The sequence below is a fragment of the Schistocerca serialis genome, chromosome 3 (genome assembly GCF_023864345.2).
Source record: "Schistocerca serialis cubense isolate TAMUIC-IGC-003099 chromosome 3, iqSchSeri2.2, whole genome shotgun sequence".
NCBI classification, from domain to species: domain Eukaryota; kingdom Metazoa; phylum Arthropoda; class Insecta; order Orthoptera; family Acrididae; genus Schistocerca; species Schistocerca serialis.
The window spans coordinates 313736908-313881086 of NC_064640.1; the positions used below are offsets into that span (position 1 = coordinate 313736908).

Below are 144179 nucleotides of genomic sequence, written 5' to 3' on the forward strand. Positions count from 1 at the left end.
TTTTGAATTGTACCATTGTGTCTGGAAGCGTCTTACGAATACCACGAGTTTATCTTCGAAAGAAAAGCGAGAGAAGAATGCAGGTTTTTCAGTCAATAAATTCAGTGGATCTTGTGATGAAATAAACGCGTCCATTGCAGTTTGAGGTAGTCAGCAATGCCATGCATTACAAGATAATGATTTAAATATTAGACAACTTACAGTTTTCCTTTCGATAACACAATGACAAGACAAACTGTCGATGACACCTCACAAGTGACAGGCCACACCGAAATGTACTTCACTAATGAATTAATCACTACCACTACTTACTACATGTTAACCATAAAATTCACGTTCTAGGTTCCACCATAACCATGTCTAGCCTATTGGTATGAAAACTTACAGACACGCTACGGAACTACCAACGTTTGAAACAAGTGAGGCAACTAAATTTTAATCTAAGGAATAATGAAAGTACATATGCTGTTTCCTGTCATCTTGCAACAACATTCAACGGCACATTCACTTTTATTTTCTATGAATAATGAATGTCTTCTTATACTTTGTGTTTCAAAGAAACATTTAGATTAAAGAGTCAATGGTTTCGCATTCTGCCCAGGTTGCTGCTAACCTGCTAGAAACTGCGAAGTAGCGCCATCTGTTAGGGAACTGCTGAATGACTTGCCATTACAGTTAGGCGTGTATCCACCTGCTGGCGACAAGTTGAAACAAATCAAACGCCAGCTTTTAAAAACCTTATCCACTCTGTAGAAACTCCAGTACCGAATTCCGAGCTGCTAGTGGTTGCAAAGCTAGAGGAGTAATGTACTATACTGAAATATTTGAAAATATTTACGAGGGCACATGATCAGATCGGATTAAATTCAGGTTGGACGAATTATTTCCGAATTTTTTTGGATAGGCTCACCCTTTGAGCCTTAATGAATGATTTGCCACTGCTCTTCAGATATATGTAATATTAATATTCCACCAAAAGCATTAAATATAATAGAGGGCCAGCACAACTTTTAATATAGGAATTGCCATTGGCTGGTCTCCAGGAAAGCAATCATATGTTTTGACAACATCTATTCCAATATCTCAGATCCAGTTCTTGTGTCTTTCATTAGTCTGTAGTTTTCCTGTGCTGTTTTGTGATCATTCTTAGAATGAGATATAATGTTTTATTGTCAGTTATGCCTCATATATGTACAGTGGTGTATGTCTTGGTGCAGCTACAACCCGGATTCTTTTCTCTATTTTTATTTTTTTTTATTTTTCTTCTAGAACCAAAGTAAAGATATTTCTAACAAGAACGTTACAGAAACAAGTAGTTTTTTCAGGTCACACAAGTGATATTGAATTCACGAGTACACTTATTATTTTTGTGATGAGTTTATAAAAGGAACAGTAGAAGGATATACTACACTGGAGTGCAAAATTTAACGGTGTGAGTAACTTTCACATGATGTGTCATTGTCAAGTAACACAGTTCGATTAAATGTGGACCATACATAGAAAGAACTCGTACAGTATTGCACAAAAGAAATGAGAGCCGCGCGGGGTAGTCGCACGGTCTTGGGCGCGTTGTGACAGTCCTCGCGGCTCGTGGTCGTGCGGTAGCGTTCTCACTTCCCGCGCCCGGGTTCCCGGGTTCGATTCCCGGCGGGGTCAGGGATTTTCTCCGCCTCGTGATGACTGGGTGTTGTGTGATGTCCTTAGGTTAGTTAGGTTTAAGCAGTTCTAATTTCTAGGGGACTGATGACCATAGATGTTAGGTCCCATAGTGCTCAGAGCCATTTGAACCATTTTCAACATGCAATATCAAAGGTCCACCACTCCAATGCGTGCTAGTATTGATACATGCAGAGGTGGGGGAAACTATCTGTACTTGAGGCACCACGGTGCGGACAGGGCCGCTGACACTTCTGTTCAAACGAGGGCAAGCAGCCGCTTAACCTGCTGCAACGACGTGATACCTGGCTCTAAATACCCGTTTTTCGGACAGCTCTTCCTCAGTGTGTCTGTTCGTTCCGTCTGCATCATCAGTCCCAAAGTAACGACAGTTTCGCAAGTTACAAATTAGCTCTGCTGGCGAACCATGATGTGCTGCTTGCCGCCTGTGTCAAGACTTCAACTATGAGAGTGCAGCCTGCCGGCTGTGGGTTGGCTTCGTCGCTCCATGCCGTCGCTCCGAATAGTTTCCAACCGTGACTGATAGAAGATGCAGACCTATGGGGCTTCCCTCTGGTGAAGGACCTAGACTAGGGTAACCAGATTTCTAAAATCAAAATATGGGGCACAAATTAGAAGCTGAAATGAATCGTCACTTTGTGGAGACTTTCGTTAATAACATACAGGGTGTTTCAAAAATGACCGGTATATTTGAAACGGCAATAAAAACTAAACGAGCAGCGATAGAAATACACCGTTTGTTGCAATATGCTTGGGACAACAGTACATTTTCAGGCAGACAAACTTTCGAAATTACAGTAGTTACAATTTTCAACAACAGATGGCGCTGCGGTCTGGGAAACTCTATAGTACGATATTTTTCACATATCCACCATGCGTAGCAATAATATGGCGTAGTCTCTGAATGAAATTACCCGAAACCTTTGACAACGTGTCTGGCGGAATGGCTTCACATGCAGATGAGATGTACTGCTTCAGCTGTTCAATTGTTTCTGGATTCTGGCGGTACACCTGGTCTTTCAAGTGTCCCCACAGAAAGAAGTCACAGGGGTTCATGTCTGGCGAATAGGGAGGTCAATCCACGCCGCCTCCTGTATGTTTCGGATAGCCCAAAGCAATCACACGATCATCGAAATATTCATTCAGGAAATTAAAGACGTCGGCCATGCGATGTGGCCGGGCACCATCTTGCATAAACCACGAGGTGTCTGCAGTGTCGTCTAAGGCAGTTTGTACCGCCACAAATTCACAAAGAATGTCCAGATAGCGTGATGCAGTAATCGTTTCAGGTCTGAAAAAAGGGCCAATGATTCCTTTGGAAGAAATGGCGGCCCAGGCCAGTACTTTTTGAGGATGCAGGGACGATGGGACTGCAACATGGGGCTTTTCGGTTCCCCATATGCGCCAGTTCTGTTTATTGACGAAGCCGTCCAGATAAAAATAAGCTTCGTCAGTAAACCAAATGCTGCCCACATGCATATCGCCGTCATCAATCCTGTGCACTATATCGTTAGCGAATGTCTCTCGTGCAGCAATGGTAGCGGCGCTGAGGGGTTGCCGCGTTTGAATTTTGTGTGGATAGAGGTGTAAACTCCGGCGCATGAGACGATACGTGGACATTGGCGTCATTTGGACCGCAGCTGCAACACGGCGAACGGAAACCCAAGGCCCCTGTTGGATCACCTGCTGCACTAGCTGCTCGTTGCCCTCTGTGGTTGCCGTACGCGGTCGCCCTACCTTTCCAGCACGTTCATCCGTCACGTTCCCAGTCTGTTGAAATTTTTCAAACAGATCCTTTATTGTATCGCTTTTCGGTCCTTTGGTTACATTAAACCTCCGTTGAAAACTTCGTCTTGTTGCAACAACACTGTGTTCTAGGCAGTGGAATTCCAACACCAGAAAAATCCTCTGTTCTAAGGAATAAACCATGTTGTCTACAGCACACTTGCACGTTGTGAACAGCACACGCTTACAGCAGAAAGACGACGTACAGAATGGCGCACCCACAGACTGCGTTGTCTTCTGTATCTTTCACATCACTTGCAGCGCCATCTGTTGTTGAAAATTGTAGCTACTGTAATTTCGAAAGTTTGTCCGCCTGAAAATGTACTGTTGTCCCAAGCATATTGCAACAAACGGTGTAATTCTATCGCTGCTCGTTTAGTTTTTATTGCTGTTTCAAATATACCGGTCATTTTTGAAACACCCTGTACCTACACAATAGATTTGTTTTAAAATACAGTGTTTATGCTGTAACTACATAGATCATCTGTTGAGAGGCCAGACAAATATGTGTTCCTGAGGAGGGGCAGCGACCTTTTCACTAGTTGCAGGGGCATTGGCCTTGTAACAGCAACCAGAATGGCCTTGCTGGTACAGTGTGCGGCTGAAAACAAGGGGAAACTACAGCCGTAATTTTTCCCGTTGACATGCAGCTCTATTTTACAGTTAAATGGTGATGGCGTCCTCTTGGTAAAATATTCCGGAGCTAAAAAAAAGCCTCCCATTCGTTTCACCAGGCAGGGATTACTCAGGAGGATGTCGTCGTCAGGAGAAACAAAACTGATGTTTTACGGATCGAAGCAGGAAATGTTAGATCCCTTAATCGGACCGGTAGGTTAGAAAATTTAAAAAGGGAAATGGATAGGTTGAAGTTAAATATAGTGTGAATATGTGACGTTCAGTGGCTGGAGGAACAGGAGTTCTGGTCATGTGAATACAGGGTTATAAATACGATGTCAAATAGGGGTAATGCAGGAGTGGTTTTAATAATGAATAAGAAAACAGGAATGCGGTTTAGCTAATATGAAAAGGACAGTCAATGCATTATTGTAGCCCAGATAAACACCAAGACCATGCCTACCACAGTACTACAAGTTTACATGCCAACTAGCTATGCAGATGGTGAAGATATTGAAGAAATGTATGATGAGATAAAACAAATTATTCAGATAGTTAAGGAAGATGAAAATTTAATTGTGATGGGGGACTGGAATTCGATAGTAGGAAAAGGAAGAGAAGGAAAAGTAATAGGTGACTGTGGACTGGGGGAAAGGAATGAAAGAGGAAGCTGCCTGTAGAATTATGCAAAGAGCATAATTTAATCACCACTGTGTAATGGACATCCTCCTCTAGCATTACATTTCCTCAACGGTAGTAGTCGATACCACTAGTATTTTTAGAATTTTGGATAGGTCAATATTATCTCTGCTGTTTTTCTGAAAAATTTCATGTAATTTCACACACAATATGTTATATTTCAACCAAAAATTTACAAAAAGGAATTACTTTATTTTCGACATTACAATCGATAGGTATTAATTCTGAATGTACCAGTTAAAGTTATTATTTTTTGCAACATTGGAAATTACGAATTATTTGCACACTTAAAATTTCTGTTATTAATTACCTAATCTAGTACTGTTTATTATATTTATTTCTGGATTCATTTATGAAATAATAATCGAAACTAATAGAAACTCATTTCTTAAGAAAAATTGTAAACCCTTTGGAATATTGTTATTGCCGCAGAGTGAATTAGTTGTAGGCATGCCTCTGATGTGATTGTACGTATTTTTATATTTTGGATGAACATTGTAATTTCAGCTTTGTTAATGTGAAAGCTCAAAAGACTGTGTCACAAAAATGTGACAAAATAAATTAATGTGAAAACAAAAATTCTGCAACGACACTCTTCAAAATATTTTGGGTCAATTGAACCATGAGAACCTAAAATGTGAGAATTTCAGCTTCAAGAATCAGACACCCATACGAGAACAACTGGAGCCAACTCCACAAGAAAGATTAGTAAACTAAAAAGTTTATTGTAATGTTACTCCTGTCAAATCTTCAGAAAAGACCTCATACATTTTGAACAATAGCAACTAGGAAGGAGAAGGGTAGATCACAGGTAACACTCAGTTTACGAATCATGAAAGAAGGCTGTATACGTGGAAGAGACCTGGAGACACCAGAAACTTTCAGATTGATTAAATAATGGTTAGACAAAGATTTTGGAACCAGTTTTTAAACTGTAAGACATTTTCAGGAGCGGATGTGAACTTTGTCCACAATTTACTGGTTATGAACTACAGATTGAAACTGAAGAAACTGGAGAAAGGTAGAAAGTTACGGAGATGGGACCTGGATAAATTGAAAGAACCAGAGGTTGTTGAGAGCGTCAAAGGGAACTTAAGGCAACGGTTGACTAGAACAGGGGAAAGGAATTCAGTAGAAAACGCATGGGTAGCTTTAAGAGACAAAATAGTCAAGGCAGCAAACGATCAAATAAGTAATATGACAAGGCTTAGTAGAATATTGCCTAGAGGTATTGAATGTAATTGATGAATGGACAAAACTTCAAAATGCAGCAAATAAAGCATGCGAAAGGGAATACCAACATTTAAAAAATGAGACTGACAGGAAGTGCAAAATCACTAAACAGGAATGGGTAGAGGACAAATTTCACTAATGAAAAGATAGATACTACTTACAGGAAAATTTAAGAGACCATTGGAGAAAAGAGAAGCAGCTGTATGAACATTAAGAGCTCAGATGGTAAACCAGTCCCAAGCAAAGGAGGGAAAGCTGAAAGGTGGAAGGAGTATACAGAGCAGTAGTGGCCAAGATTTGGGCTTGCGAACCATGCCTGGGCCGCAGGGCTATAGCGCTGTGCCTGGCTGGCACGTTTCTGCTACTGACTCAAGGGCTGAGCGCGAAGAGGGGAAGAGAAGAAAACAGTGAATGCACCATATTTAAATGACAGTGGAGTTGCACTGCATGTATCTTGGTTTTTTATTTCACGTTTATCAACACCATAGGTAACAAACAAAACAAGTTTTCGGTATTAATTAATTATTGTTGGAACGCTGAAGACATAATATAATTTTTATCAGGTACAAAAAGTCGGTGTACGGACAGACACAGATAATTTCACTGAGTTCCGCACTCAAGTTGCCACATAATCATGACTTACTTAGTTTCACAATCTGTAGAAGGTCTTTCGCAGAGATATGTCGATCGAAAAAACTTTTGCACACTCTTTACGGCGATTTGGAAAAATCTACCTGAAGAGAGTAATGTAAACCTTCTTTACTACCGAGCTAGTGCCATCAGTAAACAGAAATATTTTAGAGTTACCCGTAATACTAGAGGGCGTATCATTGAAATAAATAAGGAACAGGAGTGGCCCTTACACTGATCCCTAGGGCACACCCCACTTGACTGTACCCTACTCAGACCCCACATCACAGACATTCTCACCATTGTGAATAATGACCTGTTGCTAAAGTAAGAGGTGAACCAATTGTGAGCTACTCCCCACATTCCATAATGGTCCAACTTCTGGAGCAATATTTTGTAATTGACACAATCAAACACCTTATTTAAATAAAAAATGTGCCTAGCATTCGAAACCTTTTGTTTAACCCATCCAGTACCTCACAGAGAAAAGAGAATATGTATTTTTCAGTTGTTAAACGACTTCTAACGCCGAACTGTTAATTTGATAGGAACTTCTGCCATATAAAATGATCACTTATCCTTACATACACAGCATTTTCAATAACTTTAGCAAACACTGATAGCATAGAAGTAGGCCTAAAATTGTCTACATTATCTCTTTCTCCCTTTTTATAAAGTGGCTTTACTACTGAGTACTTTAATCATTCAGGAAACTGACCATTCCTAAAGGAAAAATTACAAATATGGCTAAATACAGGGCTAACATGTGCAGCACAGTACTTTAATATTCTGCTAGGCACTCCATCATATCCATAAGAGTCCTTAGTCTACAGTGATTTAATTATTGACTTAATCTCTCCCTTTTCTGTATCACAGAGGACTATTTCAGACATCAATCTTGGAATAGCATTTGCCAAGAGAGTTATATGATTCCCTGTAGAAATTAAATTTTTATTTAATTCACCAGCATTGCACATAAAATGATTGTTAAATACTGTACATATATCTGACTTATCAGTAACAGAAATATTTTTACTACAAACTGACTTTGTATAGTCGACCTCGTGTTGCTGACCAGACACTTCCTTCACAACTGAGCATATGGTTTTCGATACCGTAGATTAATGAACATTTTTCTACATAATGTCTCATATTTTTCACTCTATTCAAATTTGGTTTCACTTTTATGTGTATGTATGTCGGTATTTTGAGGTGTTCAAATCGATATAACATCTAGTGTGAATGTCTTTCTACTTATTGTTATCTTTGATGCTGGCTTGTGACTTTTGGCGAGGAAGCGTACAGGGTATCCAAGTTTTTGTGTTGAATTTGAACAGTCTTTGTGTTGAAAATGAAAAGATGAGTCTGAGTTGTAGACCATCAAAAATTTTGTGGGTTTTATCAAGAGCAGTGATGGCTGCAAAATTGTATGATGAAGTAATGTTTTGAACATGTGAAAGTATAAAAAGTTTAATATATATGAAATTTTGTGAAAAGTGAGTGTCAAGAATTATTTTCAAGTGACCATTGTTTAAAAAAGTATGAAGCACATTGCAATGAAAAACATAAATCATCAAATTAATCCTGAAAGATTGTCTTCATAAATTCTTCAAGTCGGCATAATTAACATCCGAGTGCCTTTCGCACCAACAGGGATAGTCATGCTACCTAGACAACATTTTTAATTATGAGCCAAAGCCAGAGCTAGGTCGTCGCTGGATTGCAAATACAAGATAAGTGATATTGTTGTTAATTTTCTTCAGTGGCTGTAATCAATTGATGTAGCAATACCTGCCACATTAAAGACGTTTTAGTTGCACAATAAAAAGATCATACTTTGAGTGTGTGACATGATAATTTTTGAACTAATTAACTGTTAGTGCAGGTATTGTTATATACTCTTGTTCCTTGACAAGGTTTAAAAAACTCTCTACTGCTGTGGGTTAACTTTCCTACATAGTTTGTAATTGTATGTGACATTTGTTTGAGTACAAAAGCCTTTTAGTGTTGAAATTTGTGCATCTTGGTCTGAAAGGCCTTTCACCCTTTTACTAACAGAATGCCCATTTAATAATGAAGAATGAATAAAAATATTGTCTATGGCTGTGCTACTGTTCCTATGCACTCTAGTTGGAAAAAACAGTCTGCATCAGATAATATGAATTTAAGAGATCTACCAACATCCTTTTTCTTCCACCATCATATACAAAATTTATATAGAAGTCACCACGTATAACTCTCTCTAACTTGAGCAGAAATGCTCTGAAGTCAGAGTTAGGGGACGAATAAACAACAACAATTAGAAGTTTAGTTTCACCAAATTAAACTGCCCCTGCACAACACCTGCTTAGTGCAGTGGGTGATACATTTATGGATTCAAATGGAATTCTGTTTTATGTACATAACCACTCCCCCACGCCACAAGGAATTCCTTTAAAAAGTCGAAGTGGTTTTGGAGAATTATGGAAAAATGCAACAGAAAATGTAAGTTTTCAGGAACAGCTTCTAAAGTTTCAAAAGCCTGTAACTCACTTAATATAGGTTTAATTTTTTATTTTTAGTCACTCAGAAGCACCCTGCACCATACTGTATATTATGCTCTTGATCTTTTCCCAGGTTTCTTCTTTTCTTCCTTCTGGACTCATTAGCGGCCAACTGTTCTGCATACTCTGCTTTATCAATGCGAACCTTGTCCATATGTTCAAGTTCTCTGATACAGTTTACTGCAGGATTAATTCCCATATGCTGTAGCACTTTCACCCTACCAATGTTACCATCATTAAAAACAATAACAGCATCACTGACATCCCAGTTTAGTGTCTTCATTCCAGCAAAAATATTTTTTAGTAAGTGAGTCTATATAAGATTATTGAATGTCTCATTGGGATTTTGAGTCTGACCATGCAGACAATTCTTCAGTTATTCAAGATTTGCCAGGTCACTGTAAATAGGTTTTATGATATCCATGCATGCTGCTGGGATGAACTGTTTGAGTACTGGGCATTGTGGTAAATGTACCACAAATCAGGTCCAGGAGGGTGAAGGAGGTGTACTGGTTTCTCATCAGTTCACAGTCTGTGGAAGACGGTAGCCCATACTGCCTGCTTCATTTTCAACAAATTTTCAGTATTATTTCTAATGGCCATTACATAATACTGTTGTATTTCATCAATCATTTTGTCTCTCAGCCTGCCTCTTATGGTTTTATTATCAGAAAGTTTCTTATCTCTCAAACTTTGTTTCAACTTCCTCAACCTGGTGCCCATCGTCTTCTGGACATGACCAACACATTACAGTTTTGTGATAATCTTCTCACCATAAGGTTGAGTGGCTACAGCACTGTTATATGCTTTTGAGTCTCCACCACCTAAGAACTTAGTGTAACGCACTCACCTTTCATTCAGAGATCGACTAAAAATTTCATTAGCTGCAGAGGCCTCCATACCACCACTTGTTCCTTCAGAATTTCTTTCACAGATATGCCCTTCTCATTCCCTGCTTTACACCAATAACAGTGTTTGGTTAAAATCTGGAAATCTATTACTTTTCCAGTATCCACAGTGGTCACTGTAGCAACAGAATTCTTAGAACTGTAGTCGCACTTCTGCCAAGTGCCATCAAAAGCTACTGGTATGTCAGTCATACCATCATTTATTTCAACAGATTCGTTTGCAGCACCCTTCATTGTCTCACATGCAACAGATTCCGCTGAAGCTCCAATAAATCCGGCATACTTGTTGATTTTACAAGGTGGGTGTGGCAAATGTATCATGGCACACATTGTTTCTGCTGCAGTGTGTCCCTTGCCAATAGCTCTCAATCAACAGAACCACCTAACATTTACTTCAAAATAATTATCTGTACACTTATCAGAAATCCAAAATGAATGAGTATATTTACAACTGGCACAATTAATGATAAATTTCCTGGCTAGTCCATATGATACCTCACTGTCTTCATGTAAACTAACTGGCCCTCCACATATTTTAAAACACTCACACATTCATCTAAAACCCTTGTTAGGATGTATAAATCTATCAGAATGTAACCTAACGTACCATTTACATCACTTCCGTTTCGAGAAAACTGTGTATCACAACATTGTATTTTAATCTTCGAAGCACTAATAGGTGTTTCTCTAGATACTGACGAGTTTGCCTGTATTTCATTGTCTGTAACTTCACACGTCACATGTTGAACACAGTGTTTCCCTTTATTCGAAAATCTATTACCATGACACCCACATTTCTTAAAAACACTTCGTTTTGGCATCATACTTTACTTTTTGAGAGATTTATCAATCTATTCGTCACTTTTCCTCGGAAAAACGTTAGCGCTTCGACATACTGTTTTTGACAGTGCTACCAATACAAACACGTAATTTAACCTTTATAACACAGCAATCCACAGCCTTCTTTATGAAAAAATTACGGATTTTATTAGATCTTGAAGTAATGCACATAAAAATTTTAACATTTTCAACTGGTGAAGCTTATATTTAAAAAATAAAATAAAATAGTTCCCATGGTAGTTTATAAGTGATATCATTTTATTTGGAGAATTGCAAATTTCATAATGAGATATTAATCCGAAAAGGTGAAAAAAATTTCCGTTCTAACTCCCCTTTAGATTCGTTTAATGCAGACTGTCCATTACCTGCCAATCCTGTTACCCAACAGGGAGTAATGCTCCAATTTATAAGAAACCATATAAAAAAACATTTACAGCCACTAATGGAAAAATTTAACAAGCAACAACTGCCAGATAGTACTGTAGGAACCAGTGACAGTTCATGGTGGGCACCTATGGTCCTGGTGCCAAAACAGTCAGTGGATGGAACAAAGAAATATTGCTTTTGTTGTGACTACAGACATTTAAATGCATGAACTACCACCAATGATGCTCAATAGTGAATATTACAGAGACACTTAACAATTTAGGCAGATGTAAGTACTTCTCTACAATGGATGTACATAGAAGATACCACTTGATGGTAGTAGTACCAGAAGATAGACCTAAGACAGCTTTTACAGTCCCATGGAGGTAATTTCAATACTGCCAGAAGCCATTTGGGCTTAAAAATGCGCCAGCCACATTTCAGAAATTGCTAGATGGAGTTTTGCGTGGCCTGAAATCTAGGAAGCGATTGGTATATCTTGATGGTATCATAGTTTTAGTGAGAGATATGGACAAACATGTGAAATGGTTGGAAAAATTTTGCTGCCTGATGTGTTTGGCACGTACAGGCTAAGACGATGGAGGCAGTGTCTTTATTCAAACCACGCCAAGAAAGGTGTCAGTGGGCCAGCTGTTTGGTGAGGATGATGCCCCAATGGCCAGCTTGGAGCGGGGGTTGAGGACACAATGGCGCAACGCATGTGGTATGACCACCTGGGGCATGTCAGAATCAGTATGCAAAAGGATGATGCCACTACAGAAAAAGAGACTGTGCCAAGAGACTGGTGGCAGAGGGATTGCAGTGTCTGATCCTGAGTGGTGGCCCATCAGACCACATCGGCATCCGACGGAAGTGCATCTGGACCTGCGTCCACGTCTGATACCACATGAAAACAAACCAAGGGGGAGGCGTCAAACTCATGGTGAGCCCCGGCAGGTAGCCAGGACAGAAAATCGACGTTGGCGAGCCGTTCAGAGGTGTAATAGACAATATCGAAGTCGAACGCAGCCAGGAAGAGCTCCCAATGCTGGAGCGCCATCCATGTGGGCACTGCAGCATCCGGGTGAAACAAAGAAACCAAAGTTTTGTGGCTGGTCTGCATTGTGAAATGACGACCATACGCGAAATCATAGAATTTCGTCAGAATGAAAACCAGAGCCAAAGCTTCCCTTTCAGTTTTACTATTTGGTTTAAGTATTGGTCAATTTTTTGGATGCAAAAGCCACTGGCCTCTCAATGCCATCGACCAATTGCGAGAGGAGCACACCTAGGCCATAGTCTGAAGCATTGGTGGCGACAATGAGGAGCAGAGAAGGATCATCAGTGGCCAGCAAGGTGGTCAGGAGAGAGCTGACTTGAGATGCGTGAAAGCTTGCTCACACGCCATGCCCCAAAACCAATGCGCACCCTGTCGAGGACACGGTTCCAAGATGGCCGCCGAGTAAGTGACGCCAGAAACCATTTCCAGAAAGTTAAGTGATTTAGACAGGAATATAATTTAGTTTAACGCCGACAACAAATTAAATACGTGCATTAGTGTATCGTTTAGTCTTGCCGTTAAAGGTTTGACTTTTCTTTGCGTATTTTTTCAGAAAACCCGAAAAGATCGTAACTTCGCGAAGTCGCGCTTAGGCTTAAATTTTGTAAACGTGTTTGTTTCTTATTTCACGGTAATTTAACTAGTTTCTCGGTAACAAATAAGTAAACTACCGTAAATAGCGTATAACTTCATTATTTTAATACAGATTTCAGAAAAACAGTGTAACTTTATATCAGAAACTTGCCTATATACATTTGTTTATTGGCCTAATTCTCGTAACGTTTTTGGAGAATCAAAGTTAAAGTATCTCGTTTAATTGTCCTTTTTTTCATTCCATCGAGTGAAATATATAATAAATAGCGTATACCTTCGTTGTTTTATACAGATCTCAGAAAAACAGCGGAATTTTAAATCAGAAACTTGCTTATATACATTTGTGAATAGGCTTAATTCTTGTAACGTCTTTTTTGATTTTCGGTAATTTAATTGATTTATTCTAGCTAAAGTATTATTTTTGCCATGAGTGAGAAGTGCCTGACTTGCCGTAGAATTGTTAGTTCCAGGGTTTGGTGTGATGGATGCAGTAGTTTTTTTCACTGGGGGGACTGCAGTGGTGTGGGTGTTGGGAAAGTGGATCAGGCTCATCAGTGGTTATGTAGGATTTGCAGCAGAAATAGGAAGATAGTGGAACAGGATGGGAAAATTGCTGCCCTTCAGGCTGAGCTAGATCAGGCTAGGGAAGATCTGAACAGGTTAAGGAGGGAGAAGGGCAAAGAGAGGTGGGAAGTGGCAACAGGTAGCAGAAGGAACAGGCCTAGAACTAAGTCTGACAGTTTTGTGGTGAATGTCAAAAATAAGTTTGACCTGTTGCTTCAGTTAGAAACCGATGAGCCTAAAGCAGAGGTTGGTGTAGACAGGACACAACAAACTTTCAATAGGAAATTGAAAAAGAATGTAGGAAAGTCATCGAAAAGGAAGAAAGTTTTGTTGTTAGGCAGTTCTCATGCCAGAGGTGTAGCCAACTTCTGCAGGAGGAATTAGGACCAGAATACCAGGTCACAAATTTTTTCAAACCAAGTGCTAGTCTGGATCAGGTGACAGAGGATTTAGGTTCACTCTGTAAAGGATTTACCAGGGAAGACACCATGGTTATTGTGGGAGGGCCAGGGAACAGCATCGACAGAGATCCTGGGTACAGTATAGAGTGTGACCTGGTAAAGATTGCGTCGGCATCGAGACACACCAATGTTGAATTTGTATCTGTCCTGAGACGCCATGACCGGCCTCATTTGAACTCTTCTGTTAGGAGAGTTAATTTGGAGTTGGAACGGCTGCTTGGGTCGGGTGCGGGGGCTCATATTGGTGTGGTTCCTGTTGATTATCTCAGTAGGTGGGACTATACCAGGCACGGCCTACATCTCAACAGGAAAGGGAAGGGGAAACTGGCTGGGGTAATAGCAGGAAATTTAAGGGGGGGAGGCACTGCCATGAATGGTAAAATACCAGTGGTTACAGGTGTTGGAGCAGCACCTTTTTTAGGATAGGTAAGACAGAAAGATGTCAAGTTCTACGAGAGGTCAGGATTGAAACAAATCTTCAGTTTAGGAAAGAAATTAAACAGCACAATTCTAGCACATTGGATCACCAATCACAGCCACCAATTATAAATTTTCACCAATCACCAGAAATTTTATCTCCACCAAGTTGTATCTCAGTCCTAGGTAATTGCATTGATGAAATAAAGTCACCCAACCCAGTTGACATAATCTGCCTCTCTGAACACCATGTGACCACTGGTATAGGAACTAGGCCTAAGCACAATGAGAAACTCAGACAGGAGAGTACTGCAAATGTTAGAATAAGGAAAGGTTCTCATAAAAGTATAATTAAAAATAATGTAAGTATATTTCATCAAAATATTGGGAGTTTAAAGAATAAAGTAGATGAGCTTCTGGTTTGTTTAGAAGATTTAGAAGCTGAGAACGAAATAGATATACTATGCCTGTCTGAGCATCACATTGTTACCGATATGGATAAGGTAAATGTAAGTGGTTATAAGCTCTCTGCACATGTAATGAGAGAAAATATGGAGAAAGGAGGAGTTGCCATATATGTCAAAAGTTATCATTGTGCAAAAAGTATAGAAACAAAAAAGTCTTGTGTAGAGAAACATATAGAAGCATGTGCCTGTGAGCTTAAATTAAATAAAGGCACATTTATAATTGTAACTGTATATAGGTCCCCATCAGGAAATTTTCATCTATTTCTGAAAAATTTGGACTCCTTGTTGTGCTATCTGTCAGACAGGGGGAAGCAAATTATTATTTGTGGGGACTTCAATGTAGATTCTCTGAAAGAGGGTAATAGGAAAAATGACCTTGAAGTATTACTCGGTTCTTTCAATTTGACACCCGTTATTGATTTTCCTACTCGGGTGGTAAAGGATAGCAGCTCACTGATAGATAACTTCTTTATAGACCAAGATAAGTTTAACCAGGTAAATGCTCAGCCTGTTGAGAATGGTTTTTCTGATCATGGTGCACAGCTAGTTACAATATATGACATAGCTCCATTCAGCAATACTAAACAGTCCTCCAAAGTAGTACGTTCAGTCAACGATTTAACAATTGCAAATTTCAGGGAAAGCCTACAGCAGTTAGACTGGGATGAGGTGTACCGTGAACCTGATGCCAATTTAAAATATAATTTATTTCATGACATTTTTGTAAATGCATTTGAAAACTGCTTCCCCAAGAAAATAGTTAAATATACTCATAAGAAACCTTGTAACAAACCATGGCTTACTAAGGGTATAAAAATATCTTGTAACCGGAAAAGGGAAATGTATCTGACAGCAAGAAAGAGTAGTGACCCAGAAACTATCAAAAATTATAAAAACTACTGTGTTATATTAAGAAAAGTTATTAAAAAATCCAGGACTATGTGTATCATGTCTGAAATCAGCAACTCCAATAATAAAATTAAAACAATTTGGAATATTATTAAAAGAGAAACAGGTCAACCAAGAGCAGAGGAAGACAGTATTACCATCAAATTGAATGAAAGCTTTACGAACAAAAAGTCAGAAGTTGAAAATATTTTTAATAATCATTTTCTAAATGTTGTGGATATAGTAGGATCCAGGTGTTCATTAGAAGATGCTAGGCTGTTAATGGAAGAGGCCATACCTATGCAATTTGATACAATTGAAATCTCACCCACTTCTCCCTCTGAAATTAGGAAAACAATAAACTTGCTTAAAAGTAAAAACTCACATGGAATTGATGGCATTTCCAGCAAAATACTAAAAACTTGTTCTCAACAGATAAGTAAGATTGTCAGCCACCTGTGTAATAGCTCTCTGGAACAGGGCATTTTCCCTGATAGACTGAAATATGCTATTGTTATACCTTTGCATAAAAAGGGGGATAGATCTGATGTCAACAATTACCGTCCAATCTCCCTTCTAACAGCTTTATCCAAAATTTTTGAGAAAGTAATGTATTCAAGAGTAGCTTCACATATCTGTAAAAATGAAGTACTAACAAAATGTCAGTTTGGTTTCCAGAAAGGTTTTTCAACAGAAAATGCCATATATGCTTTCACCAGTCAAATTTTGAATGATCTGAATAACCGAACACCACCCATTGGGATTTTTTGTGATCTCTCAAAGGCTTTTGATTGTGTAAATCATGAAATTCTGCTAGACAAGCTCAAGTATTGTGGCATGAGTGGGACAGTGCACAAATGGTTTAATTCGTACCTAACTGGAAGAGTGCAGAAAGTTGAAATAAGTAGTTCTCGTAACATGCAAAGATCAGCACATTCCTCAAACTGAGGAACTATCAAGAATGGGGTTCCACAAGGGTCAGTCATGGGTCCTTTGTTGTTCTTATTATATATTAATGACTTGCCATTCTATATTCATGAAGAGGCAAAGTTAGTTCTCTTTGCTGATGATACAAGTATAGTAATCACACCTGAGAAACAAGAATTAACTGATGAAATTGTCAATACTGTCTTTCAGAAAATTACTACGTGGTTCCTTGTAAACGGACTCTCACTGAATTTTGATAAGACACAGTACATACAGTTCCGTACAGTGAATGGTATGACGCCATTAATAAATATAGACCTTAATCAGAAGCATATAGCTAAGGTAGAATATTCCAAATTTTTAGGTATGTCCATTGATGAGAGATTAAATTGGAAAAAACACATTGATGATCTGCTGAAACGTTTGAGTTCAGCTACTTATGCAATAAGGGTCATTACAAATTTTGGTGATAAACATCTTAGTAAATTAGCTTACTACGTCTATTTTCACTCATGGCTTTCATATGGCATCATATTTTGGGGTAATTCATCACTGAGGAATAAAGTATTTATCGCACAAAAGCGTGTAATCAGAATAATAGCTGGAGTCCACCAAAGATCATGCTGCAGACATTTATTTAAGGATCTAGGGATATTCACAGTAGCTTCTCAGTATATATACTCTCTTATGAAATTTGTTATTAACAACCAAACCCAATTCAAAAGCAATAGCAGTGTGCATAACTACAATACTAGGAGAAAGGACGATCTTCACTATTCAAGATTAAATCTAACTTTGGCACAGAAAGGGGTGAATTGTACTGGCACTAAAGTCTTTGGTCACTTACCAAATAGTATCAAAAGTCTGACAGATAACCAACAAGTATTTAAGAAGAAATTAAAAGAATATCTGAATGACAACTCCTTCTACTCCATAGAGGAATTTTTAGATATAAATTAAGAAAAAAAAACAAAACAAAAATATAAAAAATAAAAAAAAATAAAAATTAACCTAATTATGTCATGTATTGGAAAATTCGACTCGTTCCACATCATTACAAAATATCGTATTCATGATCCATGGAACTAGTATTAATCTAATCTAATCTAATCTAACCTTGTGCAATAACGCAGTCAGGGGCACCGAAATCTCGGCGGCATGGGGTATAAAACGCCGATAATAGATGATTTGGCCAAGGACAGATTGCAGTTGCTTCACATTGGTAAATATGGTGTATTTATGTGAAGTCGTTCTAGGGTGACACCAACCTAAAATTCGAGGTGAATTTCTTGGAGAAGCACCCCGTTTCCAGGAGTTCTAATAAATTTTCGGAGCTCTTGCAGTAAAAGAACCAAGTCAAACTCTGAACACGTGTCACCATCGTAATCTAGAGCACGTAAAGACTCTCAGTATTTCAAAAGCAGGGCAAAACCTGTGCCTCATTGCTACACAACTAGCAGAACTATTGCAGGGTGTGCAAATGGTGCTGTATTATAACACCCAAAACGTCGTTCTGCAAACTCTACAGTACGGAGTTAAAATATGCAATATCCAAGCTCCACCATTCCAAGACGTGCTAGTACTGATGATGAATGCAGAGGCTGGGAAAACCATCTATACTTGAGACACCACAGTGCAGACTGGATCACTGACACCTCTGTTTAAACGAGAGCAAGTGGCCACCTAACCTGCTACATGGACGTGATGTTGTTGTTCTTGTTGTGGTCTTCAGTCCTGAGACTGGTTTGATGCAGCTCTCCATGCTAATCTATCCTGTGCAAGCTTCTTCATCTCCCAGTATCTACTGCAACCTACATCCTTCTGAATCTGCTTAGTGTATTCATCTCTGGGTCTCCCTCTAGAACTTTTACCCTCCACACTGTCCTCCAATACTAAATTGGTGATCCCTTGATGCCTCAGAACATGTCCTACCAACCGATCCCTTCTTCTGGTCAAGTTGTGCCACAAACTTCTCTTCTCCCCAATCCTATTCAATACTTCCTCATTAGTTATGTGATCTACCCATCTAATCTTCAGCATTCTTCTGTAGAACCACATTTCGAAATCTTCTATTCTCTTCTTGTCCAAACTATTTATCGTCCATGTTTCACTTCCATACATGGCTACACTCCATACAAATACTTTCAGAAATGACTTCCTGACACTTAAATCTATACTCAATGTTAACAAATTTCTCTTCTTCAGAAACACTTTCCTTGCCATTGCCAATCTACATTTTATATCCTCTCTACTTCGACCATCATCAGTTATTTTGCTCCCCAAATAGCAAAACTCCTTTACTACTTTAAGTGTCTCATTTCCTAATCTAATTCCCTCAGCATCACCCGAGTTAATTCGACTACATTCCGTTATCCTCGTTTTGCTTATGTTGATGTTCATCTTATATCCTCCTTTCAAGACACTGTCCATTCCATTCAACTGCTCTTCCAAGTCCTTTGCTGTCTCTGACAGAATTACAATGTCATCGGCGAACCTCAAAGTTTTTATGTCTTCTCCATGGATTTTAATACCTACTCCGAATTTTTCTTTTGTTTCCTTTACTGCTTGCTCAATATACAGATTGAATAACATCGGGGAGAGGCTACAACCCTGTCTTACTCCCTTCCCAACCACTGCTTCCCTTTCATGTCCCTCGACTCTCATAACTGCCATCTGGTTTCTGTACAAATTGTAAATAGCCTTTCGCTCCCTGTATTTTACCCCTGCCACCTTTAGAATTTGAAAGAGAGTATTCCAGTCAACATTGTCAAAAGCTTTCTCTAAGTCTACAAATGCTAGAAACGTAGGTTTGCCTTTCCTTAATCTTTCTTCTAAGATAAGTCGTAAGGTCAGTATTGCCTCACGTGTTCCAGTGTTTCTACAGATCTGGCTTTAAATATCCCTGTTTTGGACAGCTCGTCCTCACTGTGTCTGTTCATTCTGTCTGCATCACTGATCCTGATGGAATGACAGTTTCGCTAATTACAGATTAGATCTGCTGACGAACGATGGTGTGCTGTTTCCTGCCTGCCTGAACACTTCAACTATGAGAGTGCAGCCTGCTGGTTGTGGGTGGACTTCGACACTCCATGCCATCGCTCCTGACATGTCACAGCCGTGACTGATAGAAGATGCAAACCTACAGGGCCTTTCTCTGGTGAAGAGCCTAGCTGACCAACTGCAAGCTGCCATCCTCTACCTGCTTGGTGGTCATTTGATTGCCACCTCCCAAGCTGTACCTGTACCATCTTCCTGGCTGTACACTACACAAGCTGAGGGAGACCTAGGCTTCCACATTCACGACAAATGCCATCCAGAAGATGCTGTGGGTACAGGTGTAAGCAAACATCCCTCTTAGAGTGCAGTGAGGCCTTGAAGTTCACCACAGTGCATCCACTGGTCACCACATGCGGTCCCACTGCCACCCTTATGTTGCCTCACTGTCAAGCAGTGTCCCTGACCTGCCGCAAAACTAGGCAAGCTGTTTGAGTACTGTGTCCAGCATTTCTCACCGACCCCTGGGCGAGCAGTCTGGTCTATTTCCTGAGCACCAAGGAGGATAGTATTCGCTGTAACAAACATGTTAACAAAACATTATTTCAGAAACCGCTGTTTCACTGGCATCTTTGAGGGTCAGACTGAAACTCTCACCACAGCTCAGCTTCCAACACACTGTAAAGTCACCACCTCACCTTTACAACGTCGTCAGCCCCTGACCATCTGACCCAAAGGGTGACTGTTACAATAGACTGTCGTCATTTTCACAAGTTTCGAAAAGAACAACGTACTGAATGTGACATCTACTGGCAGAATTATGTACTTGGTGGCCTATCGTTTTCGTTTCATAGTGAGCGGAAGATGGTTTCATCGCATTGTATTCCTGATTATGACTTCTTATATGTATCGCATTCTTTGAATTTCACTGTGAATATGTTACTCTTATTCCGCTTATGCAATTCATGCTATGGCTCGGCCTGGACGAAGCCTTAATTTGAATCCTGTTGACCATGTGTGGAATCATCTGAGGTGAAGGGCTCGTCAGCACTATTCAGAGGCCCTACAGGATCCTGAGAAAATGGGAGATGATTCCTCTAGAGGACATTTCAGCCTTAATCAGGAGGATGCCTTAAGAGATTGAATGCCGTGGCTGGTACAAAATGAAGTAATACATACGTTTGCAGATGCAAATAGAGATCTATGGAATACAGTGTGAAGTGTTGAAAACCAAAACGAAGCTGCATTAGTTTCATTAGCTTCCTGAAAATTTGCTTGAAGTGTGAATATATTCGTGGTACTTCTTCAGTATCTGTGGATTAATTTTTTTAGGTGTATTTCTTCCATTGTTAGGCACCTCTGTGGAAATGTTCCACTATATTTTATCTTCAAATTGCAGATGGGTGTCATAAAAGTGACTGGAATTTTAAAAAAATATATTATTTTCAGAAATTGAAGTTTGTCTTATGATATACATAGTAAAAACATTCTCTAACACTATTTTTACGAGCACAGGTTTACCTTCAACACAATAATATAATTAAACTTATTCGCTGTTCAGGTTAGACGGTGTTCAGGAACACACACACTATTTGCGTAAAATTATTACTCGTAATTCTGGCCCAAAAATATTAAAAGTTAGGCGTTTAATATTCTGGTAAGTTATTAATAATAATACGAACAAAGATAAAATAACCTCATGTTTGGTTTAGATCCATTGACAAGGTGTGTTGAAAGACCGCCAGTGGTGCCGCAATCAAATGGATCTAGTATTCCACTACAACTACATGCTAAAGAAGCGTATGTCTCATAACTTGTTACGCTTCAGTTTTGTACTGCTGTTGTGGTTAACCACACTTAACGGCATAGCGTCCCTCGTTGACTGTGCGTGTCCACCACAAAGGACTGAAAATAATTGTATACAGATGTTTCTTTTTGTGTGCAAAATTGTCTGTACTGTGTAACAGCTTGGACACGCCTTCTTAATTTCACGTGTCTCATACAACTCTCAAAATGATCGAACGATTAATAATAATGATAATAATAATAAATTTGCCTCTCTCGTACGAAGTGCTATAGCCCCTTGAGTCCTTGACCATATTCATTTTCTTCTTTGCTTGTCGAAAGTTGTTTTCATATCGATTCAAGAAATATATCACAAAATCCGGAATCTAATCGATTGTATATGATGATATGTTTGCGATATATGGCAGGAAATTGAAAGGTGGATATGTTTGCACGAATGTTGCCAAAAAAATTAAATATAAATAAAATGTGGATACAAGTGAAACAGAAGACTATACGATACATGTAATAGATTCTTTAAACTCTCTCATAATGGGACATACACTTAATATTTGTTATATCATCTTATATCCCAAATATTTGTGAGAAACAATTGCACTTTGCCCCGACAGTGTATTTTTGTTAATCTCCCATAGAAACAAGCATGAAAATAACCGTTGCGACCTTCAGTGAGGGAAATTGTATCACTGTTGAAATTAACTAATCGTTGTTGAATGTGAGGGCTGTTTGTATTCTGTTATCTGTCGTTATCTTAGTTGCGTGACACAGCATAGAAGAATTAGCACGGATTCGAAAGTAATTGCAACCATGAGGACACAGATATTTCGTGCAGTTATTATGGGTGCCCCTGCATCTGGGAAGGGTACTATTTCTTCAAGGATTGTAAAATACTTCGAAGTGAAACATTTGTCAAGTGGGGACATGTTGCGGACCCACATTCTGAATAACACAGGTAACACTTAAAAGTATTTATCGTAAGAACACACTAACGTAAGACATTTGTTTTGTAACCAGATAGTGGTCAATTTCTCACATTTATGGGCTCGTAAATTATATATCACTGTTCGATTGTATTAAGTACCACTGTAGAGCTAAAATATAGCCATTGCTTTGTTAAAACCTCTAACTTGTTTCTAAATGATGGAGCCACGGAAGTGTAACATGAGCCTTCGTTGAACCATTTTTATGGCAATACAGTCATAAAAATGTAGGTATATAAGTGATCGTTGTATGTTGTGGGAAAAACGTTATAACAAGGCTTCCAAAAGTTCAGTATAGAGAAGTTTTATTTCCTCTTAATTTCGTGATATACAACTGCCAACTGTATCCATTTCCATGCTGCAATACCACAAATGTGATATGAAATAATATTTATTCTAATGCTTGAATCTGAGAGGAGTAACAATTTTTCTTTCCCCACCACCACTGTGTGTGTTGCTTCACAAAATGTGAAAACAATGAAGTATAATATGTTCTTGTAGAAACTGTTATCCTACTTTCATTTTCAAGCATGTGGTGGTATATTCTGTGATAGATTATAAATTTTCATATTGTAAACATCCATCGTTCCTCTACCATCAGTGTGATCAATGTGAAGTGTGTTTGAACAACACCAGTGCAATAACACAGTATGCCCTCCATTGTCACAGATCTGAATGCACTTTGGAGTAAAGCTAGTGGCTAGTTTACTCTATTTAAAATGTTTGGCTCACACACAATACAGCACCACAAATTCAGTCAGACTAGTGATTTATTATCAATGTTAGATGTAGTATTACTTTGTAATCTTTCAGAAATTAAAATTGCTCAGGATAATTTGATGAAGCTGTGCAAAGCCCATAACTGACATAAACTACTCACAGGTCATTCACAAAAACAAGAGGGACTAAACAGGAACCAGATTCTATCAGTTTTGCTAATGTGTACCTGCTTATAGTACAATTTTCTGTGCACTGTGTAATTTACCAATGGAAAATGATGCAAAGATAATGATAGAGGACTGATGATTCATGGAATCAATGAAGTAGAATGTGCAGATCAAAGAAGCTGTAAGGGATGTTCCTTGCTCTAAGAGACCATTTCATGTAGGTGAAGTTGTGCTAAATAAGGAAGGTTTTTGTAGTAATGTACTGAGCTTGATGGAACAGTGTTAAAGTAAACGATCTTTCATTCAGCAGGAACAGGATTCGGTTCCTTGGCCAACCATTCACGTGTCAGTTTTCTTGTAGTCTCTGTAAATCACTTAAGACAAATATTGGATTGTTTTCTTGGAGAGTACACAATTTTTTCCTGAACCCAGTAATGTCCACTCTGACCTTGTTTTCCGGGACTAGTGCAGCAGGGGATACAACCCGTCGGCTTTGGACATTGACGTCACAAGTCGCCAATCGCGAAGCGATTCTTCTTAGTGTTGTAGCTCCCTTCAGTGGCTGATAAGTGTTTTTTGGCTTTTTAAAAAAAAAATCTCACGAGATAGAATAAACAGATCCACTTTATTAAGCAATCAGTAAAAAAAACGAAACTGAAACATAACAGCAAAAGCGAAAATGGTAAACTGCTATCTGGCGACTTGTGACGTCATTGTCCAAAGCCGACGGGTTGTATCCCCTGCTGCACTAGACCCTGTTTTCCACCTGTGACTAGGAATATACAACAACCCCCTACGTGTCGCTCTTGTATGGATTGTAAGGACGAGTTTGGAGTAATTACAGTACACACAGAGGCATCTGAACAGTCGTTCTTTTCTCCCCATGCTCCATATGTAAATGGAACAAGAAGAAAACTGTGTGTGTAGGAGGAGGAGTTGACAAGGGTTACCCATGAGTTTGATCTTCTCTCCTCCTAGGGGGAATGTCTGTTCCTAGTGCTTAAATATTTTCTTGAAAAACTTGCAAGAAATTCACATGGATGGTTAGTAGAGAGGATGTATTGGGCCTTCCACTTTACTTTCATTTCGTTGTGGTTATTTGTAGGCACATTTCAGTAAAGGAAAATCTGTGATCAATAATTAGCAGACACTGAATGCAGTAGGCATTCTATTTGAATTGTTCTATGGGAAGCTGTGTGTGTATCACAATCTAGTAGTTACATACCCTATAACTCGTCTGCAGCATTACATTTGTTAAATAATGTCAAAGAACATTCAATAGATTAGAAATTATTCAGAAATCTCAGAATGAATTTCAGTTTCTTACCAGAATGGAAACAGCAGACAAAAATAGAATTCGTACCAATTTTGAACTTCAAAGGTTGATCATCAGATGACAGTGTGTCTTTTATTTAGTGCGTTCTACATTTTGATGTTAATAGAGGGATGTTATTTCATTTGGACTGTTCTGTCCTACTGTTGTCAATGTTGTGTGTACTGGTGGTGGATAATGCTAAAGGAAGAAATTGGAATTTCTTTTATACCTGCCTAGTAACAAACTATAACAAGCCTTCGTGATTCTTAATGAACAAATGAATTCTTGGGGATGCTACTCAGGTGGAAAATACTTCCCTGTTCCCGAAAGACTGTGTCTGATACTGTGATGTTGAATGAAAATTGGTTACTTCTCAGAGTCCTAATGGGGACCAGCATCAGATTGTCAGCAACAAAATTATATATTCTCTGTATATAATTTGAACTGCCATCTGATGATGGACCTTTCAAGTTGGAAACCAATCATGATTTTTTAAAAATAATAAAAGTAAATAATACAACATGCGTACTGTTTCAGTGTTATTCAAAAAATTCACATGTGGTCACACATCCATAGTCTCATAGTGTGAGTATTCAACAAAACACTTTATTGAAGGAGTTGGTGATTACAATTATTTTTACATTGTGGGTCACTCCACACAACAGTTGCTTATGCTTTCTTATATACATTGGTGTGTATAACTTAAGGAAAGAAATATCTTTAGCATGATGTCACAGCCGAGTGCATGGGTCGATGAAACTTGGACCATACGTAGAAAAATCTGCTACGGTTGAGTACAGAACATAACTAAAGGAAATATGCAATAAGATGAACAGAAATGATACTTTCATTCAAAGACAATAATTACACTGAAGTTAATGTGATTTGTCATGAACAATCTATGTATTCAAATATAATCTTCTGGGTCTGTTACTTCCCAGTGCAGGGTTGCCCCAGTTCTGGAAATCAGAGAATTTCAGACATGTCAGGGAAATATCAGGGAAATTTGAAAAAAAAAAAAATCACTGGAAGAATCTCATTTTTGTCTTAATAGATGAAATTGTTTCTTACTGAGATGTTATGCACTCTTGCTGGCTGGGCGCAGCTGAGTATGTGTGCCACTTCCCTACTCCCGCATTCTTGCTGCTTCTCCCCTCCGTACTATTCCCTCAGCTTGCAGTCAGTGCTGCCACCACTTCTTGCCATTAGCCTAGGAGCTGCCAACGGAGGTAGGGAGATGTGAGGAGTGGTTTGTTTGGATCTGATTCTCAGAAACTGTTGAAACAACGGTTGGAGATGGTGGTCATGTGTGCACAAGTTGTATCTGAGTGATTGTGTAACACAGGCTGTGGCCAAAAATTTAGTTGTGATAGTGTGATTGTCTTTTCTTTATGTGCCTATCTGTGGCTCAGCGATCATTTTTTGGTGAGTTGCTACCTGTCCTCATGAGTATTGATGCTCAGGGTATTCGCACAAGTTATCTATTAGGCCTACATGGATTGATAACTGTGGTCTCATTTCTTCAACGTGGTGTCTGTGATATATGAATAGTTGGCCACATGAATGGACTTCCATGACAGGCCAAAACTGCAGGCCATTTCTGTAGGTATCTCTAAAGGATCAGGCATACCGATCTGAAGCCCATCATTTCCCACTAATGTGCAGGTCCTGCCAATCGGATCTAGCCTCCCCAGTCTGCCCGCAGGCCAGATCTGTTTATGTGTGACTACTGTGTTGGATTTTCATTGTTTATTCATGGACCCAGGACTGTGGTGCTCCTCGGTAGGACCACGGGCAATGGATTTCAGGAATTGCGGCGGTCTCACCACAAGTACATTGCAGAGTGCAACATTTTATTTATTCTAATACATTTTGGCACTTCAAAAGTAGTTTATATATTAGAAAATATGGATAATAAGAAGAAGAAAATTGTGGCAGTTTGTACGCTATGTACTCACATATTTCTTAAAAGAAAAACCACACAAAATCTGTAAAATAATAGACATAACACAGTGGGTAATAACCAACAATAATGAACATAACAGAATATTGACAGTCACCTATAGTATTGGTTTACACAACTCTTCCCTGCCTTATACACTTCTTTCAAGAGGCTACTTTTTTGTGAGCTTGTGTCTGAAATCAATGAAGGTATTTTAAATCTGTCTTGCGACACAAATGAAATGTGTATTTTTGCCACCAAATGTGTTTTGTTTTATTGAAATAAAATAACATCAGTGGTCTTAATGAAACATGTATACCATTTGGCTTGTTTTCTCCATCTAAAAACAGTTAATTACAGATGATGTTGATTTTAGTACATAAGATTTTTGCTCACACATTTAAAAATACAGAAGTCCCTACATTTTTTCAACTTGTGTCTTTATTTACACGTGAGGTCTCAAAATTTGTCGGGGAAAAATGCTAAAACTTGTCTGGAAATCAGGGAATTTCACTTGGGAAACTTGTGGCAATCCTGTAATAATACAATTTTCATAAACAACGGGAAGTTTTCCTCAGTTATATTTTACTTAATTGCAACTACAAAGGAAATTTGTAAACAATCTTGGAAGATTTTCAACATGAATTTCTTTTTTAATTTATTTTTCGATTCTGTTTAACAGTTTCATACCTAGTTTATAGTTAACACTTCTAGGAGACTGGACACACTTTTGTCAGAACTTCTGAACCATGTTTGGGAAACTGAGGCATTGTTCCCATCTGCTTGCGCTTAACCTAACTATGCATTAATAAAGAGAAATCGTTGCTAGAAATTAAATCTGAGCATTGCATTAAGAAACTGTTTTCGTCTTACTTCATATTTCACATATAAAATTAGCTGGAAAGCTTCTGTATAAAAGAAGTGGCTTCTTGTTCAATTGTCTTGAACAATTATGTCACCACACTATCTTTTATTTCTATGCTGTATGCATAGAGACCTGCTTGCTTTGAAAACTACATCTAGTCCCGTACTTAAGTAGAATCTTTAAGTTTTTGAATGTAGGTAATCAAATAATGTGCAAGCTGTATGGTTAATAAATAACTACAGTTTATCCTTAACTTTTATATAACCACTCTTTAACTGATAGACTGTTATTTGTATGGTTTAGGAACATAGGTATTCTTGTAATAAAAATTACATTTAGTCATCCATTAACATGAATCTTCAATTTTTGAATGTAGGCAGTCCAAGTACTCTTTCCTCATGTAATATTGGGATCCAATTATAAAGAATTACATGTAATGAAGCTCTAGGCCCCTCTCGACCCTCCTTCCTTGGCCATCGGCCTTGCCCCCTCCCCCCCCCCCCCTACTGCCCCCCCTCCCTCAGGTCCTCACCAATTCCCGAAACACCCCATTCAGCCCTCACTGCCTCCTCACATACCTCCCACCCTTCTCTTGTCCATCCACCATTGACGTCTCCCCCCTCAACTTTTGCCACTCGCACCCCACCGTGGCTGTACCCCCTCGCAGGTCTACCTCCCGCAACCACCATCACTCTCGGCCCTCGCCCCACCTTTTCTTGGCCCTTGACCCGCCCACTCTCGGCCCTCACCCCGCCCACTCTTGCCCACCCCCCATTCTTGCCCTTCACCCTCCCACACTCTCAGCCTTCACCCTCCCACACTTGGCTCTCACACTCGGCCCTCGCCCTCCCATACTCGGCCCTCGCCCTCCTTCACTCGGCCCTCGCCCTCCCACACTCGGCCCTCGCCCTCCCACGCTCGGCCCTCGCCCCCACACACTCGGCCCTCGCCCCCCGCCCAATCTTGGCCCTGACACCCCAACTCCCGCCCCTCACTCCCCCATCCTGACTCTTGGCCCTCACCTGCCCCTCTATGCCCTTACTCCAACCCCCACGACCCTCGTCCCTCACTCCCCCCCCCTCCAACGCTTGTCCGTCATCCATCCCCCACTGCCCACGCTCGGCCCTCACCGATCACAACCAGGACCCCCCCCCCCCCCCCGCCCCCCCGGCGCTCGGTCCTCATCCATTCCCCCCTGACCTCCCCCCCCCCCCCCCCCCGATGCTAAGCGTAGCCATCATCTTAGCACTCATCCATCATCCATCATCCATCCCCCCTCCCCCAAACACCAAACACTCGGCCCTCATCCAAACCCCCCCCCCCCCCAACCCCTCCGAGACTAACCTTGGCCCTCGTCCGTTCTCTCCCCCCCAACGCTAACACTTGGCACTCATCCATGCCCCCTCGACTCTCAGCCCTAATCCCAACCCCGAGTCTCAGCTCTCACCCACCCACCCACCCCCCCCCCCCCTCTCCCCCCTCTCCCCCCTCCCCCCCACTCTTGGCGCAGATCCCCTACACGATGGCCCCTGCCCCCCCAACTAGTTGGCACAGATCCCCTACACGATGGCCCCTGCCCCCCAACCAGTCAACGCAGATCCCCACATGACGGCCGCTGCCCCCCAACCAGTCGGTGCAGATCCCCTACTTGTTGGCACCTGCCCCCCAACCAGTTGACACAGATCCCCTACACGTCGGCCCCTACCCCCCAACCAGTTGACACATCCCCTACACGTCGGCACCTGCCCCCCAACCAGTTGACACAGATCCCCTACACGTCAACCCCTGCCCTCCAAACAGTTGGCGCGGATCCCCTACACGTCGGCCCCTGCCCCCAACCAGTTGGCGCAGATCCCCTTAACCAGTCAGTGCAGGCCTCCTACCTGTTGCCCCTGCCCCCGAAAGCCGTCGGCCCCTGCCCCCGAAAACCGTCGGCCCCTGCCCCCAAAAAAAACCGTCGGCCCCTGCCCTCGAAAACCGTCGGCCCCTGCCCCCCCAAGAACGTCGACCTCTGCCTCCCAAAGTGTTGCCCCCCCCCCCCCCCCCCTTCCGCGAGCCAGTGGCCCTGGTCCCAAGGCAACACTTTGGCCCTGCCCAAGCCGTCGGCCCTCCCCACCTGCCTTTTAGAGGACCGCGCCGCAATTGTTTTGGCACAGATAAAGGAAATCGCTTTGAGCACTGAAAAATAGTAGTAAATATTTGCATTATGACTCCGCTGAGTAGCTAAAGAAATATGGTCATTCACGTTGGATACACATGCAGTAAAAAGCAACAGAGGTAAGTACTTAGGGATGACAAGTGTAAAGGAGAAAAAGCACACATGATTAGGTCTTAATAATGAAATGAATATACTAACCTGTTAAATGAAGAACTTAGCAGAGGAAGAAAAACGGCTGCAGGAAATAGCTCATATGAAATAGTAAGTACTCATGAGTTTTTATTTACTGTGAAACCCTTCTGTAAATATATCAAAAATAAATAAATAAAATGGTTTTGTGAATTATGGTTGAGAAACGTAAATTTTTAAGGATTTCTGGTTTGGTTATCAGTACTAATTTTCTTGACAAATAAAAATAAATGTTGTGTGACTAGGGCCTCCCGTCAGGTAGACCGTTCGCCGGGTGCAAGTCTTTCGATTTGACGCCACTTCGGCGACTTGCACGTCGATGGGGGAGGAAATGGTGATGATTAGTACAATGCAACACCCAGTCCCTGAGCGGAGAAAATCTCCGACCCAGCCGGGAATCGAACCCGGGACCTTGGGATTGACATTCTGTCTCGCTGACCACTCAGCTACCGGCGGTGGACTTATGACAAATGATTCTATATATAAATTGAAGGTGGAGGAGGGGAGAAAGGAAAGGAAATGGAAGGAATTCATTATGTCCTTCCCTTTCTTCCTGCTTCCCCCACCACCTTCACTTTACATAATATATATATCACTGCTGCGGATCCTATGTGATGTCTGACTTTTCGGATGTGTCCAATATAACAGACTCCACAATTTCAAATAAATAATTCTTTATTAATCAAGAGACAAAGGTTTAAAATTTGCCTTTCAATATTCTCGTGTGATGTGTTTAACCTGTGTTTTGCTAAAATGTTGTTTGGAACTTTCTTGGAACAAATCTCTGTGCAAAAATAATTATTTTTTATTAGTTTCATTCTCAATGGAATATCTTGTTTTTATAGCTGCATAGTAGGAAGCACATTTCCTCTTTTGTGCCAGATGCATGACTGTTTGACTAAAATTACTCATTTTCTTTCTCTTTCCTATACACACACTAAAATATTTAACTAAGCTTTGCCACATGGAAACATTTTGGGCATGACTTATGTCTTTGTGTATCTATACATTGATTTTTTAAAATGGTGCCCTTTATAATGTTGTGTTGAAAGTTTTCATATTCCACTAGCTCTAGCTTCATTCACAACTGAATACATGTGCACTCTTGCAAGAGAGCATGTTCAAATTGTTGAAATGATTTAAAATTGGCCCTACATCAGTGATCTGTAGTTATTTTAAATGATAATTTTTAATGAAAATAATTTTGTGTAGGAACCTGTTTTACAAACTGAGAGTATTTTAATAGATGAGGCTCATGACCTAATTAACTTCTCCTCTTAAAGCAATGATATTTTAATGCAGAAACACTCTCACCAACAATATAGATTTTCTTTTTATAAAATGTTCATTCCTGAGAGTCATATAAAAGTCATTGAAAATTGCATTTCATATATTCACAACAGTCATATTCAGACCGAAAACTAATGTCACAGCACATTCATCACCTCCCAACATTTTGAAGAATGTATGTTTTAAGTTTAATTAATATACAATCCATGCTCCTTACCATGCAATTTGGTCTGAAGAAAATGATGACAATGTTTGGGACTGGCAATTGGAAATAACTATTATGTGATGATTGTCCTTCCTGTTAGTTAGTTACTTAGTATCATGTCAGATGAATGATTGTGATGTGTAATGAGGCCTATTACATTCAAAGAACAAACTAATTTGTGAGTATGGCTACATGTTGACCTTTTTTATTTTGATTTACTTACAGCTTATACAAGACAGTTTTGGTTCAGTTCCTGCCATACTAATGCAAAAATGTAGTGTAAGGAGTATGTCATCACACTGCCTTTGCAGTTTAGATCTGGTATGGTACATATATCCTTTCGTACCTTCTATGCATAACTGTTTATGTGCCAACACTAACTCAAACAATGTACATGAAAAATAAATGTGAAAAATTTTATCCTGTACACCATTAATATGATTTACAGTGACATTTGTTTGGAAATTGACACATGCAGAAGGCTACAACAGAAATTTTCAAAGTTTTCTTTTCTCACAAGAAAATGTCACAATTGAAAATGTCTTTAGTTTTGTGCTATAACATAAATCAGAGAAAAATTTTTGACTCCAAATAATTCACCAATAAGGTAAAACATTGTATTACATTAGTTTCACTTAAGAAGTAGCTTTACAGTAAATGTATCACTCTTCATTGTGCACCAAACACAGAGATGTTTGAAGGAACAATTACTAGTTCTGTGTCTGTCTGAATACCATGGAATCTTCTTCTTCGGTTATCAACCCACAGGTTGGTTGGCAGCAGCACGCCATTCCGTTCTTTTGTCAACTTTCTTCTTCATATCTGCATAGGTCTGGCACCCGATGTCATTTATTACTTGTTGAATGTAGCTTAATCTAGGTCGTCCTCGGCGAGTTCTTCCTTCAATGATTCCTTCTAATATTCATGGAATGATAGGGATTAAAAAGTGAGATGTAAATGGTTGTGCATTGGCTTCCTCCTCATGTAGAGTAGTAATGCCACATCTTTAAAAGGTGTTACAATAACAGAAAAATAAAAGAAGTACTTTTTTTCATTAATCAGCACATAGATACATGTGATTGTGAGCTAATACTATAAAATGTAAATGCCTGTTGTAATTATATGCAAATTGTTACTAGAAAACTTGCAGGCGTTTTCTTGGTATCCTGATTTTTTAGTATGTTATCTGTCAGGTAATAACCAACAGTTAATAATTGTAGTGAATTCCGTATAGATTTTGTAGTGACTTCTGCTTAAAAAAAATTGACCTGGAAATATGATTTGGCCCATACAGTTTTATATCAATAATTAATCATCCTTCAGGTGTTGTTGAAGGTGGCAGAACCTGTAATGATAATCTTTGCACAGGTGAAGCTAAGAGTGAGCTAGTAAATACATACTCGTTAGTGAATGGACTCATAGATTATGTTGCATTTTCAAGTGATATCAACTAGAAAGGCCTACCTCAGGCCATGAGCTGTGAGAGAAAGTAACTAAATAAGAAAGCTTATGTTGTTACTATGTTTTTTAAATGTAAATTACCTACCATTTAACACTAAAAAAGCTGCATTCGTACATTTTATAGCTGATACAGATATTGTAATTGATCCTAGGAGAAATACAGAAGCAAAAGACAATGCAAATAATCATACAGTGTAAGCTTTCATGACTGGTACTGACATAACTTAAAACTGCCCGGTGAGTAGGCCGTGGTCAATGTATAAAACTTTCTCGTAAAGATTTCTCTCTGACTGCGGGAGACATCTTCAGAGGTAAAGTGGTGAACTGCAACCAGAAATCGAGGGAGCAATGAGACTCTGGTAATGCCAACATTCTCAATTGAAAGTAATAAATCGTCATTCTTATGTTGCTATGTTCAGACCCACCAGGAAGATAAAAGAATGTTTTAAGATCAGCAAAAGATGTATGATATCCTTTGGTTACATAGGGCTTATATAAAATTTCTTGTAGTTGTGGATTGGTTTATATTGGTATCACAAAAAGAAGTGTTGACACCCATCTGGTTGAACACAAGAGGAATTGCTGTCTAGGACATACAGATAAATCCGCTGTAGCAGAATATCTTTACCAAGAGTGTGATCATGAAATAAAATTCACTGAGATGAGTGTCATATCGAAAACATTGCATTATCATGTGCATATGTACAGAGAGGCTATTGATATTTATAAACACTATAATAATTTTTAATGGAAAAGAGGAAGGGTTAAATTAGATAAAATTTGGATTTCAATATTGCAACAGAAGAGTGATGATCGATTACTTTCAATTGAGAATGTTGGCATTACCAGAGATAATCTCATAGCCGACGTCACATGATGGGCTGTGGTGCCCTCTACACTGCCCGTGTATTTGGCACTCCGTCAAGTTCTGGTTGCAGTTCACCACTTTACCTCTGAAGGTGTCTCCCACAGTTGGAGAGGAAACATTAGAAGAAAGTTTTAGGCATTGAACATGGTCTACTAACGTGGAACTTTTAAGTGATGTTAATGGCTTGATAAAAAGTATTGACTGGTTTTGTATAAATGATCTCTTAAAATAATAATAAAGGAAAATAAAAAGGTTCAGCTCATGACAAAAGGTTACGTATCAGTTATAAATTTTGTAGACTGACTAAAGTTAATAAGAAACAAAAAATTAGAATTTAATTAAAAAAAAAATGCCCTGGAGCTTTCCAAACAACCCCATTAAGGTACCTAATGCCTTGTAAATGTCTGAGAGTGAAAATGATTAGTTAAAATACCTTGCTTATTTTTTTCATTATTCCCAAGTAACTCATACTTAAGCAAGAAAATTTTCCTTACAAAAAAGGGTACCGTAAGGATGATATTTTGTTCTCATTCATCATCATTTTGTGGACAACTGTTTAATGAGTTGAATATTTTAAATATGTCATCACAGTACACTTAGTGTATTGCTAACTGTAGTGATAGTTTCAGTCTGCAATGCCTTCTCTTCTTAGGAGACTATGGACATAAGTATTCAGGCAACCCAACTAGTTCACTAGCAGTTTGACAGTCAATGGTATAAGATGCAAGCTAAGGTTGATAAGGTAATGTATAAGAACTGAGAAGGTCTCAGTGTTAGGTAGGAAGTCATAAGGGCAATGTTTAGTGGTACAGAACTATTTGGTTACCAAATATTTTTAGTCAAGTGATAGGGAATAGCCAGGTAAAGAAAGATTTATGCTTTGGAAAAAATCATGCTATTATACCTTAGTCTGCAGGCAACAATTTGGACTGTAACCCCAATTAGATGACTCCAGGTTGAGACTGCACTTCTCACTGCTGTGAAGATCACGGCACTTTGAATGTTATGACAAGTCATGTATGAAGTATTTTGTGGAAAGTGTTAATGCAGAGCATGGATATGCTTGTGTGTCATCTCTCATTAGTGTCAAATGCAGATTGTTCTACACCAGAATGCTTGTAATAAAGAGGCTACTTGCTTGAATAACTGCTACCAACATCCAGTCTGGTGGTAGCAGTATCCAGCCTGTCTCAATGATTTACAGACTTTTGACTTTTTTCCTCTCCTCCTCCTCCTCCTCATTTGTCTTCTGTCACCACCACCACCACCTTCTTCTTCTTCTTCTTCCCTCCAGGTAAATTCTAACAGACAGAGCCGCCCCCCCCCCTCCCCTCCCAGTGTCTCTCTCATTATCTTCTGGTGAAATGTCAAGATTATGCAGGTAATCTGAGCAACTGAGAGTTGAACAGTAGTTTGAACTCCCCACCACAGTTCACTAGGGGGAAGGGATGGTGAGAGACGGCCACTGTTCAGGTGTATATGTATGGGATGCCTGCATAATCTAGACATTTTTTCCAGATGATGATGAGTATGACACTAATCAAAAGTTCACACAGTTTCAGTGCAGCAATCCAGATGAAAGCTTGAGAGGATTTCATTATCAGTATATGCTGCAAAAATCTACAGTCATCGGAGTAAATCTGAAATATCGTTCATTTAGTATTTTCTATGAACACATAGCGAGCTTTATAAATAAAAATGATGAATTTATAATACAGGGAAACAAAAGTACAAACGCTGTTGGTATGCTTATCAGAATCTCGCTTGCTAATAACAGAAATTGAACAGATACATGTAGCCGGATACAAGGTACTATCATACAGTGTGCAGTTAGTAAAAGAAGAGGGGAAGTACCCATATATGCACAAATTTGTATTATGTCCCAGTGACTACAGATTAGTGAATATTATACTGAACAGTTTTTAGACTGACTGGCCCCAACCATCGATTTAAAAACATGTACATGGTACTACTGACAGTTCCATAAAACAGTTAGAGGGCACCTTGATGGTGTTCTGTAGACTGAACTGGGGACTAGTTATTTGTGGTGACTTTTCTATTAATTTTTGGTTTGGTGGTACTGATGAACACAGAGCTGTTTATGTCCAGCTTTGGATTATTTCCCATAGTGAAGTTCACAACCTAAATTGGAAGTCATAGTACGGAAGCCATTGACAGTTTTTTCTTAGCAATTTAGGTCTAGAAGTGATGATAAATCCCATATTTGAGCGCTAAGGTCAAATGTTGATGATAGAACATAGGTTAAACTGAAACTAGGGCTCAGTTGCAGTTTTTCACAATAATTTTCGGGAAGAACACGGGAAAGAAATTTAGAAATCAGACAGCAGTGATAAAAAATTTAACTTTTTCCTAAACATTCTTTAAGTCCTGCCTTTGCCTCAAACAAAGGTACAATTAAACAGAAGCATGGAAAAGGGATGGATACCACATGGGCTTAAAGTATCTTATACCGGTGTGAGAAACCTCTTCCTAATTCAGAATACGTGTTGCAATCAAGAGAAGAAGTATAGTTACCACGTGTGTCGTGAAATCCTCCAGTCTGTTGGGGGAGGGACCATGTATTAGACACAAAATATAAAACACCCCAAGCAGAACGCAAAAATGGAGTTACCAGATAATAGCTGTGACATAAATGTTAATTTCATATCATAGGCCACCTCTTTCATTTATTACCTTCTCGTAGAAGTAGCAGACATTGTGCTTACTAAGTAACAGCCTTATGTAAATCTTACATTAAATTCATGAGATGATGCTGTTTACACCACCCACTAACATTAATTTCAAAAGCCTTTCAGAATATTACAAAAAAAAACCATATGTTGCTGAAAAGCAGCAATTCTTCAGGATATGGCAGTGGTTCTAGCAGATCATTAATATCTTGAACTGACTTGATAAGATCACATCTACATCGATACTCTGCAAATCACATTTAAGTGCCTGCCAGAGGGGTCATCGAACCACCTTCACAATTCTCTATTATTCCAATCTCGTATAGCGTGCAGAAAGAATGAACACCTATATCTTTCAGTACAAGCTCTGATTTCACTTATTTTATCATGGTGATCATTTCTCCCTATTTAGGTCAGTGTCAACGAAATATTTTTGTATTCGGAGGAGAAAGTTGGTGATCGGAATTTAGTGAGAAGATTCTGTTGCAACGAAAAATGCCTTTCCTTCAATGATGTCCAGGCCAAATCATGCATCATTTCTGTGACACTCTCTCCCATATTTTGTGATAATACAAAACATGCTACTCTGTCAGTTCTATCTGGTAAGGATCCCTCACCACGTGGCAGTATTCTAAAAGAGGACGGACAAGCGTAGTGCAGGTAGTCTCCTTAGTAGATCTGTTACATTTTCTAAGTGTCCTGCCAATAAAACGCAGTCTTTGGTTATCCTTCCCCACAACATTTTCTATGTGTTCCGTCCGATTTAAGTAGTTCCTAATTGTAATACCTAGGTATTCAGTTGAATTTACGGCTTTTCGATTAGACCACAGTTGAGTTATCTTCGTGGTCAGTCTTTGAGTCAAGGCATATTTCCTAAATAATTTAAATATCCAGCAGTGACATTAATCTATAAAAATAAAAAAAAGTAAGTCACCTCTAATTACAGTTCCACTTCACTTCTCCCAGTTATTTAAAAGAAAGTGATGTACAATAACATACTACGTCATTTTTCACAGCGTAACTTGCTTATTGCCTCTCAGTTTGAATTTTGTAAGGGATTCTTTACAGATAGCTATATGTGACGTCATAAAGCCCTTGAAGGGCTAAACAACAAACTTTATCATGATTTGTGATTGTGAAAATTAGACCATTGGAATAAAACTAAACTCACAATTTGGTCAACACTTATTCCGAAACTACATAAAGGACATTCCAATGACTTTAATAGACTATTAAAAAGTGCTGTAAAGTATGCAGAATACACAAGCTTACGAGTCAAAGCACTGGGTCACCTACAACGCGTAAGTTCAAGAACTGGCTTTAAATGGTGACTTTTAGGAATATACAACTACCCCCTACCTTACCATGGGACCTACTCTCTGTTATGCACCTTACTGTGGTTTGAGGAGTACACTACCAGTTCACCGCAGACAGCTACTAAACTTTATTGGGGTCCAGCTAGGTAACAAGTCAATATGGTGTCAACATTCAGATAAATTAATTAAGAAACTCAATTTGCCATCTTTTATTGTGTTGACTTGAAGACATTGACGTTGGCTTGTTTAGGATATTTTCACTCACAGTTGTCTTCTTATATTATTTTCTTGGGTTGTGCATCATAAGTATTTGTTCATCACATAAAATAAGTTGTAAGGTTACATTGTAAAGTATTGTTGATAACAACACTTCTTGCAGAGATCTACTCAAAGATCTTAGAATTCTTGCATCCATTTCCAAATATATTTTCTCATTGTTGGCATTGATTACTACTAATAAAAATCAGGTGGCGATGAATCATTGTTAACACAAAACTGGACAGAGGAAAACCTGCAAAGTCTTTACCTCTTTAAAAAAAGAGTTTGGACTGTTTTCTGTATTCTGCTGTGGTGGCCTTCAACACGCTGACATAAAGCAAGAAATTGAACATTCGTGTAAGTTCAGAAGAAAATCAGAGACATATCTTCTTAGCCTCTGCTAAACAAATTATCTAATTATTAATATTCAAGAACTGAAGATCTCTGTTAGACGTGTGACAAGTGACAATGTTAATTGTAAACAAGTCTCTCTTCTTATGAGTGACGTATAAATGTTGCATGATAAATATCAATTTGGTCATGTAAATACTAAGCTAACAATAAGAAGTAAATGACAGCTATGAAAGATAACTGAGGAAGCAATAGCTTGTTCCAAATTATTGTAACTCATTTTATTTCATTTGACTAAGCACAAATTATTTACTATAGTTCAATAAAAATCAAATCAACTAAGTCTAGTTAATTACTAATGCAGTTTCAACAGCTACTTAACTTCATTAATGTGTAACCTAAAAGTTTCTACAAGCCTGGAATTTCTCTTTCATCATGGGATGCACAGAACAGGGTGAATTTAATTATTTATTCATCCAGGTATCATCTCACAGTGTTATAGCTTTTTCATCATAATACAAAAAAAAGCTCTAATATACATTCACACAAAATCTGTAAGTACGTTTTATGAGGGCAGGATAGGTAGTTGGCTGTGTCATTGCTAAAGGAACCATCCCAGCATTCCCCTGAAATAATTTAGGAAAACTTCAGAAAACCTAAATTTAGATGGCTGGGCAGAGGAAACTCCATCCTCCTGAATATGAAAGCAGTGTCTTGAAAACTGCCCTGCTTGAGTCATTGATCCCCACTGTAAAATGTTATTTCGATCACTCACAATGTCCAATAAGAAATGCAACACATTTTTTCTTGGCTAATTTCAGTTGACAAAAATGCTGAATTTGTTGTGGGGCATTGTTGATTATTTCTACTTTGGCCCCTGTAGTTTCATGAAGTTCCGACAGATGAAGGCATTATACGCAGCCTACAAATGGCATCGGTAACAGAGATGTATTCCAAGCAGAGAGCGGTCATTGAGTTTCTTTTGGGGAAAACCAGAGCATCACTGATATTCACAGGCACTTCTAGAATCTCTATGGAGATATGTCAGTAAACAAAAGCTTGGTGAGCTGTTAGATGAAGCATCTGTCATCATCACAGTAAGGTCATGGAAACCTATTCAATTCCCAGGTGCTGGCCAGCTATACACAGCTGTGACTACTACAGTATTGGAGCATGTGGACACATTCATTCAATGTGATCCATGGACCACAATCAAACACCTCACTGCTCAACTGGACATCTCTGTTGGTAGTGCTGACCCACTTGTCCACTAGTTGGGGTACGCAAAGTTGTATGCCTACTGGATTCCTCGCTGTCCAACAGAAGACCAGAAAGGTCAACGACGGACCACCCATGCAGAATTGCTTGTGCGCTATGAGCCTGATTGTGCCAATTATATGAAGCGGCACCACACCATCAATTCTCTGAAGAAAAATTTCAAAGCCACACCATCAGCCGGTGAAGTAATGGCAATGGACTTCTGGGACTCTGAAGGAGTTATTCTGTCTGATGTCCTCCCTTATAGTGCAATGATCAACTCTGAAGTGTATTGTGTTACCCTCAGGTAACTGAAGAATCAACTTCAGCATACTCATTGTTACAAAAATGCAAACAAAGTTTTCCTTCTCCATGAGAACGCAAGGCCCCTCACAAGTCTGTGCATCCGAGAGGAGCTTGCCAAATTTCACTGGACTGTTCTTCCTCATCCACCCTACAGCCCAGATCTTTCATCTCCTGACTTCATCTGTTTGGTCTAATGAAAGATTCACTCCACAAGAAACAGTACATGGATGGCGGAAAGGTTATTGATGCAGCAATATGTTGGCTCTGATCTCAGCTAGGAGAGTGGTAATGCAGGCATACAGGCACCCCCAGTATGGTTGCGTAAAGCTATCACATTGAATGGAGATTATGATGAAAAAATAGGTTTCGGTAAGCAAAAGATTGGGGAATAAAATGGTGTACTGGAATACTGAATAAAAGCAAGCTTCTTTCATAAATAAAATTGTGTTACATTACTTGTGGAACATACCTTGTACCAGATAATTTGCAATAGAAAACAATGTTTTACACTGCACCACTGCACACACTATGGACACCCACTGATGACTCCAGAACCATGAACAAGCATATCTCCATACCCTACTTCAGTCTGATTGGAAAACGATGTTAGCAGTGGGTCCCCGCACCTAGGTGAGAGATATTGAGTTCAGGAGAATGACAAGACATTACTATCATGCACTGTAGATCTCCACACATTTGCTTGTAAAAGTATTACAGGGTGTTGAAGTTGCTTGCTTTTGTTATTAACTCCCTTCTCTGAATAGGGATGCTTACAGTCCATAAGCAATAATAGCGCCCCTAATTATATTGTTAGTGGGAAAAATACATTGATTACACATTATTGCCACTGGCTTTAGCTCAAGAAAGGGCTAATAAGTCTCCTACCAAACTTTATGGTTACAAATCTGATGACATAAGATGACAGATGGATAGCAAAGATAAATTTAAAAACAATCCGAGCTTGTGCTCCACCTCTAATGTCCTTGCCTTTTATGGATGTTAAACATTAATCTTTGTTAAACATTAATCTTCCTTCTTTCTTCCTTTGCGGTGTACCCTTGCAAGGTAATTTAAACTATGTTTAACAATAGCGTACCAAGAGGTAATCTGTTGTGTCTCATTATTCTGAACATCTGACTCAATTCTGACAGAATTGCAAATCACATTAACACTCTTTTTTTTGTCTTTTTACGTGGACCTGCTTAATTATTTTATTGTTGGAAAGTAATGGGATTTGTGTTCACCAAATTCACTTGGCATTAAACATATAAATTTGGCAGAAAGAGAAACAGTTACCACCAAAGTTTGCTGTTATGAGGTGGCTTGCTTGCACATTGCAACTATACAGGGTGTCCCAACTATCTTGTCCACCCAAAATATCTCTGGAACAATAACAGCGATTGGGAAACGACTTTCACCGGTATCAATGTAGGGCTGGGGCCCATGAATGTACATATTTGGAAACATTCTAAAACGAAAGCATATGTGTTTTTTAACACAAACTTATGTTTTTTTAAATGGACCTCCTATATTTTTTCTTCAGCAATCCATAGCATGACAAAGCACATACACAATGGCGTTGATTGCATCGCAATATTCCCGTTACATCCCGAGATATTAAGACGCGAAGTTGACGCTTGAAACACCCGATATGCGCTGCTAGCGCGCGTCCTGAGGCTCAGGCGTGAACCCCATGCTGCCCGTAATCGCGATGTGATTGACATGCGTAATCACACTTCCATACTTATCAAGAGGTCCGAAACGAATAATACGGTCTGCTGCCGTCCTGCTGCGATTACGGGCAGCATGGGGTTCACGGCTGAGCCTCAGGACTTGCGCTAGCAGCGCATGTCGGGTGTTTCAAGCGTCAACTTTGCGTCTCAATATCTCGGGATGTAATGGGAACATTGTGATGCGATCAACGCCATTGTGTATGTGCTTTGTCATGCTATGGATTGCTGAAGAAAAAATATAGGAGGTCCATTTAAAAAAAAAAACATAAGTTTGTGTTTAAAAACACATATGCTTTCGTTTTAGAATGTTTCCAAATATGTACTTTCATGGGCCCCAGCCCTACATTGATACCGGTGAAAGTCGTTTTCCAATAGCTGTTATTGTTCCAGAGATATTTTGGGTGGACAAGATAGCTGGGACACCCTGTATAGTGTTGTCACAGGGCCAAATAGGAGTAGTCAACAGCTATGGCAAAAATAGATGGCAATGCAGATTAGTGGGAAAGTAAAATGATTTACTGAAAGAACTTTTACAGTTCTTAACTGGAGTGTGAAGACTTTATGTGGCATTAGACACTGAAGAGCTCCCACAAGCACACAGAAGTGCCGCAACACAATGTGGCATGGACTTGACTAATGTCTGAAGTAGTGCTGGAATGAACTGACAACATGAATCCTTCATGGCTGTCCATAAATCTGTAAGATTTGCAATACATCCCAAATGTGCTCAATAATGGTCATGTGTGGGGAGTTTGGTGACCAGCGGAAGTGTTTAAACTCAGAAGAGTGTTCCTGGAGCCATTCTGTAGCAATTCTGGATGTGTGGGGTGTTGCATTGTCCTGTTGAAATTGCCCAAGTCCATCGGAATGCACAATGGACATGAATAGATGCAGGTGATCAGACAGGATCCTTATGTATGTGTCACCTGTCAGGGCCGTATCTAGATATATCAGGGGCCCAATATCACAACAACTGCACATGCCCCACACCATTGCAGAGCCTCCACCAACTTGAACAGTTCCCTGCTGACACGCAGGGTCCATGGATTCATGAGGTTGTCTCCATACACATACATGCCCATGTGCTCAATACAATTTGAAACGAGACTCGTCCGACCAGGCAACAAGTTTCCAGTCAACAACAGTCCAGCGTTGGTGTTGATGGGTCCCGGGCGAGGCATAAAGCTTTGTGTTGTGCAGTCATCAAGGGTACATGAGTGGGCCTTAGACTCTGAAAACCCATATTGATGATGTTTTGTTGAATGTTTTGCACGCTGACACTTGTTGATGGCCCAGCATTGAGATCTGCAGCAATTTGCAGAAGGGTTGCACTTCTGTCACATTGAACGATTCTCTTCAGTCATCATTGGCCCTATTCTTGCAGGATCTTTTTCCAGCCACAGTGATGTCAGAGATTTGATGTTTTACTGTGTTCCTTATTTCACAATACACTCGTGAAATGTTCATTCAGGAAAATCCCTACTTCGTCTCTACTTCAGAGATGCTGTGTCCTATAGCTTCTGCGCTGACTATAACACCACTTTCAAACTCACTTGTATCTTGATAACCTGCCATTGTAACAGCTGTAACCAATCTAACAGCTGCACCAAACACTTGTTGTCTTATATGGGCATTGCCAACCGCAGCACCATATTCTGCCTGTTTGCATATCTCTGTTTTTGAATATGCATGCCTACACCACTTTCTTTGGTGCTTCAGTGTAGATCAGTATTCACTTGCACTGATCTGTCTTATTTAAATACTGGTGTAGTCCTAGATTCGGTGAATGATGGCTAACATTACTTGTACAGTGTCCAGGTCGGCTCTTTTTGATGTAAACTGTGCATGAGTCCTAAGACACTCGATGAGGTCTGGTCGTGTGTTGAGGTACTGTGTGTATATAGTCCTTATAGCATGTGCTCTCTCTCTAGAGTGATTTTAACTATACTGCGCTCTTCTAAATAGTCTGCCCCCCATATCTTCTGGCAGACACAGCAGAAATCAATGTGGTTGGCAAGATTCATATGAACATCCAGTCCAATTCAAATATGTATGGAAGTTTTATTGGCTGTAGGTAATCAACATGTTGACTGCCACTGGAGGTTTTCCACTGGCAGCAGCAGAGCCTGACACCTTGTGCCCACCAGCTGGGCCGGCCGGTGTGGCCATGCGGTTAAAGACGCTTCAGTCTGGAACCACGTGACCGCTACAGTCGCAGGTTCGAATCCTGCCTCGGGCATGGATGTGTGTGATGTCCGTAGGTTAGTTAGGTTTAATTAGTTCTAAGTTCTAGGCGACTGATGACCTCAGAAGTTAAGTCGCATAGTGCTCGGAGCCATTTGAACCCACCAGCTGCCACAGCAGTGTCTTCCACCTGACACTATCTGCCTACCGATGGCCACAGTAAAGCCTCAAACCTGACACTGTGGTCTGGTGTGGCAGTGAAATATTCATCACTATGCTTATGGCAGTTAGCATGTTAATTGAAATTACAATGAAATGAACACCCTTAGCTGCTTACAGGTGTTGACATACGTCAACGGGGACAGATGAAAATGTGTGCCCTGACCGGGACTTGAACCCGGGATCTCCTGCTTACATGGCAGATGCTCTATCCATCTGAGCCACTGAGGACACAGAGGATATCGCGACTGCAGGGATTAATCTCTGGCACGCCTCCCGCGCAACCCACATTCTCAACGTATTGTCCCACACTACATTCATAGTGCCCCCGCCCATTATACTCATTACTTGCGGTGCGTTGCCAATTCCCGTAAGAGTTCGGGCACTGTTTGTGCATTCGCACAGAAGAAGAAGATGGTCAAGTGGTCAGAGCCTTAACTATGTAAGCAGGAGATCCCGGGTTAGAGCCCCGGTCGGGGCACACATTTTCATCTGTCCCCGTTGACGTATGTCAACGCCTGTAAGCAGCTAAGGGTGTTCATTTCATTGTAATTTCATTCTAACGAGCTGCATGGTCACCGATGGTATCTGTTCTTTCAGACATGCCCGAAAGAACAGATACCATCTTAGTATAAGCATGTTAATTAATGATTTTTGACTGCATTCAGTTGTCTTGGTGTAGTACCTTGATATATACATTGGATGCATATGAAAAACTGTGTGTGTGTACTAGTAAGTCTTAAATTTAAAACAATAACTGGCTTTCTTGTAAGTGTGAGAAGAGAGGGATGTGTTCATTTATGAGAGATAGGACTTATGTTGCTCATGTAATATTTCTTTTGGATGACTGTGCAACTATCATGTTTCTCCATCCTCTTTCGTTAAAATGAGACAGGTGGCACAAGGATCCAAACTGAGAAGTTACTGGTTTGGAAATGTCTAAATGCAGGTGCATATTATCCTCTGGCATGAGGCATTTTACCTCCTGCCTCTTCATAACACAGCTTGAGTCAGTGGAAGCTTCATATTGTGTTGTCTGTAAGAGATTATGAATGCAACACAGTTGAGTGCCTACCCTTTTCAACAGTTGTATCACCTGATTAATGTGTTTCACAATCACTGTGTTCAAAGAGATCGACATCTGGTGGCTGCAGCGTAGATGCTTGTTCATTCTGGATTCTTTTCCACTTTGTCTAGCATAAATTAAGACAATTGTGAATATAACTCCAGAAGAAACTTAAGACAGACCAACTTGCTAGGGTAACAGATGCCTGCTTCCAGAATAAATCAGCATGTAAAATGGAGTCTTCACTGTTTTAAAATTTCCTGGAAGATGCCTGCTCATTTGCTCTTGTGATGCAAAAGTCATTTGTTTTCATAATGAGTGCATTGAGATAATCACCTTGAACAAGGAGGATGAGTAGGGTTTAACATTCCAGTGACAAGCCACTGTGAACAATTACTTTTGGTGGTATGTTCTTTGTGAGCATGAGTAGGTGCAGGAAGAAGTATGTTAATTACCTCATAGGAAGTTACTTAGAAAATTTACAAATTTATTTATAAAAATGAAAACCATAATTGTAGCTGTATTATTTGCCTCTATCTTAGGAAGTTGAGAAAAATTTTGGCTTAATTAAAGCACTGACAGAATCATTTGAGAATGAGACTGAAATGAGGAATTAGGAAAGAAGGTGGAGGAGGAGGAGGAGGAGGAGGAGGAGGAGCGGTGGATCGAAGAAAGGGAGAGTGATATCACTGAGACAGCAGTGTTGATGACAACTCATAGATGTTGGCCACAGATTGGTGATGGTTCTGTATCCAGTTGAAGAGCTAACTGGTGGCCATTTCATATGCCTGCTTTTACCTATGTCCAAGCCTCTTATTCCGTATGGATATATCTCTGACAGGACTAGAAGGATGTGCTAGGTGGATAAATGGGACAGGTATTGCACCTGGATTATGTCTCACAGCAATGACACATGCGTTATTAATAAGAGAGATGGGAGTTGTCCGCAAATATTTATGCAATAATGAAAAGTTGTGGGTGGGCTACACACACTGGAATGATTGTATCTGCTCCCTATATAGACAGGTACATAAAAAAAACTAGAAAATTGTAGCTCAGCATATGAACTTTTGATCTTCTCCAGAGCGACAAATACAGAGACAGCCACAGTGCCTTAGCACTTTGGCCAACAATGTTCAGTGGTGGAGAGGCGGAACAAAGCTGACCGAGTATAAATATACATGTTTAGTATCTACAGAGCAAAAGTCAAGTTTAAAACTGAAATATTGTGGCTGTGTTAGAGGTGAAGTATGTTTCTGACAATCAGATTACTAATGATGAATTGATGCCTCTTAATTATAAAAGAAAGGAAATTGTGTTAAAGGACATTTTATTGTATAGGATTGCTGTGAAACAGCACCACAATTATTTCCACAGTTGTTCATTGAAGTTTGCTGCATTTAATAGGCAACCAGGACTTGAAGAATGTTATTAACAACTCATAGTATTTGTTGACTGATGCACACTGTCTTGTTGCAGAACATTGTTGTGTTTCTTGTGACAAAAAAATGAATCTGCAGAATATTTCTGTGTTATTGTTATGCTCTGCATGTCAAATTATGAGAGTCAACAGATAAACAAGAATCATAGCTTATCACATTACTGATTGTAATTTCCCTTCCCTGTAGCACATGGTCTTTATGAATGAGTGCTGAATTAATGAGCTGTTTCTTTCTATGTCATATCCTGGTATTAATCATTATTTTCATTGAAGGTAAAGTGCATCTCATCAGTGGAAATTGGATTAAAATTTTATTTCCAGTGTGGTAGTTAATTGCTTAATAGATGATGTGATTGCCAATTGATATCAACAAGTCAAATATTGCAGCACAAAGAATGAGAGACCAAATTCATTCAGGTAGTAAAATATGGTGTTGTCAGTCAATTACATACTTCAGATACCAATTGCATGATTTATAGTTTTGCTGTCAAATTACTTGTGCACAGGTTGTTAATTCATCTGACACCAGTAATTGCCACCCATGTACACATGGGTAAATACCACACTAGGTGTGTAACCTACTTATTGTTGCTAACCTAAAAATATTCATATGATTGTTTTACACATGCTGCATTATAACTTTATGAATAATAATTAATTTACAAAATGGTGAAGTTGTCAAAATGAAACATGTCAGGCATTTTAAATTATTCAGAAGGTGCTGAAATGTTTTTGTTGCAAGCATAATTTTGAGTCAAATTCGTCTTTAACTATGAGTAATAAATGTAATTTTTCTTTCTAGTCTCTTAACTATGGATATTATAATATGTGATGAATTATTTACAAGATATTTAATTGAAGAATTTATGTATTGCGAGGCTTTAGTTAAAATGCCTAACAACTAAAAGAGTTATGTACAGGGTAATTGTGGATGAACACCAAGTGTTATTCATGCTGTACATTTCATACTGTACATTTTTGTGCAACAAAAGCTTTGCTTATGAAATCTTAGCTGTCATAATATTTTTCAAAATAATGTTAGATAAAGAATGTAGACGAAGTATAGCAGTACTTACTACTGGCCTTTTTCTCCATTGCTTGCAAAGAAATAATGTGCAAATGTTGTTGCATCTAGCTGCATAATAAGCTTCAGAATGCTTTTATTTTAATTCATATCATTGTAACGACACACTAGTATACAGTTGTGCCTGCTACTCATCAGCTCTTGCAGATGATTTTGCACTGTAGCAGAAAACACATCACTGAGCAGAAAACTGCATTGCAAACTGTATGCATGTGAGGACAAGAGTTTTCTCTGCGACGTACGTGGCAAAACCATGCATGTGGGGGTTTTCCATAAAGCACGCTACAGAAAGTGTCCCCAAATCCCAGAGTTCCCAAGCCAATGCCGAGCTGCCCATGCAACAAGTGCAATGGTTTAGTGTTCTTTTGTGTTAAGTGTATGTTCAAGTCATTTCATTATCTGAACTTAACAGATTGCCATAATGCTATCAGATAGGTGCACAACACATGAAGACATCAGTGGTGAGTTGGTTTTATGCGTCTATAAAGCGAACAGCATTGCAGGCTCCAGACAACTATGGAGAACTGATAGGTTAGATTGACACCATATTTCAAGAATTCTAATGATGTTTCTCCTGTTGTCTCAAAAGAACTGTATAAAATGATCCTCCACACACAGGTGGGGGGCATCCCTTGTGTGCACTTGTAATGCCTTCATGAGTGGTAGAACTCAATCGAGAGTTTTTGTTCATAGGCAGTTTTGTGGCAACTTATCTTTGTAAATGTTTTCTGCAATTAATTGTGCCTATTAACCTTCCAATAAAAGAACTGTCTACTATTCAGAAATCTTTTGTTACATTTTTTCCCATGCTTTACCCATCCTTTTTACAATCCACAAATAGAAAACCCATAGTATCCACATGTCATGTTCATTGAGGAACACAATTCCCAAACTGGTGATCCCAGCTAAACCCACTCCTCAGACCAAGCTCCATACCACGGCCAGCACACTGAGTGGCTGCTGGTGTCACGTTACCACGCCACTCGTCTAGTGCCCACCATGCTGGACCATGTTTGTGTGCACCAACCGACTGCCAGTGTCATGTTCCCCCACCACCTGACTAGCAGTTACAACACTGGGCCAAGTGTGTAGTACAGCACACTACTCTGCTGTTCGAGGGCTAACACAGTGAGTGAAGCATCACGTTGCAGGGTGAGTCCAATCCTGGCTTACCACTACCTTCAAGTTCAGCCCCAGCCAGTAACCGACCACCCATTCCCTCCCCCACACTACCCCTCCCCCTGATCTACAAATGCATGTGGCTGGGTCTCACACTTTCCTCAGCCACTGGGCGCAACTTGCAGGGACTGCCACCGCCCCGGCCCACACATCCTCTCCCACCCGGCCGGCATCACCATCTATCTCCTGCCTTTCATCTCCTGTGACCCCTGTCTGTGATTTGTTTCTGCAGAGACTATATTTGCTGGGTCCTCGATTACCAGCAACTCTACACAGTTCTCCCTAACAGCTGCACCAGTCGAATATTTGTTTGCTGCAGAGGCGCACGACATCATCGCAAGCCTGCCACAGTACAGCAGCTTCAGTGTCCTGAAAGACCAGCTTACAGCATAGCTGGCCTCATCAGAAGTGCAGTGCATGTGCACACTATTTTCATCAGAAGAATTCACTGACATGTGGCCCTTGCAACTCCTCCAGCACCTCCGTGCACTTGCCAAGCCTGCGATCATTCCAAAAATGCTGTTACTCTCAAATTTGGTTAGTGTCTGCCTGCCAAAGTCTGCATGGTGTTAGCTGCACATGACTGTATGAATGTTGATGCGGCAGCTGTCATAGTGAACAAAGAGGGTCTGCAAAGCCCTCACAACATTGTGATGGCCTGTTGCACAGTCTCCCACATGTACAGGCTGTACCAGCACCCATGCCCACCACATCCCACAAACCTTCCATAGACATGGTGGAGCTCAAACCGGTATGATTGGTGAGATGAAAAAGCTAACCTCTGCCCTTGACTACACGAAGCCCCCTCCCCCCCCCCCCCCCACCCCCCCACCCCAGCACTTGGGGCATGCCTATCTCCACCCTGTGATACCTGCAAATGAGGCATGCATGCTCACACAGGTGCACACCACTCTGATCAGCTAGTGATCTTAGTGTATAAAACTGAACTGACCTTTAAAATCTCTGAAAATCATTATCTGAACTACTTCTTCTTCCTTTTTGTCATCATAATTGTCCTCTTCATATATAAGATGATCTTCACTGCCATCGAGAGCATTATTTATGCCACACTTCTTGTGAGATTTAACAATAATGTCTTCTCTCACTCTACACCATGACTGGTTTATCCACTGACACACTTTTTTGATTATAGGTCAGTTTAAAGCTCCCTTTGGTGTGAATTCATGTTTGGTGTCACCCATTATCCACGTGTTCCTTTCTCTCACACATACACTTTAAATGGTTTATTTATTGAGACATCAAGAGGTTGCAATTGTTGAACAAGTCCTCCCAGAATAACAGCAAGCTCCGTATTTCCCTGTCTCAGTTTCTCTTTCACAGAATTTTAAAATGACTGCTAAGCTGATCTAGCACAAGAAGAGAACTCTTTTTCAATAAAACACCTTTCCTTCTCTCCCACACTTTGTTAACCCATAATTTCATACCAGCCTTGTCCATCCAACCCTTGTCATGTACCTGAACAACACTAGCTGGTATTTCAGAAGGTTTTGGCATTGATTTGCACTTGAAAATAATCATTGGATTAAGTTTAGTACCATCAACATAACATGAATGGACAACAGTGAAGGTGCATTTTTTCTTGTCGACTTTCATGGCAACAGTTCTGTTTACTCGGCACGTCAAATGTCAGAGGAGTTTCATCTATGTTCGCTATTTGCCTCAGTTCCACACTGGTTTTCTTTCAATGTTCAATAATAAAGTGATGAAAAAAGAATATTTTCTCTTCATACTCTTGTGGCATTTTCTGAGATATCTTGATTTTGTTTCATATGCTAAGTCCATGATGCTTCATAAACCTGTAGCACCAACCAATTCCACCCTTAAAGTCTGTTAAGTTCCACTGTAGCAGTAACTTACAAGAGTGTATTGGAATCATTTTTGTATTAATTCGAAAGCCATTTTGACACTGTCCTTAAATCCATTTCAATATGTCATTTTCTAGTTTTTGCCATTTTGCATTCAATCCTCTATTTGCACATTTATTGTTCCTCATTTTTTTCAATTCTTCTTTACTAGCCCACAAATTGCAAATGGTATTTTCTGTTGGTGGAGAGCTGAAATGCCACTCAGCTGCTCTGTATCCATGTTCTGCTGCATATGCTATTACTTTCAATTTATAGCCCACATCATATGAATACCTCTTTGTTTACCATTAGGAAACTAGCTACCAACAAAAATATTGTATTGTTACTGATTACAAAAATCACTTTCAGTTCAAGTTCACTGGCACCGTAGACTGCAATGATGCATTATAGCCTAGACAGTGTTCTGGGATTGTGATGGCAGGGTGGGTGGGATACAGTATTAGCAAGCTTGTGAACCATTTTTAAGACTGGTGGGAATTTTGAATCAAACATTGGACATTTTTATATTCATTTTGAGTATAAGCTGCACCTGAATTTTGGAGGCAATTTTTTGAAGAAAAAAGTGCATCTTATAGTCTGTAAAAATGTGGTACAGATTTCTCACCCAGTCTACATGGGAGAGTTTGCATGGAACTTTACCATGGCTGATGTTACAGACCCTGTGCTTGGTGCTGACGTCATCACCCACTACGGCCTCCTCTTCAACCTGCCAGATCACCCTATCGGAGATGGCATGTCCCGCTGTTCCATTCCTTGTAGATCCTGCACTGCCATCCATTTCACCATCAAGCAGTTGTCATATTTTGACTCCTTTGTTGACCACCTCACCAAATTCCCTCTCTTCATCCATCCTTCCAGCACCCTCCTCCCCCTCCCCCTGGGAGGTACACCATGATATATTGCACTACATCACAATGACATGGGCCCCCGCTGCCTTCTGCTGGGTAAGCAAAGAGCCACACAAGTCCAAAATCAAGGCATCAGTTTCTATCAATCACTGCCAGTGTGCTCTGCCCCTTTAAGAGCCCATGGGTCTCTGCCTTACACCTAGTCCCAAAAGCAGATGGCTGCTGGTATCCGTGTGGTGACCTTCAAGCCCTCAGTGCTGAGGTGGTCTCCGACCACTACCCAGTGCCTGTCTTGCACAGCTCCAGCATCGATATGTCCGGCACAACTATCTTTAGCAAAGTCAACTGTGTAAAAGCATTTATGCATATTCTGGTCACCCCAGAGAATGTGGAAAAGGGGGCAGTAATCAGTCCCTTCAGTCTTCTAGAAAGGGTATTTATGCCCTTCGCACTCTGCTACACCGCCCAGATCTGGCAACGCTTTCTCGACAATGTCCTACATGGCACCTTGTGTTGTTTTGCCTACCTGGATGATATCCTCATCTACTCGTGCAATCTCACAGGACACCACCGGCGCCTGTAGGAGATATTTTCCAGACTCCAAGAGATGGGAACTATGATCAGTCTGGAGAAGTGCATCTTTGATGTTGTGGAGATCAACTTACTTGTACACAGAATGTCATCTGTGGGTTTCTGCCCATTGGACGAGAAAGTTCAGGCTGCTTCCACTTTCTCACACCCCAAAGCCTTCAGAGAACTCCACAGGTTCCTCAGGATGGCAAATTTTTTATGGTGCCACCTGAAGAGTGCTGTAAGCTTGCAATCACCACTCACTTCTGCACTCCAGGATGACTGCACTAAAGGTAGCAGGGCTATTCCCTGGATGATGCATATGACAGAGAGCTTCAAACAAATGAAACATGACCCCTCACAGGCTGCTCTCCTGGTCCACACCCATCCAACTGCCCCATTTGTGATCTTTACTGATGCCAGCCAGTCTGCTCTAGGTGCTGTCCTTAAGCATTGCACTGAATGTTCCTGGCAGCTGCTGGCATTCTGTTCCATGGAGTTCTCTGTGCTGCAGCAGAGCTGGGCTGCATATGAACATGAACTCCTTGGCATATATGAGATGGTGAGGTACTTTTATCCCTGGATGGAAGGACACCCCTTCAAGATCTTCATCTACCAGTGCCTCCTTACAACAGAGTTTTGTTGAAAGGAAGGCACTCAGATTTCCCCTCAGCAGTTCTATCAGCAGGAATAAATAATGCAGTTCACAACTGACATGGAAGGCATTGAGAATATCGTTGCTGGCTGCCTCAGCTGCTGCTGCCCCCCCCCCCCCCCCCTGTGCCCCCTCCTCTTCACTACACTGTCCAGGGAGCTAATCACAATACGAACAATACAAGACTGGAATAGAAGGGAGAACCGATAGAGGTACTCAGGGTACCCTCCGCCACACACCATCAGGTGGCTTGCGGAGTATGGATGTAGATGTAGATGTAGATGTAGATGTAGTTGCTAAGACTGTATAATGACCCAAACACCAGCCATAACCTCAAACTGCACATGTTTCCCAGTACTTACTTACACGTCTGGTGCAACTTCTGTGCAAGTTCTGACCACCCAGGTGACTCCACCAAACACATCCACCAGTGCCTTCTCCCAGACTTTCAGAAGACAGCATTCACACACCTCCATGGACTGTCGCACTTTGGTGTCTGTGAATCCATGGCCCTCATGCAGGAGTATTTCATCTAGTATGGAATCCAGCACCAACTGGGCCTGCACCTGCCTCCTCTGCCAGTGCTCCAGTATAGGCTACCATGTGCCCACCCCTATCCCTTCTTGGTGGACCATAATTTTTATCATGTCCATATTGTCAATGTAGACCCCCTTCCATCATTAAACAGCTGCTTCACTATCAGTGAGAGGTTCATTTGGTAGCCAGAAGTGTGATGATGGACAGCAGATAATAATTCACATCTTGCCTATTTAAAGCTCTCAATATATCAGTATACTCATCCATTTTATGACTAATCATCACCCGGCCACTAACGGCATGGTGAAGAGATTCCAGTATACCCTGAAAGCTGCCCTTACCTCTCAGTCCATACCTTGGTCTACTACCCAGCCACTTGTTCTCCCAGGCTTGCGGGTGGCTCACAAAACCAACTTGGGTGTGTCACCCACCAAAGTCATGTACTGATGTACTGACAGCTGCTTGCCATCCCAGGCAACTTCTTTGAGGTGCAGTCCTATCGGCCATCACCTGCACACTGGCCTTCATACAGCAGCTGCATGACTGCATGGCGTGACTGCACCTAACACTCCTGCAATGCCATGGCGAGGGCAAGTCCTTCATGCATTGGGGCTTTGCACGTGCTTGCATTTAATGTTCTGGTTGGATGCCAGCCAGCCACTGCTCCACGTGCACTCTTCAGACCTACACCTTGTGCTCAAACATGTGGGGAGAAGATCATTTCTGTGTATCTCAATGGGTCTGCCACCACAGTATCCATTGACCAATCAAAATGGCATAAATGCTCAACTTCCTCATCACTTGCCTGCCGCCAGTTGTTGACATTGAGGTGACACTGAGCTATGAAAATGGTACTCTAGCCATCGTTACTGAGCTGGCAGGCAGCGCTTGGGACCCAAGAGGGCAGGCTACCTGCCATTCACATCGCCGCATGCCCCATCAGAGCTGCCAACATCACCTACCACCTCAACCCCACTGCCGGACCTGCCCTCTGGCACCCTAGCAGTTAAAATGCACCAACACCATGCTTTCAACTCCGAGGCACCTGTCACTGCCGCTGTGACATTGGCACAAGCCTCCTTCACAATGCGTGAGCCAGTCTACCAGCAAAAGTGGTAGCAGTGAGCACCTATGGTGGCAGCATGGCATGGCAAGGCAAGGCAAGCTTTACGCCACCTGCATGGTGTGCACTGCACACTAGCTGATTTGCATGACATGTCCAAACTCCAGCACACCATTGAGCCCTCTTCCAGACCCTGCACATGCACTGCAGCACACTCAACTATGCCTGCCAAGCATGGTGCATTGCTGCCCTTTGCACCTGCTGGTTGTCTGGTGGGATGTTACCCCTTATTCATGATGAGATGCCCCAGAACCCACCATATGCCATACTGTGGCCTCCACAGTTGCCAGGTGCCCAAGCATTGCCAACACTGTTCTGTTGACTGCCGCAGTCCACTGATCGATACTTGGAGTGGCCACTGCATCCTGAAACTTGCACTCTCCTTCTTGTGGTGGGAGGGAGGGGTGGGGGGTGGGAACTATGTGGCAGTGCTCTACTACTCATTCATGCCTGCCACCCATCTGCCCTAGCAGATCTCGTGCTGCAGCATGCAGCAGACGACATATTGCCTGTCATAAAACCACATCGTGAACCTTATGCATCTCAGCCTCTTTGCCACATTGCGTGGGGTTGTTTCTTAAAGCATGCTGCTGGAAATGTCCTCAACTACCTGACTTCCTCCACTGATGCTGAGTTCTCCACGTGAGTCCAGTGATTTAACGTTTCTTTGGTGTTAAGTTTATGTACGTTTTATTGCATTATCAGAACTTAACGGCTTGCTGTATTGCTACCAGGTAGGTGCACGGCCCATGAAGACATGAATGGGAAGTCAGTTTTATATTTCTGTAAAGCGAACAGCATTGCAGGCTCTCACAATGTCTGTAAAGAAATAGTAGGCAAGATTGCTACCATACTTCAAGAGTATCAATGATGTGTCTCATGTTGTCTAAAGAACTATGTATACTGATTCCTCACACACAGACTGTGGGCACCCATTGTGTGTACGTGTAATGCCTTCATGAACGATGGGGATTCATGAATTGACTTGATTGAGAATTTTTGTTCGTAGACAGTTTTGTGGCAACTTACCTTTCTACAATTAATTGTGCCTGTTAACATTTCAATAAATGAACTGTTTAGTATTCAGATGTCTTTTGTTACATTGCTCATTTGCATTACCCATTCGTTTTTCCCTCCACACTTTGCAAGCTCACAGTATCTGCCTTTCGTGTTCAGTGAGGAACACAATTCCATCATCCCGTACATGCAAAAATTTAGAAGTTTCTTTCTCAAACAATAACATCCAACCATGTAATAAATTCCTCATTTGTGTGGCCATAGTGTCTGTAGTTGCTTTATAATTCATGAGTGTATTTTTGATCCATCATTGCAACTACAAAATGTGTGATTTTTTCATATATATATATTTTTTTTACCATTTCAATTGCTACCATACTACATGTGCTAGAAATTTTTAAATTAAATAAGTAATTTGCAAAACACACTAGTACTGTTTTTTGTATTTTAAATGTGTGACTTTTAACATCTACTGTTTGAGAAGGAGAAGTATGAGAAGTATGCACTGTCTTCAAACATTGCAGAACCTATTAATGATTTTCCCTCAGCCAGAAAACACTCTTTTTCTTCTTCCTCCTCCTCCTCCTCCTCCTCCACTTCTTCTTCTTCTTCTTCTTCTTCTTCTTCTTCTTCTTCTTCTCCTCCCCCCCCTCGTCCCCCCTCCCTCCAACCTTTCATCTTCATATTCAAGTTCCATTAACTAAATTATATAAGGTAACATTTGCATGTTTTAAATATTTTATGAATTAGTCTATAAATAGTTTTTGGTACCATAAAGCCCCAGTTTTGTGATCTTCATATTCTACAGCTTTTGGCAGATCACAAAAAATGCTGTATTGAGATATTATTGTACTTTAATCCTGATAATATTTGATGAGTGAATCTGTTACCATTATAAGGCCAAACTGTGATTTACTGCATATATCATCTGTCACTGAAACCAAATCATCAAGTAGGGACTGATTTCTAGAGTATATCACTGTCTAAAAATTTCATTATTCAGACAGGTTGGTGATAATTGTGAATTCTCATGTCACACTTCTTATACTATAACTGAAAAATTGCACATTGCAACATCTCAGATCTTCTGATTCATTGTGAGTGAGGGTTTGTCATGAAACTGTAATCATCACCCCAAAAACTGAAATCATCTAATAAAATTTATATTTGTGTGCAGGTCTATAGCTGCAGTCATGGTAGACACTGGAACCCCCATGTCACAGTACTCTTTGACACTGCTAGAGGAGCCCATTGATAGAGTATAGTTTCATAAGTTAATTCATTTTCCCTTTCATTTGAAGTGGAACAACACACAAACATTCCCTACTGAGTCAGTAGAAGTGTACATCAACAGTGCACCATTATATGATACTGTAGTTAGATGGCACATGTGCTTCCAGTGTGGCCATCCAAGCCTGTATGATGAAAAACAAACTGGTAGACCATTTGTCTGTCAAGAACGAGGAGTTTTAGGAGAAATGGAGGCCCTGACGCTCAGATACCTGTGTATCACAATTGAGGTATTTGTAGAAAAAATGAAAATCTGGTATGGATCTGTTTTCATCTTGCATGACATTTTGAACACAATAAAGGTCACTGTTTATTGAGTTCTGTGTCAGTTCACACGCACTGAAGAAGTCTGCCAAACTGAGGCAGCAACAGACATGTCGCAGCAATGTCAGGCCAATCTGGATGACTTCTTTGTCCATCTGATCACCTTGAATGAGTGCTAGGTGTATCACTATGATCCTGAGACGAAGGAGCAAAGTAAGCAAAGGCTGCTTCAGCACCACTGGAAAGGGGCCAAAGAACCAACAATCATTTAATAAGATAGTGCTGAGATATTTTGGATCTATCTCAGTGTGGTACTTACAAGTTATGCTTATAAGGGCTGTTACAGGAGCATACCCCAAAATCTTCTGACTTGATTACAGGAGGTTATCAAGTTGAAGCATCAGGGGAAACTATCCAAGGGGTTGTTTTGCTCCACGACAATGCCCTACGCATTTTGTACAGGACACAGTCACACATATTGCTTGTTTGGGCTGCCAAATTTTGCCACAACCACTGAGTTCTCCCAGCACGGTACCCAATGACTTCTTCCTCTTTCCTTGGATGAGTGGGGGTAAGTGAAGTGAAATGGGAAAAAGACAAGGATTTCTGGTCAGATGAGTATTGGGTAATATCAACAGCAGCGGAAAATGGTATAATGGGGGTAAGATTCATTATGAGTAAGAAGGTAGGGCAGAGAGTGCATTACTGTGGACAGTACGGTGATAGCGTTGTTCTCACCTGACAGCAAATCAGCACTGACAACAAAAGTTCAGACATACATGCCAACATCTTAAGCAGAAGATGAAGACGCGAGGAAAGTATATGAGGGCACTGAACAGCTAATTCAGTAAGTAAAGGGAGATGAAAATCTAGTAGTAATGGATGATTGAAATGTGGTTTTAGGGGAAGGAGTAGAAGAAAGGGTTACAGGAGAATATGGGCTAGGGAGTAGGAATGAGAGAAGACAAATGCTAATTGAGCTCTGCAACAAATTTCAGGTACTAACAGTAAATATTCTGTTCAAGAATCACAAGCAGATGAGGTATACTTGGAAAAGTCCGGTAGGTATGGGAAGATTCTAGTTAGATTACATCACAGTCAGCCAAAGATTTCAAAATCAGATATTGGATTGTAAGTCATACCCGTGAACAGATATAGACCCAGATCCCAATTAAGTAATGATGAAGAATAGGCTGAAGTTTAAGAGACTATTCAGGAAGAATCTATGCTCAAAGAAGTGGAATATGAAAACATCAAGGAATGAGAGATATGCTTGAAGTTCTTTGAGGTTATAGATACAATGATAATGAATAGCTCAATAGACAGTTCAATTGAAGAGGATTCAACATCTCTAAAAAGGCCAGTCACAGAAGTTGGAAAGAAAAACACAGGTACAATGAAGGTAACTGCAAAGAAACCATGGGTAACAGGAGAAATATTTCAATTGATTGACTAAAGAAAGAAGTACAAAAATGTTCAGGGCAATTCAGGAATACAGAAATACAGTTCACTTAGGAATGAAATAAATCGGAAGTGTGAGGAGGCTACGACGAATGGGCTGCATGAAAAATGTGATGAAATAGAAAACAACTGGTTGTCGGAAAGACTGACTCAGCATGTAGGAAATTTAAAACAAACTCCATTATAATTAAAAACAAGGATGGTAACATTAAGAGTGAAATGGGAATTCTACTGTTAAAAACAGAGGAAAGAGTGGGAAGGTAGAAAGAGTACATTGAAAATCTATATGTGGGAGAGGACTTGTCTGCTTTTTTTATATATATATATATATATATATATATATATGTGGGAGAGGACTTGTCTGCATATATATATATATATATATATATATATATATATATATATATATATATATATAAAAAAGCAGACAAGTCCTCTCCCACATATATATATATATATATATGTGTGTGTGTGTGAATTCCTAAGGGACCAAACTGCCAAGCTCATTGGTCAACAAACAAGTATTCTACTGGAAAGACAATCAACACTGTGTGGGCTTTTATATGTGAGAAAATATATAATTTTCTTTTATTCATCAGGGAAGTTGTGATTCTTCAATTTCTCCAGGTGTATTTTATGATGAAATGAACCTTGGATGAACTGCCTGGTATGAGTGGGCATAGGACACACCCTGTCGGAGATGGTGTGAGCTCTGTGTACAAGAGTTTTGAGCACGCCATTCTTTTGTGCCGGGTGGTGGCAGCTATCTGCATGTAGGTACAAATTGGTGTGCATCTTCTTCCTATACACGCTGTGGCCCAAAGTGCCGTCAGCTCATCTTCTAATCAAAACATCTAGGAAAGGAAGCATCCCATCCATTTCGATCTCCATGGTGAACTTAATATTCTTGTGTCTGGAGTTGAGATGAGTGAGGAAGTCTGCCAGTTTATCTCTTCCATGTGACCAAATAACGAATGTATCATCCACATATCTAAAGAAACAGGTGGGTTTTAGATGTGCTGTTTCATGAGCTTTCTCCTCGAAATGTTCCATGTACATATTTGCGACAACGGGTGAGAGTGGACTCTCTATGGCTACTCCTTCTGTCTGCTCGTAGTATTCACCATCAAATAAGAAGTAATTTGATGTCAGAACATGTCTGAAAAGGTTGGTGGTCTCTTCGTCAAATTTCTGGCTGATGACTGCAACAGCCCAGTAAGTCAGCAGGCGCTGAGCATTGCCTGTCGGAACTCCACAGCATGGATTATGACCAAACCAAAGTCGTGGCGCAGACTTCCAAATACTGGTACTGTGTCATCAAAGAAGCCATAGAGATCAGAGTACAGGAGCCACAACTAAATCGTGACAGCGGTTACATCCTTAGCAAGGCATGGGAACCCGCAATCACCCGGATTAAGAAGAAAAAGGATATTCCCCAGAGTGTACCAACTTCGGGGGAGGAGGGAAGAATAACGAGAGTGGTGTCGGCAGACCCTCCTGAACGAGAAGACCTAGGACGCAGCACCCAGACAGCGGGAGAATTGATGCTACACCTGGACCGCGCGTGGGGCGCGGACTGCACCGACTCATAGGAAGCGCCTGAGGGAGGATTTGAAGGGGATTGTCCTATATATACATTGTGCCGGCCCACTGCTGGTCAGTACATCAGCGCACCTGATGATGGCAACGTGGTTGATTGCCGACATTTTGTTCCTATGCACACTCGTACCAGGCTGTTCAACAGAGATTTATTGCATCAGAAAACTGAAGAATCACGTGACATACCTCTACAGGGAGGAGATGTATCACAGCATGAAAAGGATCGACAAGCTGCGTCATCGGAGAAGTCGTCCACTTTGTTTTTTTTAATATGAAGTACCAAGAAGAATGTGTGGTACTGACTTTTGCTAGGGTCAAGCATCACATCGACTGAGCGGCAGCCAGAAGAATCAAGAAATGTGCCAGTCTAGCTTTGATATGAGAGAGAGTTCGCTTCACACGGTGGTGCTTGGACACTACCAACAAAGAACTCCTACAGTTACATCTACAACTGGCCAACCAGTCCAACCCCAGGATGTGGGATTGGGTTGATGGTGTCACTTGGGCCACAGCGGACTCAACCAGAGGAAGTCAGCTGGACGGCAGGCATCCAAGTTTGAACATATATCGGAGAAACAACCTTCTGATGGCAGCAGAAAGACCATCATCAATCTCACTAACAAGGAACTTGATGATGACGCTATTTCAGCTCTTAAGAAATGACTGATTTTCACTCTGACTCCTAAAGATGTACCCATTGCTGACATCATTAGCACAGTGGAACAAACAGGCGCTTGAATTCCACCTGAAGCTGCAGAAGAAGTTCATCGCGAAACCTGCAGAGCTCTAATCAAAACAAAGCTGATGAAACCGAACGTCTCCTACAGGGAGAGGGCCACCATACGGGAGCTAAGAGAAGATTCAGGCATAGTAATATTACCTGCAACAGTGATCCTATCCCGACAGGATTATGCTGAGAAGATGTGAGGCCTACTTGGTGACAACGCATACCGAAAGGTTGACACCAATCCTACAAAGAGGGTTGAGAGGAGGACTCTGGCGCTTCTCAAGGATTCCGGCTTCCCTGACAAGATTACCAAGAAGCTACGCCCAAGGGCAGCTGTTCCTCCTAGACTTTACCGACTGCCAAAGGTGCACAAGGAATCGATTCCATTACGTCCCATTGTCAGCAATGTTGGTGCCCCAACATACCTTCTCGCCAAGCACCTCAAACAACTGCTTAGCCCTTACGTTGGGAGATGTACACACCATATCCGTAACTCCGTGGATTTCCTGGGATGCATCAACAACCTTGTGCTTAAGGAATCTGACATACTGGTGAGCTTCGACGTGGTATCTCTATTCACTAAAGTTCCATTACAAGAATCCTTGGAACTCATCAGCCAGAAATTTGACGAAGAGACCACCAATGTTTTCAGACATATTCTGAAATTAACTTACTTCATATTTGACAGTGAATACTATGAGCAGACAGAAGGAGTAGCCATGGGGAGACCACTCTCACCTGTTGTCACAAATATGTACATGGAACATTTCGAGGAGGAACCTCTTGAATCAGCACATCTAAAACCCACCTGTTTCTTTAAATATGTTATCTGGTCACATGGAAGAGATAAGCTGGCAGACTTCCTCACTCATCTCAGCTCCAGACACGAGAATATTAAGTTCACCATGGAGATCGAAACGGATGGGATGCTCCCTTTCCTAGATGTTTTGATTAGAAGATGAGCTGACTTTGGGCCACAGCATGTATAGGAAGAAGACACACACTGATTTGTACCCACATGTAGATAGCTGCCACCACCCGGCACAAAAGAATGGCGTGCTCAAAACTCTTGTACACAGAGCTCACACCATCTTCGACAGGGACAGCCTCCAACATGAATTGGACCATCTGAAGACCGTGTTTCCGAGGAACGGTTACAAGGAAGGGCAAATTCAGAAGGCTCTACACCCCACACCTGCAGCACCAGCGGAAACTGAGGATGAACCTCAGGAGGAGGCGGCCTTGGCTATTATTCTGTTTTGTGGGGCCTTATCTGGAAAAATTGGACGCATTTTACGTAAACACCAAGTGAAAAACCATCTTCCATCCTCCAAGCAAAACCAAGAGCCTTCTTGGTAGTGTCAAGGACAACCTTGGTCTATGTAAATCAGGGGTTTATCAGATACCTTGCCAATGTGGTAGTGTATACAATAGGGCAGACCATTTGTACCATTGAGGACTGATACCGAGAACATCAACGGCTCAGTAGACTGCAACAGCCCAGTAAGTAGGCAATCGCTGAGCATTGCCTGTCGGAACTCCACAGCATGGATTATGACCAAACCAAAGTCCTGACACAGACTTCCAAATACTGGTACTGTGTCATCAAAGAAGCCATAGAGATCAGAGTAAAGGAGCCACAACTAAATCGTGACAGCGGTTACATCCTTAGCAAGGCATGGGGACCCACGATCACCCAGATTAAGAAGAAAAAGGATATTTCCCAGAGTGTACCGACTTCGGGGGAGGAGGGAAGAATAACGAGAGCAGTACAGGCAGACCCTCCTGAACAAGAAGACCTAGGATGCAGCACCCAGATGGCGGGAGAACGGATGCTGCACCTGGACCGCGTGCTGGGCGTGGACCGCACTGAGTCATAGGAAGTGCCTGAGGGAGAATCGGGAGGGGGATTGTCCTATATATACATGGCACCGGCCCACCACCCATTAGTACATCAGTGCACCTGATGATGGCAACGTGGTCGATTGCTGAAATATTGTGTCCTATGCACACTCATACCAGGCTGTTCACCCGAGATTTATTTCATCATCAGGGAAGTTGCTTGGACTTGACAGTTTTTGTAAATGGTTTCTTAATATGCAATTTGCTTTTCTTTTTGCCATGGTTGACTATTACCATATATGTTTTCCTCTTGTGATTTGTAATGCATGACGTTCTCATTCATCATAAGTGAGATACTGTGTTGGTCTGTGGTACAAGTTACATAATATTTCATCTCACTGCATTCTGTACTGAGTCTGAACCATTAATTTCTGTCATAACGTGTGAACTTATTGACTTCTCAGTAAATTTTAGCTATTATGTGTTGTGGCATAGTAGGTAGACAACTGGATCTTCATTCAGGTGCAGTGAGATTAAGATCCCCATGCAACCATCCAGATTTAGCTTTTTTGATGCTTCTGTGAATCGTTAAACACCAAAACAGTTCTTTCAAAAAGGGCACAACTGATTTTTATGCCATGAATGTCAGTTATGAACGTGTGCTCCATCTTCAATGATTTTGTTGTTGGGGGACATTAAATTGTGATGTTTTGTCCTTCTTATATAATGTGCCCTTTTTGAGTAACAAGCTAGGTTAATCCATTGAGTGATCTGTAGTTTCAAAAATCCTGTCTCAATGTCAGCCCTAATTACATTGTCAGAGGGTCTGTTTCTTTTAGTATTTCTGAATTTGTGTCCTGTTTTTATATATGTGGCAGCTCTTTCTTTGTCCTTATTTACTTTACTTGAAGAAGGTAGGAAGAAAGATTGGGTTCATCTTTAATTGAAGAAGATACCAAGAGCCAGTACATGTCCTATGAATATGAAAGTCCTGTCTCTAGTCATTCAAGGTATTCTGTATTTTCTGAACATGAGTGTGTATAGACATTAGTCTTAAGACATGGTCAAATAAAGGCAATTGGATGGGGCTAGAAATTAAAAATGGAGTTTATTTACATCACCTACTATTTGCTGATGATCAAGCAGTTATAGCACAAGACAGGGATGATGAAAATTATATGTAATCAGTTAGCAATGGAATACAGAAACTGGGGACTGAAGATTAATTATCAGAAAACAGAATACATGACTAATGATCCATATGACTTATACATAGAGGGGAAGAGACTTAAGAAGATCAATACTTTCTGTTATTTGGGATCCATTTAAAGATGGAGGTAAAAGGTGTTCTCTTTTTTTCCCCCATGAGTGTAGATGTTAAATGAAGTTGTTGACATGGAGAAGCCTTTTAGCAGACCCTTGCTTGTTCTAAATTTCTGTGAAAGTGTATTAGCAATTTTCAATTGACGTATATTATGTTTATTTATTTCTTGTCTTACATTAATTAAAGTGCCCTTTATGTTTACCGCATATAATTCTCTCCAAAGTAGTTTTTTCGGAAGAGTTTCATGTGCTTTTTTTTATGTCTATGAAAATTAATTTTGGAGTAACTCATCATTAAGAGAAAAACTATTTGTTGCACAAAAGTGTACCATCAGAATAATATCTGGAGCCCACCTAAGATCACCTTGCAGACATTTAAGGAACTTGGAATATTCACTTAAGAAAACTTATTTTAAACTGACATGTTCCATATCATTACAAAATGTTGTATTTATGATCTAGGGAACAAGTATTAATGTAATAATGTAATGCAGTCCTAGGTTTTTTGATTTTTCCCTATGATTCTCTAAGATCTGTCATAATGTAAAAATATGGTCTATTCATGATCTACCAGCAGTGAAGCTACATTGTTATCCCTCATTTATAAAATTTATTTCAAGCTTGTTTTTAATTATTTTCCCAAAAATTCTCATTAATGTGTTTATAACACAAATTCCTTGGTATTTCGAGCAGCTTGTACAATCTGCTGTCTCAGATATGGCATTAATATATTCTAGCATCATTTCATCGGGTATCGAATCTCCATGTAAAATTTTGTTGAATAACTGTGTTACAAGTTTCCAAATTTTGTCATCACCATATTTTAAGAACTCCAAACGGTTCCTACCTGGTTCAAATGATATATCATACTTCCCTGTTCTTAACCTTACTCACCTCACTTTCTAAAATTTGGATCTCCTTCCCTTCCTGTTCCTTTCCTTCTATTGTTTCTTCTTCCAGATATTCCTCCCTATCCTCATTTAATAATTTCCAGTAATAATGCATATTATGCCGGTTTACGTTACCACTGTTGGTGAATGACACGTCGTCGCTAAATAGAACGCGTGCAAAAAATCTGTCATCGTCCCGTAATTTCTCTTGGGCCCAGTGGCAGAACTGTACATGACATTCAAAGTCATCACCATGCAATTCCTGGTGCATAGAAATATGGTACGGGTGCAATCGATGTTGATGGAGCATTCTCAGCACCAACGTTTTTCAGATTCCTGATTCTCGTGCAATTTGTCTGCTACTGATGTGCGGATTAGCCGTGACAGCAGCTTAAACACTTACTTGGGCATCATCATTTGTTGCAGGTCGTGGTTGACATTTCACATGTGGCTGAACACTTCCTGTTTCTTTAAATAACGTAACTACCCAGCGAACGGTCCGGACACTTGGATGATGTCGTCCAGGATACCAAGCAGCATACGTAGCACACACCTGTTAGGCATTTTGATCACAATAGCCATACATCAACACGATATCGACCTTTTCTGCAATTGATAAACAGTCCATTGTAACACAAGTAATGTATCACGAAGCAAATACCATCCGCACTGGCGGAATGTTACGTGATACCACGTACTTACAGCGCCATCTATCACAAAGCGAAAAAAGTGGTCCAGCTAAAACATTCATATTTATTTACGTACTACACGAATATGTAATAAAAAATGGGGGTTCCCATTTAAAAAAACGCAGTTGATATCCGTTTGACCTATGGCAGCACCATCTAGCGGGCCAACCACAGCGCCATCTGGTTTCCCCCTTCAAGCTAGACAAGTTTCGTTCTTTGTAGTTTTTTCGTTTGACGCTTATTTCATGAGATATTTGGCCCGGCCACGATCAATGGACCACCCTGTATATAACTTTAATCTATCCCTTTCCCTTTTTAAATTTTCTAACCTACGTGTCTGATTAAGGGATCTGACATTCCATGCTCTGATCTGTAGAATGCTAGTTTTGTTTCTCTTGATAACAAAATCCTCCTGAGTAGTCCCCACCTAGAGATGTGAATGGGCGATTATTTTACCTGTGTAATATTTTACCCAAGATGATGCCATCTCATTTAACCTTATAGTAGAGCTGCATGCCCTAGGGAAAGATTATGGCTGTAGTTTCGCATTGCTTTCAGCCGTTCACAGTATCAGCACAGCAAGGCCATTTTGGTTGATGTTACAAGGCCAGATCACTCAATCACCCAGACTGTTGCCTCTGCAACTACTGAAAATGCGGCTGCCCCTCCTCAGGAATCACACATTTGTTTGGCCTCTGTACAGATACCCTTCATTGTGGTTGCACCTACAGTACACCTATCTGTATTGCTGAGGCACGCAAGCCTCCCCATCAATGGAAAGGTTCATGATTTGTGGAATATCACTATAAAAATACATCCGTGTGAAGACAAGGAAATGGAGCAGATTGAGAAAAATTTTGATGAAGGGAATAAAAGTTGCTATGGAAAGAAGAGACAAGTGACAAAATAAAAACTTGTGGTTCTTAGATAGTGACAAGTGACCTTTGATCCTGTAAAGGAAGCTGTCTCGTACATAGATGTTTGGATAGAATCAAACCAAACAGAGGATGTTCATAAGGTGATCCATGAGATATACAGCATTAATAGAAAATACCATGTGCATAATCATTAGAGATAAAAACTCCTGGCTGATTAAAATTATATGCCATATTGGGACTTCATTCTGGGACTGTTGCGTTTCTCAAGCACGGGCACTACTGACTAAACTATCCAAGCATGACTCACGATATACCATCAGAGCTCTACTTCTAGCAGTACCTTTTCTCCTACCCTCCAAACTTCACAGAAGTTCTCTTGGATACATTGCACGACTAACACTTCTAGAAGAAACGTTTTGTAGAGAAAATGGTTTAGCCATAGTCTAGGTTCAAGTGTCATTCTGGCATACAATTTTAATCTAACAGAAGCTTTCAAACCAGTGCACACTTCACCACGAAATGAAAATTCCTTCTGAGAGCAAAGTATATTCTAACATGCTGAATTGATAGAATCACTTCAAATTAATCTCATGCAATATTCAGTTGAGTGGGGTAATTATCAGTGCTCTAAAAAAAGAAAAGAAAAAAAAATAGCCACTCTCTCCAGAAGTGATCAAAATAAATCATAATTTAATATTTTTACACATGTATTATTAAACTGTCTTTTATTTACATCACCATATGTTAACAGTCTATAAATGTGAAGGATATTTTTTAGATGCGTAAGTCAAGTCATATGATGTTGGGGAGAAAAGATTTTATGATTTCATTTTTTGAAGAATATCACACATTGTTAGTTCCACTGTCAAAAATTGTTCTTTATCATATTGCTTGTGGTTTTTTCATGTAAGAAGGTTTTCACTGAAAATTATTTTTGTTCTAGCACTTGGTGTACGAGTTCAGGGGTTCATCAATGAAGGTCGTCTTGTACCGGATGATGTCATGATGAATCTAGTAAATGAAGAGCTAAAGAAACTTCCAAATGACAACTGGCTTTTAGATGGTCAGTATTGCATGTATGAATGTTATTTATGTTAATGGAGCATTGGTTCTCAATAAAACTTATACGTGAATGATTATCAGCTGTTGTAATTGTAGCTATCTTTCACTAATAAGGTAAATTTATAACTGACTGAGTAAGGGGGTTTCTCTGAAACTATTAGGAATATTTGGATTCTCTGCACTAATATTTATAACAAAACTTTCAAGTTAGTCTTTGTTGCAAATATGAGGTAATGTGTTTCCACTCTTTAGTGGAATATATAGTGTGATTAGTGTGATGAACATTTGTGATTAGTGAGAACTATGTGATAGTGTTGGACTGGGTATTTTTGTTGCATATTTCAACAATGTGTAACTATTAGAAGTAATGGAATGGCCTCCATTGTCAAATTTGATACACTATTCACTCACCATAGGGCAAATAATGGCACAAAATCAATAACTTAAATTCAAATCATTCAAATTTTATTTGGAAATGTAAGTATTAGCCTGGAGTGTTTTGGTTTTAATAAAATAACAAAAAAACAGGGCATATGAATATATAGATAGTAAATTGCCCTCAGGGTGAGTGGAGGCAATGGGGACCTATAACTTGAAATAAAATGTATGCCAAACACATATGATTCAAACTTTTGTAGAAGCCATTTACAAGAATATCTACCTGACCTCAGTACTGGCACTCCCAGCTTTTTGTTCATTTATTGAAAGCATGGATTTGTGGGGTGCCTTTTTTGATGGTTAAAAAATCATGTTAATGCTTTCCAGTTATGAGAACATATTATTTACTGCTTACATTTTCTTTCCATGTCATTAAAAGCAGTGTCACAAAAATTGAAGCGGTGTCCAAACACTCACCATGTTTTTGTTTTTAGTGATTGGCACCATGCCTTATTGTCTGGGAAAAAAAAGGACACCATCACAGATTCTTTGGCTCCATCATTGTTCATATAGCTACAGATTTTGGCGCAGGATATAGACCTCCAGGTGAATGCAAGTTCTGTCTCCTCTCAATTAAATGGATTAACACATTTGAAATTAGATTTACCCCCTGCACTCTATGCATCACAAGCAAGTCTGCACATGTAGCTGGAAGGCACTACCAATGTCACAGTAAATTTCTGCAAAGCTTTCATCTAACCATGTCACTCTGCAAGTGACATTACTGGCACCACTGCTAAAAATGTATCAAATGTTGATGATTTTAACAGTTTCAACTCATTGAGCACCTAATCAGTTAATCTGTGGTTCACCAAGGCATTTTCAAGGGTGTGGATGATGACTTATTTAAAAGTTTTTGAACTTGTTTCACCCTAAATAGTGTGTGTCACTAAAATGCAAGTGGACATTGTCATGAAACTACAGGAAATTCGCAGATCTTGATGAATGCAGCCAGTCCCCCATGTTTTGTGTGTGGGGCATCAAAGCAGGATTAGACATGTTTGACCGGCAAAGTTTTTTTCTCTCCATTTTGTCTGGATTTCTTTGTTAGTCCTATTCAAGAAACCCAATGGCTCTTTATATGTATGTGACAGTTTTGAAGCAGTGAAAGACCTTCTGTTCTTGTTATGTAACTGAGTCCATGACCAGATGATCTATTTTGTAGTATGAAAGTAGGTAAATTTTATTTGGAATTTGGTTTATCAGGAACCTATTCTCAGTTTCCCATTCCCAGTTGTCACTGGGTGAGAAATCACAGTAATTTCTAGTCTTTAGGTTGCCATTTGGGGTGACTATTGTCCTAGCTATTTTTCAAAATTCCTGGAACAGATAATTGGTCACTGACATTCACATGCATGTTGTTGCAGAAGAAGCTCAGTAGCTCTGTGGTGTAGTGGTTATGATACTGAACTGTTGCATAGAGGGCTGTGAGTTCAAAACTCACCTGAACTGTACAATTTTAATTTCTATATTCGGTTTGAGTACATTCTAGAAGTATCCACAAATGTCAAGAATCATTGTACTGGAATGTTCTGTAGCTGTATATATACTGTATGTGTTCTCGCCAGAGGCAGCTCACTACACACTCTTGTATGTGCAAGTACAGAATAAACCTTTGTTAAGTGAAGTTAGTGTTCATCATTCATCTACTTACACCTTCTTCTATGTGACATTATTCTGGTGGAGGCACTGGGTATTGGACCTTGTGATAGCACACATTATCGATGACACAGGGGCTCCAATCAGCCATGACAGAGCCACCGTTTACGTGGCGAGAAACCCAAGTTTGAGCCATATTCAACAGATCGCAATCCATCGGAGACAGAAGAAGAAGAGGACATTACGATGACAGCAACTGTGTGCCACCACATGAGACATCTTTCTGGGTTCTCTGGTGACGATGGCCAAGATCCAAACAAGTGGCTGAAGGTATATGAGCGTATAGCCAAATTTAACAAATGGGATGACATCATGTGTTTGGCTAACATATTTTTCTACTTGGAGGGCACTGCAAAGCAATGGTATGAGAACAACAAGGAGAAGTTCACAAGCTGGGAAGTATTCCAGGCAGAACTGTGCAAGTATTTTGGTGACACACAACGACAGAAGTGCAGGGCTGAAGACAAATTAAAGTGCACGGGCACAGCATCCATGAGAAACTACAGCATGCTACATTGAAGATGTCTTGGAGCTGTGTAAAATAGTGGATCCTAGAATGAAAGAGGAAGATAAGATTGCATATCTCATAAAGGGTCTTGCTGAGGACATGTATCAAGCCCTACTCCTGAAGGAGTTTTCGACAGCAGACGACTTCATAAAATGGTGCCAGTATATCGAGACAATGCATCAAGAAAGAATTACATGCAAGAAGTTTGAATGGCTCACAGACATCATATCGTTGTTTGTGATGGAGGAAGCAACTGATTTCACAAGTGTTCTTCGTCAGATAGTGTGGGAGGAAGTTCAGAAGGCACTTGGATTGCACGGCGAGGAAAAAACCAAGACACTTCAAGAGGTCATAAGGGAGGAAGTGGAACAGACATTGAACCCAATCTCTCATCCTTCATTTCCCTTTAAGATGGTGAAAAAGTTGAGACCCAGGTGGAGTTACGTTCCTACAATGCCGCATGAGGAACCTGTTTGGGCACCAAGGAAGACTGTCGTTTGGAGGACCCAGAATAACCAACCAGTATGTTTCCACTGTGGTGCACTATTGTCGAGAAAGGTGGCAGATACTTGAAGACACCCATGCCAGAAGACAGCAAACTGATCTTATCCGATGCCAGCTCCAGGACAACAAAGATGAATAAGATGATGTGGGTGCAGGATGACGTAGGTCACCACCACGGCAAGCTAGGCGCTGGAAAGGATGCTCCCCAACATGCCAATCAAGGTCTCCATTGCTGTTTAGTAGCTCCAGCCAATCACCCAGCCGCCGCAACCTGGAAAACTAAAGGGTGCGACCTTCCTTGGAGGTGAGGCCACCGAAGAGGAAAATCCTCCGCCATCGATCACTACTAAAATGATAGGAAACTATGTCAACATCCTCATGGGTGGCTGACCAGCCCAAGCTCTTGTGGACTCTGGAGCATTATATTCAGTCATTTCGGAGAAGTACCGTCACCAGTTGTAGAAAACCATATTTGTCAACAATAAAACATCTCTGCTGAAGGTGGCTAATGGGACATATGTAAAACCTACAGGAAGATGTACCATTCAAGTGGGTATAAGTGGCCATACACAGCCCTTAGAATTCATCGTCTTACAAGAGTGTAGTCATGACATCATTCTTGGATGGGACTTTTTGAAAGCTTCTCAGGCAATTATAGATTGTGGTCGCTCGAAGATTATGCTAGATGATATGAGATACTGTGGACAGGAAGAAGCACATCTGAGTGTGTGGAGACTACGTGTGCTGGATGAAGTGATCATTCCTGCAGTCAGTGCTAGAAAGGTAACTGTCACATGTCATGCCATGCATCAACCCATGGATCTTGTAGTGGAATGTAAAAGAAGAATATCAGTGAAGAATAACTTGCTCATCCCAGCCTCTGTCATCTCGTTTAAGAACAGATTCAGTGAATTGTGGATAGTTAACTGTTGGCGAGAACCACAGATCCTTCCAAGACACATGTGCGTAGCAAATGCTGAGCCATTAATTGAAGGACAGCTGAGCTTCATAGAAACCTCCCATGCTGAGTCTGTGGGTGAAATTGGTGCTACCACTACAAAACAAGATCTTCTAGCTTGACTATCACCAGATCTCAGTAAGGAACAACAGAAGAAGCTACCTGCCATTTTTCAAGAGTTCTCTGAATGCTTCAATCCACAGGTGAAGAGCAAATTAGACAAATCGATGGTGAAGCACCGGATTAGCACAGTAGATTATCAACCAATAAGTCAGAGAGAGCCCATGCTCATCACCAGTGGTCCTCATCAAGAAGAAAGATGGCAGTTAGCACTTTTGTGTTGATTACAGGAAGCTTAATAAGATAACTAAAAAGGACGTTTACCCTCTTCCATGAATTGATGATACGCTGGATTGTCTGAAGGGGGCTAAGTTTTTCTCAACCATGGACATGTACTCGGGATACTGGCAAATCGAAGTAAAGGAGGCTGATTGTGAGAAAACTGCATTGATCAATCCTGAGGGCCTGTATGAGTTTAAGGTAATGCCGTTTGGTTTGTGTTATGCACCAGCAACTTTCAAGCGGATGATGGATAATCTTCTAAGGCACCTGAAGTGGAGAATGTGTCTTTGTTATTTAGATGACACTATAGTGTTCTCAGAGACATTTGATGAACATATAAAAAGACTGAGGGCCGATCTTAAGTGTCTCCAACAAGCTGGACTGAAACTTAATCCAAGAAAGTGTCTCTTTGGAGCAAAAGAAATTAAAATACTTGGACACCTTGTGTCAAATGAAGGTGTGCAACCAGACTCAGAAAAGATGAATTTCCTATTCGTAAAAGTATTAGAGGTGTGAGAAGCTTCCACAGATTATGTTCTTATTACCATTGTTTTATCAAAGACTTTTGTATCAAAGCTCAGGACTCAGGACATTTCATTGAGAAGCTGAAGAAACCGAAACTTGCACCAAACGACATCCTGGTCAGCCTTGATGTTGTTTCGTTATTTAGGAAAGTGCCACTCAGTGACGCTCTGGAGCACATCGGTTCCATTTTCCTGCTAGACATCAGAAAGCTCTTCCATGCATGTCTCACCACGAGCTATTTCACGTGGAATGGCGATTTCTACGAACAGCTGGAAGGCGTCGCCATGGGTAGTCCTTTCAGTCCAGTGGTGGCCAACTTCTTCATGGAACAATTCAAAGCACAGGCACTGGACTCAGCGACTTGCAAACCTAAGGTGTGGTACAGGTACGTCGATGATACTTTCGTGGTGTGGAGCCATGGTGAAGAACAGCTCGGTGACTTCCTAAGACACTTGAACAGCCTCCATGCGAACATAACATATACCATGGAAGTAGAAAAGGGCAAGAAACTGCCATTTCTAGATGTTCTGGTCACAAGGGACGGCGAAAATCTGGGACACAGCGTGTATCGAAAACCGACTCACACAGACCGATACCTGCACAAACTGTCAAACCACCACCCGAGCCAGAAAAGAGGCATGATTAGTACGCTCGTAATGAGAGCAGGACGAATATGTGGGTCGCAACACCTCAAACGAGAAATGCAACACCTGGAAACTGTCCTGAGGAGCAATGGGTACTCCACAAATTATATTAGAAGTGTAACAGAGCCAAACACTCGGCGAAGTAAGGAACCAGAAAAAGAATTGTCGGGTACGGCCTTTCTGCCATACATTCCCAGAGTGACGGACAGAATCGGCCGTATATTGCACAAACATGGCGTAAAGACGATTTTCAAACCGACAAGGAAGATCAAAGAGTGTCTTAGATCGGCGAAGGAGAAAAGAGACCCACTTGCAATGTCGGGAATATACCGCATACCATGCACATGCGGAAAAGTTTATGTCGGAATGACTGGACGATCCATTAACACCAGGAACATAGAGCATAAGCGACATTGCAGGTTGGGGCAGGTGGAGAAATCGGCCGTGGCAGAACACGCACTGAATGAGACCGACCACGTAATAAAATTCGCCGACACGGAAGTTCTGGCTGTAGAGAAGCACTATCACACGCGCTTGTTCAGAGAAGCTGTAGAAATACAAAAACACGTGAACAGTTTCAACAAGAAAGAGGAAAGCCTTAAGGTAAACGGATCCTGGCTTCCCGTACTGCAGCGAACAACCGTCGAAGGTAGCAAGAGGAGAACCGCACCGGAAATGACCGCGGAGAAGCCCTCGGACGTTGGCGCGCCAGGTACATATAGTCTGCGCCCGCGAGCTTGGCTCCAGTTCACCACCGGCAATGGAGGGTGAAGCTTTGACAATGCCAGCCACTCATGCTGGCGAAATGTCAGAAAAATCATTAGATGAACGTCGGCCAAAGAACCCGAGACAGAAGCCAATAGGCAGTTTGTCATTTAGTACTAGCTTGAGTACTGGCATTGCTCGGCAATGTATTTGTTCCAAGCTTCTATTAGCCCATCATCTCCTTACCCATTCTCTACCAATCTCCTCCTTCCCACTTTCTATTGATCTCCTCCTCTCCCTCTCTTTGGCCATCTTCACATCCCCCTCTCACTGTCCCTCTCCTCCTCTCTCCTCTCTCCTCTCTCCTCTCTCTGTCCATCTTCTCCTGATCCCTCTTTCTGTCTGTCTCCTCCTCTTCCCTTTCTGTCCATTTTCCCCTCACTCACTCTCTTCCATCTCCTCCTTCCCCCTCTCTGTCTGTCCATCTCCTCCTACTCATCCTTCCTAATCATCCCTTTTCTCTCTGAGTTTGCACTTGGCTACCATGGGGCCCCAGCCTTTGCAGCATCTTTTCCCTTCCATGCTGCATGTCTATTATCTTGCTGTTCTTTTTCCCCTCCCTTGGGGAACATGTCTGGGCTGCTTTTGGATATGTATTCTGCATTTTTGGTAGTCAATATCAGAATACTCTCCACTGTTTTTGTTCCTTTTTTCTTTCTTCGTTCACTTTCTCCTATCCTTCTTCCACTTTGGTGTTTGAGATTCCTCATCTTCTTCTTCCTTCTCGAGTGCTCCTGAAGGCTAGCCCATGCATCTGATGCATAACAGGTGGCTGGGTAATGTGTAATTCCCTACTCCGGTTCATCAAGTAGGGTTCGCATGTACCCTCTGGTACAGGCCAGGCCCAGGGAGGAGTGATGACCTGAGCTGCTATCTTTCCAAATTTCCAATTGGTCCCTCTGTCAAGTATTCAGGAGGTGTGACCTGAGGTGTAAACAGTCACCTAAGGTGGGTGCACCCCGTTCTGAAGGGGGCCCCCAGTTGGAAGGGGCATGCCATTGGAGACGCTGGCAATCATGGGGGGATTTTCTCACAATGAGCAAATCATTTTCACAGTCAGTGGTTCCGAAACATAAATGGAATGAGGTTAACGATTCAAAGATCCTCCCAGCTGCACCATGGTTCCTTATGGTTTCACGTACTGAAATTGGTCAGTCCTTCACTATGGTAAACCCATTTAATATTTAAAAAGGTGTTGATGCAATTGCTGGCCCTGTGAAATCCTGCTCTCATTTATGCAATGGCACTTTGCTTTTTGACACTACTTATGATTCTCAAGCACAACAACTGCTTGCAGCTTCGCTCCACATGGCTATCCTGTTTATGTTCAGGCCCATTGAATGCTGAATTCTTCCCATGGTGTTATTTATACTAGGCTGCTTGATGGTCTGACCAAATGTACCTCTGTGATTAGGGTATCATTGCCGTCCATCAGGTGATAAAAAAGTAGATGCCCCCCTAGTGCCCACACACACACTCTCTTTCTCACTTTCGATAAAGTGGTTCTTCCATCAACAATCAAAGCAGGTTATGAAGTTATCAGTCAGACCGTATATTCCAAACACAATGAGTTGCTACCAGTGACATCATTACAACCACACCCAAGAGTCATGTTGAAACCCAGCCAAATGTCTATCGTGACATGACCCTGCTGCCTCCTCCCACGATTGTCCAGTGTATCTCATTGAGAGGACTGTCCAGGAGATCCTGGTGAAGGAAAAAGTGGCTTATCTGGTCACTTGCAAGTTGTTGTCTAGCCAAAAACCCTGTGTTCTACCATCTGGCTTCTACAGTAGTGTTCTTGCTACATATCGCTCCACAAAGGACATGGCCATGCAGACATGTGACCTCAAATTTAGCACTGTGGTTGTGAAATCACCCAGCATCATGGTAGCATCCCTGTCTCCTCCTTCAGCTGTGCAACACACCACCAAACTTTTGTCTAACGGTGCAAAGTCACCAGCTCCGCAGCTGGCAGGCTGGAAAGGACAGAAGGAATACTCCCACGATGACTTCCTACATCCCTCCAGCCAGCTCACATTGGAGTCTTGCCAACTGGAAAGGCTCCAAGAAGTTAAACACAGGCAAACAGTCTTTTCCTTTGCCACCTTGAAGATCCCCTTCGATGGTGTCGTCACATGATAACCTCGCCCGGCCAACCTCTGTGTTGCCAGTGCACACCACCAACTGTTTTTCTGCCCTGGACTCTGTAGGCCAACAGAAGGAGAATGCCAATGCTTCTATAGACATCACAGAGCAGGATCCTCCTGCCTCTCTGCCCTGTAGCAGTGTGTTTTCAAAGGCTGACACCGGCAGCCACCCAGGTCACACCCCTTCATTTTTTCTTTGTCATGACTGTCCTCCAATGGAATGTTCGTGGTCTTAGATCCAACGAAGAGGATTTACGGTTGCCCTTCAAATCATAGCGTCCATTTGTTCTCTGCCTTCAGGAAACAAAATTGTGTCCTCACGACTGGTTTGAGCTCTCGCAATTTTTTCCTGGTCCATTTTGACCTTCCCCCCTGAGGATGGCCCGGCCGAAGTGGCCGTGCGGTTACAGGCGCTGCTGTCTGGAACCGCAAGACCGCTACGGTCGCAGGTTCGAATCCTGCCTCGGGCATGGATGTTTGTGATGTCCTTAGGTTAGTTAGGTTTAACTAGTTCTAAGTTCTAGGGGACTAATGACCTCAGCAGTTGAGTCCCATAGTGCTCAGAGCCAACCCTGAGGATGGAATTCCTCATACGGGATGATGATCATAGTCAAACCATCTTCCTGACTACCCAACTTCAATCTGTTGCAGTTCGCTTTTTCCATCCTCAGTTGGCCTTTCTCTTTGTACTCTTTACATCCCTCCATCGTTCGATGTCACCAGGGCAGACCACCTCCAGATTATTGGGCAGCTAGCTCACCCCTTCCTTGGTGACTTTAATGTGCACCATCCCCTTTGGGGTTCTCCCAGAACCTGTCCAGGAGGTGCCCTCTTAGCTGACCTCCTCAGTCAACTTAACCTCTTCTGCCTTAACACAGGAGCACCGACGTTCCTTTCAGACTCCAAGCACACCTATTTCCATTTGGACCTATCCTTCTGCACTGCCCAGCTTGCCAATCATCTTGAGTGATCTGTTCTCTCTGACACATACTTGAGTGACCATCTCCTGTATGCTATCTGTTTGCTGATTCCTATCCCAGCTACATACACATCCAAATGGCAACTTACTAAGGCCAACTGGAGGCTTTACTTCTTCCTAGTGACCTTCGATGAACATCATTTCCCCAGTTGTGATGAACAGATAGAATATCTTACAAATGTTATCCTTACTGCCACAGAACATTCCATTCCTTGCAATTCCTCTTTACCATACTGTATCCTAGTCCCTTGGTGGACTGAGGTGTTCTGCAACACAATCCATGTGTGGAGACATGCTCTCCATGTTTTTAACCATCATCTTATAATGGAAAACTGCATTCATTGTAAACAGTTGTGTGCACAGTGTCATCAAGTTCTTTAGGATAGGAAAAAGGCTAGCTGGATTTCATATGCTAGTCTTTTAACAGTTCTACTCTCTCTTCTGTCATGTGGGCCAACCTGTGATGGCTCTCTGGGACAAAGATCCATTCCCCAATTTCTAGCCTGGCAGTAGCAGACGATCTCATTGTGGACACTATTGCTATTTCCAACACCTTGGGCTGCTATTTTGCGGATATTTCGAGCTCCTCTCACTATCACCGTGCCTTCCTCCATCAAAAACAAGCAAAGGAGGCTCGGGCAATACCCTTCTATTCTTAGGATCATGAGTGCTACAATGCTGCCTTTACTATGAGGGAGTTAGATCACACTCTCACTTCATCCCAATTCTCTGTCGTAGGGCCAGATGATGTTCACATTCAGATGTTGCAACACCTTTCTCTAGCAGGCAAGCACTTTCTGCTTCATACATACAACTGCGTCTAGCAGAGGGCACATTTCCCAGATGTGAAGCCACTGTCATACCCATACCTAAGCCCAGTAAGCACAAGCACCTTCCTTCTAGCTACTGCCCATTTCTCTCAACAGCTGTGTTTTCAGGGTGAGGGAATGTATGATTCATGCCTGGCTGGTATAGCGGCTCAAGTCTTGCAATTTACTAACCACTGCACAATGAGGCTTTCAAGCAAGCTGTTTTGCAGCTGACCATCTTGCCACTTTGTCCATTGATTTCCTGAATGGCTTTCTGTGGAAATCACAGACTGTGTCTATGTTTTTGGATTTAGAGAAAGCCTGATGGAGAACTGGTATCCTCCATACTCTCTACATGTGGGGCTTCTGAGGCTGCATGCCTCGTTTCCTTCAGGAATTTTTAAAAGACCAAGATTTCAAGGTATGTGTGGATTCTGCCTTGTCAGACACCTTTATCCAGGAAAACAGTGTGCCTCAGGGTTTCATCCTGAGCTTTGTCCTCTTTGCTATCTCCATTAACCCTATAATGGCCTGTCTCCCACCAGGCATCTCTGGTTGCCTTTTCATTGATAATTTTGCCATCTATTGCAGTTTGATGTGTGTCATTGAGTGGCGTCTTCAGCAATGTCTTGATAATCTTTACTCATGGAGCATCGACAATGGCTTTCGTTTTTACACTGACAAAATTGTTTCTATGAGTTTCTGGTGGCTCAATTGATTTCTTTCACTGTCTTTACATCTTGGACCTGTTGCTGAAACTACAAAGTTCCTGGGTATCCTGGTCGATAGGAAACTTTATTGGTCCTTCTCTGGCAGCCTGCTGTATGTGGTCCTTCAACATCCTATGTGTCCTCAATGGTACTTCTTGGGGAGCAGATCGAACCACCCTCCTCTGTTTGTATTGGTCCCTTGTCCATTTGAAACTAGACTATAGGTGTTTGGTTTATGCATCTACACATCTGTCCCTCTTATACCGTCTCAATACTGTCCACCATTGTGGCATCCATTTGGTCACTGGCACCTTTTCCACTAGCCCGGTTGAGGGTCTGTCTACAGAAGCTGCCAAACTACCGCTGTCCTACAGCTGTGACTTTCTCCTCAACAGATATGCATGCCATTTTTCTGGCATACATGGCCACCCATCATATGCCTCCTTCTTTGATGACTCCTTTGATTGCCAGTACGGTGCATGTCTGTCTTCTCTGCTACCTCCTGGAGTTCACTTTCGACTCTTTCTCCGGCAGCTTAACTTCACACTACCTGCAACTTTCCCGGTGGGTGTAAAACCTTCACCACCTTGGCTTTGTGTGGTGGCCTGTGTTCATCTTGGCCTTCATTCACTTCCTAAAGGCACTACTTCAGCCTCACTCTATCACCTTTAGTTTCATGGCCTTCACACAGAACTTCACAATAGTACCTTTGTGTATACTAATGGGTCTCAGACTGACTGTGGTGTCTGGTGTGCCTTCATCATTGACACTGAAGTTTTTCCATATTGGCTTCCAGAACACTGCTCAGTATTTCCAGCAGAGCTCTTTGCCCTGTATCAGGCCACACAGTACATCTGGAGACATGGGCTTTTCAATTGTGTCTTCAGCTCTGAATCTCTCAGTGCCGTTCAAATCCTGTGTGTGCTGTACACCTTATATCCCTTAGTGCAACAGGCCCAGGAAATGTCTCATATGCTCACTGTTGATGGAGCCAGTGTGATGTTTATGTAGGTTCCTGGTTACGCCAGTCTGACAGGAAACAAGGCCACTGACACTGCTGCCAGGGTTACAGTCCTCATACCTCAGCCAACTAGTTTTTAAATTCCCTGTGATGATCTCTGTGTTGCCATTTGTCAGCAGGTGGTGTCACTTTGGCATCACTACTGTTCCTCCCTTCAGGGGAACAAGCTCCAGGTTATTAAGCATCTCCCAGTGGCTCGGACAACCTCCTCTTGGCCCTCATGCCACGAGGAGATCATTTTAACTAGGTTGCGTATTGGGCACTGTCTTTTTAGCCATTGCCATTTATTAAGTGGTGCTCACCCACCACTTTGTGCACATTGCACTCAGCTTTTGATGGTCCGCCATTTCCTGATGGAATGCCCTTGTTTTTAATTGCTTACGTTATAGTTTGTGTTTGCCATCTGAGTTATCGGCCATTTTAGTGAACGACGCATAGGCTGCTGACCATGTTTTACTTTTTATCCATTGTAGCAGAATGGTGAAGGCCATTTAATTTTTAGTTAATGAAGACAGACTAAGCACGTGATGCACGATTGAAGGAGCTGGTGGGGAGCAGTGTACACTGAAGGTGACATGGGGACATGTAATGAGAGGGTGACAAAATGGTGGAAGGGAAAACTATTGGATGGAAGATGCAGGGACTGTGGGTTACTTGAGATTGAGACTAAGGTGATTGTGGGAGTGGAGGATAAGGACAGCTGGTTGGTAGTTTTACTGACATAAAAAGCTGTGCAGTGTTGTAGCAGAGTTGATATACAACACGGCTCCTTTCACAGGTGGCCTGGCCTCTGATGGGGTAGGATAACCCTGTGACAGGACTGTGTGTTGCTCTCCACCAGTTTCTACAACTGTGCATCACATTCCTAGCCCATAAACCTCTCACCACTCCCTTTCACATTCCTAGCCAGCAAACAACTCCTCGTCTGACATGCATGAGTCTGGAAGGGATACCAAATCCCTCCTCCCTTAAAGAGGCACATAGACACAAAATATGCCTGGGCTGTGCCAGAGTCACCAAGTCAAGAGATGAGCAGTGACAGTATCTCGGCCATGGGTTCTGCCTGGATGCTGTCCGCTGCGACATCAAGGATGATTCTGAGGATGGTGATGGGCTGATACGCCATCAGAGGCAGGTGTTTTAGAACCAATGAGGACTGAGGGCAACCTCTACTGGCAATTGCAATTATGCAGGGACATACTCCACCTCCAACAGATCACCCATAGGAAACAGTGTTCCTGTATGCCTTGGGTGAGGGTGCAAATTATATAACAAGCAGTACACAGGCAATGGAAATGTCTGTGATTGTCACTCGGTGCTTGGAGCAAGGGTTCATTGGTCCTTCCTACCTACATGAATGTCTCCTGTATGCTGAAGATGTGGTGCCTGTCATTCAGTTTGACATTGGTGTATGTGATTTGTGTGTTGTGTCAGGCACTGCTGACCCACTGCGACAATGTAAAGTTTTTACCCTTTATGTCCCACCACAATGCCTGAACATGCATACCCAGACAGCAGAACCTTGCTGATATCATGGCACATACTGTGGGGGGTGCAAAGCTCCTGGCACTTCAGATTCCTCCAGCATAAATTGGTGATCATTGTCTGAGATAAGGATGTGCAGCAAACCCTTGATATCAAAAGTGGCAGCTAAGGCCCGAATTGTAGCATGCAGTATCATAGAAGACAACCTGGGAACCACACACAGCCACACAGCCTATGAGAAGGGGCTGGTGAAATCCACAAGTATTCAGCCCCATGTGAGCTCTGGCAAGGGCCATGGACAAAATTTTTGTGACAGTGCTGCCTGGTTGTTGGCACTGCGAAGTTCGTATAGTGAGCAGCATCATCCACAGTATCTTCACAGAGCTTCTGACACTATCAAAAAGGTCATTCATATACATAAAGAAGAGCACCATATGCTCAATGGTGGAATCAATTTCTGGCCAATGGATGTATCATTGGGCCAGTACTTTCATTCAGGACATCTCCCAATGGGATGCATGCAACATATGCATAATATGTTGTCATGACAATGATGGAATACCAGTGTGGTAATTCTGATCTTTCGTAGCCAGCAGTAGGACACTTTCAACAAAGTTAAGCCTAACATGAAATTTGAACTATGCCTAGAGTGGTGGGTCTGACCACATGAGAAAACTTTTTTACCATGACAAAGCATCCACTTTCAAGCACTGTGAGGTGGGCCATTAGTGAATATCACAAGAATAGTTACACAGAAACAAGGTCAAATACTCTGCCGTTCTGTCCACAAGCTTGGGTCAGGGACCAAAGATGGAGATGAGTAGGTTATGATCTTCAAGGAGGTTGAACTTAGTGCCATACAAGCACACAGGGAACCTTTTTACACAATGTATGATTGCGAGTGCATCCTTCTCACTCTGGGAGTAAATTTTCTGTGCTGTTGACAAAGTTTTTGAGGTGACTGTAATAAGCTGCTCTGAGTCATCAGTATTTCTGTGAGTGAGAATGATGCTATTGCTATATTTGGATGTGTCTGTGTTCAGATTCAAAGGCTTGTCAGGGGTGAACATGGCTAAACACGGAGGGGAATAGAAGTGTTGGTTCAATTTCTGGAATGCTGACTGACATGCCTCTGATCAGTCAGACTTCACTCCTTTCTTACGAATCTGATTCAGTGGGTGTCAAAGGTAAACACCCCATAGAATGAATTTTGCATAGTAATTTACCTTCACTAAAAATGACTGTAACTCCCTAATATTTTTAGGAATGGGTAACTTGTTGATGCTGGATCATGCTGTGCCATTGGTACTATACTGTCCTTACTTAACACAGGCCTTAAGTACCACACTCCAGGAGCAAGAAAACTATGTCTCAAACTTGCAGTGCAGCCCATTGTGTAATGGTTGCTGAAAAACTGTCTGCAAATGTTGCAGATGCTGTTCTCTCAGGGAGCCAGTAACCCAAATATCATCCATATAGTTGATGCAGCTTGGAATGTCTTTGATAAGTTGCTCAAGGAAGTGCTGAACTATCCCTGGAACTGAAGCTACCCCAAATGACAAACAATTAAACTGGTACATCCCACAAGGAATATGTAATATTAAAATCCATCAAGACTTGATGTCTAATGGCAACTACAAGTATGCATCTCTGAGGTCAATTTTTGGAAAAAAACTGACTCTCAGTCAACCTGACCAACAAGTCCTCAGGATGTTGTATGAGATAAACATCTATTTCAGATTGTGTACTTGAAATTGCCATGAAGTCTAACATTGCCACTGGGTTTCTCAACCACAGCCCTGGGGGTGGCCCAATGGCTTGATAAAACCAGTGACACCAACCCTGAGATTCTGCCATCTGTCAAGTTTTGCCTTCACTTTATCTTGCTCAGTAAATGCCATGGGGCAGGCTTGACAGAAGTTAGGAACTGCTGACAGTTTCAATGTAATGTGGATCTCAAACTTGGTGGCTTTACTCAGGTACTCACAAAAAGTTGATCAAACAACTGCAGCATTGTGTCCAAATTCTGAGAGACAATGTTAACTTTATCAACTACTTAAAATTTAAAAATAGTGAAAGCATCAAGTCTGAAAATATTTCTTGTGTATGCTGTTCTGCAGCATCAACAAATTGTATGAAATGCATACTGCTGTTGCAAGATCCACCAGTTTTGCTTTTTTATATTTAATTTGCTGCTACCAGTTTTGAATGGTGGTTCATTCTTAGTGGTACCCAGATAAAATAGTAAAATTTTTTGTTGTATTATAGCCGGCCACTGTGGCCAAGAGGTTCTAGGTGCGTCAGTCCAGAACCGCACTGTTGCTATGGTCGCAGGTTCGAATGCTGCCTCGGGCATGGATGTGTGTGATATCCTTAGGTTGGTTAGGTTTAAGTAGTTCTAAGTCTAGGGGACTGATGACCTCAGATGTTAACTCCCATAGTGCTTAGAGCCATTTGAACCATTTTTTGTTTTATTATAATTTTTAGTTGTGATATAGGACCTTAAATGTAATTTTCCAAATAATGTCTACTTGTGTGTGGTAATATTTGTGTGCAGTTCTTACAATATTGATTTATGTGTCAGATATAACATTTGTTATTAAATTTTTACTTTTGGCCAAAAATGTACTTATATTTTATGTAAAATTTGGTGTTGTCGCTTGTTATGAATTATCTATGACCAGTAAGAATTTTGTCAAAATTCTCAATGTATTACTTATTTCTATGTTCTGTTTGTTCACTTAAAATGTTGTTCAGAGTTTTTACCATATGTGTATAGGTGTCTATTTCCTCTGCGCTGTTCATGTAGTTTCCATTTTCAGCTCTACAAAGAATGGAATAATTAGTGGTTACGCCTACGGCAGAGTGTCAATTTTCCCAAAGATAGACACTGAATGCAGAGAGATTGTTTTCACTTGTGTTTATATGTTTTTTGTATGTTGTCATAAATTTTTAAGCTGTTTACCCAATGTAGAACATGTCAGAGTGCTGCATTTAATTCTGTATGGAGTGGAAAATAAACTAAAAATGAAGATAATACACAGAACACACAAAGCTCAAAACTGTGAACCTAAGCCTAACTGAAACTTCATGTAACACCCAGCTATCTCCAAGTCTGCCATAATATGGTGTGGCTATAGGCCTACTAATGTGCATGTGGACTTCACTGTGAACATAGGGACATTGTCCCGTGGTGGAACTCGCCAACATTTTCCACACACAACTGCTAAATGCCCTGGTGTATGGCAGCCTCAACAAGTTACAGAGAAATAGGAACATTGTCTCCTCTCACATAATGACCATCAATCTGGGCCCAAGTCTGCTGTGTCTACGGAGCGAGTCTGGCACTTTAGAAAGGTGGTTCTCTGCTCCTGCTTCAAACTCGGAGGCAGGTTCAAGTGACACTGATGGAGACCAGTCCAGTGTGGCAACTGTTACATCTTGTATAGTGACGTGACAGAATCCACAAAACACTCAGGAATGAATGTAGAGTACTATGACACATGACACCCTGTGAAAAGCATTGAGTGTAGATCCAGCTGGTGAGCAGAGAGTCTGAAAGCATGATCAGGGTCAAACAGTGAACTAAGAGAGCATGACAGCACAAAAGAATTCATGACATGAATTAAAATGAGTGTAGGCCAAATAAACAAGAATTTGAGCTAGACTAGCACGGAACTGACTCCTAAGTCCACATGGCCAAACCAGGAAAGTTGTGACCCCAGGGGCACTGCCTGCTGTATGCAACAATCACACCGGTTGTGGTGGTGTCATTGGTCACTCTGACTCTCAACCATGAACAATGTCTCATCTGACATGCATGAGACTTGTGGGGATACCAAATGAACTGTGGAACATGTAAATTTATAAACTGAACATCTGTGAAATTTTCTGTTTTGACACTTACTTCAGTGATCTTTTAATGCTGTTGCAGGTTTCCCGAGAACGAGAAACCAAGCAGAGCTGTTACTGAAAAACTACCCTATCACATGCGTGCTGAATCTTATTGTACCATTTGAAGTGATAGTTAATAGGGTGAAAGGACGATGGATTCACCCGTCAAGTGGGCGAGTTTACAACACAGAATACTCACCTCCAAAAATTGCGGTAAATACCAATTTTCCTTATTTTGTATACTCAGAGCAATATCACTTAAAATTTGTTATTATATTTACATGAGCCATTTCCCTGTGACTATGCCTGCATGTGCATTTGACACATATGTTTAACTCACCTCCTTCTACCCCTCTCTGTGGCCACATATTCCTCCCTCTACCTGTCCACCTCATCCTCCCACCTCTGTCTGTCATATATCTCTTCTTTCCCATTTTCTTTGTCTCTTCATTTCCTCCTCCTGCTCGCTTTGTCTGTTTCCTACACCCTCTCCCTCTGACTATATCTTCCTCCCTCTCTCTCTTTCCATCTCTGCCTCCGCCTCCTCCTCCTCCTTCTCCTCCTCCTCCTCCTCCTCCTTTTCCACTTGCCCACTACCCCTCCACACCTTCCACCTGCCTCATTCATCTCCCCATCTTTCTATTCATTTCCTTCTCACCCTTGCTCTGCCCACCCCCTCCTCTATCCATCTCAACCAGTCTCCAGCCATGCTCATCAGCATGTGTAGCCCCGGCAATACAGTTCAATAATGCAGGCCGATACTATTCCCACCAAGTGCCCGTCATGTAGGGGAGGCTACACATCAGAGACTTGAAAATCATTTATTGGCCCCTGACATCCATGCAAAGCAGATCGATGAAGCAGGCTGATACAACTCCAACATAACGTGCCTGTTATGCAGGGTAGCCTACGTATCAGGGCCCAGAAAACTGTTTATTGCCCCTGACATGCAGGCTCCATGCAACAGAGGTTGATTTGGTGGGCCAATACTGTTCCCACACAACATACCTGTCATGCAGGGCGACCTACATGCCAGAAGCTGGAAAAAAAAAACACATTTTTGCTTGTATCTTCATCGTATTGGAACTGTGAGGTTGTAGACCCACAATACTGATATTCCTGAGGCCTGTTGTTTCTGTGCCAAATTTGACTGAAATCAATCCAGGGGTTTGGGGGAGATCTCAAACACACACACACACACACACACATTCTCTCTCTCTCTCTCTCTCTCTCTCTCTCTCTCTCTCTCTCTCTCTCTCTCTCTCTCTCTCTCAAAAGAATGCCTCAGAGGACTGACAACTCTTTTGTGGGTACATGTGTGGTGTGCACAAGGCCCATAGCCATTGCAGCACCTACTTCCTTTTGTGCACTGCAATCCCCCCATCTCCACTTATCTTTCTCTCTAATAGTGGCTTCCTGGAAGTTGACATTTTCATTCCTTTCCTTTACATCACTTTTCAGCTAAGTAATTTTGGTCCTCTTTTAAGATTGACCTCCATTTTCAAACTTTTTTCTCTAGTTTGGACCAACTGAGGAAGACTGCCTTAAATAGCACCTACTGCCTGTAGTGTTGATGACCCTCTGGGCGCAATAACTGCTTAGACTCATGTTACTGTTGTGGTCCTCAGTCCAAAGTCTGGTCTGATGCAGCTCTCCATGCTGCTCTACCCTGTCCAAGCTTCATCATCTCTGAATAACTGCTGCAACTTAGATCCTTCTGCATTCATCTCTTGGTCTCCCTCTGTAATTTTTACCCCTCCACCTGTCCCTTCCACTCTCTCTCTCTCTCTCTCTCTCTCTCTCTCTTTCTCTCTCTCTCACACACACACACACACACACACACACACACACACACACACACACACACATACATTCTGTAAACACTAGCACCATCACAAACCAAAGACAACCAATGTCAGAAGTTATCGATAGTGAAATTAATAATCAGTGGGTGAGGTACCCAAAACGCTTTCCCTCAATTTTCTAACAAGTGAGAGACCGGGATTCCATGCAGAATTTCAACAAAAACCACCGTATCTATGCATAAGGTTACTTTCTAAATGAATTTGAACAGCTTCCTTAATAACAGTATCCAAATAGCTGAATATGCATGCCAGAATCTCCGTTTTGTTATATTCCATAGGATGATCAGTGGCAAGATAATGTTTTGCAATGACAGATTTACTTGGTTGCTGTAAGCGTGTGTGCTACTTATGCTCAGTACACTTGCCCTCCACAGTTCTGATAGTTTGACCAATATACGACATGCCACAACTGCAAGCAATACAGTAGATAGCCGCATGACACAAATCAAAGGAACTTGAGCTTAGATAGTGGTCAAAAAACAGACTTCACATCATATTTCCACAAAATTTAACCAATTCTGTTCAAAATACTTCCTGCATAAGGCAAGAAGGCCATAGACTCAGGTGCCTCCTTGGTGTTATCATCACTCACCTGGTGCACAGTTGGTTGAAAACACAATGCACATCTAATCTGTCTTTCACTATAACCATTCTAATGAAAGGTGACTTTGAGTAACTCAACTGACAAACTCTCAGGAGCCGAGATGACATTGGCCCTGTGACAACCAAGATACAAAGTACCGTTCGTGTTGAGTTGGATGGTGACAACTATCAGTCTGCAGATAAAAGTCAATGTGAGTAGGCTTCCTGTAAACAGCATGTCCCAACATACCATCCATGTTCCTCCTGACCAACACATCAAGGAAGGGAAGACTGCCACCCTTTTCCACTTCCATTGTGAAACGAATTTTCAGGCAGATTGAATTCAGGTATTCTAAAAAGTCATTCAAATTCTCACTGCCATGAGGCCAAACAACAAAAGTATCATCTACATATGTGAAAAAAAGCATGCAGGTGTCAAAGAGACTCCCAGGGACATTCATCAAAATCTTCCTTAAAGTGGCAATAACAGTTGACAATGGGCTTCCCAACGCAACCCCATGTATCTGCCCATAGTGCTGGTCATTGAATAAAACATAAATGGAAGTCAACACATGTCAAAATAGGTTTGTTGATTCAGCACAAAACCTAACCTCAATCAACCCTAATGAATCAGACAGAGGAACATGGATGAAGAGAGAGACTACATCAAAAGTACTAGAATATCAGAGTCATTCAAATGCAGTTCCTCTAACTGATGTAAGAAGTCCACTGAGTTCTTAATATGATGCTTACACCAACCTACTGTAGGCCTCAACAGAGCAGCAAGGTGTTTTGCTACAATATGCCAGAGCACCAATGTTACAATCTGACAAAGAGGAACCCCTCCCTGTGGACCTTAGGGAGGCCATATAACTTAGGGAGGAGAACCTAATAATAACTGAGACTCTTTATAGTCGCCCGTGATAAGGAACTTTTCTTCAGGAGGCTGTTGATCTTTCTTTCAACACTTTTTGTGGGGTCAGCATCAATCCTGTGATACTCTGAATCAGATTGAACACTGCATCTTTTGAACATAATTCTGCTTGTCCAAAACAACAGTAGTGTTGCCCTTGTCAACAGGTAAAATAACAATATCCAGGTCAACTTTAAGGGAATGTAAAGCAGCCCCCTCAGCCACTGTGATGCTACTCTTGGGTGGACTTGCCCTAGTAAGGATCCATTACACTTTTTTACAGTTGAGCTTTGTTTCCAAGAAATTTTTTTGGATTCATTTAATGTTGGCTTCAATAATTTTGACTTTTTCCTGGGCTTGGCTGGACAGTGCTTCATAGTTACAATCTGACTGGAAATTTCATTCTGTAACTGCCTGGCATGTGGTGAAGTTTGAAAATTTTTGTGGCTGAGAGTCTGATACTATAACTTGACGTACTATGATAATCTTATGGAGAAAGTTCTTGATGATACAGCTTTATCCATGCTAGGGAAGGGTTTAAATTTTGAACCCACTCCCAAATGTTTGCCAGTGGTTGATTTTATTAGTTCTGTTGAATAGATTGTTTTTAAACTACTTACAGAGGAGGCTAGGAGGGAGGTATGTTGTGTTGACAGGGGCATGTCCACCCAAGAGTAAAATCACAGTTGTTGAGAGGGTTGGTGTATGTTCACTTAGAGTTGATCCAAATATTATTTTACCAGGAGACAAGGGCAATGTTACCTTTGTTTTGGACAGGCAGAATTACATTGAAAAGCTGCAATGTTCACTGTCTGATTCAGTGTATCACAGGATTAGTGTTGACTCCACAAAAAGTGTTAAGAGAAAGACCAACAGCCTCCTGAAGAAAAGTTACTTATTTCAGGGGACTATCAAGAGTTCAGTTCTTATTGTGCTATCCTGCCTAAGTTATATGGCCTCCCTAAGGTCCACAAGGAGGGCATTCCTCTTTGTCAAATTGTGAGAAACATTTGTGCTCTGAGATATCATGTAGCAAAACACCTTGCTACTATGTTGAGCCCTGTAATAGGTCAGTTGAACACCATATTAAGAATTCAGTCAATTTCTTATGTTAATTAGAAGACACGTGTTTGAATTACTCTAATATTGTAGTACATTTTGATGTAGTCCCTCTCTTCACTCATGTTTCTCTGTCTGATTCATTAGGTTGACTGAGGTTTGGTTTTGAGCTGAATTAACAAACCTATTTTGACATGTGTTGACTTCCACTTGTGTGTTATTCAATGACCAGTGCTATGAGCAGACAGGTGGAATTGTGATGGAAAACCCATTTCACCTATTATAGCCAGTTTGTTTATGGAAGATTTTGAGCAACATGCATGGGAGTCAGCGGCTTTGAAACCTGTATTTTTTTTTCATATACATAGACAATACTTTTGTTTGGTCTCATAGTAGTGAGAATTTGAATGACTTTTTATAACACCTGAATTTCGTCCACTCAAAGATTTATTTCATAATGGAGGTGGAAAAGAATGGCTGTCTTCCCTTCCTTGATTTGCTGGTCAGGAGGAAGGTGGATGGTACATTGGGACATGCCGTTTACAGGACCCCTACTCACACTGACTTGTATCTGCAGCCTGGTAGATGTGACCATCCAGCTCAATGTGAAGGGGCTATTTAGTACCTTGGATGTCATAGGCCCATGTCATCTCAAACCCTGGGAGTTTGTCAGCTGAGTTAGCCCATCTCAAAGTAACCTTTCATTAGAATGGTTACAGTGAAAGACAGATTAGATGTGTGTGTGCCCCAGTTGAGTGATAACAATACCAGGGTGACACCAAAGTCTACAGCCTTTTTGCCTTACACAGGGAGCATTTCGAACAGGACTGGTTGTATTTTGTGGAAGTATGATGTGAAGTGACTTTTTAGACCACCATCTATGATCAAGGTCCTTTTAGATTCTGTGAAGTATGATCTTGGTTTGTGTAAGGCAGGTGTCTATCATATTCTTTGCATCTGTGGCATGTCATATTGTGGCCAAACTATCAGGACTGTGGAGGACCAGTGTACTGAGCATAAGCGGCACACACGGTTACAGCAGCTGAGTAAATCTGCCATTGCAGCATGCTGTCTTGGCACCAGTCATCCTTTGGAATATAGTAACATGGAGATTCTAGCATGTACTTCCAGCTGTTGTGATACTGCCATTAAGGAAGCTATTGAAATTCAATTAGCAAGTAACCTTATGAATAGATATGGTGGTTTTCGTTGAAATTCTGTATGGAATTCCACTCTTGCACTTGTTAGAAAATGGATGGTCAAAGTTTTGTCTACCTCAAGCATTGATTGTTAATATCACTATCAATAACTTCTGACATCAGTCATCTTTGGTTTGTGTTGACGCTAGTATTTACAGAGAAGAGAGAGAGAGAGAGAGAGAGAGAGAGAGAGAGAGAGAGAGAGAGAGAGAGAGAGAGAGAGAGAGTTACCTTTACAAAGTTTCTCTGAAAACTGAGGTTTTAAATTCGCTTACACAGTGCTTACTTGCTGCAGTTTTACTGTGAAAATGGCACGCTGTGCTCCTGTCAAAATATGAGAAGTTGTCAATGTCACCCAGCTGCATTCCCATAACTTATTTGAATATTTTGTATTCTCTCTACTTTGGCCATCATCAGTTATTTTGCTGCCCAAATAGCAGAACTCATCTACTACTTTAAGTGTCTCATTTCCTGATCTAATCCCCTCAGCATTACATCATTTAATTTGACTACATTCTATTATCCTTGTTTTATTTTTTTCTTGTTCATCTTATATCCTCCTTTCAAGATACCATCCATTCCATCCATCTGTTCTTCTGAGTCCTTTGCTGTCTATGACAGAATTACAATAACATTGGCAAACTTCAAAGTTTTTATTTCTTCTTTCTGAACTTTAATTCCTTCTTCAATTTTTGTTTTGTTTTCTTTACTGCTTGCCCACTGTACAGATTGAATTACATTGGTGATAGGCTACAATCCTGTTTCACTCTCTTCTCAACCACTACTTCCCTTTCATGGCCCTCAACTCTTACAACTGCCACCTGGTTTCTGTACAAGTTGTAAAGAGCCTTTCACTCCCTGTGTTTTACCCCTGACACCTTTAGAATTTGAAAGAGAGTATTCCACTCAACACTGTCAAAAGCTTTCTATAAGTTTATAAATGATATAAAGGCAGGTTTGCCTTCACTTAGCCTATCTTCTAAGATAAGTCATAAGGTCAGTATAGCCTTGCATGTTCCTACATTTCTCTAGAATCCAAACTGACCATCCCTGAGGTCAGTTTCTACTAGTTTTTCCATTCTTCTGTAGTGAATTCATGTTAGTTATTTGCAATCATGACTTACTGAACTAATAGTTTGGTAATGTTCACTCCTGTCAGCACCTGCTTCCTTTGGAATTGGGATTTTTACATTCTTCTTGAAGTCTGAGGGTATTTTGCCTGTCTTATACATCTTGCACACCAGATGGAAGAGTTTTGCTGTAGCTGACTCTTCCAAGACTATTGGTAGTTCTGATGGAATGTTGTATACTCCATGGGCCTTGTTTCAACTTATGTCTTTCAGTCCTCTGTCAAATTCTTCTCACAGTATCACATCTCCCAACTCATCTTCATCTATATCTTCTTCCATTTCTATAACATTACCTTCAAGTTCATCTTCCTTGTAGAGACCCTGCTAAATACTCCCATCTTTCAGCTTTCCCTTCTTTCCTTAGGATTGGTTTTCCATCTGAGCTCTTGATGTTCATACAGCTGCTTATCTTTTATCCAAAGGCCTCTTCAATTTCCCTGTAGGTGGCATCGGTCTTTCCCCTAGAGAAATATGCTTCTAAATCCGTACATTTGTCCTCTCTCACATACGTGCGTAAAGCCAATGCGATAGCCAATCTGACATAGTGGGTTCATTATGTATCCTTTTAAAAGAGGCCCCTGGTAACAACTTCTGATGCCTGAGCTGCATGTCAAGTAATAGATGCCCGTCTTCTTAGGGCATGAAGACTCTTGGGAATGGCTGTTGAGCCAGATAACATTTGCTTTGGCTGGGTAGCACCCATTGAAAGAGACCTTGATTGGTGTAGGTGGCATCAGGGTATACATTTCACTTATGAAATGTACCAAACTGAACCAATACAATGGCTGTTCTTGTTTGGCCATCACAAAAGATAAGTGTAGATATTTCAATGTGGACAGTTACAAAACCTACTGCTTCCCTTGCCCTGGCTACATGATGGGAAGAAGGACAAGCTAGATGATTGGGAGTGAAACAATTTTCTTATTACCTGGTGTATACTAGAACTGATGGAGATCCTTTTATGGTAACAAAATCATTATTTTTTGTGGAACACACAGAACATTTGGAGAAGTTGACTTGGGCAAAATGCATGTTGGATCACTATGGATTAAGGCCTCTTGTACTGTACAGTATCAAGCTCCTTAGGCATGTGAATGACTGGGTGACATACCAGTGACTTGCTGCACATAAAACTCTCAGTATGGTACAAAGAGTTATCTTTCAAAGAGACCTTATATCACAGACAGATGAAGAGCTATGAGCTAATCTAGAATGGTAAGGTGTACATTTTGTCTGACATGCACAAATAGGTCCCAAGAATATCTGAACAGATACATGTGCTTTCATCCTAGCCTTCGAAGGAAATGTGCTCATAGAAAAATTCATGGTTTACCAATTTGACCGATTTGATGTGAAACCTTATGTCCCACTGCCAATGAGGTGTTTTTGGTGTTTATGCATTGCTTGTCTGTCATTTTGCTTCACAATAGACCCAAAATGTGGAAATTGTGGATAATGACTCCACAAAGGTTGGTCTTGTGAACAACTGTCGTTATGTGTCAGTTAAAAATTAAAATACAAGAATATAAATCACTTGTGCACCTATCATATACGGAGACAAGAAAAAATACAAATGCCTGTTTCCTGTTGACATGATGACCAATTAGGTAAAAGTTACTGCTGTCACCCTTCTACCTGAATATTTTCCAAACCAGATCTACCACCACCCTCCACCATGGTTCCCATGACACTGCCTTTGTGAACCACTTGCTTCATCTGGCTGGAAAAGCAGTTTCTTTCTCTGGTCCCTCTTGGGACCCCTCTACCCACAAACCCACAGATCTGAGATCTGACAACAGCCAATGGCTGAAGGAGCCATAGTTTGTGTGTACCAGGGCTGCCTGCTCTTCATCCATCCCAATGTCTTCAGAAGATGACCCCTCATAAGAATCTAAGCTATCAAAAGCTACTGAGGAGAAGTGGTGACAGATCACCCAGTGCCGTCAGGTTCTGAGCCTAAGTTCATTGATATTGTCCCACCTGCACCGGTCACATGCAGTGATCCTGTGACATGACATCTTCCTTGCTCCTTCATGCCTAACCAGTACATCTTCAATGTGATGATCTGATGGTACTGTAATGGATGTTACTGTCACCTGCTGAAACTGCAACAACAAATTTCCTCTTATTGGGCAGTATCTATTGACCTCCAAGAAACTCACTTCACTGCTTACCATTTTCCAATGCTTCTCAATTACCATGCATTCTGCCAGAATCATAGTGGCACTGGGAGGACAACTGGAGAGGTTTGTGTGTTGCTTTGCACAGGTGTCATCGGTGAGTGAATTCCCCTCCATACCTCATTGGAATAGTGGTGCGAGTGCAAACTATCCCAGTGATCACAACTTGTAGCATTTATTTTCTTCCAGGCAGCTCACTTACTTCTTCTGAGATCACCACTTCAACCCAAAAGCTCTCTTTCCCCCCCCCCCCCCCCCCCCCTTTCTTGCCTACTTGGATGTTCCAGTGCACGCCCTGTGAGGAACTAACACTCCCACTTCATCTGGTATGGACCAGCTTCCTCCTGATCTTGATCTGTGCTTCCTAAATGACAGTACTCCTGCCCACTTCAGTACAGCTCATGGCAACATTTGGACTATCGACCTTACGGTCTCTTCCCGCAATCTCATAGCTTTGCCACATTGGTTGCTCCACAATGATCTCTGTGACAGTGGCTACTTGGCACTGATTGTCACTTCCTTGTTGCCACCCAATGAATCAGTCACCATGATTGGATCTTTGAAGAGCCAACTGGCAGTGTTATATCCCTGCTGTTCTTTTCACCATATAACCTCCCTGCTGTCTTGCCTCTCCTCCCCCCCCTCCCCCTCCACACCCCTCCCCATCAGATTGGATTAATGGGGTTGCAGGAGACATCCCCGACACAATCACCCATCCCACTGGAACTGCTATTCCTCTTTTCACGGGTCAGTCCCATGGTGGACCAAAGATATTGAAACAGCTATTCAGGATCATCATAGGACCCTGCAACATCCAAGTGGCATCTTTCAGAGACCACCCCTATCACTTTTAAGCAAAACAAGACTTAGGCTCACTGTCTAATTGTGCACAGTAAGAAGGAATGCTGGGAGTGCTACATCTCCTTCGTGGGAACATATGCATCTTCCTCACAACTGTGGGCCAAGCTCTATAGCCTTCTGGCCCACCGAATATCAACAACTGTTCCAGGTTTTTTTCCTTCAGGATGGTCATTGCACCAGTGTGTCAATTCTTGCTTAATGCCTTGGGACCCACTTTACAACAGTGTTGGCATCCTCTTCTTACCTGGATACCTTTCTAACACAGAAATGATAAGTTGAAGACATCCCCCTACGTTTCACACCTCACGAAGTTGAATTGTGTAGTGAACCTTTCACTGACTGGAAGCTGCTTCAAACTTTTGCTTCATTTCATACTACAGCATCCGGTTCTGATTCAGTTCATAATCAGATGGTCCAACATGTGAATTTTACTGAAATGTGCCAACTACTGAGGGTCTTCAACCGTATTTCGCTTCAAGGTGTCTTCTCTTTGCAATGGCGAGATAGTATCATCATCCCAATCGTTAAGCCCACTGTCTGTTGATATCTACCAACTGATTAGTCTCAGCAAAGTGCTGTACCAACTGCTTGAAAGAATGGTTGCCTACAGAGTATACTGGGTTCTCAATTCTCAGGGCCTTTTGTCCCCCTATCAGTGTAGTTGCCGGGAGGGATGATCCACAACTGACATTGTGGTTAGGTTGGAAACAGCAATCCAACAGGCTTTTTCTAAACATCAACACCTCATCACCATCTTTTTTCACCCACATAAAGCATATGACACTGCTTGGTACCATCACATTTTACTTACCCCTCATGAATGGGGTTTTCGAGGCTCCCTACCAATTTTTATTTGTCAGTTTTTATCCCACTGTCTGTTATGCATTTGAGTTGATATACAGTGCTCATGGCATGAATTGAAAACTATAAAACTGTCATTAGTGAAGTCCTTAAATTATCTGAATACTGTTATCCTCCAAAAGTAACCCAGATTGGACTAAAATCTACAAAGAAACCATGGATTACTCAAGGAATAAATGTATTATGCAGCTTAAAAAGGTAACTGTGTCTCTCTGTCAGAAACAACTCTGATTTTGACGCTATAGCTCATTACAAGACACTGCAAAGTATTAAATGTAGTACTACAGGCAGCAAAGCAAATGCCTTACGAGAAAAAGATAATCACATCAAATAACAAAATAAAGACAATATTCAATATACACTGAGGTGACAAAAGTTGTGGGATACATCCTAATATTGTGTTGGCCCTTCTTCTGTCTGGTGTGCAGCAACTGGATGTGGCCTGGACCCAACAAGTTGTTGGAAGTCCTTGCAGAAATACTGAAACATGCTGCCTCTGTAGCTGTCCGTAATTAAGAAAGTGTTGCCATTGCAGGATGACGTGCATGAACTGACCTCTTGATTACGTCCAATAAATGTTTGATGGAATTCATGTGAGGCAGTCACTCAAATTGACCAGAATGTGCTTCAAACCAGTCACAAGCAATTGTGGCCTGGTGACATGACAGATTGTCATCCATAACAGTTCCAGTGTTCTCTGGGAACACGAAGTCCATAAATGGCTGCAAATGGTCTCCAAGTAGCCAAACAACCATTTACAGTCAACGATTGGTTGAGTTGGACCAGAGGACCCACTCCATGCCATATAAACACAGGTCATACCATTATGGAGCTTGCAAAGTGCCTTGTTGACAACTTGGGTCCATGGCTTCATGTGGTCTGCACTGTGCCTGAACCTATCATCAGCTCTTACCAACTGAAATAGGGACTCATCAACCAGATCACGATATTCGAGTCATCTAGGTTCAAACCAACAGTCACGAGCCGAGGAGAAGTGCTGCAGGTGGTGATGTGCTGTTAATAGTGGCACTCACATTGGTCATCTGCTGCCATAGCTCATTGACACCAAATTTTGTCACACTGTCTAAACTGATATGTTTGTCATATGTCCCTCATTGATATCTGCAGTTATTCCACGCAGTGCTACTTGTCTGTTAGCACTGACAACTCTACACAAATGCCATTGCTCTCAGTCATTAAATGGAGACCATTGGTCACTGCATTGTCCATGGTGAGAGGTAATGCCTGAAATTTGGTATGCCTGGCACACTCTTGACACTGTGGATCTTGGAATATTGAATTCCCTAATGACTTCTGAAATGCCATGTCCCATGCATCTAGCTTCAGCTACCATTCCATGTTCAAAGTCTGTTAATTCCCATCATTTGGCCATAATAAAGTCAGAAATCTTTTCACATGAATCACCTGAGTACAAATGACAGCTCCTCCTGTGCACTACCATTTTGTATCTTGTGTACCTGATGTTAATGCCATCTTCATATGTGTATATCTCTCAATGTAGTGAAGGCAGAGACTGGTAAAACCAGGCATGATGAGGAGCAGATACCATATACAATGATACATTGGTAACAGATGTGTGCAGTGTTGCATAACTTTTTAACAAGCATTTCATAACTGTTACTGAAAAGATGGGGTTGACAGATTCAGAAGATGCTGCCATTGAATATCTCTACAAATAACTTCAGTAATGTGAATATAACCCTCACTACACAAGTAGAAGTGATGTCCACCTAAAAATATTTTAAAGTTAAAAATTGTAGTGGTTATGGCAAAATATAAACAAAGTTAATAAAAGAGTATGCTGTTGAGTTTAGTAACATATTAAGGCATCTGGGTAACCAGTCATTTATCGGTGAGACATTTCCTGAATGGTTGAAATATGCTGAAGTTAAGCCTTTATTTAAGAAACAAGATACAGAAATTCTGTCAAATTTCCATCCAGTTGCACTTTTTCCAGCATTCTCAAAAGTTTTAGAAAGGGTAATATACAACAACTTCTGAAACATATACAACAAATAAAATAAGGGGTGATCAAAAGATTTCCATTTGATTGCATTGCTACAGTCTATATGCAACATAGCACGACTCTAATTTGGGATATAAACACTGACATACAGGCAAGGGGTAAGTGTGACATTCATGTCATTCCAACATGTGTGCAGTAAATGCAGGAATGTGAACTGTGGTGACTTTATTACCAAATGTGTTCAAATAAGACCAACATGCTATTATTGTTTTCTTGGCTGCCAAAGGACAAATACCATTAGACATCCATTGAAGAATAAAGAATGTGTATGGGGTAGCATATCTGTCAAAAACCACCCTTTTGGAATGATGCACAAGTTCTGTGTTGGTCACAGTTGCACACAAGATGCCGGTCGATCTGGGAGGCCAGCCTCATCCATTACAGACAAGTGGGAGACACTCGACCACCAACCCTGTAGTCCTAATCTCTTCTGATGTCATTATCATGTCTTTAGCTGCCTAAAAAAGGCCCTGAATTTTGGATGAGGATGTGCAGCAGGCAGTTATGGACTTCTGCATGCAGCAAGACAGTGTTTTACCACACATGTATCTTTTCCTGATGCATCGATGGGATGATTGCCTAAATGCTCACAGTGATTTTGTCTGATTGGCATGACGATTGTGAACTGTAAGATCTTTGAACAGAAACTTTTTGATCAACCCTTATTTATGCTTTTAAATGATTTAGAATATTGTGGTGTCACAGGAAATACAGCAAAATGGTTCAAGTTCTATATCTCTGACAGAAACCAAAGGGTGTCATTAGGAGAGAGACATGTGGAGAACTCTGTGGATCTGCAAACATTTGACATTTCCTAAGGTGGAGTGGAGAAAAGTCTTAACCACAGCCTAGGGGCTTTTTTCCAGAAAGAATTTTGTCTCTGGGAAACGTGTACTGATTTGAAACATCCTGACTGATTATAACTGTGCGCCAGAACATGGCTTGAACCTTCAGGGTTTGAATCCTGGTCAGAATTAAAGTTTTAATGTGGAAGGAAGCTTCAATCCAATGCACACTCCAGTGCAAAGTGGAAATTCATTCTGGGATAAAATATCTCATTTTCACTGCAAGCTAACTAGGGAATAATCACTAATAAGTGACATAACAAAGTTTTGGTGTCACCATTAGGAATTTCCACCAGTGAATCTTGAGGCAAAAAGGGGGGGGGGGTATTTTTGACAGAATAAAATCACTAACCTGATTGAGCTTATGGTGACTTGAATGGAATTTCTACTCATGTTTGCACCACTAATGTTCACTTTTTACAGCTGTTCTCCCAGTGTCAGGATTAATATCATCTTCATAGTGCTGTAAAGTGAATTAATATAGTTCTTGACAGAATACTGATGTAGAATACATTAAAAACGTGTTAGCTGGGACCACTCATGCATCATGCTGTATTGAAATTGTCATACACCTAAATAAGGTTGGTAAGTGATCATTGCCGGCCGGGATGGCCGAGCGGTTCTAGGCGCTACAGTCTGGAATCGAGCGACCACCACGGTCGCAGGTTCGAATCCTGCCTCGGGCATGGATGTGTGTGATGTCCTTAGGTTAGTTAGGTTTAAGTAGTTCTAAGTTCTAGGGGACTGATGACCTTAGAAGTTAAGTCCCATAGTGCTCAGAGCCATTTGAACCATTTAAGTGATCATTGCTTAAGCCCTTAAATGTGTTCAATCGTACTCAAGGCCAAAATCATTTGACAACTTATATGAGAGCTAACACAACACTCTTCTTTTATTTTTAAAATGGTTCTTTAGATGACACCAGTTAAGACATTTATTCTTAAGAAAGGTTCTCATAGTACAAAAATCTGTTAAGCAGCTCACTGCATTTGTTTCATTAAAAATGGTGGAATTTAGCACCAGTGTAGATGAACTGTGAATGGATTTTAAACTTCTATTAGTGTTGAACTACTTTATTGCAGTGTACAAAATATACTCACATAAACACTGACACACTAAAAATTATAACCACCACCATGACAAGTGAGTGTCTCCTGAACTCTTGCTGAAATAGGTCAGTGAGGAAGGCCCATACAAATCTGTAACACAAAACCAAGAATCATCAGTGCAACCTGTGCATCCAAAGTCAAGGGAAAAACAACAAAAATCATAGTCCAGTAATGTAAACCAGTCCCAGGTCCACTGTACTCAAATTTCATCCAGTAGCTGATGTAGATGATGTAAACTCAAAAGTGTCTGAGAGGAGCACTTCATCATTTCATCCCTTATATGCTAAGTGAAGGTCATGTGGTTCACCTATGTTCACCTATATGACCCTTTTCTTGGGTCCTGGCCTCACCAGTAGCTCTCTCTCTGTGGCTACTATCACACCATGCTGCTAGAAGAATAGTGGCAGATCTCCAGTGTCCGTGCAAAAGCTGGGAGTGGACATTGTTCTGTAAGTACCAGTGATGTGGCTGTAAATATCAACAAGCAGTCATCTGTGTTGCTCATTCCCATGTGGTGCATGTAAATTTACAGCACCAAAATCCCACAAGGCAATTTGGAATCTGAGCAAAGCACTGTGTGATAGACTAAGATGCAGCAAGTATAATGATCATATCTCGGGATTGGAGTAAGCCTACTTCCCAGTTATTGGCAAGACTCAGGAAGCTTTTAAATTTAATTTCTTCCCAATATATTTTGAAAATAACATTTCATGAGATTTTAAAAGAGAATTATGATTTTTTTATTCAATAGCAGTACAAGTCCATTTTTGTTCATTTTGAGATACAGAGTCCTAAAGTTAAATGAGCGCTGAAAAATCTGCAGTTGAGATACCAGAAATATTCAAGCATATGGCTTCTTGCTAGAGATGAACCTTTATTTCTGTTTTTTTGGATGATTAATTTCAGAAGCATTGTAAGCAAAAAGTGGAGGTAATGGACTTGCACCACTATTGAAATAAGCCCTTCATATATACACTGGTAAATATAAGCAGGGGACTGTGTCATTGTTTTCCCTGATTGTTTTCAAGATTTGGGTCCCAGGTGAGTATTCTACCTTTGACGTTGTATGTAATGGAATCCTGGAGACACTGAAGTAGTTGAGACACGATCGAGGCATGAAATTCTTCATCTGTTCTGTTTTCCTAAATGCTGTGCATACCATCCAGCACTTGTACTAAGCACACAAAGCTGTCCAAAGAATCCATATGGTGACATGGGCAACTCACAAAAAAGTTATGGGCTACCTCCATTCAACTGCAAAGAAGATATCAAGCTCTTCTTATACATTTGCATATTGCCCACACTCCTTTAATGTGGAGCCTCCTCTATAATATGAGGACCTGCATGCTTGTAATATACTCTTTTTCAGTGAATAGCATTTTATCCTACCATTTTTGTGTGCTGACAGATTTTAATGTGTCACAGAGTGGCTGTTTCATCCAATATTTTGCTTGATGAACCAGCTACATTTATCTCCATAGTTAATTTTACTCTATGTCTGTATAGGGAATGTTCTGTATTTTGTAATATTTTACAAATGTTGCTAAATTAAGATTTTATGTTTGTCTCAGGATTGTATAAGCATAGTCACACAATCTAAGAGGCAGCTGCAGATAGTTTGTATTTTATTGATTCATCAGGTTAAAGTATTTTATATCATGTGTATTGCTATCATGTTGACATACTATCTCAAAAATTCTACATGTTCTAGACTCGCTCATCAAAAACTAATTTTACACTAGCACTGGTACCCTCAAGATTGAGTGCCCTAAACTCAAGCATTCTCTGCCAATCACACATTACATGTCATTGTTAATTTTCTTTTCTACTCATATTCCCTTTGCCTATCTCATATTCACTGCTGTTCATATTGAGTCCCAATGCCTACCTAACTACTGAACCTTGCCCTTCTCATCACAACCTGCTGTATCCTCATAAGTGTCCTTGAAACAGCCATTAACTCCATCACTGGCTTATCTTTTTTCGGTTACTGGTCTGGTGAAATGATATATTTCTTATGCCATTTTATCACTGTCCAGACTTCTTTATGAACTGATTGCAGAATAGGAGATAGAATAGTATTATGATCTGGTATGCATAAATGAGCTTCCTTGTCTGCAGTATAATTTTCTAAAATGTGGTTTTAAAGTATAAATAGATTTGCTTCCCTCCAAATCTTTGCATCAGATTATGCTCCTGCCATTCCAAAACAATTTTTGGTGCCACATACTTTTGTAACCTTTGTTGCAAAACATGTCCTGTGCATTTTACTCCCATTACATACTGCAGTATTATGACTGATAAGACTAACTTCAATGAAGAAGTGCCACCTGTAAGATTACATGGGCTCTATATATCGACTTACATGAAAATACTGTTCATTTTTCTTCTTTGGAACAGCAACCAAAAAATTATTGGTAATTCTAAAAGTCTATGATTCATTCATTAGTCCCATCACTCATATTAAAATTACGTAAGCAATAATACTTTTTAATTTGATATTGTGAATGTTTCATAATGGTGACTCATGATACTGGCTTCGAAACTGGAAATAACTTTCCAACATGTATTGTTAGACAATAGCAGTGACTCAGTGGTAAAGTGCCAGACTATAAATCCAAAGGTCTCAGATTTGATCCTTAGTCAACCCTAGGATTTTTATCTGTCACTTATCACTTATTTCACCTTTGGTAATGTTTGATGATGTGAAAAATGCTGAGTTGCACCATGGTTCAGAATCCATGTTAAACTGTAAGTTCCTTATAACTGACTGGGTAAGTCAGTTCAGAGATTGGAGTAAGTCAACAGCATATAATCTCCAACAGGACCATGCCTGGTATAGCACTAAGATAGTGGCTTGCAGCATGCACATAGTGCTTAAGAAAATGACTAGTTGACATAACATGGGGACAAAACCTGATTGCATGTCTTTCAAATGAAAAACACAGGCTCTCCTGATGAAACTCACTATTGGGAACATTGGTAATACATTGGTGAATATGTTGAAAACCCCACTTAGTGTGAGAAATTGCAGCAATTAAAAAATACTAGTATGATTTTGTATCATATCATCAGTTTTGACATAATCTTTCACTGAGAGCAACAGCAGCTAAATGTTAATTAATATTAATAATCAAATCCTTGTCTTAATTCTTCCATGTAAATTGCTAATTTTGTGTTGTCTTTTGAAGGGAATTGATGATGTAACAGGGGAACCATTGGTACAGAGAGCTGATGACAATCCAGAAACCGTGAAAAAACGTCTACAAATATATGCGTCAACAATTGAGCCTCTGCTTGAGCTATATCAGAAGACTGGTCTCCTTCAGAACTTCCATGGAGAAACTTCTGATGAAATATGGACTCAAGTTTTTGCATATGTGTCAAACTTTATAAAACCTAAAATCTAAATAGGTACTGGAAGGCTGTGTTCCTTCTGAGTATTTGGGACTAAACACATCGACGTAACTAAGCTCAAAACTAAGCACAATCTTTTCAAAATGTATGCAGCTTACTCAGGTGATAATATTGTAATAAAAGTGGACTTTAACCTGTTTGATAATTTTTGTTAACTGATTATACTGTTAAGTGTTATTTCTTGTAAAACTTTTAAAGTATTTATGTGTTCATTTTATGTCATCATATGAGATAGACAATAGTTTTTAGAAGTATATTTGTTGTTCTTATGGTTGTGTTTTTTAGCTGAGAATAGTACAATATTAAAAGTTCCTTCATATAAACTGCAGTGATATTGTATTAAGAACTATGTGGAAATTGATATTATTTTAGCTGAATATTTGCTTGTTAAGAATTAAATTGTAATCTATTGGTATTGTGCATGTACTGTGTAAGAACTAAATGGAACACATTTTGATTTTAATCAAACATCCTGAAGAAATTCACGAAAAATTATTGTTTAAATTGGTACGAAGTGTACCTTTACGTATTAATTTCTGTGCTCGTATCTATAGGATAAAATACTTGCCTTGAAGATTGCTCATATTAAAATTTTTGCACGAGTTTGTATATAAGAGGAGAGAAAATTCGTTTGGTCTATGAACCAGAAAAAAATTGATGATATTAGTATTCACTAAACAAAAAAGGATGAATGTTGCATAGAATGTAGTTTCTATAAATTATTCAAAATGTCAGAGGGTATATTTTGTTTATAAATTATAGTATATTTAGATAAGTGAAAGGGCATTTAAATACATGGAAAACTATAAAAATAAAAAATTGTCCACTATAACATGCATTTATAGTGTACCTTCTGTAAGATGTGAAATATGACAAGCATAATTCTTTCTTTTATAGAAAGAACCAAATGAAACGAAAATGCCTCATTACTTGTTAAGCAAATTTTAATGAATTTGTTTTGTTTTTGTTGTCAATAAATTTAATTTATAATAATAATAATAATCATCATCATCATCACTATCATTCTTTACAGCAGCATCATTCCTGATGGAGCCATGTCATCAATGAATACAGGCCACCAGACTCTCCCGTGCTCTTTGTGCTTGATCTCCTGCAAGGGAAATTTTAATTTGTGAATAATAAAATTCAACAGCTACCTGTTTATATCAAATCCTGCCAACATGTGTTGGAATGCTTTTTATTGTAGAGAACAGAGTAGTTCACTGCTGCTCATAAGACATATGATGCCAAGTATGGGATCAGTTACTAATAATGGCACATGTGGGTGGTGGAGGGGGGATACTGCTTTTGTACCTCCTCATAAACAAATATTACCTGTTATTAATTTTGTTAGATACTTACATTTAATAGTATTGTTTTAAATATTGTTATAACTGAAATGTAAAGTTTGGCATGTTATCACAGACAGAGATGCTTGTTATAGTAGTGTTCAGTTTGATGACTGCTTTGATGCAGCTGTCCATCCTAGTCTATCCTGTGAAAGTCTAATCATCTCCACATAGCTACTGTAACTTACATGCATTTGAATTTATTTACTAGATTCAACCTTGGGCTCACTCTGCAGTTTTTACTCCCCGCATGTACCTTCATTATCAAATTAACTATTCCCTCATGCCTCAGGATGTGTTCTACCAGTCTATCCCTAAATTTAATGAAGTTGTGCAAAATATTTTTCTCCTCAATTTGATTCAGTACCTCTTCATTGGTTAACAAATGTACCCATCTAATCCTTAGCATTCTTGTGTAACATCATGTTTCAGGAGCTATTTATGATCCACATGGTATTTCCATATAATTTTACAGTTCATACAAATAATTTCTGAAAAGACTTCCTGCAATGGAAAGGAAAATTAAATGTTAATTTAATGATCTTTCTCAGAAAAGGTGTTCTTGTCACTGCCAGTCCACATTTCACATTATCTTCACTTCTGCCACTGCCAATTATTTTGCTCCCCAAATAGAAAAACATAGTGTACAGGTGCTACTGGTAACATGTCATTCCCCAGTCCAAGCTGAGAGGGCATCAGAAGTGCCAAAGTGGAAAATTGTACTCAGGGTATATCATAATTAGTAGTGAAAACTGAAATGGGTAAAAATATATGATGATAGAATCAAAAAGATTCCAGTCAGTATGGGTCCACAAACAAGACACTTGTGAGATAATTGTGAATGTGTGTTTACATGGCACTACTGAACTCAGTAACTAGTATTATGCTAGTTAGCATAAAAGTATTTCAGATATAAATGTTTTGATTAAGTCTTCATCTAACTGGCATCAAATGTCATCCAAGGCTTGCCTTAAAAAGAAATAAAATTCTGTTTCATTATGTTTTCTCATTTAGATACAATACTGCACTTACCTGCACAGTGAGTTATGAAGAAGTCTTTCAAACATCTCAATTTAATTTATTTATTTATGTTTGTGAACCATTCTGTACAATGGTATTGGATGTGTCATGTTTACATGAAGTTTGTAAAATTAAGAGCTTAAAAATTACACAACTACATCCATATATCAGTAATGTTTCTTCAAAAATAGCCTCTAACACACAAGAATCTAAATAAATAAATAAAATTACATTAATTTTTTTATCTCAAGGTATTCTTCAACACTGTATGGACAAGTTTTAATCAAGTGACATTTTAGTTTATTTTTGAAGACAGACACATGTTTTCTATCATGCTTACATTGTTTGCCAAATTGTTGTATAGAAAGCATCCTGCTTTTTTTCAGGCTCTTTTTCAGTTAATTTGAACCAATTTCCTTCAACAACATAATCATTTTTATTTCTTGTGATATAGTTAACAGTACATAATGATTACTTTTTACATAAATAATTCTTTCACATATGTATAGTGATGCTACTGTTCCCTGAATTTATTTCTGCAGAACTCCCTAAGAGATAATGTTGATATGCATCTTACAGCCTTCTTTTGTAGCTTAAATGCCCTTTGAATGTGCAAATTTGCAGAATTTCCCCAGACCAGGATACCATATGAAATTTGTAAATGAACTAGCCCACAGTACTTTGTCAGCAGTGTTCGTGTGTTTATTGTCCTTGACATTTTTCTCATTAGAAATATATTTGAACTCACTTTATGATAAATATTATTTATATGCTTCTCCTATGTCAAGTACCACTCTTGCACCCCAAAATTTATAAGTTTCTGACTCTTCTAGAACCAAGTCTCCAAACTTGAGAGTAATATTGTTAAAATTAGGTGATTTGTTTACATTTATTAGCACACATGTGGTTTCATTTATGTTCATGAAAAGATTATTTCCCCTGAAACAATTGTTCCCATTTTCCATATTTAGAGAAGATTGCTGTTGTAAGTCGTCTGTTGAAACACTATGTGTAACAAATGAAGTGTCATCTGCATACATGGCAGAATTTCCATCTACTATTTTGGGCATATCATTCACATATAAAATAAAAAGTAGTGGGCCAAGTACTGATCCTTTAGGTACTCCATATTGAACTAATTCAGAATTTGAGTAGACATTTATAGTAGTATTGTTCACATTATGTTAATTTCTACACTGCTTTCCACAAATGATTTTATGATATCAGCTGCTTTCCCCCTTATAACATAACATTGAAGCATTTCTAATAATATGTCATGGCATACTCAATCAAAAGCTTTTGAAAGGTCAAGAAATAGGCCACAAACTTTTTTTTATTGATCTAGTGCCTTATTGACTCATGTTATATATTCAGCTATTGCTTTGTTGGGGATATACTCTTCCTAAACCCATGCTGGGCATCAATTGAAGTATTGCATTTTTCTATAAAATTTACCATTCTGTCTGTAATTACACATTCTGTTGTTCTAGGTAAGACAGATGTAATAGTTATAGGTTGGTAATTTCCTAGCTCTTATTTGCTGCCTCCTTTGAAAATAGGGATCACTTTACTCTTTTTTTTTAACCTGTTCCTTCTTCCATGGTTAAGTTTGTGAGAAGATCAAAGGCTTTATCACCCACTGTAAGCAGAACTTAACTATAGTCTGATTAAAATTACTTGATAGTCCTCATATGCTGTCTTGATAGCACTTGATAGTCTTCATGTGCTGGAGCTGGTTTCCTCCAATCAGAGCTCTGTGTCTCTTCCGAACTATTCACCATTGCCAAGCTGCCACAACAATTGGTCGGTTCACTTTGATTCTGTGTCTGGCATTCAGCAGACTTGATTCAGCATCACATATACTATTATAATAATCACAAAGATTGGCTTACATTAGATAAGCTTCATACGACGTTGCATGAAGCCGGATTTTTGAAGGCTGCAATTTCAACTTTTGCAACTGTAGTATCAGAGTCATAAATATAACAGCTTCCCAAAATTATGGCATAGTGTAATGGTTAGCATATCAACCTTACATGTGGAAGGTCGTGAGTTTGAATCTTACCAAAGGTAGCCATTTTTTTTTCATTTCTAAGTCTAATCAAAAAAGTTTGATTAATATTTTTATTCAATTAATTGGTTTAAACCTATTTTTTTTAATTTCTAATTCATTGTTGTGTCATTTTCATCATCTTATTTTTTTCCCTGTCATTCTTGTTTCATTTGGAATCTGCCAGTGTTGCTTATAATGTGCAACTAACTGCCAATGAGGACTGCTCATCTGTTGGTAACACGGCAGCTTGTGTACCTAGTGTAAGAATAGCTTCAAGTTACCATAGATAGCAAGGATTATAGTGTGCTTTTAATGCTAAAACTATTTTTGTTCTGTTTTGACTTTTGCTCATAGAGGTTAGCTTTAATCACTGTGAACAAGGTGATCATGGCTTTAGTTCCGCCATAGTTTGTTAACTGCTGTTTTCTCAGATAACAGTTGAACATCATGAGCCGGCCGAAGTGGCCGTGCGGTTAAAGGCGCTGCAGTCTGGAACCGCAAGACCGCTAGGGTCGCAGGTTCGAATCCTGCCTCGGGCATGGATGTTTGTGATGTCCTTAGGTTAGTTAGGTTTAACTAGTTCTAAGTTCTAGGGGACTAATGACCTCAGCAGTTGAGTCCCATAGTGCTCAGAGCCATTTGACCCATTTTTGAACATCATGATGTTGTGGTCAGCTTATGACATAATTTTAAATTCAGAACTCCAGAATGCATCATCTGCTGCAGTTCAGTCTGACAGCTACTTCCAGCTTTGCTATGTGTTATTCATTAACAGCATTTGTGAAGTGAACTGCCATATGTGTGTGTTACTAACTGTGCAGTAGCTGGCAGCCAATCTGACAATACTATTTTGGCAAGTGACAGACATAAACTAGAATGAGATTTTCACTCTGCAGCAGTGTGTGCACTGATATGAAACTTCCTAGCAGATTAAAACTGTGTGCCAGACCGAGACTCGAACTCGGGACCTTTGACTTTCGTAGGCAAGTGCTGCACCATCTGAGCTACCCAAGCACAACTCACGATCCATCCTCACAGCTTCAGTTCTGTCAGTACCTAGTCTCCTACCTTCCAAATTTCACAGAAGCTCTTCTGCTAACCTTGCAGAACTAGCAATCCTGGAAGAAAGGATATGGTAGAGCGCTTGCTCGCGAAAGGCAAAGGTCCCAATTTTGAGTCCTGGTCCGGCACACAGTTTTAATCTGCCAGGAAGTTTCATATCAGTGCACAGTATGCTGCAAAGTGAAAATCTCATTCTGGAAACATCTGCCAGGCTGTGCCTAAGCCATGTCTCTGCAATATCCATTCATCCAGGAGTGCTAGTTCTGCAAGGTTCGCAGAAGAGCTTCTGTGAAGTTTGGAAGGTAGGAGACAAATTATTGGCAGAATTGAAGCTGTGAGGATGGGTTGTGAGTAGTGCTTGGGTAGCTCAGATGGTAGAGCACTTGTCTGTGAAAGGCAAAGATCTCAAGTTCGAGTGTCAGTCCAGCACACAGCAGTCTGCCAGGAAGTTTCAGACATCAACTAACTTTAATTGGACTATGGGGGTTGGAACTTTAATAGTGGCAAATATTTATTTACAGTTTGTACAAAATAGATACATGTTTCAAAGTTTTACTGACTTTCAAAGTAGTCACCAGCATTGTGTATAACCCATTGCCAGTGATGTGGAAGTCATCGGATACCCTTAGCAGTGCCAGTTGTGTTGACTGTTCGAGCGGCGTGGTCCATTGCCTGACAAATTTGTAGCATTTCTGAAGTGAATGCCGTGAAGTGTTGCCTTCAGTTTAGGAATCGAGTTGAACTTAAAAGGGCTTAAGTCAGGGGAGTGCAGTAGGTGGTATAACACTTAGCAGCCCCCCCCCCCCCCCCCCCTCTGTCAAACAAATCAGTAACAGCTTGCACTGTACGTGCTTGAGCATTGTCCAGCAAAATAATGACGAACATAGACCACTACACTTCAACTGTCAACACAAATGGCACTGCTAAGAGTATCCTATGACTTCCACATCACTGGCAATGGGTTATACACAATGCTGGTGGCTACTTTGAAAGTCAGTAGAACTTTGAAACACATATCTATTTTTTACGAGCTGTAAGTAAATAGTTGCCACTATTAAAGTTCCAACCCTCATATGTTCTAGTAGATATACAATCTAGTCTCTTGGTATTTTTTGTTTTTAACTGGTGCATTTTTTTTTATAATACAGGTTCATTTTTTTGAAGAAGAAACAATTTCTTTATCTTATGAGCAGTACTTTGTATGCATTTTGCATCAGGAAAGCTTTACTTTATTAGTTTGTCTACTACCTCAAAATAATGTCCCTTCAAAATACTACTGTTCCCACTGTTTTTCAGGTCTACACCTTTCTTCTTTTTCTTTATGTGATCATGATGGTCTTTGTGATATTTTTAGAAGCTATGATTCTGTTTATGTAGTTATTCAATCTGTATATTGAGAAAGCAGTAAAGGAAACAAAGAAAAATTTGGAGTAAGAATTAAAATCCATAGAGAAGAAATAAAAACATTGAGGTTTGCCAATGACATTGTAATTCTGTCAGAGACTGCGAAGGACGTGAAAGAGCAATTGAATGGAATGGACAATGTCTTGAAAGGAGGATATAAGGTGAACATCAATAAAAGCAAAACGAGAATAATGGAATGTAGTCAAATTAAATCAGGTGATGCTGAGGGAATTAGATTAGGAAGTGAGACACTTAAAGTAGTAGATGAGTTTTGCTATTTGGGGAGAAAAATAATTGATGATGGTTGAAGTAGAGAGGATATAAAATGTAGACTGGCAATGGCAAGGAAAGCATTTCTGAAGAAGAGAAATATGTTAACATCAAGTATAGATTTAAGTGTCAGGAAGTCTTTTCTGGAAGTATTTGTATGGAGTGTAGCCATGTATAGAAGTGAAACATGGATGATAAATAGTTTGGACAAGAAGAGAATAGAAGCTTTTGAAATGTGGTGCTACAGAAGAATGCTGAAGATAAGATGGGTAGATCACATAACTAATGAGGAGGTACTGAATAGAATTTGGGAGAAAAGGAATTTGTGGCACAACTTGACTAGAAGAAGGGATCAATTAGTAGGACACATTCTGATTCATCAAGGGATCACCAAGTTAGTATCGGAGGGAAGTGTGGAGGGTAAAAATCATAGAGGGAGACCAAAGGATGAATACACTAAACAGATTCAGAAGAATGTAGGTTGCAGTAGTTACTGAGATATGATGAAGCTTACACATGATAGAGTAGCATGGAGAGCTGCATCAAACCAGTCTCTGGACTGAACACCACAACAACAACAGTAATTGGATTTGGTTTCTTTTATCAATTTCTTATATAATCTCTTCTTGTCTCTATAGACATCACAGTTTGCTTGTGTTGGATTTATCAGAGGTTTCACACACATAGTTTATAGCTATTCTTTCTTTCTTTTTACATCTGCTGTGACCCAATTTTAATTGCACTTAACATTTGTATGCCTACATAGCAATGGGCGTGCAGGTTCCATGTAATAGGAAAATGCTTTGTAGAATGATTCCCATCCCTTATTTACATTTGCTGTTTGGTATAGGTCTATATTGCTTGTCTTTAGACTGCATTGATCTTTGAGCCTCCATAGGTTTGTTTGGCAAAACTCTTTAAAGATTTTTTCTGAGTTTGTCATCTTATCTGATACTTCTATTAATACGCTCTGGTAATCAGCAGTGGCTGTGTTTATGAACTGTACCTTTTGTCTGTGTTGTGGTGCATTGGTAATTACATGATGTCTCTGCATCTTTACTGTAACTTGTGGGACTATTTACTACTGTATTTAGATCATAAGTGTTGATTAGATCATTGAAACTCCTTATATAACAGCTTACTTTCAGTGTGTTACATTTTCATCTACTTCCTCCTTCCTTTCTGTAGTAATTCATGTTTATATCTTTTGTATAGCCCTACTTTATATTTCTTCCTCCTTTCAGCCTTCACTTTTTGCTTAGTGCTTGTTGCCCATCTGAGCTTTTGATATTCGCACAACTGCTTCTCTTTCCTCTTCTCCAAATGTTTCTTTAATTTTTGTATAGGTGACATCATTCAGTGGAATCATTCTTTCCCATAGTCATACATACTTCTACAACTTTGCATTTCTCCTCTACCTTTCCCATTTTGAATTTCCTGTCAATCTCATTTTTAGACTTCTGTATACCCTGAAGTGCATCTTCATATTTTTACAGTGCAAAGACTGATGCATAAAATTTCGGGCATGCAGCCGCATAAATTCGACTTCTTCTTCTAATATTTCATTTGAATACCGTCCAGCCATCTTCAGAGTGAGCCGAGGTGACTGACGCTCCACCATGTGCTCCGTCCTTTTAAACCTGTGGACTGCATCATTGCGCATGCGGCCACAGGTACTCATGGTGCCAGAGACATTGATTGGTGGCAAAGAGGTATGACATATGCATGGAATTAGATCTATGGCTGTGCAGTTGATCTATATGGTGATATCAACATATCACTGTGAGCTGCACCGTTGCAATGTCTTTGTGATTTTATTGCAGAAATTGCCGGATTCCATGATTTGTCCAAGATGAAGCTGTTATCTCTGTTAACTAAATTTGTTGCCAACCAAATTTCAATCGCTTCCTTCACTACTGAGCCCTAGAAAGATGAAGTCAAGGCTAACATTTCGACTTTATCGTACACCATGGATCACCCAGTGTCAATAAAGTGCTCTGCAACTGCAGATTTATTAGGCTGTATGAGCCTGGTGTACCTGCAGTGCTCTGTGCATCTCTCCTTGACAGTATGTGTCGTCTGTCTGATGTATGAACGGCACATTCACAGGGGACCTTGTAGACTCCAGGCTTCCAAAGCACCAAATTGTCTTTAACGGAAGCCAGGAGTGCTGCTGTCTATGGTGGAGGGTGAAAAATCACTTTCACTTTGTTCTTACTGAGGATCCATCCTATTTTTGATGATAGGATTCCCTCGTAGGGTGGAAGAGCCATAGATTTAAAATTTTCCATGTCTTCTTCTGCTTTTCTCACACCCACAGTTGGTTTTATTTGTAGCACCTTACATATGTGCTGTGGACAGTACCCGTTGGCTTCAAACACTTGTCACGTGTAAAAGCTCGGCCTCCAGACTGCTCTCATCAGCAATGACGTGTGCTCTGTGCACTAGAGTTCTGAGTATACTCATCGTCTGCGAAGGATGGTGGCCGGTATTTGCACGTAAATATAAATCCGTATGGGTTGGTTTTTGATATACTGCATGTCCCAAAGTGCCATCATCTTTGCGTTGTACCAACACATCCAAAAATGGAAGGCATCCATCTTTTTTGATTTACATCATGAACTGAATATGTCTGAGGATGGAATTCAGATGATCTTAGAATTCTTTTACCTTGTCTTCACCATGGGGCCACACTACAAACGTGTAACCAACATACCTCCAAAACACCGTGGGCTTCAAGCTAACAGATTTCAGTGCCTTCTCCTCGAAGTCATCCATAAAAAAGTTGGCCACCAAAGGTGACAAAGGACTACCCATGGCGACACTGTCAGCCTGTTCATAAAATTCATTATTGAATAAAAAATATGATGAGGTCAAAACATGTTCAAACAAAGTTGAAATCTCTATATCAAAAGTTTTTCCAATAAGGAACAATCTTTCAGAAAGAGGAACCTTTGTGAATAGTGACACTACATCGAAACTGATTAACATATCAGAAATCCTCAGTTTGAGTGATCTCAGTTTGCCAATAAAGTCCACAGAGTTATGTATGTGATGAGCGCATTTTCCCACCAGAGGCCTTAATAACGATGCTAAGTGTGTGTCACAATCATAGGTTGCAGAGCCAATGTTACTCACTATCGGATGCAGAGGAACACCATTCTTGTGGACCTTTGGAAGTCTATAAAGCCTTGAAGGCACTGCACCACTTGGTTTCAATCTTCACACAACTTCTGGTGGAAGGGGGGAGGTGTTCAGAAGCGAAGCAGTCTTCCTTACCACCTGTTGCTGTGGTCTATACTGATCTTCCAGTATGTGCTGTCACTCAGTAAACTGTTCAATTTATCATGATAGTCGTCACACGACATTAAAACAATGGCATTACCTTTATCAGCTGAGATAACCACTGCCTCGGCATCCTAGCGAAGTTTACGCAGTGCAGCCCTTTCTGCCAGAGATATGTTACTCCTTTGTGGGTGAGCCTTCATAACTGCTTCTCAGGTTTCATGTCTTATTTCTTCTGCTGATTTCATAGAAAGAGAACAAACAGCTTCTTCAACGGCACTGATGAAAGCTGGTATTGGTAAAACCTACGGCATGGCTGCAAAGTTCAGTCCTTTACTTGAAACCATCATCTTTATCTGTCATATTAATGATGGGGCATCAAAAAACAGTTTCTTGCTGTGCAGACGGCTCAAGCTGGCTGAATTTAGCCATCTGATTTAATGTGTCTACCTCACAAACCCAGTCTGACTTGGTCAACGTTATACCATCAATCCAGTTCCATGAATTGTAGGGGAACTCCACAGATATCTTTAGATGCAGGTGGTATAGTTGTTCCCAAACCACATCCAATTTTCAGTGGGTAAAACGGATCTTCTTAACAATAGCAGAGCCAGTTTTGCTTAAAATCTTATTCATGGCAGTCAACTTTACAAAATGTACTAACCTGACAAACATTGGATCTATGCTATGGTCACGGTATCTTAAGGAAAACCTTAAAGATCTCAGCAACCTTGCTCTCGAGTGTCTTAACTTACCAAATCTGCAAACACTCAAAACCATTTCCTCCCTAAAGAGGTACTTGATGAGCATCTTTGTACTTTTGCCACGCATAGACTGATCCACAAAATTTTGGGTGTGCAGCCGCATAAATTCGACTTCTTCTTCTTCTAACATTTCAGCTGAATACCATCCAGACATCTTCACAGTGAGCCGAGGTGACTGACACTCCAGCACTTGCTCTGTCCTTTTAAACCCATGGACCACATCACTGCACATGTGGCCACAGATACACAAGGCGCCATAGATGTTGATTGGCGGCAAAGAAGTATGACATGCGTATAGAATTAGATCTATGGCTGTGCAGTCGATCCACACAGTGATACCAACGTATCACTGCAAGCTGCACAGTAGTGATTTTATTACAGAAATTGCCGGATTCCATGATTTGCCCAAGCTGAAACCGCTATCTCTATTAATTAAATTTGTTGCCAACCGAATTTCAGTTGCTTTCTTTACTACTGACTTCCTCTTCTTGGCAACCATGCCCCTAATGGGACCAATAACGCGCCTAACATCAGAGCTCTCAATTATCAAAATCCCACCCTCTGTGAATGTCCAGATCTTGCAGGCTGAGAGGTTTCCTCTGAAACAAGACAGGTGACAGCATCTGGCTGAGTGACAATATCAGCCACAGACAGCACCTGAAACCTGTTTGTCAGACTAACTGGGGAGGCCTTATGTGCAGGCACCTGGGAAGTCTTTCACTGCCTGCTATGCCTTGGGGCAACCTTGCACTCAACCACTGGTGAGGGGTCAACCTCAATGTGAGCAGTAACTGGGCTGGTCACCGGTGAGGACCAACTGGAGCATGCGGACATGCCAGACGTTGGTTGGATCCCCACGGCCAGCCTCAAGCTGTGTTACCAAAGCCATCACAGCGTGGAGGTGAGAGCAAAGTGTCACCAGCTCGGCTCGCATCCGCACACAGTAATCACAGTACCTGTCCATACTAAAGACCGTGGAAAACAAAACTATCTGTATAAATGGACTATCGGCACATGCTGTGGAACTCTACTGTAGACACTGAGAAAGATGCAGGACCGTGTCTAATAAATTAGATTGGTATGCAGAGATTCAAAAACCTAACTATCAAAGTGAAACTAAATATTTCGCCCCTGATTAGGAACCAATTTTATGACATATTATGTCATAAAATTGGTTTACTTTCTGATGCAAATGAAAATGCAAGAACTGTGGCTATTAGATATTAAATTAACATGCAGAAACTCAAGAAACTAAACTATTAAAGCATGCTGATGATATTATAAAATTCACTCCAGGTTAGGAACTTGTAAAACTCACAAAATTGGTTACTTCCCTGTTTCTGCATCTGTTTCAGCCGGCTGCTGCTGCCTGACTGCTCCTCAAGCCCCTGTAACATGATGCTGGCCTTATGACACAGACAGTTACCCTGCTGGATGATCCATTACTGTTGGGGAAAAATATTAGGGATGATGGGATTCAAGTGGTCCACAATAATGTTTACATAGTCTATAGCTATCATGGTGCCTTTGATTACTACCATAGGCCCCCTGGAAGCCCAGGTGAATGTTCCCATAACATAATACTACCCCCATAGGCCTGTATCTGTGGCATGGTATGTTTTGAGCAGCCATTAACCTTAATAATGGCATATCTGGACACAGCCATTGATACTGTGTAACAAGAAACATGTTTCATCCAACCAGGTGACGTTTCCATTGACCCGAGGTCCACTCTCAAAGATGTTGTGCCCACTGCACTCATAACTGACAATATCATTTGGTTAACATGGGAGCATGTAGGGGTCATTTGGTGTGGACTCTCATGTTCAACAGTGTGCACTGTACAGTGTGTATCAAATCACTTGTGACTGCACCAGCATGATATCTATCATCAAATGTTTTACAGACCTATGCCTATCCTGCTTTCCAGAGCAGGCAGCCCCTGATCTCCATGTTCTGTAATGATGCATGGACATCTAATACCTTGTCACTACTCATTGTTCCATTGTTCTCAAACCATTTTTCATAGATGTTCACGACAATACCTTACAACCAAGTATCGCGGTTTCCGAGATGCCCGTTCACAGGCGCCAAGCCAAAACAATCTGCCATTTCTCAAAGTCATGTATGTTAGTAGATTTCCCTATTTGTGGCCTGTATCATCATTAAAATGATTCTCTATTCACACCTCTTGCACTTATATACCTCCCTCACCATGTCAGGTGCCTACAGTGCCACCAGGAGGCACTCTGTCCCTCAGTGGGCATTGATTATAATGTTTTGGTTCATCAGTATATTTCATGAGGACTTGCAGCTCTACCGTATTGTTTAATGATGGTGGAATCATCTTGGGAAAATATTCTGAACTTAAAATAGTTTTCCGTTCAGATCCTTGGTGGGGACTACGCAGGAGGGTGTCATCATCAGGAAAAATAAAAGTCTTATTCCATATGTCTGAGCATGGAATGTTAGATCCATTAATCATGTAGGTAAGTTAGAGAATTTAAAAAGTGAAATGGACAAGAAGAAATTAGATATGGTGAGATTTAGTAAACTGTGGTGGCAGGAAGACCAAGACTTCTGGTCTGGTGGATGTAGGTTTATCAACATAAAAACAGATTACACAGGAGTAGGCAATAATAAGAAAACAGAAATACAAGTGGGCCACTGTCAAAAGCATCATAATCACATTATAGTAGGCAAGTTAGACACAAAATAATACTACCAAAGTAATACAATTTTTTTTGCCTACTAGCTCCATGAACGATAAAGAAATTGTTAAGAAGGTATAATGAGAAATTGTTCAGATCATTAAGGGAGGTGAAAATTTAATTGAATAAAAGACTGGAAATTGATAACAGTGAGAGGAAAATAAGGAAAAACAATAAGAAACATGGCATGGGGGATGACTTGTGGACTGTGATCACATTTTATTGCATATAAGATGTAAATTAAAACTGAATAAGTTGCAGAAAAGTAGGGAATAAAGGATATGTTGCGCAATCCCAAAACATTGACTGCATGCCAGCCAGCACAGCAACCTGAAATAGCACTGAGAAGGTGCTGACCCAAATGCCAATGGAAAGAGGGGGCAGCACTACACGTCCAGGAAGACTCCTGTAAATGTTGATTTAACTGGCTGCCCATTGCCGGTTGGCCCCAGTTTGGTTGCAGTCTTTGAGAGCATCTGTATGGAATAATAGGAAGACATTACTTAGCCTATGATCTGTGAGTAGTAATAGATTGTCAAAGTACTTATTTGTTAGGGGCACAGGAAGCACAGGATTCAAGATAGGTTTATCTCCTTTTTAGAAATAAAATGTTATATTAATCTTAAATTTTAATGTACAGATCATTTTGGATTTCTGCTACTGGCCATCGCAACTTCTCTCCTTCCTTGTTTGTGTCAGTGCTGACTCCTACAGTAGGTGACACATCATATGGCAACAAGAATTCCAGAACAAATGCTGCCTTTGCTCTATACTGCTCCATCACAGCATGTCACTAATATTTCTCTCTTTTCTTTGAGAGATGCATTGCTACTATTTGTGTCAGTTACAATTTGCTGTGGTGTTCCTCTCATTAAAATGGCATCTTACCCACCTCCAACACCATGTGCACCTATGCCTCCAGCTGCTGCTGGCTTTAATATAATGCAGTTTATTGAGTTTCAGAACCACCAAACGTCACAGTTGATGATGGCCATCCAGCAGCTCATTAATGTACAAGCTGCTGCTGCATCAGCTCCACCACAGTAGCTGGCCACATCCACAGCTCCACATGTGTGCATTTTACCATTATGAGCATTCTATGAACAACAAGAGAAATGGAATGAGTACTACATTAAGTTCAACACTCGCTATGTTACACATCAACTGCAAGGTATGGTGAAACTTTCTTATTTCTTTTCAATGGCCAACACAAGAGTTTACTGCTTCACTCAGAAGTTATTACTGACTAGTAGGCCAGAGTTGCCAGTTTTTGAAGATTTAGTTTCTGCCCTCACTAAGTATTACATTGATCAGGTACAGGTTGCTGCACCTCATTACAAGATATTTTGATTGTGGAAAAAGCCTGAACAGACACACCATCAGTGGGTCCCTGAACTTCAGGGTTTGACACAACAGTGTCATTTTCAATGTAGCTGTGGACAGTACTATAGTGATGCAGTGATTCATGATGCCATTTCATACCGTGTGCCAGGCAGTAGGCTTTGTGAACAAATTCTTAAACATTCTGGTCCTATTTGAAACAAGTGTTACAAATTATTGAACATTAGGGTCCATGTGATAGTGTTGTGGAAAACTTTGAGGTAGCTCCTGTCTGCAATATGACAAAAATTGACACACAGGTCTGGTCTTGTGACCAACTGCCATGTACAAATAGTCCACCGCACTTCAGTCAGAATAAATAAGTGTCAGTGCATGTGTCTGCTGTGAAATCATGTCCCCACTGCTTTTCCACACATAAAAGGCAATATTGTTGGTGAAAAGCCAGGTCATGTACAGTCTGTGTGCTTGCAACAGAAAAAGAACTCTATACACGTTCACTCTCATAAGCTCAGAGCACCTTCTCATTCTGTGAATGTAGGTTTTTCTAAACGTACTGTGGTACTAGTAATGACCAAATTCAGGATGTGCCTTCAACCTGGCCAAGTGCTGTGTAACAACAGCCAAACAAACTGTTTGTGAACTTAGTCATTGCCAGATGCTGTGTACGACTTCAGCTAGACACTGGCACTTGTGTTACATTGCTTAATCGTGCCACTTATGAACAGTTGGGCTCACTATAGTTGACCAAATGTTGCATGCACTCACTGCATATACTGATCAGGACATCCCAGTGCCTGGTACATATAGTTTGCCTGCCACATTCCAGTCTCTCACCAGAAAAGTGACATTTGCAATTTTGCATTCGAGAGACTATGAAAATATTTTTGGGTTAGATTCTTTTGATTTGTTTGGTCTCCATATCCAGGACAATGTACTTTCTGTTTCTGCTTTAAACTGATTGAGGAGTTTCCTGATTTATTTTCTGGGTGACTTGGAAGAGCAAATAATTTTGTGGTGCATGTTACAATGTAGGACAATGTGTAACCTAAGTTTTTTTGGGTGCATCCCATCCCTCATGCACTTAGAGACAAATTTGCAAGTTAACTTAAAGGATGGCAAGACGATGATGTTATTGCTCCTACCCAGGCTAGTCAATGGGCTTTTCCCTTAGTAATCTTGTCCAAGTCCTTTGGAAGACTTCATCTTTGTGTTGACTTTAAATCCACTGTGAATCCACAAATAATAATTGATACTTATCCATTGCCTCACCCTGAAGAATTAATGGACAGGCTTGGTGCAGGCCGCTATTTTTTTTTTTTGACTTATTTGATGTGTATTTGCAAATTGCACTAGATGAGGAGTCTCAGAAAGTGTTTGTGATCAACACACGTTTAGGGTTGTTGAAATTTTTGTGCTTATCCTTGGGCAGCACTTCCACACCTGCCATATTCCAATGCTACTTACAGCAGCTTATTGTCAAAGTTCCATTCTGTTCAAATTACTTGGACGATATTGTGGTGTCAGGACATACAGCAGAGGAATGTATCAGTAACCTTTGTATGCTTTTTCAAGTGCTTTCAGCTGCAGGTTTGATATGTTCCCTGTCCTTTTTTCAGTCTGATATTCTGTACTTAGGCTTTGTTCTTAGTAGCCATGTTGATCATCCGCTTTGCTCACATTTCCTGACCATCTGGGACTTCTCTTCCCCATGGAACATGACAGAATTGAAGTCAGTTCTCAGGAAGTTGACATATTATATTCAGTTTATGCACAACACAGCCCAGATCATGGCTTCATTGAATCATTTGCGCCAGAAGAATGTGCCTTTTGTTTGGACCAAACAGTGTCAGGATGCAGTCCAGAAACTTAAAAATGCCTTGTTGAGTGACAGATGCCCTGTTAATTTCAGTCATGCTAAGCTTGTGGTTTTGGCAGTGGACGCTTCTTCATACGGTATTAGATCTGTGCTCTCGCACAGATTAGGTTCACAGGTCACGCTGATTCCTTTTGTTTCCAAGTTATTGAGAAAGACTCAATGTAACTATACTCAAATTAAGAAGGAAGCACTTTATATTATCTATTGCGTGACAAAGTTTCACCATTATCTGTTTGGTCAGAAGTGTTACCTCGTGACAGACCATAAGCCGCTTCAGTCATTGTTTCATGTGTCCAATCCTGTCCTGCCATGCACAGCTCAGGCGCTACAAAATTGAGCTTTGTTGTTGTCACAGTATCAGTATCAAATATTGTACCAGCCCACAGTGAAGTATGCAAATGCTGAAACCCTTTCTTGCCTTCCTGTTGGCCCTGAATTCAATGCTACTGGCACATCTTGCTGTCAGATCAATGTGCAAAACTCTAAACTTTTCCAGACTTTTCCATTGAACTATAGGAAAATTGCATAGGCTACATAAGCAGATCCTGACTTGAACCTTTTGTTGCACTACATCCATACTGCTTAGCCTCGTTCAGTGAAAAGCATTCAGAATTCTTTTGTGCGCTGATATTTTGCTCATTGGCATAGCTTGTCTGTCCAGCATGGTATGATTTTATTGCAAAATGACTCTGGACAGTCCTGTGTGCTTATTCCAAAAGTGTTGCAAAAGATGTATTGTGATTGCTCCACCAAGAACATTGGGGAATTGTATGCACAAAACAGTTAGTGTGTTGGCACTGTACTTGGCCGAGCATCAAGGGCCACATTGAACATATTATGTCACAGTGCCTCACTTGCACTGAAAATCTATCAGCCCACCACAAACGTTTTCAGCTTGGACAAAGTCTCAATCACTGTGGTATTGAGTGCGTATTGACTTTGCTGGTCCCTTTTGGAACACTTGTTGGCTTATTGTTGTCGACTTTTTTTAGCAAATATCCATTTGCAGTGCTCATGAACTCTATTATGTCGCATAGTAACATTCAGGATTTCATCTATTTTTTGCTTGAAAGGTTTGCCTGAAGTGTTGATTACAGACACAAGACTGCAGTTTATGATACAGAACTTTGAACAGCTTTGTACAGTCATTTATATCGCCCTCCTTACCAGTACTACATTTCATCATTAGTCAAACAGAGAAACTGAACGATTTGTGTATATGTTCAAGAGACAGATGAACAATCTGCATGCCTCCTACACATGGGAACAAGTGCTGCTGCTCTTCCTAGGAACATAACGCTCCCAGCCCAGTGATGGTCCTTCGCTGGTAGAGCTTCTACATGGCTGGCACCAGTACATGCTACTCTAGTTGCTGCACCCACTGCAGTGCACAGTGCTTCCCTCGTTCTGCAAGTATCATTCTGTGTGTAATGATTCTATTCTTTTCAGAGTTTTTGGTCACACCAGGTGCTGGGAGAGAGGAACAATTTTTCGAAATTTGGGCACCTGCATGTATTTATTCAAAGTCCTGCTGGGTTGCTGCATCACCTGTTGACTGCAAGATTCTTCTGCAGATTTTCTGTCCCCAATTTGCATCCTACCGGGATCTTCCAACCAGTGCACCTGACACTGGGTGCCTCTGCCTGTGGAACCAATGGAGTGGACCCATCACCTTCACCGCTGCAGCAACTCACTTTCCCAGTGCTCGTCCTGGCTCCCACTGTGGACCCAGTGCCATTGTCATTGCTGCCCTCTCTGTTCTTCATTGCACTGGCTCAGGAAGAGGGTTCGTGCTATTTCAGAAGTTTTCCACTAAATTTTCCTTGGAGCATAGGACGGATGTCAGGGAACGGCAAGGGGCTTGTAATTGGTCCCAGTTGCAGTTCCAGGCTCCTCACGCCACTCAGCATTGTAAAACAGCATCAAGAAGGCTCTGACCCATGCACCTATGGAAAGGGCAGGCAGTACCACACACCCAGGAAGACAGAGTTCAGCACCCTTTATCAACACTGATTTAACCAGATGCCCATCACTGGTCAGCCCCAGTTCGGTCACAGACTTTGAGAGTGTCAGTATGGAGTAATAGGAAGATGTTACTTAGCCTGCGTGTTGTGAGTAGTAATAGATTGTCAGAGTACTTGTATATAGGAGACACAGGGAGCACAGGATTCAAGAGAAGTTAAGTTTATCTTCATTTTAGAAATAAAGTGTTATATGAATGTTAAAGTTTAAAGTACAGATCATTTTGGATTCCTACTACTGGCCATCACAACTTCTCTCATTCCTTGTTTGTGTTGATACTGACTCCCACAATAGTCGACACAACATATGTGACCTCAAAAAGTTGAAAGAAGCGAGTGGGAGGGGAGGAGGCAGTCAGGAGTTTCAAAGGGAGCATTAGACAGCAATTGCCCAATTGACAGAGAGAAAAAATACAATAGAAGTTGACTGTGTAATAGAGAGCTGAACTAGTGAAGGCAGCAGATGACAAAAATAGGCAAAATGACCAGACCCAGTAGAAATTCATGGAAAACACACAAACTTTACTTGATAAAAGGAGAAAATATAAAAATACAGCAAATCACTCAAGCATCAGGGAATACAGTTTCCTAAACATGAGATTGACAGAAAGTACAAAATGGCAAAGCAGGAATGGCTAGAGGAGAAATGCAAAGATACAGAAGCATGCATGACTATCGAAAGGTAGGTGCCGTCTGTGGGAGAATTAAATACACCTTTAAAGTAAAGAAACGGTCCTGTATTAATGTTAAGAGATCAGATGCAAGCCAGTACTAAGCAGTGAAGGGAAGGTTGAAAGGTGGAAGGTATATATAGAACAGCTATATGAAAGAATCTAACTTGAAGACAATGTTATTCAAAGGGAAGAGGAAGTAGATGAAAATCAGATATGAGATATGATACTGTGAGAAGAATCTGACAGCATGCTGGAAAATCCTAGTCAAAACAAGGCACATGTAGTAGGGAACATTCGATCAGACTGTTTTAAATGCAGTACTTGGGAGCATCAACCATTATAAAACTATTTCATCCAGTATGCAAGATATATGAGACAGGTGAAATACAGTCAGACATCAAGAAGAATGTAGTAGACGGGGGCTGACAGGTGGGAATAATGCAGAACCATGAGTTTAATAAGCCATAGTGTTAAAATAATGACACAGATTACATAAAGAGAAAGGAACACATCTATGAAAATTCTGTAGGTATCATCATCATCATCATCATCATTTAAGACTGATTTTGCCTTTCAGCGTTCAGTCTGGAGCATAGCCCCCCTTATAAAATTCCTCCATGATCCCCTAATCAGTGCTAACATTGGTACCTCTTCTGATGTTAAACCTATTACTTCAAAATCATTCTTAACCGAATCCAGGTACCTTCTCCTTGGTCTGCCCCGACTCCTCCTACCCTCTCCTGCTGAACCCATGAGTCTCTTGGGTAACCTTGCTTCTCCCATGCGTGTAACATGACCCCACCATCTAAGCCTGTTCGCCCTCACTGCTACATCTATAGAGTTCATTCCCAGTTTTTCTTTGATTTCCTTATTGTGGACACCCTCCTGCCATTGTTCCCATCTACTAGTACCTGCAATCATCCTAGCTACTTTCATATCCGTAACCTCAACCTTGTTGATAAGGTAACCTGAATCCACCCAGCTTTTGCCCCCATATAACAAAGTTGGTCAAAAGATTGAACGGTGCACAGATAACTTAGTCTTGGTACTGACTTCCTTCTTGCAGAAGAGAGTAGATCGTAGCTGAGCGCTCACTGCATTAGCTTTGCTACACCTCGTTTCCAGTTCTTTCACTATGTTGCCATCCTGTGAGAATATGCATCCTAAGTGCTTGAAACCGTCCACCTGTTCTAACTTTGTTCCTCCTATTTGGCACTCAATCCGTTTATATTTCTTTCCCAGTGACATTACTTTCGTTTTGGAGATGCTACTCTTCATACCATAGTCTTTACATTTCTGATCTACCTCTGAAATATTACTTTGCAAAATTTCAATCGAATCTGCCATCACAACTAAGTCATCCGCATATGCAAGACTGCTTATTTTGTGTTCACATATCTTAATCTCACCCAGCCAGTCTATTGTTTTCAACATATGATCCATAAATAATATGAACAACAGTGGAGACAGGTTGCAGCCTTGTCTTACCCCTGAAACTACTCTGAACCATGAACTCAATTTACTGTCAACTCTAACTGCTGCCTGACTATCCATGTAAAGACCTTTAATTGCTTGCAAAAGTTTGCCTCCTATTCCATAATCTCGTAGAACAGACAATAACTTCCTCCTAGGAACCCGGTCATATGCCTTTTCTAGATCTATAAAGCATAGATACAATTCCCTGTTCCATTCATAGCACTTCTCCATTATTTGCCGTAAGCTAAAGATCTGGTCCTGACAACCTCTAAGAGGCCTAAACCCACACTGATTTTCATCCAATTGGTCCTCAACTAATACTCGCACTTTCCTTTCAACAATACCTGAGAAGATTTTACCCACAACGCTGATTAAAGAGATGCCTCTGTAGTTGTTACAAACTTTTCTGTTTCCATGTTTAAAGATTGGTGTGATTACTGCTTTTGTCCAGTCTGATGGAACCTGTCCCGACTCCCAGGCCATTTCAATTATCCTGTGTAGCCATTTAAGACCTGACATTCCACTGTATTTGATGAGTTCCGACTTAATTTCATCCACCCCAGCTGCTTTATTGCACTGCAATCTATTGACCATTTTCTCCACCTCCTCAAATGTGATCCTATTTCCATCATCATTTCTATCCCATTCTACCTCGACATCTGAAACATTACTGATCGCATTTTCACCTACATTGAGCAACTCTTCAAAATATTCCCTCCATCTGCCCAAGGCATCCACAGGATTCACCAGCAGTTTTCCTGACCTGTCCAAAATACTTGTCATTTCCTTCTTACCTCCCTTTCGAAGACTACTAATTTACACTCCAGAATGGTTTTCCAGCAGCTTGACCCATAGTCTCCAACCTGTTTCCAAAGTCTTCCAAAGATTTCTTCTTGGATGCTGCAATTATCTGTTTGGCTTTGTTTCTTTCTTCAACATAACTTTCTCTGTCTACCTGAGTTCTAGTATGTAGCCATTTTTGATACGCCTTCTTTTTCCTTTTACAGGCTGCCTTGACTGTGTCATTCCACCAAGCTGTTTGCTTCATCCTACTTTTACACACTACTGTTCCAAGACATTCTTTAGCCACTTCTAGTACTGTGTCCCTGTACCTTGTCCATTCTTTTTCCAATGACTGTAATTGACTACATTCAACTAACTGGTACCTTTCTGAGATCACTGTTATGTACTTGTGCCTGATTTCCTTATCCTGAAGTTTCTCCACTCTTATCCTCCTACATATGGACCTGACCTCCTGCACTTTCGGCCTCACAATCCCAATTTCACTGCAGATTAAATAATGATGAGTGTCATCAAAGAATCCCCTGAATACACACGTGTCCCTCACTGCCTTCTTGAATCCCTGATCTGTTATTATATAGTCAATGACAGATCTGGTTCCCTGCCTTCCCAGGTATACCGGTGAATGTTCTTATGTTTAAAAAAGGAGTTTGTGATTACTAAGCCCATACTGGCACAGAAATCCAAGAGTTGTTGCCCGTTCCTGTTGGCCTCCATATCCTCTCCAAATTTACCCATAACCTTTTCATACCCGTCTGTTTGATTTCCAATCCTGGCATTAAAATCACCCATGAGCAGAACACTGTCCTTGTCCTTTACTCTAACAACTACATCACTGAGTGCCTCATAAAAACTATCCATCTTATCTTGATCTGTCCCTTCACAATGCGAATATACTGACACAATCCTAATTTTCTTGCTAGACACTGTCAAATCTATCCACATCAGTCATTCGTTTACATACCTTATTGCAACTATGCTGGGTTCCACTTCTTTCCTGATGTAAAGCCCTACACCACATTGTGCTATTCCTGCTTTGACTCCTGACGGGTAGACCTTGTATTCTCCCACTTCCTCTTCTTTCTCACCCCTTACCCGAATGTCACTAACAGCTAAAACGTCCAGCCCCATCTTCCTTGCAGCCTCTGCCAGCTCTACCTTCTTCCCATTGATATTAATAGCTCCCCATCTCATTACCATTTGTTTGCCAGGTCGTATGGTCCCTGGTTTGTCAGTTAGAGGTGGGACTCCGTCACCTCCAAAGGTCCGAAGCATTTTGCTCTGATTGTTGCCAGCATCATATTTAAAGTACCAGGGAAGCAGGTTGCTAGCCTTACTTGCCCTGAGTCGCATTGGGTTTTACCCCTAACGGCTGAGGGACTAACCGGTGGATTTGGTAGTCTTTGCCGTATGAGCACAAAGGTGACCATGACTCAGAATATGTCCGAGATGCCCAGCCTTCTTCCAATGTAACTGGTATCCTGACTGTCGGGACCACTTACTTGGCCACTTAGCTAGTGAAGATAAAATAAAGGAGCTATAGAACAGAAATCAGACTGCAGTTATATGTGTCAAAGGACATACAAGACTGTAGATTACCCCCAATGTTATTTTATTTGTACATTGAGCAAGCAGGAAAAGAAGCCAAAAAGAAATTTGAAAGAGAAATTAATGTTTAGGGAGAAAAATAAAAACGTTGAGATTTAAGACACAATGGAAGGACTGTGAGTGGTTATTGACTAATTTCAGTCAATAACCACTCACAGTCCTTCCATTGTGTCTTAAATCTCAACGTTTGAAAATTTGTGCTGAACTGGGATTCGAACTGAGATCTCCTGCTTACTGGGCAGATGCTCTGACAACTAAGCCATCTGGACACAGCAGTCATTGCAGCTGCATGGACTACCCTAGCACACCTCACTTCAGACCCAAATTCTCAACTTATCCACACACTACTAATGTAGAGCCCCTTGCCCATTATCCTCCTTACTCATGGCACTTTGGTGATTCCTATAAGAGTTCGAGCTTGATGTGCATCTGCTCAGAAGAGATCATTGGCCGTCTCACCCAAATTATATATATAACTTTGAGACTTGCCAATGACATTGTTATCCTGGCAGAGATGACAAACAATTTGGAAGATCAGCTGAACCTAATGGCTAGAGGAGAAATGCAAAGGGCCTAGAAAAGAGGTTGTAAGATGAATACCAACAGAAATGAAACAAGGGTAATGGAACAGAATGTAGTTGAATTAAAACAGATGATGCTGATGGAATTAGATTAGAAATGGGACAGTAAAAATAACAGATGAGTTTTTCTATTTGGGCAGCAAAATAACTGATGATGGCCAAAGTAGTGAGAATAGATAATGCAGTCTGACAACCCACAGGAAGCCAGCACATTAAATAGCACAACTATATATTTCTGTGTGGGTGCGTGTTTTTACAACAGAATAACAGCAAACAATGTGTGTGTATATTTGTTTCAGCACTGGCTTTGGCACTTAGTGTTGACATTTGGAGGAAGAATAATAGTTCGTAGATATCTTGGCTGGGTTGGGACTCTGTTTCACAGTTGGATGGTAAGAAAAGTAGCAAGCCACACCTGCTGATACCAGCAATAAGAGCATATATACGCTTGCACATTTACATACTGAATATGGTAAAATATGGAAAAATAAAAAAAAGGAAAAATGTGAAAAAATTAGTAAAAATGTAAAAAAAAGTTGGGAAAATCCAGATATGACATGATCATACAGGATATCTGTATTTGTACTTAGGATGTAGCCAAAATTTTTCGAAATAAGCACTAGACCAAAGTACCTGGAGGTCTCATGGATATTTTCCTGGAAAGCTACAAGGAAGAGAGAACTATTATTATGAAAGCACCATCTGCTCCCAAATTTATTGAGAGTTCAGTACTAAAAAAGTTGAGAGACAGAGCTCACAGATCCATATGTGCTTTATTAGTGTCAAAGGTTGCAAGTCATATGTATTGGGGATTATAAAAATATTTGGATGCAATTTAAAGTGATACACACGAATCACATATTCTGAAGCTGCTATAGATGAAACCATGAGAAGTTTTCTAATGAAAAGTTTGCTAATGGAGGATAAAGCATCTCTGTGCATAACACAAATAACATGTATTTTATCTGCATGACTTAGATTAGCATCTGGTACTACTGCTCAGAGTTTGTCTAATTTTTAATACCATTTATCCTGCATTAAGCATTTTTATTGTTCTCTCTGGTGCTATAAGTTGTGGGAAATTTACTCCTTTTGACACATATACATCTGAATGCTTTGCAGGGGAGTGAACACACAGTGGCAAGGGATGGTCAAAGATGGCATCAGTGCAGATACTGCTTCATATCTCAATGCCACATCGTGGTATGCTACATCTCAGCTGAATCGCCAGGGTCCAGGGTCATCTGATAGTTCCATGCATCCAGTAACCTCCTGTCATCATCCTCTGTTTGACATTTTACCACCATATGCTATTATTTAAATAACCAAGTACCCTCATGGAAGAAAGTGGTCTGACTGCCTTTAAAGTGAATTTCCTTCATTAGCATGCATTTTCAGTAAAAAAGTCACATCCACTCTACACTTGCCCCTGGGGTTCCACATCACAGACTTGCATGACAGAGTGTAGTTACTTCCAAACTTGGTAGATATGACTGAAATGATACTGACTTGAGCTCATGTTGCATCTCATTACTGGACCCTTACCCCACTTCATGGTCCTGGAGTATACATCAGAAGATCACTTGACTGGCAGAGTTGTCATCATGATCTTTACACTAGGTTTTTGCTGTTAGAGTGAATCATCATCATTAGTGAAAAACAGCATTTGCTATTGGTGGGCACATTGCTATGCTAAGGTGCATACCAGTGTTTGTCCTATACATTCATGATTACTGAGACTGACATGGGGTCTGAACCATCGTCTTCTAGAGACTTAAAGTAAATACTGGTGACTTGTGGGGATGTGCACATACTCCAGGCAATCAGTGCTGATAACTGGCTATAAAGCTATGTCCTATTTACCTATAGTTTTTATTATTTAACCTGGGAATCAATTACATGGGCTACCAAACAGCAATGCTGATAGTTCTGCTGCAGACTATCTCTGGTTTGGATGAATGTCTATTCATCATCAGCAGACTGGTGTGGGATACACCACTTTCCCAGAGTCTGTTTTGACGGTGTTAAGAATATGGAAAATTCTAGTGACAGTAAAACTGAGAATGCTATACATCTCTAGATAGGCCGGCTCTCCTGCTGGCATAGATATAGAACAAATTATACCTTCCTCACATGTAAAGGAGGCAATGTGTGACAAGCAGATTTAGGCCATTACCTATTAAAGTTTTTGTATATGTAGTTCTAACATCATTCTTCAATTTTGTCTACTCAGATGTAATACTATCTTATGTGTTGTTGATCATGTGATCATAATGTCTTTTCTGGCTATGACTCCTAAAATTTAAATATGTTAGTGTCATATTTTTAATTTAATGTGCATATGTTGTGGAAGACTGTAATTTTAATGGATTGTTGGTAATGGCAGGATGCAGTACTGTACCTTGTTACTATACTTATAAGAACAATCGTGGCCCATACTGGTTGTGTGTTATGTTGTGTTATGTGGTTTATTCATCTCATTACATACAATTTTCAAATCATTTGATTTGATGTACAGGAGACATGTCAAGGTTTACAAAAGAAACTTTTTTCACTTTTTTTAAGAGAAATACAAAAGTTTACATTATATTTTACATTTCTAAGTTACAGCTACACATGTACATAAAATAATAAATGTATTACAATCCCTGTGTTCAGATTGTGAAGCTGTCCTCAATGAATTCATCGACAGAATAATAACACTTTTCCACCAGGAGAGTAAAGAGCAATCTTTTCAGTGAACCAATCTCCATTTTAAATATATTACTGCCTTTTATTTTATTGAAATTTTTTAACCCCATATACTCTGGCGTTTGGGCATAAAGTTTTAAACGATGTGTTGGAAGTTTGAAGTTATCTCTGTGGCGAGTGCTGTATGCCTATAGTTCTAATGTGCAAATCGATTACACAAAACTGTGATATTGGTATCTGTTTTGTACATGATTTACTCATGAGTTACTCTGCCAGATTACTGAAATGATCTGACTGGGAAACATATTTCATTATGCAGTTGCAGCTGTAGCTGGCAAAAACATGGCATTCCCAGATGTTTTGCAGTTGTGCATTTCTTAATGTTGTCCAAACTCTAGGTTGCTTATAAGAGGATCCTATGATCATGAAGTCTCTGAGTTCCAGTACAGCACTCGTGGTTGCTGCATCACGGTCGTGAAGTGGGGCTGAGGCAGTTTCAGATAAGTTTTTACAGTCTGACAATAATTTTTGTAGTTTTAGCTTGATGATGTCCACTATGGACAAATGGTAGTTACTGTTAGTCTGAAGAAGGTTGGGTTATCCCGACTGAAATCAGGTAAACGGTGCAACTGAGGCTATTGGTTATTAAAATTAAAATTAACACACACATGCATTCCATGTGGAGTAACAGGTGTGCTACAGCATTTCTACAAGTAACAAAAAATTTGCTGTTGTGAAGTGTGGCCAGCAACCTCATTACAAGATTTCCTTGTTGTTCTGAGACAGCGCAACTATGAAGTTTTTGCCCCGGTACAAAAATATAGTAGATCTGGAACTGAGCTGATGACTTGGTAAGTGGAAATAGTTTATGTTTTTGCTACAATGTGACAGTTGCTGAGTCCCATTTAGGTACATGGAACATGTGTATATATACTCCATATCTATTTACAAGTCTTATAGTGATGCCACACACTAATATTGCGAGTGGTATGTGTCTTTTTATTCTGCCTGGGAGCCCTGGCAGATCTCCTCCACAGGCTGTGTGCTTGCAGGATTAAATTTTGTCGCTAAATTTTTCCCAATGCCCAGCATGGTTCACAATCAGGGGGACTGTTGTTGCAGTGTGTCACTCCTACCCACATCTGAAGGATGGCCATAGAAGGATTGGTGGCTCTCCTACTCAAATTTTTTACGTGTCTTCTAGCAATGTGACACACTCTCTAATAATTTAATAATTATGCGATAGATTATATCATGTTATATGTCTTAATTCCACCTGGGAGCTCTGGTTGACTGAGAATGACACCAACCACGCATAATCTAGGTTTTAAAGCTTGGCGCTTAAACTACTAGCAATGCTTATCCCCAGAAGTCGTCCCACAGATTTCCATAGGTGATTATGTGGGTGTCGGTGAGTTACGACTGGTTTATTTTGTTACGATTCCAGATTTCTTAGAGTGTCTGCCACCAGGTTGGTGACATCACTATGGAGATGATTACACATACATGTTATTTAAATAATGCAAAGTTCTCTATCATTCCTGCGGAGATCATCTGGTGTAGTGTTGGGAAGTAGTGTGTGGGTTTTTCTCATTCACGGTCAAGGATTCGGTAGCAGCCATGGCTGTTGGAGGAATTCCACACCATAGCAGCATCTCACATGATTCATTCAACCCGAATTATCTGGCGAAAGAAGAGGAGAGCGTTAGAATTCCTCATAATCTAGGTATGTATTTGTAACAGTCTTTGATGTTTACGCTGATGTGTTGAGATCTGTTTGCCGTTATTATCATGAGTTGGAGATCTCTTGACTAGAACTGATAAATACTGGTGTCCAAAATTAAAGCAACAAACTGCTAATTCCCCGTCCTGTTCCTAATTCATGATATAATCATACAAACTGTCAACAGACACCGTTACAGCCGTGTTCTGCACGGGAGAGGGCAATCCGATCAATGGACAACCACGTCAAGCGGGGTAGTGTTTGCAGGATAATCCCACATCCACAATTGCTGTGTACACAGTCACACATGGTGCAGCATGGCACGGAGAAGGCGCACACAAACTCTCTGCTGTGGAGGGCCATAGGAAGAATGGAAGCCGGAGAGTCGCAAACCAACGTGGCCCGATGGCTTAATGTGAATCTTTCTGTTGTTTCTTGGAAGAGGCGACAGTTTACAGAGCCCGAAACTGTATCCCAGAGACCAGCAAATGGCCGACCACGTGTGACATCAGAAAGAGTGGTCCATTATTTGATTGTAAGGGCACAATGGTACCGCCTAAGTACTGCACTGCAACTGGCATCTGAACTCGCAGCATGCCCTACAGTGTACAGGAGGATTCAGCAAAGTGGTCTTTATTGTTGGAGACCTGCTGTCTGTTTATCTCTGGCGTGTCTTTGCAGAAAGGAACGTCTAGAGCAGAACCATCAACATGTCATTTGGATGATCCAATGGTGGACCAATGTTATTTTCACAGATGAGTTCCAATTTGTTCTGGAGAGTGATTCTCGACGGATTCGTATCTGGAAGGGATGCGGAACACGATTTCGGGACCCAAACATTGTGGAAAGAGACCATTATCGAGGAGTATCACTAATGGTTTGGACAGGGATTATGTTGACTACTGGAACAAGTCTTCATGAAATTGTACAGGTGAATGAGCACGGTTTAACTGTTGTCAGGTACCATGAGGAGATCATCGGATCTCATGCATGGTTGTTGCGAGGCACTGTGGTCCCAGACTTCGTACTGATGGATGAAAATGCTCGACCTCATAGACCACGTGTGGTTGATGCTTTTTTAGAAATAGAAGATATTGTATGTATGGCGTGGCCTGCTCGCTCTCCTGATTTGAATACCATAGTGCATGACTTGGATGCACTAGGGAGACGGGTTGACCACTCTTTAAAACTTGTGAGCAGCTCTGCAGGAAGAGTGGGCGCTATTGCCTTATCATGAGATTTATGACATCATTTACAGCATGTCTCGTCGTTGTCAGGCCTGTATTGGTACCAGAGGTGGTCACACCTCATTCTTAGCACATTAACCAGTTGTCAGAACGCGTGTGTGAATCGGTTAAGTTGAAAAAAAAAAGAAGAACATTTTTTTTACCGTTATGCATGTTGCAGTTGGTTACATTCTATATTCTTTGCATTGTCTCTACTTTACTATCACTGTTTGTACTGGTTTGTGGCAGAATAAACGCAACCTTGCAAAATTTCCGTTTGTTGCTTTAATTTTGGACACCAGTGAAGCAGCAGAGCCTTTTGTACTAGCAACCAGGTCGGAGACGATTACACCTATCATAATGCAACTTTCCCAGTTATTGCTGGGACTGAGCAGTGTTCATAGCTATACACTTCATGTGAGTGTTTGAGGGGAGAGCTACCCTACAGATGCCTTAAATTTCGGTTGAGTGGTTGCAGATACTGGTCAGCTCTATCTCTAGGTGTATCTTTTGTAGCGCTGTGTTACACACACACACACACACACACACACACACACACACACACACACACACACACACAGAGAGAGAGAGAGAGAGAGAGAGAGAGAGAGAGAGAGAGAGAATCATTGGTTGGAAGCTATGGAATTTTGTTGTCACACAATCTAGTATCGTGGAGGTGGCGTAGCGGATGGTTTATCTGTCGCAGCTTGGTATTTCTTGTACATATGGAATCTGAGGTTGGAGTTCTGTAGTGCTTATAGAATTTATAATGACGTCATTAATATGGCGTGACATCATTATTTCTACTAAGTGTTCGTTTGTAACACACAAACTATGAGGTCACACACACAGTAGCAATGTAGTGGTGCATTAGCAATGATAAATTATTCAGGAACTTGTGGCATTGTGGTTGCCTGCGAGCATCATGACACTGACAATGCTGGGCAGAGTGGGTTGGAGCTCTTATAATTGGATAAAATACGAAAAATATGTAAAAATGTGTAAAATACAGAAAAATACGAAAATGGGAGAAAAATACGAAAAATTGGGGAAAATATGGATAAATACGTGGAAGTGTGGAAGAATGAGAGTACTTTCATTCCTGCCTGGGTGTGGCTTCTGCCGGTGCCTCAAATGGTCCACTGTTAAAAGTGTTACTAACAAATAGATCTCAAGTGATGTGAATTAACAAATGCATCCTAATCGTCTTCCTGTGGTACCCAGCACCAGAGTGATCCCACCTGCTCAAGTGTCGCCGGCCGGTGTGACCGAGCGGTTCCAGGCGCTACAGTCTGGAACCGCGCGACCGCTACGGTCGCAGGTTCGAATCCTGCCTCGGGCATGATTTGTGTGATGTCCTTAGGTTAGTTAGGTTTAAGTAGTTGTAAGTTCTAGGGCACTGATGACCTCAGAAGTTAAGTCCCATAGTGCTCAAAGCCATTTTTTTGCTCAAGTGTCTCAGTTATGAAAGATGAACATTGGAGAATGGGTGCTTTAATCGAGGGGAGGGGATGGGGAGAGGGGAGGGGTTTGGACTTCCCAGTGTGACCTTGCTCAATTCCCAGTGGTTCCCCAGGAAGTGAGAGGAGTGGGGGAATGGGGTTCGACCAAGATACGCAGATGTGTAATCTGACACCACAAGTGTAACCTGACACCGGATGTGATAAGATAGCTATATGTTCCTGAACTGGCACTAATAACCTACTTACATCTATATCTACATAATTACTCTGCAATTTACAATTAAGCGCCTGGCAGAGGGTTCAATGAACCACCTTCAAGTTATTTCTCTACTGTTCCACAATAGAAAAGCATGCGGGGAAAAACGAACACTTAAGTCATTCTGTGCGAGTTCTGATTTCTCTTATTTTATAATGACGATCGTCTTTTCCCTATGCAGGCGGATACCAACAAAGTATTTTTGCAATCAAAGGAAAAATTTGGTGACTGAAATTTAATGGGAAGATTCTGGCGCAACGGAAAATGCCTTTGTTTTAATGATTGCCACCCCAATTTGTGTATCGTATCCGTGGCACTCTTTCCCATATTTCGCAGTAATACAAAACGAGCTGGTCTTCTCTGAACTTTTTCAGTGTCCTCTGTCAATCCTATATGATGTGGATCCTACACCATACAGTAATTCTGCAGAAGAGAACGAACAAATGTAGTGTAGGCAGGGTAGACCTGTTGAATTTTCTAAGTGTTCTGCCAATAAATTGCAGTCTTTGGTTCAACTTCCCCTCAAAATTATCTATGTTAGACTTCCAATTTAAGTTATCTGTAATTGTAATGTGTAAGTATTTAGCTGAGTTCATAGCCTTTAGATTCGTGTGATTTATCGTGTAACCGAAATTTAGCAGATTTCTGTTAGTAGTCAAGTGGATGACTTCATATTTTTCATTATTTAGAGTCAATTGCCACTTTTCGCACTACGTCAAATTGGTTTTGGCCCCCGCCATCCTACTTTGTCTTTTATACTCCTAATTACAATCGCTAGGATCTATACTAGTTTTTTTCTTGTCATGGTGTTATTATTCTCAAAACTTTTGATAGTAGAATACGTTATCTGAGCACACATTACATAAATTTACAAAATAATTTAAATTTATTTTCCCTATAAAATCCATTTAGTGACATTACGCAATTCATTGTTCTGAATTTTGCTGGAAATGATATATTTCAAAAATTATTGTGTTTCAAAGCTTTCGATCTACAAGGCGTCCATAAAAATCTCGTGAGCTAGTAAATAGATTCAGAAAAGTATATTACCTCTCAGCTATAGACCAGGTTTTGCTCATTTCCAAGACATATTTATTTTAGCTCAAACCTAATAAATTCAGGAGATAATTAATTAAAGATTTCAACGAGTCCAAACTTCCAGCTTTTATTGTGACCAAACCACTACAAATTTCTGGAATATGTTAATATAGTTTTGATGGGCTAAATTTTCTGAACCCAACGACACCAATGACAAACATGTAATTTTTAATATCTAACGTTTAGTAATCAATATGGATGCCATACTTAAAAGTCGGGAATTCCCATAGTGTAATAAATAATTGGCTTTTTATATTTTAACAGCTACTACTCATATCGGTAATTTGATAAACAAAGTATGACACTCATTATTACACCAGTTTAAAAAGGAAAAAAATGACGTAGGGAAATTTCAGATAACGATCAAATAACCAGAATCACACAATATTCTAGTGCGCGTCTGTATAAGGATGAAACGTGCAAAATTCCATAAATATGTTTCTAGTAAAAATTGGAGTTAATCCTTGCTCAGGATGTAACTTGCTCCGGGATTTCAGTATTTTCTACACTATGTGCTCTAGTGCTATTGTTTGAACTAGCCTCCGGATTATGTGAGCATATGAGCATTGACTATTAGAATCAGCGATAGACTTAACAAGTAGCATTCCTAAATACACCACTGTACCTTAACGAACCATTATCATTATTCCGTGTGCCTTGTAGACAATTTGTTAATCTGCTGTAGGAAAAATAATTTTGTGCACCAGTTAATTCATGATTCTTATCCTTTTGGCGAACTCATGAAACATGGACGATAAATAGCTTAGACAAGAAGAGAATAGAAGCTTTCGAAATGTGGTGCTGCAGAAGAATGCTGAAGATTAGATGGGTGGATCACGTAACGAAAGAGGAGGTGCTAAATAGAACTGGGGAGAAGAGGAATTCGTGGCGCAACTTGACTAGAAGAAGGGATCGATTTGTAGGACATGTTCTGAGACATCAAGGGATCACCAGTTTAGTATTGGAGGGAAGCGAGGAGGGTAAAAATCGATGAAGAAGACCAAGAGATGAACACACAAAGCAGATTCAGAAGGATGTAGATTGCAGCATGTGGTATCCACCACTATTAAATCTCCTCTCCGAGCAGCGGCGCGCACCATTACGCGTGGCCGAGAAACACATCGTTGGCCGCACTTCTCCGTGCGCGGCCCGTTGCTAACATCGCAGACCGCCTTAGCGCGCGCGTTTCAAACAACAGCGAGTGGCCACCCATAATGCTCAGCGATTGGCTGCCCAGAATATACAGCAACCCCAGCCACCGGCTCCATTAACTATGGAACCTTATGTAACGCCGCTACTGACGTCGGCAAGCCAGTTCTCATCGTTCTGTGTGCTACTCCACAACTCGGAAGTGCTACGGTGCGGTGGACCTGCTGTTCAATGTTGATTTGGTTGCGCCTGGACTTAGAATCCGAATGCTGTACTGGAATTTGGACTTCAACGTTCACTAGGCTCAGTGTGTCAACGAACTTGTGATTTCCGCGGGAATTCTGCATTTCACTTGCACCTCCTGGACATTGGTATAACAACCAACAATTTATATAACTTCCTGTTAAGTGATCATCTACAACTTGGCGCTTCGTAACACAATTATTTGTATCAGTATTGTGTCAATAAACTATATAATGGTGATATATTTATTGTGTTACTCCTGGTTATAAGACAATAAAATGGCGACGAGCCAGCAACTATCTTGATTGGAAGCTCTACTCATGCGACTTATTCATTAGCAGGACGAGAACCAGAAGCTGCTAATGAACACTCTCCAACCACTTCTTCAAAGTTTACTGCAGACGCAAGCAACACAGAAAGTGCCACGTTTTCCTTGCTCTGATGAGCTTTAGAGGATTGGGAAGCCCAAGACTCAAGATTACTGGAGCATTTTCCTGCATTCAAGGTAACCGACGCCAGCCCCGTGAAATCTTTGTTTTTGTCTTGGTCAAAACCTGAGATTACTGCTTACTGTGGAAATTGTCCCCTTATGTAAGCTTTCAGTGCTCACCTTTTCAAATATTCGTTCGTTGTTGACTAAATATTACCAATCGCATACCGATGTTATTCCCTCCCAGGTAGCACTTTACCAGTGCAAGAAACAGCAAAACGAGACTCATAGACAATGGGTCGCAGAGTTCCTAGGTCTATGGCGAAAATGTCATTTTGTTACCTCTAAAAGTAAGGAGTTCTATGCAGAAGAAATGATCAGGGACAGGATCATGCAGGGTGCTCCAGACAGGTATTTCCAGCACAAGACACTTCAACTCGAAGACCTATCATTAGACAAAGTTTTGGACTTAGCACGAAGCTGCAAAATGACCCCAGCAGCAGCAGGAAAAAAACTGGAGTCGTGGATTGACATAGCAGCCGTTAATGTAAACATATCCGAGCCAGCAGCCAATGGCCACAGTAATGGCGATTTGGACATAGCATGAATCCGGTCTTAGGTACCGAAACGATTGGAGTCACGTGAAAACTGTCCTAACAGATGGGCCTATTGTCAAAACTGGTCTGTCAACGGCCATATAGCTTCTGTACGTCGTTAAGTACCATCAGGCAAGACAGCTTCCTGCCCACCAGGTGGACTTTCATCTCGCATCCACTATAGACCGTCAATAGACCTCCAATAAGCTTTTCGTAGTAGTGCAAATTTTAGAGAAACCAGCTCGATTACAAGTAGACACCGGGCTAGCCATGATAATTCTGAATTGAAACTTGGAGTACCTCCCTTGCAAGAAACAAAGAGGTGTCTAATGGCATATAATAAGCATACCATCCCAGTATGTTGACAAGTCGAACTTCCAACGACATATCATGTCACCCACCACATTATCTTCTCAGTCGTTAACTGTGATTTCGCTGAGAACTTGTTTGGACTTAAATCTTTTCTAAAATTGGGATTTTCAGTAGATGATTATGTGAATTTGGTATCCGAAGACGTTCTGTACTTGAAGCTAGGGATTATAAGGACCTGTTGACCCTGGAACTCGACACTGCAAAGGATTTTCAGGCGCACATCGCACTGAAACATAGTGCATGGCCTCGTCACTTTGAAGCCTGCGCCATTCCGTGAGCTCTCAGAGACCACGTAAAGGAAGAACTGGATCGCCTAATTACAATTGGAGTTCTAGAACCTATTTCTTCTAGTGAACGGGCTACCGCATGAGTCATAGTGTGAAAGCCATCGGGGAGTATCCGCCCGTGCGGCGATTTTAAATTAACTGTGAACGCTCAATCAGAGATTGAGACATATCTCATTCTGAAGCCGGAAGAATTACTGTCAAAATTAGAAGGTGAAAACTTCTCTAAGATAGACTTGGCGGATGCATACCTTCAACTTCCCCTTGTTGCACAATCTCAACAGTTTCTTACACTTAACACGACGCACGGCCTTTATCGTTTGAAACGCGTAATGTTTGGTCTAGCAAATGTCCCCGCCATTTTTCAACGCTTTTTGGAACAATTAATACTCATACTGGATGGATGCATCATTGTAACGGGTCTTAGACGGCATAATTGTAACAGGGAGAACCACGGAGGAACGCCCTCACAGTCTGAAATCTTTATTTAGCATCTTATGGGAGAATAGCCTAAAATGCAGAAAAGAAAAATGTTGTTTATCCAGCCTGAGATCGAGTACCTTGGACACATCATTTCCAGCTCTGGCATTCGTTCTCCGGATAAACATGTCGAAGCCATAATCAAACTTCCCAGGCCAACAACACTTAAGCAACTTCGTTCCTTTCTGGGGAAGATATCGTATTACCGACAGTACTTACACGCAGCAGCAACAGAAACCGCGCCCTTGTCCCAATTATGCAAAAAAAAAAAAAAAAAAAAAAGATGTCTGCCCAGTGGACTCCAGCTTGTGAGAGCGCCTTCCACAGCTTGAAATCTCAGTTGTTGATGGACCTACGCCTTGCACGTTTTGATCCAACAAAGCGGGTAGTTATTGCAACAGATGCATCCGATTCAGGCGTTGGAGTGGTCCTGGCACACAAAGAGGCGGATAGCTCTGAGCACCCTGTGGCCTATGCATCGAAAACATTGAGTGACATCCAACGCAGGTACTCCCAAATAGAAAAAGAAGCGCTGCTCATCATCTTTGCATTTAAGAAATGCCACGTTTTTGTTTATGGCACAAACTTTCACCCCATCACAGACCATAAACTGCTGATCTCCTTATTCAGTCCAGCAGCAAAGATTCCAGACAGGACGGCTCACTGCCTCCAATGCTGGGCTTTATTTTTGGTGCGCTACCAGTATGAGATTCACTTCCGCAACACGACCGAGCATGCCAACACTGATGCCCTTCTATGTGGACCCGACCCAGGGTTTGACAAAGAATTCTGTGTTTTCACATCAATGAAGAAACTGAAGCAATCATAGATTCTTATCCCATTACCAGCTACCAGGTCGTAGACACACTCAATAACGAAGAGGTGCTCCAACAAGTTCAGAGTCACATACATCATGGGTGGCCTGAATGACAACCTCTCAAGACGTCTGTGTCATTCTGTTAGTTCTTTATTGCCCGCCATCAGCTCATGTTGATCGATGGAATAATTTTACTCACATCCAACGAGGGATACCCATGAGTGGCCATTCCTTATTCTTTGTCAGCATGTCCTGCAACTATTGCACCAAGGTCACTGGGGGGTATCGCAAACTAAACTTCTGGCTCGCAGGTTCACTTACTGGCCGGGCATGAACTAGAAGGTTGAACGACTCGCCCAAACATGTCCATCTTGCCAAAGTCAGCAGGCTGCCCCATGACGTTTATTTGCTTCTTGGCCACCATGTGTTCGCCCTTTGGAGTGGGCACACATTGATTTTGCTGGGCCAGTGTTTAACAATATGTTCTAGATAGTGGTTGATGCTTACTCCCTATTTCCCTACATTGTCCAATGCAATGCCACATCAACAACCACCATCACAGCCTTAGAAAAAAATTTTGCGATTGAAGGTCTGTCGAAAGTGCTCATAACTGACAACGGTCCACAATTCTGTAGTGAGGAGTTTCGTTGTTTCTGTGCCCAGCATGACATTCGCTACATTTCAACGCCCCCTTTGCATCCACAATCTAATAGAGAAGCCAAGAGGATGGTCTGCACTTTCAAAACTCAGATGAAGAAATACCTCCAGGATCACTCCACTGATGCATCACTAACTTTCTCGTTGAGCAGTTACAGGTCCACACCCATTGGAGACAAAAGTCCTGCACAACTTCTCCATGGAAGACAGCCCCAGACACTATTGAGCCTGCCAACACCATTGCCAGCTCCACCACTGCCTGCTTCCAAGTTCCATCCTGGGACCTTGGTGTGGGCGAAAGAATTTGGCCGGTAACCAGCCTGGGCTCTGCGAACTATCATCCAACATTGGGGCCAGAAGGTCTTTAGGGTGCAGATTACAGATCAGTAGGTTGTGTGAAATGCCAATCAACTTCGTCATGAACTAGTTTCCCAACAGTTTTTTCCGTCCCCCTCTCTGCACCATCATTACCAGTCACCTACGCCATACCACCCAGCCAGTATGACACCAGACTTATACACGTCTTTTGCCCACTATCAGCTGACTCCAACAAGAGCGACTTATACCAGATGTCGCCCAGACCCAGAGGCTGCCCTTCCTGGACTATGAGATGTTGCCCAGTCATCAACCACAAAGAATTCCGGATGAAGATGAAGAGATGCCGCTGGCTCCTCCTGCTTCACCTGCTCTGCTGTCGAGGTCCATACTATACAACCTTCACCCCCAGATGGGGCGTTTTCGTCCGTATGCTCCTGTGCCCCGGCTCACCAATACCGCTGAAGACTCAGAGGAGCACCCCCATGGATGTGGCTATCATTCACAGCAGATCCCTCCTCAGTTCCCCAAGGAGGAAGGGATGTGGATCCACTACTGTTAAATCTCCGCAATGAGCATCAGCGTGCTCCATTACGCGCGGCTGAGAAATGCATCATTGGCTGCACTTCTCCGAGCGCAGCACGCTGCTAACATTGCATTCCACCTTCACGTGCGCCTCAAACCATAGCAACTGACCACCCGTAATACTCAGCTATTGGCTGCCCAGAATATACAGTGACCCCAGCCACCAGTTCCATTAACTATCGAGCCTTATTTAAAACTGCTACTGACGCCTACAAGCCAGTTCTCATCTTTCTGTGTCCTACTCGACAACACAGAAGTGCTATGCTGTGACCTACTGTTCGATGTTGATTTGGCTGTGCTCTGATCTTAGAATTCGAATGCTATAGTGGAACTTGGACTGCAATGTTCACTAGGCTTAGTGAGTCAATGGACTTGTGATTTGCGCCGGAATTGCACTTCCTGGTCATTTGTGTAACCACCATCAATTTATATAATTTTCCATAAAGCGTTCAGATACAACTTGGCGCTCAGTAACAGATTTATTCGTATCAGTGTTGTGTCAATAAACTGTGAAACGGTGCTATATTTATTGTGTTATTCCTGGCTATAACGCAACAATTACTCAGAGACAAAGAGGCTTTCGCAGGATAGAGTAGCAAGGAGAGCTGCAACAAACCAGTCTTTGGACTGAATACAACAACAACAACAGCAACATCCTTTTGGTGGAATATAATTTAAAGTTATCCATCAAACGTGAATACAAGGAGACCTGCATAAACATTTTTGATCTGTAATGAGGCCTGGTCTTTAGCGATAGGAATCAAACTTAATATGCAAAGTGATTTCGTGAGAATATTTGAAAAGAACTACTGGGCGTCTCTTTTTATTTATTAATAGATACAATTCTATCACAAACATTTTTTGCTAAAGGACCAGTAGCGAAACTACCGAGATCCAACATTACCTACAAGTAGATCCCCCTTGTACGCCTACATGTGGTGCCATGTTCAAGGAATAGTATCAGGCTTGATATAGTGTTTATGAACAAGTGAGTGCTGAGAACATAATGTAATAGTGGAATATTAATGGAAGCTTACATTAATAATTTATCGTGTAAGGAACATTTTGCTATAGTATTTTAGATGGGAACAAAACATTAAAGTGACTGTTAGTGGGGTGTACACCCATGTAAAGAAAAAGAATGTGACTGAGTAAACTGTAGGGTGGCTGGTAAAAGTATTTCCAGGCAAGTGACTGTTTTGAAAAATAACTGGACAGAACAACAGACGAGGACAACGGAAATTATGAATAACTGGGCCGGTCTATAGAAGAAGGATCGCTGGATACTGAATGGCTGAGTGGGCAACCATCTTGGAAACTGGATCAATCCCGTGTTTCATGTACTGTAGTAGGTGGCGTAGCAGATAATACCAGATAGTGCCGAATGGATCCGCAGGTGGCATCGCTAAACGCACCAGGTATATATATATTTAAAGTTGGCAAATAATGAAAAATTTTGATGATGGTCAAATTTTGGAAGAAAATTCACCCACTAAATGTAAAAATGTAAGTAATGTTGAAAGTAACTAAGAACCGATACAACACTATTATGTGAAACAAGAAACTTTCGCCGGCCGCGGTGGCCAAGCGGTTCTAGGCGCTTCAGTCCGGAACCGCGCGTCTGCTACGGTCGCAGATGCGAATCCTGCCTCGGGCATGGATGTGTGTGATGTCCTTAGGTTAGTTAGGTTTAAGTAGTTCTAAGTTCTAGGGGACTGATGTCCTGAGAAGTTATGTCCCATAGTGCTCAGAGCCATTTGAACCATTTTTGAAAGGAGAAATGAATTCAAACATGGATGAAATAAAAGAGGATGTTGGCAATATAAAGGAAGAGCTAGGGATTGTAAAAGAAAATTTAACCAAATTTGACCAAAGAACTGCTGAAGCAGAAAGTAATTGTGAGAGCCAGTTGAGTGAGGCTCATATAGAAAAAGATTCTAAATTGGAGGAAATAGCTAATCATTGTGAAACTGGCAAGGAAAATGTAAAAATATGTAAAGATCCGTTGGAAGCGATAAATACTAATTGTCAGAAAGTTCATAAGGATATCAAGACTAATTGTGATAAAAATAAAGATGATTTGAAAACACAGTTAGAACAGACAAAAGAAGCAGTGAATGGTTCAATTATAAAACTGGAAAGTAAAATAAAAAGCAAATGTACTACTATATTTAAGGGCAGTATGTTGGGAGTTAATGAGATCATGGATTCAGACTTACTTAAATTAAAAAATAGGTGAATCAATGTGTTAGTGGAAGTGATCACCTTTGTATCAGGTGTTTCATCTTTCATTAGTTGTCAGAAATTTAACAATTTTTAACCTTTTGACAATGTACATACATCCAATGGACTATATTAGAGAATTTGATGATTTACCCAAGGGATGGAGTGATAGAGAGAAAATGTCCTTTGTAAGAGGTTTTATGAAAGAGGATGTTTATGGTTGGGCAGAAGAAGTGGCAAGTAAACGTTCTTCTTGGGAAGAATTCAGGAAGATCTTCCTATAAGTATATTCGTCCAAAGTAGGACAACAGAACATCTAGAGCGAATTTTGTGGTGGAGAAATATATGACCATAAGAGAGGCAGAATAAAACTGTTTTGTCAATGCTGAATAAACAAACTCAAATATCTTGATCAGAATTGGGACAGTGAAAACATT

At 40.8% G+C, this 144179-nt stretch overlaps 1 protein-coding gene across 1 annotated transcript; it reads left to right on the top strand.

The window, feature by feature from the left end:
* The first annotated feature begins 21955 nt into the window (after nucleotides 1-21955).
* Nucleotides 21956-103762, top strand: LOC126470124 (GTP:AMP phosphotransferase AK3, mitochondrial). The gene is made up of 4 exons (XM_050097739.1): nucleotides 21956-22426; nucleotides 67261-67380; nucleotides 84811-84983; nucleotides 102613-103762. Exons 1-4 carry the CDS (start codon nucleotides 22282-22284, stop codon nucleotides 102829-102831), a joined length of 657 nt encoding a protein of 218 aa, XP_049953696.1. The 5' UTR covers nucleotides 21956-22281; the 3' UTR covers nucleotides 102832-103762.
* The last annotated feature ends 40417 nt before the right edge of the window (nucleotides 103763-144179 follow it).

Excerpts from the sequence above, each read along its gene's own strand:
- LOC126470124 (XM_050097739.1), top strand. The coding sequence starts at position 22,282 with ATGAGGACACAGATATTTCGTGCAGTTATTATGGGTGCCCCTGCATCT. Across the intron at positions 67,381-84,810 it reads TGACAACTGGCTTTTAGATG|GTTTCCCGAGAACGAGAAAC; the intron begins GTCAGTATTGCA and ends ATGCTGTTGCAG. Across the intron at positions 84,984-102,612 it reads ACTCACCTCCAAAAATTGCG|GGAATTGATGATGTAACAGG; the intron begins GTAAATACCAAT and ends TGTCTTTTGAAG.